At 42.2% G+C, this 144,179-nt stretch overlaps 2 protein-coding genes and 1 pseudogene across 9 annotated transcripts; 1 reads left to right on the forward strand and 2 right to left on the reverse strand.

Moving 5' to 3' along the window:
* Positions 1–16,654: 16,654 nt before the first annotated feature.
* On the reverse strand, positions 16,655–20,491 carry Gp5 (glycoprotein V platelet). The gene is made up of 2 exons (XM_021643887.2): positions 20,257–20,491; positions 16,655–19,545 (listed from the first exon to the last, which is right to left on the reverse strand). The coding sequence occupies exon 2, from the start codon at positions 19,450–19,452 to the stop codon at positions 17,749–17,751; it is 1,704 nt and encodes a 567-aa protein (XP_021499562.1). The 5' UTR covers positions 19,453–19,545; positions 20,257–20,491; the 3' UTR covers positions 16,655–17,748.
* A 2,173-nt stretch (positions 20,492–22,664) lies between these two features.
* Positions 22,665–99,338, reverse strand: Atp13a3 (ATPase 13A3). Of its 8 annotated transcripts, XM_060370178.1 has the most exons (36): positions 99,243–99,267; positions 98,570–98,613; positions 79,215–79,270; positions 74,358–74,456; positions 72,422–72,595; positions 71,635–71,817; positions 71,271–71,341; positions 69,537–69,617; positions 67,500–67,569; positions 66,205–66,339; positions 63,866–63,938; positions 61,302–61,433; positions 60,198–60,377; positions 59,923–60,080; positions 58,944–59,132; positions 57,482–57,543; positions 54,956–55,106; positions 52,399–52,482; positions 52,117–52,233; positions 51,480–51,497; positions 51,233–51,386; positions 51,024–51,144; positions 48,646–48,770; positions 46,470–46,642; positions 46,045–46,167; positions 45,889–45,968; positions 45,571–45,613; positions 45,373–45,482; positions 44,648–44,744; positions 43,942–44,014; positions 41,887–42,055; positions 40,322–40,509; positions 36,940–37,028; positions 32,150–32,230; positions 31,010–31,099; positions 22,665–26,028 (listed from the first exon to the last, which is right to left on the reverse strand). In XM_060370178.1, the coding sequence occupies exons 3-36, from the start codon at positions 79,221–79,223 to the stop codon at positions 25,831–25,833; spliced, it is 3,900 nt and encodes a 1,299-aa protein (XP_060226161.1). In that variant the 5' UTR covers positions 79,224–79,270; positions 98,570–98,613; positions 99,243–99,267; the 3' UTR covers positions 22,665–25,830. The 8 variants fall into 8 exon arrangements, with proteins under 8 accessions (XP_060226161.1, XP_060226162.1, XP_060226164.1 ...); XM_060370179.1 differs by lacking the exon at positions 79,215–79,270 and having other exon boundaries at positions 99,243–99,338; XM_060370181.1 differs by lacking the exon at positions 69,537–69,617.
* On the forward strand, positions 86,556–89,448 carry LOC110552513 (hsp90 co-chaperone Cdc37-like; annotated as a pseudogene).
* Positions 99,339–144,179: the final 44,841 nt, after the last annotated feature.

Genomic DNA, 144,179 nt, shown 5'->3' on the forward strand with positions numbered 1-144,179 from the left:
CCTCGTATAAAGTGTTCTCACAACACATGAGGATTTTTAGGGACAGATAATTCAGCATGCCCACAGATCAAATGCGAGTGTCTGGTGTCTGGTGGTGGGGACAAGAAAAGGATGATGGAGCAAATGCCAACCCAGCACTCAATGGTTCCAGAAGCCTGGAATGGGGGTCCTGATTCTTCTGACGGCTTCAAATCTCAGCACTGCAAAGTACTCACCCTCCCTTTCTGAGCTTTCCTGTCCCAAAGCATGAGGTCACTATCAACCTGCCTCACCTGATTAACTCAGGACTAAAAGAGAAACAACATGTGAGAGCCAGCTCAGCCACTGAATGGGAGTATCTTGAACCTTCTCAGCTTTTCTTTCCTTCTTCTTCTTCTTCTTCTTCTTCTTCTTCCTCCTCCTCCTCCTCCTCCTCCTCCTCCTCCTCCTCCTCCTCCTCCTCTTCTTCTTCTTCTTCTTCTTCTTCTTCTTCTTCATTCTTTGATTTTTCAAGACAAGGTTTCTCTGTGTGATAGTCCTGGCTGTCCTAAATTTGCATTGTAGACCAGGCAGGTCTCAAACTCACAGCAATCAACCTGCCTCTGCCTCCCAAGTGCTGGAATCACCCAGCTACCTTCTCAGTTTTTCACGCCCCTAGGACTGATGCCCTCAGTAACCAAGAACGAAGGTCACCTTTGAGGAAGCGACTTTTTCATCCCTTGCTGTACCAAATGGGCTGAATTTGAACTACATAAAGTTCATCTGCACATCTCTCAATAGCAGGGATGCCTGTGATAAATGCATCGTCAGGGGATTTCATCACGTGTAAACATCAGGGGGTGTTTGCACAACCTGAGAAGCCTAAGTCATGGGAGATACAATCTGAGGGAGCAACCAGCATACACATGATTGATGTAAACACCATATGTGGCATGGACTGTGTCAGGTGCCATGCTCAAGGTGGAAGAATGATACCAGAACTACTGAAAATATATAGAATAATGATAATGGGACAAGAGGCACAGTCACCTTCTTAAAATCCTTAGCGACAACTCCCAGACTCCTCCCCACCCACACCCGGTTATTAGTGCTGCTTCTCCAGAGATGTGCTCTGGGTCCCCAGGATGTGCTCCTCATGATGGTGACTGCAGAGTCATGGGTGTCTGCTTAGAGTGTGGAGACTGGGAGCTGTGGGCAGAAGGGAGAGTGTCTCACAATGAGAACGAAATCCCCAAATGAATAAGCAAAGGGTCTGAACAGACAGCAGGTGGCCAGTGAGCACACAAAACAACGCCCAACACCACTGCCATTACAGAGATGCAGACCAAAGCATAAAGACATCCTGAGACACACACACACACACCACGTGTTATTATGAGGGGAAAAAAAGATCCAGAAAATAAACATGCTGGAACAGATGTGGAGAAGTTGAACTGTTCATTTGATAAAGGCAGGTAAAATGACAGAGCCATCATGGAGAGCAGGATGGCACTTCTAAAAAGTTAAATATAGAAGGACCAAATCATGTAGCCATTCCACCTCTGGCCATATGCCCCAGAGCAGAACTTAGCCACCCATAGTCACAACAGCATTAATCTTAACAGCCAGATATGGGAGCAATCTAAGCCCATCAACTAATGAATTACTGAACAAACCATAGAATGCAGTGCATATGAAAAATGTGTATAGATATGATCTGATTTTAAGAATAAAAGGAATTGTGGAAATTTTGCTAGGTGAAAGAAAGCAGTCTCAAACAAACAAATCCGTATTAGCTAAATTCGCAAAGACAGAGTATAGCAGAGTGAGTGCCATAGAGGGAGGGTGAGGAACAGGGATTGATAATGGGTTGAGTTTCAGTTGGGGAGCTGAAAAATTCCTGGAGATGGGTCATGGTGACAGCTAAACAAAATTATGATGTACTCAATGCCACAAGCTGTCCATTTAGAAATGGTTGGGGCAATCTGGGTGTGGTGATTCACAGCTATAATCCCAGCACTTGGGATGCTGAGGCAGAAGGATTGCTACTTCCAGACTAGGCTAGGCTACGTAATGAGATCTTGCCTCAAACAAAACAAGACAGGGGCTGGCAAGATGGGTCAGCAGGTAAAGGTGCTTGTTATTCAACAAGCCCTTGAGACCTGAACGTGAGTTTGACCTCTCAACCCACGTAAAGATGAAAGGAAAGAAGAAACTCCACAAAACTGTCGTTGGCTGCCAGGCCCACCCCCGGTAAAAAAAAACTAAAGTGAAAATTCAAAACTAATAAAAAATTAACATGGTAAGCTTTCCATAAAAGGAACATTTATTCTCCTGCTTCAGTTTTGTCTGGAAGGCTTACTGCCTCCTCCTGCTAACCTAGGCCTAGCCCTGAAAGCTTCTAGCCTCTGCACAATCCAACCTAGGCCTAGAACATTTTCAGCCTCTGAGATTTACTGCTTAATAAGCTCACCCTTTCTTGCTCTTACTGGTTCAATTCAGCTGTTCCGGCTGAAACTCCTCCCCCAGCTAATTTATTCAATCTGGGTTTCTCTCGGCCTCTGAATAACTCTGCTTGGCCCCGAACAAACTCCAGCGATCCTTTTCAACTTCTTGGCTACTTCTCATTCTCTGGCTCGTTCTGCCTTCACCTGTGTCTGCCTTGTTCTCTCATTCACCCTCTCTTTGTAGAACTCTCCTAGTAAAACTGCCTCCTCCCTCTCTCCCACTCCCTGTTGCTCCCTTAAGTAGCTTCCCTGTTCTTGTGAGAGTTGTGCATATCCTGTTCTGTCAAATCTTTCTGATTCGTCACTTTTTCTGCCATTCAGTTAGACATCACTTTCAACATGAGTGCTTCTTCACTCTACAAACTAACTTTACCGTCACTGTTTGGGATTAAAGGTGTGTGTATACCAGCACGCCAGGTCCTAAGCTTTTTTTTTTTTTTTTTTTTTTTTTTTTTTGCCTGATACTTCCTCTATACCAGGCTGGCCTTGAACTCATATTTGCTTGCTTCTGTCTCCTAGATTAAAGGCATGTTTGTATCCCAGCCAGATCGCACAGACCTGTAAGGTCTTTGGATTTGATCTCTTGGGAGAGCAGCCATGTTTTGAATTAAAATTTCTCTATAGCTCTCTATGTATTTTATCATGATAACATTTGATAAAAATAATAGATTGTGTGTTACATATATTTTAATACACAAAGTAACCCCAGGTAAAGCTATGTTTCATAGAGTTGAGGTCTATCATTGCAATAGTAAGCTGGTTGTCTACAAAATCAAAACTAGTCCTTTCTCAAATTATTAAGCAAAAATCAAGGCCACAGAAAGCCAACCTAAGCATCCTGTCACCTGTCTCTGCAGGGGCACGGTCAACTCTAGAAGCCATCCCTCTGCCCTGCCAGTGCTGGGTTCCCCTCACCCAGCAGGCATGGCCGAAGCCCTTGAGGAAGGCTGGATTGTCTCAAGGTGACAGGAATATGGCTCATATTCCTGACCCTATAATTTTCGTCTGTCATATTTTTTTCACATTTTTCTGATGCCAACTGATGGTTTTTATAGTAAAGAAAACATTCCTAGGATTCTCCATTTTAAAGACTCTGTCCTCCAAGCGTCCCTGCATTGTTTCTCAAGTGGGTCTGGGAGTGACCAGTGAGGCCATCTTCCTGGGATGAGTCATGCTGGCAACCTTACAAGGATGGACTGGACTTATGGTCCAGAACAAAAGGCCCGGCAAATCTCTGCAAGGGGTCCCTGCAGAGACAAGCTGGAATGATCTTCTATCTCTTTAGATGACTAGATCTATCTAGTCTCCCTATCCCAGGAGACTTAAGAGCCTAAGCAAGGAGCACAAGGCACCCCAAACTCAAAACAGTCTTAGTCTCTCATAAGCCAGGCATCTGGCTTCAATGGGGGAGTGAGGGGTGGTCCAGACAGGATGATAAGGCAAGGGAAAAGGGGGGAGCAGGCAGCTAGCTGAAGAGGGCTTAAGGGAAGTTGGGCAGCTGTGGGCTCTGGAGAAAAAGAATGGGATGAGGACACCATAGCCAGGAGCAAAGCTTGATTCAAGGAAGATTGCTGTGGGAGAGGGTGAGTTAGAACAGCTAACAGGTTAGTGAGACCCTTGCACAGGCAAGGTGATGATGGCTATGGTTTCATTTATTTTACCCAGCCCTTCAGGTCATTGCTCTGGAGCAGTGGTTCTCAACCTGTGGGTGGCGACCCATTGTGGCTCTGTATCAAATATCCTGCACATCAGGTCATTACATTAGGATTCATAACTAGCGAAATTACAATTATGAAGTAGCAAGGAAATAATTTTATGGTTGGGGATCACCACAACATGAGGAGCTGTATTACAGAGTTGCAGTGTTAGGAAGGTTGAGCAGCACTGTGGTAGAGGCTGCTTTTCTGACAGGCCGGCCTGAAGAATCACCCAAGCCTGAAGTGGCAAGCTTGTCAGGTGCTTCTGAAACATTCATTTGCAAAGAACCCCGCATTCCATTCCCTGAAAGAGGTTCAGGGAGTCTGAAGGCAGACAGTTAACAAATGGGGGTCAGGAAGGGCTGGGGCAGGTGCAAAGAAAAAGTTCTCCCTGGCCTAAAGCAATTTATTCAAGCTACATTTAATTGTACATTTTAATATGAGACTTACAAATTTTACACCACAATAAAACAGAGCAGCCTTTGAAATGATTAAACTGACAACATCGCAGTCCTTACGGCGAGAGCAGCTTCCAGCGCGTCACCACACCTAATGAAAGGTGAGGGATGGGCTCTGGAAGGGATGTGATGTTTCCCTTAATCTCTGCATGAATTAACAGGTCTGTTCTGGATGCCATACATGGCAGGCTGCAAGAGGGAGTCACATATACTCAGCCTAGGGAGCCACAGTGTCCCAACTACTCTTTTTATTATTAAGTTGTTTTTTTTTTTTTTTTTTTTTAATTTTATGTGCATGGGTATTTTGCCTACATGCATTATCTGTGCATCACGTGTGTACATTGCCCGGAGAGGCTAGAAGAGGGTGTCACATCCCATGGAACTGGAGTTACAGACAGTGGTGAGCCACCGTGTGGCTCCTAGGAATTGGACTCATGTCCCCAGGAAGAACAACCAATGTTCTTAATTCCTGAGCCATCTCCCTCCTGCCCCCCACCCCAGGCCTCCCGACTACTCTTAGTCTAGTGAGTCACTTCCCGCAGTGACTTTCAGGTGTCCCATCCACACAGGGAAGTACTAAGACAACAAGCCATTAGGCTATGGGGCAGGAGGGGGGGTGTATCTTTGTTTTTTAAAACCCCCATCTCATCTGGGAACAAAGGAAGAAAGGGAGGATTAGAGGAGAGGAAAGAAGAAGGGAGAGAAGAAGAGAGGAGAGGAAGAAAGAGGAGAAGGGAGGGGAGGGGAGAAGAGAAGTAGGAAGGGGAGGATAGAAGAAGAGAAAAGGGGAGGAGAGGAGATAGGAGGGGAGGGGAGAGGAAAAGAGAGGAAAGGAGAGAAAGAAGGGAGAAGAAAGGTGAGGAGAGGAGGCAAAGGAGAGGAGAAAAAAAGGAAGGGGAGGGGGAGGGAAGGGAAGAGGAGAGAAAAAAATCTGATCAGGGGTTATGCTTGTATCTACCAATCCTTGCTCCGTAGGTGATCACTCTGTAACTTCATTGAGATAGTCTCTCACTGAGCCTAAAGCTGAGCCAGCAACCAGCAAGTCCCAGTGATCTGATCCTCTTGTCTCTAGCCCCTCCAGTGAGAGGGTTGTGAGGGGCTGTGTACCCACTTCTGGATTTTTAACATGGGTGCTGAGGATCTAAACTTAAATCCTCACGAAGCTTTCGTAACAGGCACCCTTACCTACTAAGCCATCACCCAGAATCCTTTGCACTATTCAGTATATGCATACCGGGACCACACATGGCCTGCCCAGCTTGGATAACTGTTCTGTGTTCTGGCTCTTGTTTGTAGTTTTTGTTTTGATTTCTTTGAGACAGGGTCTCACATTGTCGTTCTGGTGGCATGAAACTCACTGCTCATCTCAGGTTGGCCTCAAATTCGTGCAATCCTATTGCCTCAGCCTTTGCTGTGGGATTATAGGCAAAAGCCAGCAAATAGCCACTTAATAGATGTGAAATGACGGTAGTGGACCTGGGTTCCACGTCGGAGCCACACCTGACTTCTCAGAGCTACAGGCTTGGTAAAGCTGCTTCCTTCCTAAGCCACGAAGGGGATGAAAAGGACTGAGCCTTCTCTCTACAGCAGAGGGCTCTGAAGGCAAGGAAGGCAGACCAGAGGACACAGGACACACCAGAGGACACCGGGACTGAGTGCTTGCAGAATAATGGGTAAAAGACACAGCAGGGGTTAGGCGGGATAAGGATGACTCTCTGCCCTGCTCTGTCCCTGCTCTGTCCCTGCTCTGTCCCTGCTCTATAACAGTTCCTCACACAGAGGACAGAGCTGGGACCCTCAGGCCCAGGCTCTTCATGAGATTTGCCTAAACCAAAGCTAGGAAAACGAAAGGGAAGGACACACAGGGCGCTAGGAAGGAGACCAACATAAACAAAGTCCATCATTTGCTCAGCTGCACGCATAGGTAGGATTCATGTGCTTCTCTGCACACATGTTAAGCAATGAAAAGAAATTTTGCCAAGCCTAGTTGTGCACACTTGTCATCCCAACTACTCAGGAAGCTGAGACAGGAAGTCTAAAAATTCAAGGCCAACCTGGGCAGTTTAATGAGACTCATCTCTTAAATAATAGCCCAGTGAAAAGCCCTCCTAGTTTGTGGTGAGCCCTGTGGTCCCAGCGCCATAAACAACAAAAACAAATACCTGTGCATTTTAAAGGGAGACTTGGCATCCTCTCCCCACATGTGACACAGGCAAGAGGCAGCAGACGCCATAGCCACAGAGACAAACACTGCAGGGCTCGGGCAGAGGCGACAATGACGTGACTGCCTCTGTGCTAGCCAGCCCATGACCTCCATGACAGCCCTCCATGACCTGCCAGATGTCTCCAGTGGATTCAGGACATGCAGCCAACTGCTATTCTCGTGCTGAGGACCCTATGAGCCGGCCTTAGGACAAGAAGAAGTTGAGGGGCGAGGCCGGGGAGGAGCCAGGCTTAGCAGGCTTCAGCATTCAGTGGCAGAGAGAAGGGAGTGATGGAGTGAGGGAAGCCGAGGTAAGATGGCCAGAGAACCAGGAAGAGGAAGGACCCTTGCTGTGGTGGACCACATATTTCCCTAAGCCTCCTAGCAGGCAACCATGGAAAGGAACCAGGTCCACAAATGTGGCCCAAACACAATGATGATGCACCAAAGAGGAATGTAAGTGGCCTAAGTCAAGGGTCAGATGGGACATTTCCCATAGGGTCTTGGCAGGGAACACTAACATGAATGCAATTACAGGCATCCCAACTACAGGGTCCCTGGAGCACCCCACATTCTTCTCTCCACAGAGCTGAGGTACCACCACAGACTAAGAAATGACCCTGCCGAGAGCCGAATTCCTACCCTCTGGTCTTTGGACTTGTCTGAGATGTATCTGAGGCCATCAGGAAGAAGGGATGAGCCATGTTTCTCTTCCCGGTGAATTTCCCTACACATGAATCCTCTTTGTGTGGGCTTTGAAGCATTAGACCTGAGTTTGACGATGTTCTTGCAGCCCGGTGTCAACACGTGGGACCTTTCCTCCCAGAATCAGTCTGTCGAACTGGAATTGACTTCTTTTCCTGAACCAAGTCTCCTAAAACATGAGGGTCCTAAGTACCCTACAAAGAAATCAGTTCATCTTGGTTAATCTGTGCAAAGGCAACCAACACTACAGGAGGAAAGAGAAATGTAGGGATTGCATCCTATCTGGCAGCAGGTGACATCCACAATACAGTCTACACACAAAAGGGCTGTGCTCAATTGAAGAAGACTTGGGCCTGCAGAAAGCTGACATGCTTGGGAGGACCTGTGGCCCACGCCATGACATCGCTGGAGCTCACTTCTCACCGGCATTTCTATCACACAGAACTCAGGAGCAACTGTGGAGAATTGCCCTGCAGACTTTTATGCCTAGTCACTAAGCTGCCCGGATCCCTCTGGTCTCCTCACTGCCTCAGCCTCAGTGACAACCAAGAGCGGGTGTGTTGTGTGGAGGAAGGGAGGGTGGTCTCCAGAGAGGACTTGGTGTCCCCGGTGTCCTGCTGCGGTAGGGAGCTTGCCTGGCTGAGGATCAGAAACACCCTTTTCTACATTTCAGAGTCCAGACAGAAGTCAGTGCTCAGGGTCAGGAGTTATATAGTCACTGTCCCCTGTACTCCCAGGAAGGTCCTAGCCACATCCCTGCCCCCACACATGAACACCTGCCCTGTGCCTCTCCAGATACTACTAGAGAGATGCAGTCCCTGGGGAACCCCAGTGTGTCCCCTGGATGTGTGTGCGGGCCTTCTGAGGGTGCCCATCTTCCAGAGTTCCCGGGTCCCAAAGCTTCTTCTATCTGTGTTGTTACCACATTTGTTCCAAAAACTGCTCCCAGCAGAGGCAACAGCAGGTCCTTGGTAAGCCAGGGAACCTTGTGATGTTGCTGTGTTCTCCTTATGACAGATGCAGGCCAGGCAGCCATCCTGAGAGCCCTCACCTTCACTCACCACCGCCACTCAGTTCTCAGTCAACAGCTAAGCAGCCCTGAGGCCCAGCGATGCCAAGATGAGTGAACTCAGAAGGGCCGCTCAATCAGAAGCCCTAAGAACTGGTGACAGAGGTGCTTCTGCTAGGTATGGCAAGGGCCACCGGGGTTCACATGGATGGGGACTGTCGGGAGGACGTAGGCACTGATTGTCCACCTATTCTGGAAAGAAACACTTCGTACAGCTGCTTGAATGTGAGGGGAGGTGAGTCCCTCCAACCGGGTACAGACTGTGTAGGAAGGGCAGGTGATTAGAGGCAGCTTTGATAGAATCAAGGTAGAGCACAGGGGAAGGAAAGTGAGAAAGGAGAGCTTTTGGATTCAACAGTCAGACCTAGAGCTGAAAAATCCCTCTTGCTACAGACTCCCACTTCACACACATATGGATACCAAAGCACAGAGAGGCAGGCAAGAGAGGCACTCAGTCACACAGGTCAGGCAGACTATTGAAATCTGCCAGGACTTGTATCTTGAAAGGCTTTGGGGGACCTCTCAGTTCCATCATCTGAAGCCTGGAGATGGTCAGTGTGACCTGATGGAGGACCAGGGGACCCATCGACATGATCAAGCTGTCCCCTCTGTGCAGTTATCACACAGAGCTCTCCTGAGGGGCACTCAGCAGGAAAGGGACGTGGCATGGGAAGACTAAGCTGAAGTGAAGGGAGGAAGTGAAGTCCGGAGGCCTAGGATGTCCAGGAGAAGGCATGGGAGGCAGGAAAGGCAGGCCACACCTGTAGTCCTGCCTGTCTGAGTTTTCCTTCGAGGACTCTGTAAAGGAACACCGAGTGTCTTTAAAGATGCTCAGCCTGCCCAGAAGATGACACCCTGAAAACAGCAGCTCAAAAAGCCTGTTATTGGAGCAGCTGGTTTGGCATGCTTGACTGAGGACGTGGACTGACCCCAGGGCATGAAGCACCCAAGCCAGGGCAGCCCATCCAAATTACCCTTAGACTCAAGCAGGTGGCTTGGCAAGGCTGCGGTCAGTGTCTCAGTTGACCAGTGCCGGGGTGGCAGGTTACACCCAGACCCACCCAGTTCAGCTCAGGGTAGGGGTGCTTAATCACAGGCTGAGGTACGGGATCTTAGAGGCCATTTTCCAGTCTCACTCCTGTCTTCATCCGACACTGGGATTCCTTTCTTCCAGCCAGAGGTTGCTTAGCCTGAGGAGGAGGAAGCTCATGGTGGCACACCAGGCCACTAGAACCCTGGACAGTGCTTCAGTTCTTCCTCTGACCCAGCAAAAAATTTACATTGGCCAGGTCTGCCCACTGGACCCCAGGCCTTTGAAATGATATAGAACAAGTCACTGGGATTTGCTTGTGAACGGGTTAAACACTAAATGGATTCGCCCTACCCACCCTGGTTGCAGTTGCCAGCATGCGATAGAATGTTCAAGTTGGGAGCCAGCAATACAAACACCCTTCCTCTGGCGACCTGAGACCCCGTTTCCTTCTAGCCATCTTCCAGTGCCTTGGTCCAAGACAAGAAAGAAACTCTTATCCAAAAAGACAAAGCCATGGACATCTAAGGCTTGAGATATTTAAGTGTGTGTGGTGAAGGCTTCTAAAATAAAGCTTCAGTAAAGAAGAAGAGCTACCTTTTCAGAAGGCCATCGGGTCATAGGCCAACTGGTACCTGCTCCCAAGAGCATGGTGAGTTTACTAAGGATGGTCAGTCCCAGCAGCCAGCTCACACATGCCACATTCATCCATGGAGGATGGGTCCGCTCTGAGTACCCGCTGTTTGTTGAGCCCCATGAGAGGAAAGCTAAACATATGCAGTTTCTTCTCTGGTTAAGGAGACTGATTCACACAGAGCCACAGTAATGGGGATGACACTTGCCAGACAGGAAAACAAGGAAGGTTCCTTTCTTATTGCTGCTGTCCATAGCAATAAGAAATAAATAAACACAACCTGGAAACAAGTCTCACTTGAGATGAGGGTGTCAGGATGGCTGTGTTCTACTGGAGGCTGGGAAGAATCTCATCCACACCTTTCCCGTGTCTAAAGGCTACCACATTCCTTGGCTTCTCTCACCATGTTCAAAGTAGGCATCACACCCTTATCTCGTATCTCTTTCTTTTGCTGGGAGAAAACTCCTGTGGTAAGAAGGGCTCTTTAGATAACCCAAGGGCCTTCCATTGAATCCTTGATCTAATGCTGTCTATGGAATCTCCTTTGCTGTTTAGGATAGCATATCCAAATGGCCTGGGGTTAGGAGGGCACATATCTGGGGCCTTTGATATGCCTCCCGTGGCTGGAGAACTGCAAGTTCTTCCCCGTAGGAATCATTACACTGGGCTTTGCTAGATTTCTATACAGAAACTTTTGGTATGAGTGGGAGGTACAGAAAGAAGTTCACTCTCACACAAAGCCTGAAAGCTTGCTTATTTATTTATTTATTTATTTAGGGTCTGGTAGCCTCAGCCAGGTGTCTCATGGGCAGAGGGTGGAAGCTTTGGTGGTGGGTGTATCTAGATGTAAGAGGGACATGGAAATGCTTGCTCAGAAGACCCTCCAGTCGATGCCAGCCAGGTGGTGGTGGCACACGCCTTTAATGCCAGCACTCAGTAGGCAGAGGCAGGTCGGTCTATGACTTCGAAGCCAGCTTGGTCTAAAGAATGAATTCCAGGACAGTCAGGGCTACACAGAGAAACCTTGTCTCAAAAATCACAAAGGCAAAGAAGAAGAAGGAGAAGAAGGAAAAGGAAAAGAAAAAGGAGAAAGAGAAGGAGGAGGACGACAACATTCCATTCACCTGCTTCCTCAGTGTCATTTACTGGCCCCTGTCTCTAGAATGGAGGAAGTAGAGCAGACACAAGCGTGCTCTCCTGGAGAGTAGTGGTAGGTGTCCTCCTCCCTGCCCAGCAGAACTTCTGTGCACACAACACTTGTATTTGCCTTACCAGCGGAGAAACTGAGTCAGTGGAGAGCTGCAGTCTCTGGCTCCTGCTGAGTAGGGAGCAGCCTGGAGCTGCTGTTGAACAACTTAGAAACCTTCCTTCTCTCTCTCCCTTCTTTCTTCTTTACCTTCTCTCCACCCACTTTTCTCTTTATATTCATATTTTTCTCTTCATTCACACTAAAAGCCAAGGCCTTCACAAATAATATTCAGCTTTCAGGTTGCTCCTTTCAGGCTTGAAGGGCTCTAGTTTGACATGGTTGTGACCATGAGCATGTGAGTCCCCCTGCTCAGAAGACCTGTGTATCAGCTTGTCTGGTCTATGCCAGGGAAAACAGGGCTGGCACTTGGTGGTAGCTGGGAGACTGGAGACCCTTCTCCACCCTGGACCTCATGTTCTTTTCAGCCTTTGGTGGGGGAGGGGGCTGTGGGGTGAGAGGCTCTCTCTGTGTAGTCCTGGCTGTCTTGGAACTTGCTCTGTAGACAAGGCTAGCCTTAAACCCAGAGATCCACCTGCCTCTGCCTTGTGGGGTCAAAAGTGTGCACCACCACCACCCGGCTCTTTTCAGCCTTAAGGTAAATGTTATTAATATCTACCTCCTGGGTGGCTGTAAGAGTTAGGACAACTGAAATCACAGCGAAGGGTGTGCTGAATGTCACTAAATGCACACTGGCTGCACAGCCTCTGAAATACAGAACTCTCCCATGGGCTGGATTTAGAAACAGCAGGGTCAATGCTGACTAATAAAACCCAGGCATCACTGGCAACATGGCCAGGCAGGAATGGGGCTGAGGGCTGGGCGGAGGCTGCTCATTGTTTTCTCCCCTCAGGTGTCAGCCCTCCCGCTCCAGACCAGCAGCAACCAGACTCAATTAATGTTTGTTTCTTTATGATGTTGACGGATCATCCTGTAACATTCCAGGGCTTAATGAGGGGGTGCAAGCTGTTGGGGAGTGAGTCCTGGAATCTCCCTGCCTGCGGCACACCCTGGAAGGAATGGTGACTTTCAAAGGCTGGGAAGCCCAGAGAAACTTCTCTCAGGACACCCTGAGTCCGTTCCAACATCATCAGAGGTTCAGGCCCCTATCTGCCGAGGCTCTAGGAAGGCAGTGGGAGGTTGGGGAGGGGGTGGATGGAGGACAGAGTATAGAAGGGACTCAGGGAAAGGAGGACCTTGTTCTGCCAGAAGACAGAAAAACTTCCAGAGCTAGAAACTTAGAGAAGAGAAATACAGACTTAATAGCTCCGATTGCCTCCCTTTCCAAGGACTGCACCTGGATGGGAGGAATTAAAACAGCATGAGGCTCATGGTCACAGGTGGTGGGGAGGGTCATCAGTGGACTTCCAATTCCAGCAGGTGTATGAAACAGAACAGTTGAGGGAGTGGCAGGTGAGGAGCGAGCCACAGCCAGAGTGGGTGGAGACCGGTCATCTTCCTAACAGAACGTCTTTGAAGGCTGAATGCTGCTGAGGCCAGGTAGGAAGAGCAGGCAGGTGCGAGATGTGGGGATGAAAGGGAGTGATTTGAAAGCTTCTGCTTTCGTCGTAGGAAAAACAAACAAGCTATTTAGGGAGATGACAAAGCCTTGGACAGACAAAACTCTTCCAAAACAAAAAACAAAGTCCAAACTCCTAGCCACACAGGACAGAAGAAGCTGCAAGCATGAACTCTCAACACTATGGGCACCTGAACAAGACCAGTACAATGACGACACCAGTTGACACGCCAACACAGGGGAAATTCCACAAGATCCTGCCCCTACGTAAAAAGCTACGGGTAGTCAGTGCCTAGTGAGATGGTGGGGGTGGGATCCATCTCCTCTAGGTTGTCCAATCAGATGGGAACATGTCCATATGAGCAACACTAAATGGATTCAGTACCTTGTAAAAACACACACACACACACACACACACACACACACACACACACAAAGATGTCATGAGTTTGGGAGGGACTCAAGGAGGCACAGGAGGAGTGATGCGGATGAATGTCTCAAAAAAAAAATTAACAAAACCAGCTTGCTATCCCTAGAAACCTTGCCCTCAGAACTTTTTCATACATGCATAGAGTCAGTTATCTTTCTTGTTCCAGTTTTAAAATGTGGGGTGATAATCAAAGATTTCAGAGAAATAAGAAACACACAACAAAAACACCTCAGAAGGAGCATATAGGTATACCAAGTCATTATACAAAGTAAAAGGACCTTAAAAAAACAAAACAAAACAAAACAAAACAAAAAAAAACCCTCAAAATCCCTAAGCTTTCAGAGCTTAGGAAAACTTCAAAATGCAGGCATAAAAATTTACAAAATCATCTACCATTTCAAAATCCTGAAGGAGAAAAACATACAAGATTCTTAACAGACATGGCAGAAAATCTGCTAAAATTCAACGTCTACTCATGAGTTTTGAAAGTACTCAGCAAACCAGAGCTTGCAGTGATCCATTTATGGAGGAGACAGCCAGGCAGGAGGTTAGGATGGAGTCTGGCTCTGCTCCCTGTCAAGATGATGGGCATGTGTCATCCAATGCAGACAAGGTTTTAAAATGTAAAAATAATTTAAATGTTGGGTATAAGGTTTTAATAGAAAGCAGCAATTGTTGGGGTTATTGCCAGATATATGATAGCCATGTCTAGGGGCTAGGATCATAGGTCAGTGATACAGAGCTTGTGTAGCGTGTTTGAGGCTCTGAGCTCTGACAGCAAATTTGAAGAAAAGGTATGACAACACCAACAACCCCTAGACAAGACAGAAACAATAAAAGCCACAATTAAAAGACAATATTTACAACACATGTATCTTACAGAAGATTAGTGTCCGTATGTGAAAAAAAAAATTCCTGGAAGAAAAAGACAAAATGTACAGTGATCGATGCACATGTGCAGATAGTTTCCAGAAAAAGAAATCTCAGTGTTTAAAAAACAAACAAACAAACAAAAAAACACTTTAAAACAAATGAATTTCACCACTTGTCAGGAAACCAAGATAAAACAACATGAGAAACTATTTTAGGGTCATGGGAATGACTCAGGCATTAAGGGCCTTTCCCAGTGATCCCTAGTACCCACATAAAGGTGGAAGGAGAAAATTGACTCCACAAACTGTTCTCAGACCTCCTCATGCACTGTGACATGTGCATGCACATACACTCACACATACACATATACTAGTGTGCATGCGCGATAAATTGTTTTATATCAAATTCACTAAAATCCAACATTAACATAAGCTGTAGAGTATGATGACCACTAGAAAAAAGAGAGGGAGAGAGGAGAGAAAAGAAGAAAGAGAGAGAGAACAAAGGAACAGGTGAGTTGGTATACATGCCTTTAATCCCCATCCTGGGGAAACAGGTGGACCTCTCAAAGTTCGAGGCTAGCCTGATCTATATAGTGAGTTGCAGGACAGCCAGAACAATGCAGGGAGACCCTGTCTCAAAACAAAAAACAAAGCCAACCAAACCAACAGAAAGTGGTAAATTGTAAAATATTCACTCAATAGAATATTATATAAACATCAGGTGTCTTAGAGCCAAATACCCATACTGGTGAATCTCAATGTATTTTTGTTCAGGAAAAGCTGAGGACTACCGTATTCAGGTGAGCGTTGCTAAGGTAAAAATAGAAAATGTGCTGTAGCTTATACACATATAAGGAGCAAAACACATTTACTGCGCAGTTTTATTGCTTGATAAAGAGGAAAAGGGATAAGGTGTTTCCAATACTATCGGTTGTTTCTGACACTGTTTAAAAATTAAATAGAGCAAAGCATGAACATTTCATGAAGCTGGTGAGGTATCTGAAGTGCCCTCTACACTTTCTAAATGTTTCTGAGTGTCCTGGAGTTTGAGAGCAACATCATGGCTAGTGGGACCCCAGGGTGTAATGCCATAAAGGTGGGCGTTTTTTTTTTTTTCTTTTTTCTTTTTTACTCATGTCGCTGACTCTCTACTTACTAGAGCACTTGGCAATCAATTTGTCTAATGACGAAACCCATGAAGAGACAGTGAGAAGCATCAGAACACAGTGGGTTCCAGAATAGCTGATGAAAACAGCTGCCATTGGGCCACAAAGACCGGCAAGGATTTCCTCATTTGTTCCTTGAAGCTCTGGTAGGGACAACTGTAACTATCATCGTAGGTGAACAAAACAGGCTTTGTGCTAGGAAGCCTGCCTCAGAAAAGAGTTGGTTAGAACTGTGTCTGAATTTCACACACACACACACACACAAAAAAACAAAACAAAACAAAACAAAACAAAACAAAAAACCAACCAAACAAAAACACCTGGATTTTGAGCTACAGGTGACTCCAAATTTTTGAAATAGACAAAACGAAAACTGTCCAAGGAGCGCAAGAGGCTAACTAAACAGATACTCTGAAATCACATCCAGGATCAGACTGAGGGTGGTGTGCAGAGCCTGAGAGTCAGGAAGTGCCCAGTGAGCAACAGGGAAGGCTTCACCGAGCAGCGGATGTTTGAAGCTGGTGTTGAAGAAGTACATGTGTAGATGGATGCCAGGACCCAGCTCTTCCTCCTCATGGCGTGGGAAGGATCCTCGGCTGTGGCCCGAGATCAAGCAGGACCGAGGCCGCCTGGAGACAACTGGGTACAACCTCCAGTTCAAGAAAGCTTGTTCTTTTATACACGTAGGGGGTTGAAATATCTTGAAGTTCTTCTCTAGAAGTCATGATGCCAGCTGAGTGTGGTGACCCAAGCCTATAATCCCAAGAGCCTGGGAGGATAAGACAGGAGAATCTCAAGTTCAAAACCTGCCTGGGCTGCATCCTGAGACAGTGTCTCAAAAAATATGAGGGGTGTGTGTGTGCTGGGGGTGAGGATGTAACCACAGGCTCTTCAGTGATAACTATCATCCGCTGGGCAGTTTCTGTATGTAGGACACTGGGTGAAGTCTGTGTGTGTTTCACTGCCTCGGATTCTCCCAGCAACCCTAGGAGGCAGATACTGTTTTGTCCTCTTTCAAGGATGAGGAAACCGGGCCTTCAGAATGCGTGTGCAGAGTCCTCAGGGGCTAGTTAATGGGGACACCAAGACTGCACCCTCACCTGTCAGCTCCCAGCACATATGTTTAACCACTGCCTCTCACAAGCACAGACAGCCAATTAATGCAACAAGGGTTTAATTGCTTTCAATTGGAAGGATAAATGAGAATGTGAAACAAGCACAGTCCACTGGAATCCAAGCTATCATTACGTTCATGAGCAGCTGTCACATCGTCACAGCTCCATAAATGCTTGTGAAATGAGGTGGCATCTACCTCTAGGAAATAAGAACCAAAATGCCCTATTTTGCCTGTGCAAAGAAGTGGAAACTCCCTGGAGGCCAATGGACACACTGAGCAGCTCCCCACGCGTCCCAGCACGTGGCAATGAGTTTCCGGAACCCCCTCAATCAGCCTCTGGTTCCTGGGGAGTCTCTGTTTCAAAGCAAGCCCCTCTGTGATGAGCTGAGTATAACACATAGGAGCTCCCATACCCGGCTCCTGGGACAACAGCCATCCTAGTCAGGTCAGGAATGGGTGCCGGAAAGGGGCTGTTGTGACTGGGGTGGGGATGGGATCTCCTGTGTGTCCCAGCTCAGCCCATCACAGAGGAGGCTCGCCCTGAAATTCATCTCTGGATCGCACCCTCCCAAAACAGCGGGCAGAACGGACTCAAAAAGAGAACATAAAAGAGCAGGGACACGAAATTGGCCTTTCAAGTAGAAAAGGACAAGAACACTCCAGGTTTCTCCCGGGAAGAGGCATGACCTCTGGGGTCTAGGGTTCGTTTTATGATAGTGTTCCTCCAGCCAATTTACCCAACTCTTGCTGGGTGCAGGAGAAGTCCTGCCCAGCCGGCAGGAGTGTCCTCAAACTCAGACACCGAGAAAGCTCCTCTCTCCACTAGGCACCCAGCACACTGCACGGTGGGAACTGGATGAGCCAAACACAAGCCAAGTGTCCTTCCCTTTCTCCCCAGAAGCTAACCACAGAGGAGGAAACCCACCCACGCAGGCCAGGCTAGCAAGCAGTCGCGATTTATGAAAGGGACTTCTGAGGAGAGAGACGGGACACTGAGAGGATGAACTGGGAGAACAAGGAAGGGGAGAAATGGCGAGGGAAATGGAAGAAGGGAGCCGCATCCTGACTGGATTCTCATTGCGGGAGACCCCCACCCCACACACACACCTTCTGAGTGCTCAAGTCCCATTTTAATTAGTTACACGGTTTTCCCATTGCCTCCATCAACAGCTTCTCTCTGATTAATGTTCGAAACAGCTGGCCGATTTTAATCATGGCATACACGATGATGCCGGCTACGACGGCCTGAGCTACTAAAAGCAGAACGTAAAGACCCCAGTAGAAGCTGTGATCGCGACTTTCACCCCGGGCCACCAGCTGGACCCACGCCTGGGACTGCAAGTTGTCAGGCAGCTGGGAGGGGACCGGGGCATCCAGAGCGTTCTCAGTGGGAGGGTCAAGAGGCAGACCACGAGGGTGCGGGCACCACGGGTCACCCTGCAGCAGCTCCCAGAACGACAGGCCGGCGCGTGGCTCGGGGCCACGGCACTGCGGGGGCTCGTCCGGGCCCAGGAGGTCCTGGTGATGCCGCAACCACTGGAGGAAGGGCCACAGGCCACAGTCGCAGAGCCAGGGGTTGTGGCCCAGCGCGACCAGAGACAGCCGGGGCAGGGCCGCGAACACGTCCCCCGGCAGCGTCTCCAGCTGGTTGTGCTCGAGCCGCACGGTCTCGAGGCTGCTGAGGTTGCGGAAGAGCGCCCGGGGCAGGGCCCGCAGCCGGTTGTGGCGCAGCGACACCTGGCGCAGGCGGCTGAGGTCGCGCAGCGCGTCCTCCGGGAGCTCCGCCAGGGCGTTGGCGTGCAGCGCGAGCGCGCGCAGCTCCGGCAGCCCGCGGAACGCGCCGCGCGGGAGCGCGCCCAGGCGCGGGTTGCCCGTCACCGCCAGCGTCTGCAGGCCGCTCAGGTTGCGGAAGACGGCGGCGGGCAGCGTGCGCAGCTGGGTGCCGTTCAGCCACAGCTCGCGGAGGCCGGCCATCTCCCCGAACAGCACCTCCGGGAGCTCCTCCAGGGGGTTTTCGAACAGGGTCAGCCGGGTCACGCTGCTCGCGTGCAGGAAGAGCGCGGGCGGCAGAGACCCCAGGCGATTTCCCGACAGAGTCAGGGTGCTCAGGTTTCCGAGGCGGTCGAAGGCGCCGGGGGCGATGGAGCGGAGTTGATTCTGCTCCAGCCGCAGCTCGGTCAGGGCGCCGAGGTTGTCCAGCAGCCCCGAATCCACAGAAGCGAGCTGGTTTGAGTAGAGCAGCAGTTTCTCAAGCTTAACTTGCGCCCCCAGCAATCCCTTGGGCAGGTGGGTCAGGTTGTTCCGTGATAAATCCAACACCTTCAGCTTCCCCAGGCTGGAGAAAAGGTTAGCGGGAAGGAAGGAGAGCTGGTTCTGGTTCAGACAGAGCTCCTGCAGGTTAAGCAGTTTCTGAAACAGGTTTTGGTCAAGGTCCCTTAGTGCATTGTGATCCAAGAACAGCTGCTCCAGGAGCACCATCTTATCCAGGACCGCACGTGGAAGATGAGAGATTCTGTTGCGAGTCAGCCTGAGGGTCTTTAGGTTTATCAGGTCATTGAAGGTGCCTGGGTCGATGGCGGAAACGTAGCTGTCTGAGAGCATCAGGCGCTGCAGGACCGTCATGCCACTGAAGCTGTGGTTCCGCAACACGCCCCGGTCCATTCGGAAGAGCAGGATGTGTGTGAGGTTCGTGGGCAGACCCAGTTCGGCGATGTGAGCCACGCTGCCGCCGGAGCACTGCGCGGCATCGCGGACCACACACTTGCAGGTTCTGGGGCAGGGAAAGGGCTGGGCTCGCACGAGTGCAAGCGCGGCGCACAGCAGGGCGCTCCTCAGCATGTCCGAAAGGCACCTGGCTCAGTCAGATCTTGGAGACGGACACCTGCTGCAAGCACTGCTCTTTGCCTAGCACGCTCACTCACTGACAAGGGCCTATTTAAAAAACAAACAAACAAACAAAACCAAATTACTTTTCTGTTCAGTTTATGGGTGCTGGAGAGTCTACATCAGACTTGCTGAGTACACTTTACCCCCCCCCCCCAACCATAGCCCAAGCCCTCAGTTTAGAGCATTGAAATTTGGGCACATTCAAGCTGCCTAAAAACATTTAAAGAACTTGTCACGTTCAGTCATCACAAAGCAGTACCCATGGGACTGGCTGTGCCACTGACTTTAATAACTTAAGCAGTGAGGCTCTACCGCCAACGAGGGAACAGTAAGGGCCGCTTCCCCTCATTTTCTTAGACCCCTACTTTCAAAGTGTCAGCACCTCACAATCACACCCCGCTGAAACGGTTCAGTGGAGCAGGTGATAAGGCTCGTGGTTTTATGTCATGCTTCTTTGCACTTTGCACTGGGACAGTAACTGGAAGGCAATGGGCTGAGCGCTCCACTGCACGTACCGAGCGTGGTCTTTACGGCTCACACATTTAAATAACGAGCTACTGTTTGCTTATAAGCCAAATTGCTTACTAAAACTATTCTTGGCATTATCTGTCAAACATACACACACTACTACTTTACCCAAACAATGTTTCCCAAGTAAAAATTTGTACTGTTTCTTCTAGTACCAAGTCTCTCTTTGCTCCCATGCAGACTGACCCCTCTAATTGCATACACTAATTTAAGTGTATTTGGCCTTACCTGAAGCGGTCCTGAACCCTGGACTGACTGAAAGGCTTTACAGCTCTGCTTGTGATTCGGCACTTCACTGAGGAAGTGGGAGTAGTCCTGCATCCTGAGGATAAGGACCATACCAGGGGAAAAAAAAAATTCAAGGAAAAAAAGACTATCTTAAGAGGGCACATTCTAGGTTTTAATGACAAGAGCTCTCAAACTGTGGTCCAAGCTGGATGGTTGAAGGTCTTCCATAAATGGCATGTTAAGACTCATTGCAGCAGCCACATTTTTTTAGGGGGAAGGGCAAGCTACTTTGCACCAATTCTCATTCCCTTAGGAAAAAAAAATTACTTGGAGTATATGGGCGCACAAGTGCCACAGCCCCACTTGGGGGCCTCAGAAAACAGGCAATCGGTCCTCACTTTCTACCATGTGGATCGCAAGCACTGAACTCATACCATCCGTCTTGGAGGTAAGCGTCTTTACCTGTCCATCCATCCATCTCCTTTTCCCAACATTTTACTTTTAAAGTAAGGCTAGTAAATGCCCCCTGCCCCCATGGTTAGTCTAGCCATTGTCAAGCATGTTCACTAACGGCATTGTTCAAGAGTTCATGTGCAGTTTGCAGCTTAACTTAATGTCAAACTGCCCACCAGTAGTTGTACTGACAGTGCCAACTCGAGAGCTCCTGCACTTCACATCTCTGGCACATGCTTGGCATTCTTCCAATCTTTATCATTCAGGTTATTTCCATGAATGCCCACCCCTAACTGGGCACAGCTTAAGCCCAGTCTGAGGAAGAGAGCAAAAACATAGCAATCCAACCTATTGTCTCAATAGGTTGAGATGTTTTAATTTTGCATTTGTTTAAATGACAAATAGTCTTAGAAGGGCCACCTGTTCTTCAGCTTTTGAGAAACATGGGTTCCTCTTTTAAAATGTCTACTTTTCTCTCCCAAGCTAGCTTCAATTTTATAAGCTTCTGCCTATAAGTGAATTTTGGGAATCACAAAAGAATACACGATGATGCTGTATATATGCAATTATAATGTAGACATTTATAAATTCTATTAACTGTCATGTTGTAGGTGTTATCAAGTAAATTCCTCCAAGGCAGAACACTACCCAATTCCTTTAAATGTTCTAATGCTCTATTCCTTAGCATTCAAATCTCCAGGGGACACACAAATTCCTTTGTATGTACCTACATTAGTGTTTTGTTTTTTGTTTTTTTTTTTAGACAGGATTTCTCTGTGTAGGCTTGGCTGTCCTTTGTAGACCAGGCTGGTCTTGAACTCAGAGATCCACCGCCTACCTCTGCTGGGATCACAGGCGTGTTACTATACCCAGCCGGAGGCAGTTAAACATGCTTAGATCACGAATTTCCATTTCTAATACAAATGTGACATTTGACTCTTCAACCACTGAACAAAACATCCAGAGTTTAAGGAGGTATCTCAGTCAGCAAACGTTTGCCTTGCAAGCCTGAAGACTTTAAAATCCTTAGAACTCACAAGGGAAGCTAGGCATGGCAAACAAAGGCCAGCCATATATTGCAAAGCTCCAGGACACCCAATACACACATCACTCACCTGAGATTACAGAATGGAGTGGTTGCAACCTACTTCTTGAAGGACTACCCCCCTGCCCCCCTTTTGAGACAGGGTCTTCATAAGCCCATTCATTTTGAATGGGCTACCCTCTGCCCTAGCAGCCTGAGTCAATTACAGGTTGCTACCAAGCTTTTTCTTAAGATACTTTTTTCTGAGTCCAGGGCTTTGTAGTTGCTGGGCAAGCCCTCTATTTCTAACTTGAGGCCATCAATTTTTGATACAGCCTGGCAAGTGCTGTATACCATCTACTCAGTTCTGAACCACAGGTCCAAAACAAGGTCTGATAGGCTCTAGCCCTTACCAAGAAGCAACTCTAAAGCCTTAAACTGCCATCCTGTTTGCACGCTGTACCAATCATCCCTTCCTTCAACCAGTCCATCAAACTAAATAGCCAAGCTGTCTTCACTCCACCACCCACCCACCCAGGCAATACAGGCCAACCAACATCTAGTTGCTCCTTTGGAATTTATCTAGTCCTCCCATCCTTGTCTTTCCTCAAGGGATCCTTTGGTACTCATGGTTACCACTACACTGATACTGCCTGTTGACTGATTCTGCAACTAGAGATTATGTCTCTAGCATTTCAGCATTTCCCTCCCATCCCTGATGCCTACCACATGGCTCTACATTACAGAAGAAGCTAGAACTTCTTTCTGTAAGGGAGTTACAGGCCCAATGGTCATACACTGTACTGAAATTCCAAGTCGGAAGGAAGGAAACCAGGAAACTGGAAACACTCTGGCCAGAGAGAGCTGTAGTTACCTAACTAAAAAAATCAAACAAGTGTGTCAAAATCCAGGAAAGATTATAGAAAGATCATTTACTTCATCAAATTTTTTTTTTATTTTGAATAGCTTCAATCAAAAAAGATTATAAGGTTATTTACAATGCTGAATGTACAATTATGAATATCTACCTTTTTGACAACAGGGTACCATTCTTGAGCAGCAATACAATCTTAAAAATATAAAGATGTATCATTTCTGATATATAAAGTTACTTAAAAAATTCACTGCCTTAGGGAATTCACAAATCATAACAAGAAGTAACTTTTATTAATTTCATGTGCACATAATTACCAAATTGTAATACATTAAAAATATGTGTAAATGCCAAGACTGTACAAAAGTTAATACCCTATCTTGTTAAAAGTTCCCAGTAGCCTCCCACCAAAAATACACAAAACCCTTTTCTTCGATACATCAAACTGCATGCATGAGAGAACAGATATTCTCTAAAGTTTGAAGTTGTTCTTCACTGGATATGAGCTTTTGCTGCTTTTGGAACAGATAACACGTGAATGACACATTATTTACCATGCCTTTGAAACCACAGCACTTTCATCAACATGGGAAACAAAATAAATAGTATAAAAATAATAGGTTTGCTTAAATGAAGGTGCAATTTGGGAAGCTTTCGAATTTCAGGCTTATAAAACTTAAAAAAGTACTGGTTTGTTGTTGGTTTCACCACTCTCACCCAAGCACTATTTGCAGCATTGCTTTACAGCAGTTGGTGCTGGAAGATAGAAAACATAGTTACCACTATTTATTTATATTTGAGGGAGGAAAACAAACAACTTGAAACAACCCTGAGGGAGACCCACATTAAAAAAATCTTGTTATTTATTTAAAAAGTTAAAAAGTTACATATCATTATTTAACAATTACTTTCCCGGACATTTCTGTCCTTAAGTATGTGCATAAATAAAATTTAAATCAGCAATATTATCAATCTTAATACATCAAAATAATATATGTACAGATTTTAAAATTTAGGGCTATATATACTCAAATAATTTAATGTAAAATTCAGAACCAAACTTACTATGTAATGACCTACAGAAGACTCAATCTACCTATGGCACTAAGCAGGACCCATGTCTGGATTTACAAACATTCTTCAAACAACATTCTCAACTGGAATTACCTACCCTGTCTATGTTCAAATCTAACTTCCTACAAATGCTTTCTGTCACCTACATAAAACCTTGTTCCTTTGAAAACAGTATGAATAGATGAGATATCCCTTATCAACTATAAATGTCAAAATTATGTGTCAAAAATAGCCTTTACGATCATGCTCTTAAAGATGTTATATAAACTGATACTGGGTTTCTAAGCTGTAGTTTGCAATTAATTATATGCTTCAGTATTTAAACCAAAGAATACGACCTAACAATTCAGAAAATCATTTAAGAATAACATGAGCATTATTTGAAATGAACATGGAAAGTATAAAACAGAGAATAACTATAGAAAATAGTGCTAATTCACAGCTCAAGAGGTCTAAGATGCATAGCTTCATAGAATCATTCATGGGACAATTGTTCTTATTATCTAACATATAGCAATATACATTTTGTTGGAAAAATTCAGTTATGTATTTTATAAGAATCACTAGTGGCAATAGCAGTAACAGTGATCCTGAGAATAATTTACTTTTTCTACAATTATCAAACATCATTCAGGTCTTTGCAACATAAAAAAAAAAAGAGAGAGATAGATAGAGAGAGAGAGAGAGAGAGAGAAATGGGTCTACAAATATGGGTAACATTTGGTAAACTAGTTAAGTATGTACAAGGAAAGTAATGATCAACTAGCAGTGGAAAGCATACACATGTGGTTAGTTAAGAACATAGAATAATGTCACATTGGTTTGCTATTAGGGTCCATCTTAAAGCAATGCCAGTTTCCTAAGCTGGGCACTGCCAAACTGCCAGGTCCTACCTAGGAAGGCTTTGTGAAGGTTCCTTGAGAACTGAACATTAGTCAGATAAAACACAAATGTGAAAAATGCTTTCTACATTTCTTTTGGCTCAATAAATGTATACTCTTTATTTTCTCAAGCTCGCTTGTAACAAAATAGGTATGTGATAACCTCTGGTGCCACCTAATGGCATGAAACAAGCCCTACAAGTTTACATCACTTTGAAAGTCATTCAAATTCATCAATATTCACTATCCTTTTAGCCTCACTAACCAAAGAGCGTTAAGGTCTAACTCAAAACAAAACAAAACCAAAAATAGCACTGTCACACTCATTTAAGTTAAAAAGAGAAATATAATGAAACCATTTAAAATGATAGAAGTCTTCAAAGAAAAATAATAGGTTTGAAGAAATATGAATGAGTTTTATTGCCAAGAAAAATAATCAACCTCAATCTTTCTGCACGCATGTATTCTAAGACAGGGCTTTACCATCTATTCTAGGCTATCCTTAGACTAAGAACAATCCTCCTGTCTCAGCCTCCTCTGGAGGAATATAGGCCTGCACCACCATGCATGGCTCAGAAAAAAAAACCTTTCTAGTTGAAGAATTCTTTGCTTAACTAGACTGCTGACTGCAGACACAGCATGGGATCCCGGGAACGCTATGAAGGACATCAAGACAGCAGTGGAGCACCTTGCTGGCTAGAAAGTGACACCCAGGCAGGCTACACAGAGAATATAAAAGCAGAAATGAAAATTACCTGAGTTGCTCTATTAACAATAATAACAACACACAAACTCACTCCTAACTCCAGATCATAAAAGGAAACTGGTGTATATTTAACAGAATTCTTTGGGAGAAACACTGGATCAAAATAGGCTTTCAACCTATTTTCACTGAAGGCTAATTACAATTAACAACTATATTATTTTAGTGATCACAATTTTAGGGCCTACATGTAAAAGAACTTTTGAATAAGGAAGTTTGTGAAAATTAAATTTAAAGAGGCAAACAAGTGTTAAAAGCTAAAATCTAAAACCCCAAACATAGCCCTCTTATACCCAATATAACGTATATATCATACTTAGGTTACTGCATGAACATATAAGCCAGATTTATAGTTATTAACTAACTGTGAGGCAAATGACATTTACTGTTTTGTTTTTTTAATTGACTATTGTATTATGAGAGGGATATAAACTGAACAGTGCTATTCTGACACCCAGGGTCATACTTCTGAATACTGTCACTAGCACAGCAGAGACAGTCTTGGCTATGCTATGGTGCTGATCTGACATGATCCATTCTCCTTTACTACAGTTTTGGCTTCCGTCGTTGTCTGAGGCTTAGGCGGCCATTCAGGATCAAACAAGAGCTCCTGAGCCAGGTACATGTACTTTGCTTTCGGTGTCTTCTTTCTACAGCTTAGGGCCCAGGACAAGCAGCATTTTCCCCATCGATCCACTGACTCCTAGGAAAGGAAAAACACCGAGTAAGGGCTTGTTGGTTAAAGCATGCATTGTGCACAGAACAATACGAAATAACTTCTGAATATAAAAACTAACTTAAAAAAAAATCCATGCAAAAAGTCAGCTTTCAATTTAGGAACAGATTGTTTTTAAAGAGGATTTTTTCCCCCAGTTCCTTTAGTTTTGTCCACATATCTTATTGTGTAATGATATACTCTTTAAGTAGCTTTCTCAAACAGAAAACACCTACTCTATTATTTTAGTTGGAAATCCTTTTATTCTATCCCAAATTATTTTTATATTGATACCCACCAGTCACTGTTACAAGAAGGTAGTGACAGAGATCACTGTTACTGCTAATATTGCTTTCAAAAAAACAAAGTTAACACTATGAGGTGATCTCACTGTCAGGAACATGAGGTGACAGGACCTCACTGTCACATGAAAAACCACATCTTTGGCCGGACATGGTGGCACATACCCGCACCAGTTTGGGTGCTGTGCTGGTTAGTTTTTTGTCAAGATGATGCAGGTCAGAGTCATATGGGAAGAGGAAACCTCAGCTGAGAAAAATGTCTCCACTGGACTGGCCTGTAGGCAAGTCTGTGGGAGCATTTTCTTAATTAATGATTGATATGGGAAGGACCAGCCCAATGGGGGCGGCACCATACTTGGGAGGCAAGCTGAGTAATCTATGAGGAACAAGGCAGTAAGTAAGCAATGTTCCTCCTTGGCCTCTACTTCAGTTCCTGCCTTGGCTTCCCCCTAATGATAGACTGTAACCTGTGAGCCAAATAAGCCCCCCAGCCAAGTTACTTCTGGCCATAGTCTTTACCACAACAATAAAAAGCCAACTCACACAGTCACACGGTACAACTCTGTTTAAAAACAAAACAAAAACGTAACAGCAAACCATCACTCATATAAAACTGCTTTTATCTTAGTAAGTTTCCCTTAGTACTCCATAATGGGAAGGAAATACACAGAAAATACACAAGCAAGTGCTGGGCTGGAGAGATGGCTCAGTGATTAAGAGCATCCAGTTCTCTTTCAGAAGACCTAGGTTCAGTTCCCAGCACCCACATGGCAGCTCAAAACCATCTGTAACTCTAGTTCCAGGAGATCCAATGCTTTCTTTCTAGCCTCTACAGATTCTGCACATACATGGCGCAGATGTACGCGCAAACAAAATACCAATACACAAAATAAAAATACACTGAAACTGTTGTAATCAATCACGACGTTACTGACGAATATGGCCTTAGATAAATGATCTTTGGAGAATGGGAAGGCAAAGTCTTGGAGAAAAACAAACTCAATAGAAAGTTTCAAGTCAAGTTTGAAATAGATCTAAACAACTATATTTAACCCATGAAACAGCCTATAAATGATTTTGGCTATTGTTTCTCCGAAGTAAAATTTAAATTCCAGATCGTTTTTGCCACTCAACACTGACCCAGCTCACACTAGGCTCTAAACTCAATAGAAGCAATCACACAAAAGGGAAGTACAGCAGAGAGGTAAGTATTCTGATATGGACAAAGTACCTACAAGCCAAAAAAGGCAAATGTGTTATAATTTATATGTTGAATACGATTCTTAACTAGCCAACAGGAGTCAGGCATGTGTAATACCTGTAATCCTACCTCTGGGGTAGCCAAGGCAGGATTTGGGCCAGTTTAAGCTATAAAGTGAAACCTCTGTCTCAACCGATTGATCCATCCATCAGTTAAGGCAAGGAGTACCCAAGGAAAGGACTGACTATAAAGCTCTAAAAACTGTAATTCCTCCGAGAGGCTTCTCTCACATCAACCATGAGTAACTCTGCCCCTTTTCTTCAGTGTGTACATAAAGCATCGAGCTGCATTGCTCCCAAGGATTTTTAAAAGCAAAATTTGTAATCACAGATAAGCTGTATTATATTCTAGGAAAAAATAAAGGATTTGAAGATTATTCATCCAGTAACTTCTATTATATCACATTGAAAGTTTTGAGATGTGCATGATGATGTAATACTGGTACTCGGGAGGCAGAATCAAGATGTTCACAAATTTGAGGCTAGCCTGGTCTACATAGTGAGTTCAAAGTCAGCCAGTGCTACGCAGTGAGGGAAAAAAAACAACCCACAAAGCTAGGAGTGGGTGGGGGTAGGCACAGGAGCTCTGCTCTATCATTCATCCTCTTTAAAAACGAATCCACAAAGTACCCTGCATCAGGATCCAGCAGTCACCACCCCCAGGATCCTCAGGTGACTGACGCAACAGCCAGCCGTCTCCTTTCCAGGGTAGCTGCAGCACGACAGTCATCTGAAGAGATACTACACTGCTGCGTTTACGCCCTCCCTAGAACTTCCATTCTCCAAACCAATCGTGGAAAAGATCATTGTTCCTAAATATGAAAGCTTCATTTATAATAGCACTGCTAAAGCACCACAGAGAAACACACCACACTTGTTTGTACAGATGAGTCCTTTGAGGGGAGAGGTGATGTATAACAGGCAGAAGGCCAAGAGCAATGGGATTTAAGACACACACACATACTACTCCCCACCCCCGTCTCTGTCTCTCTGCTCTAAATTCACTGTTCTATACATGTGGAAACTCAGGCAAGCAATATAATTAAAGCTAATCATGAATGGCATACTAACTGAACAATAGTCTTTTGACATTCTGTGGTGGACCACTGGCTGTGCAGTGCAGAGTAAGGACCGTGGCAGAATCGTAGCATCACGTAGCCTGGAGTCAAGCTCCACTAGCCATCTTTTCTTCCTTCCTGCCTCCAACTAGGGTTCTACTTCAGGATGGGTAATACTTTGGGCTGGAAATTTCTTTTTTGGCAGGGGCTGCTGTCTTTGTACCACAGGACATTTATTTAGCAGCTCCAGCGGCTCTATACATTCTATATGTCAATAACACCCTCTCTCCCTTATTTCTGATATCCAAAATTATCTATAGACACTGCCAGATGAGATGTTCCTTGCTGAGGGAGGAGAGAAGGGAAGCTGGACAGAGTTACCACTGAATGAGATGCAAAACATTAACACACAGAAATATCTATCGCAAGAAGAAAATTTATCTTTATGCACTAAAAGTAAAAGTTAAAAAAAAAAAGCTTTCTTAAAACCACAGAACTAAGGCCAAAATTCTTATCTACACAGTGGTTCCCACAATGGATCAATTTGTGGGACATGCCAAGCCTACGTGCTATGGACTGTCTCATATCATCATTCCCTCCCATAAACATTTTTAGAGATAGAATGTCACGTAAAATAAAAACTTTTAAAAATTAAGAACTGAAATTTTTACCGAAATTAAGAACTGAAATTACATAGAAATTTTTTTTTAGAAAAGAATATACATGTATGTATGCATTTGTGTGTGTGTGTATACTGCCATTTTATTGTGGTTGAAAATTTGGGCTAAGTGCGGTGGCACATGCCTTTAATTCCGGCATTTAGGAGACAAAGGCAGACAGCTCTCGGAGATGGAAGCCAGCCTGGTCTACAGAATGAGTTCCATGACAGCCTGAGCTGTTACTCAGAGAAACCATGTCTCTGGGGGAAGGGGAGGAGGGAAAGAGGGAGGAAAAAGGAGGGAGAGACAGACGGGCATCATGCTAAGAAACTAGAATTGACTTCAAGCTCAAGCTGTCACCGCTTTCTACTGTTATTCCACCATAGAGCACAGAGCACAAAATGGCATTATACATCTTACACAGCAAGCCTGGTCAAGCCTGGATCTCAGCCCTGCTCTATTACCAACACAAAGTTCAGGAGTTACCACCTAGGTAAAACGTGGATGAGATTGAGTTAATGATCTAAGAAGTGCCAGACAATCCTCTTCAACACATCAATAAGGATGGTTGAAAGCCTTGACACACACAAGCAAGGCACATAACCTACTTTATAAAGAACAGTGAGTGGGTAACAAGTTTTGAAACGGAGTAGTTTATGGTAGTACAATCTATCCTCGAACTCTCTATGATTTGGTCCTTCTACCTCCATCTCTCACATGCTGGGATTTTGTGCTACAACTCCTGGCAAGGTGAGATATTAAATGTTAAAATTTTCACAGAGGTCTGATTGACTGACAACAGTTTACAGACTAAGTCTAATCTGCACATTCTACCAAGATATCTACTGTAACATCCTCACACCATGAAACAGATTTACTCATTGGTTTTCCTTTCATTTTGCCAGAAGAACCTTGCTTTGTCTGATAAGCCACAGGCTATTTCACAGCCTTTAAAAGCCCCCACCACTGCTTATGTAGAAATAAACCAATAATTTTCTGAATTATCGGTCAGGGAAAGCCAAAAGCCACTTTAAATTAATGCATAGCAAAAAATAAAAATCAGAAATCTTAAAAATGTCTCTTGATTCTGATCCAAGAAAACTTGATTCAAAACTTGTTTACATAACTAATGTAATGGTTCTAGTGACAATCAAACACATAAAATATAAAGCAGGCAGAAAAGAAAGAATTAACTCTCAGCCAGAAGGTGGTGACACACCCCTTTAATTTTCAAGCACTTGGGAAGCACAGGCAGGTGGATCTCTGTGAGTTCAAGGCCAGCCTGGTCTACAAAGTGACTTTCAGGATAGCCAGAGCTATGCAGAGAAACACTGTCTCAAGAAACCAAAAAACACCCCCCCCCCCACCAAAAAGAACAAAACAAAAAGATAAAAAGAATTAACCCTCCCCTTTGAGGGTAAGACAACCCAATACATGCATGCACAAACACACAAAGTAGGACTGGAGTAGAAAAGACTTATGAAATTCCCAAATGCCTAAAGTGCCTGTATTAAGGGCCTATCATGAGTTTTCTAGGACTTATTTTAAAGGGGGGGGGGGAAGCTGGGGAGGGGGGGTACCAGATACAACAAAGATGGCTAAAGCTGCACACACACAGTAACAGATCTAAGTACATAGGGGAAAAACTGAGATGTACGTGAAGAATTGACAGTAACTGCTCATTTCCAACCTGTGGTGGCTGTGTGGTGGTGAAACGACACTCTCCTTGTTTGTCTCGATTGAACACAACCTTCCAAAGGACCGTGTCAAGGAAGAAGCTCTGAGAGATATTCCAGTGAGTTAAGAGTTAAACAGGTCATTCCTTTTTAACACACGCATCTGATAACATTCACACAATGCTGCATCATTAATAATGTGATTTGCTTTTCAAATGGCAAATCTCAGTAAATAATACGAAAGGATAAAGAAATAGAACTCTTCTAATAAATATAAATCATAAAATTCTTGATTTAAACAAGACTAAGCTTTCTACAAATCAGGTTCTGATCCCCAGTGTTTTCCCTAAATTAACAATGTTGATGATTCATAGCCTTTTTCTTAAGGTTTTTTTTTTTCACTTAATATCTATTAATTCCACATATGTATGTATGCAAACATTTCATCTGCATCCAATACAAATAATATTTCAGATAACAAGAAAATAATTTAAAAAGATGAGCTTGCACTGTTAGGTAAAAGAATGCTTCTGATAAATAGTCTTAGTTGAGCTTTCTTGAATAGAAAATACAGTCTCTGAACAACTTATAACAATCAACTACAAACATCCATGCTCCCATCATATCTCATTTAAAACCCCAGCCACTTTTCCTTTGGGACTGCTGAATTTCCTCATAATTTCTCAATCTAAAATTATCACTGAAATATATTCAAAAGCCTCCACTATAAAAACCTTTGAACATCCTAATTTTATCTGCTTTACCTGTTTCTTACACTGGTATAAAGAGCATCACTGAGAACTTAATATCCCATTAGAGAAACTGGCCTGACGACAATGAAAGGCTACTTTCTTCCTAAGTGGTACACTATCAGGGAACACAGATGGTTCTGTGAACTGCCTGGATACCCACTTCTCTTTTCTATTCACCACTCATTGTTTGCCATCTCACTATCTTCATGAATGCAACTCCATCAAATCTCATGATATAACTACAAAAAGTCAGATTAGGAAGCTAAATGAATCTGTCTAAAAAGAAACAAGAGTTGGGGCTTCTGTATAGTAACAATAATACCTGTTCCTCCTACCACCACCACCACCACCACCACCACCACCACCACCGATCACCCAAGAATCCCAAGGCTGAATGCTTACCTCCACCGTGATAGACACGAAGGCATTGATAACAACAATGATAAGCATATATATTCGCCACTGGTATGGTACACACATAATCTAGAAGACACAAAATTTTAAAGTTGTCATCTTAATTGATATTACAGTATTACCATAGTATCTGAAGCCAGGCACGGTAGCACATGAGTATAATCCCAGTACTAGAAATGCAGATACAGGAAGATCATGAGTTTAGGCTTTCCTCAGCTAGATAGTAGGTTCAAAGCCACACTGGGACACCTGAGATGCTGTCTCAAAAACAATAAAAAAATAAAAAATAAAAATTCTGAGTTTACTAAAATACTATTATGTACCAAGTATCACTTTATCCATTTAACTTTCAATAATGTCACAAACATGCATCTTTTCACACAATAAAACACTAATACTAAAAATGACAACTCAGCATTAAATCTTGAAGACATTCAAAAGTCCATGCTCTAATCTACAGTATTACAAATGTCTAACAAATAAAAATCTATCTTTCAAAAATGAGTCAGAGGCCAGAGAAGTGGCTCAGTGGTTAGGAGCATATGCTTCTCTTCCAGGGGCCTTAAGTTCAGTTCCAACTGGAACTTTGCATCTAAACCTGGCAGCTCACAACCTGTTAGCTGCAGCTCCAGGGGATTCAGTGCCCTTACACGGCCTCTGCAGGCACTGCACTCAGCATGCACATCCCTCTAACATATACATATACAGGAGTGAGCTGGCCTGAGGTATGTCACACTAACACACCACTGTTCCAGTAAGGTTCGCAATGAGGAGTCTGCAGGAGATGGCAGAAAGCCAAACCAGACTGGGCCAATGAACCCAAACACAGAATTCTGAGAATGAGGAAGCTTAACAGCAAAAACAAAGAATCCACAAAACACACAAACTTAGTTCCAGGCCTTAGCTTGGAGTATTAGTGCATGTATGATGCACGTGCGCGCTTACGTGCACACATGGAGGCCAATGGAGATGACACTTTCCTGTTTTATCACTCTCTACTTTATGGCCCTGGCGCTGGGACTAGAAGCACACACACCATATCTAGCTTTTCCATGGGTTCTGAGGATTAGAACTTGGGTCCAAAAAGCATTTTTACCCTCTGAGCTCTTCAGCCCCAAAGTTAAGGTTTTTAAAATGCTCATTTTGGGGAATTTGTCACCATGTACTCAGGTCTATATATCTCAGCAGTTGACAGCTAAACTAGGATACAAATGCAAGAGTCTATCACTTATTCATACCAACTACAGGCAAACCATGACTACAAGAAAGATTATCTGAGAATTGAGGGAGAGGAGAAGCCTGACTAGAAAGGTGAGGAACTAATGCTTAAAGATGGGTGGAAGAGAAAAGAACCACAGTGGAGAATGAGAATCACAAGACGCCAGAAGAGTCCAAAGAAAGCAATCTAACCTGGTCACCACGTTCAGTAAGTCAGAGACCAAAGAAAGGCAAAAGGAAAAACTTCAAAGGCATATGTCCAGTGGATGTTTATTGGTGGTTAATGACCTTGGTCAGGGCAGTTCAGTAGATTAGAAGGGCTAGGCAGCAAGTATACGAAGTGAGAGAAGTAAGTTTTAAAATTAGCTAAATCTTAACTATATCAACAAAATCTATCAATGAAACACACTGCTCTTCAATGATCAATGCATTTTTATGAAAGATTCAAGATAACCTTTTCTATGATTTAGATACGTTTGTCACCCCTACAAACTTACGAGGAAATGTGAAATGTTAAGAGGCAATGGGTATTCATGAGCAATTAGTTCATAGGGCTTTCACCTTCAAGGAAGGATTAATGTACTTTCTGCTAAGGTAGTTTAGTTATACCAAGAGCAGGTTGTTCAAAAGTGAACTGCAGCAGGCACAGTGACATATGCCTTTAATCCTGGGGCAGGGCAGGTGTGAGTTGGAAGCAAGGCTGGTCCTGGAATGTGATGCTGATTGCTCAGGCAGAAAAAAAGACCAACAGAAGACAAATAGGATCTCATGCAACTAAAAAGCTTCTATACAACAACAACTACCCTGTCAATCAAGTGAAGAGGTAGTCTACAGAATGGAAGAAAATCTTTGCTACCTCCAACAGAGGCTTAGCATATAGAATACACAGAAGAACTCAAGAAATGTAAAGAAAGTAGCCAAAAACAAACAAAAGAGGGAACTGAGTAGAGTTCCCTGAGGGTTGGGGAGAGGGTTTTGGAGAGATAGTTCAGTTAAGAGCACTGGCTGATCTTCCAGAGGACCCAGGTTAATTCCCAGCACCAAAATCGCAGCTGACAACTGTCTGTAACTCTAGTTCTAGGTTATCTGACATCCTCACACTAATGTAAATAAAATAATAATAATAAAAAAAAAAAACACAACAAAGTAGGTTAGAGATTGAAGAGATGGCTCAGCAGTTAAGAGCACTGCCTGCTCTTCCAGAGGTTCTGAGTTCAATTCCCAGCAACCACATGGTGGCTCACAACCATCTGTACTGAGATCTGATGCCCTCTTCTGGCATACAGGTGTACACGCAGACAGTATACTTGTACACAAAATAAATAAATCTTAAAAAAAAAATAAAAAGAAATGGCAAATATTAGCCACTCAGAAAACACAAATTGAAACTGCTTTGATGTTCTATCTCGCCTAGACAGAAAGATTACCATCAAGAATGATAAGTGCTGGTGAGGATGTGGGGAAAGAATCACCATTAACCCACTGCTGGACGAAGTGTGTACTGGTGCAGCCCCCACGAAAATCAGTGGTTTCTAAAAAGCTGAAAAATAGAATTCCGTGATCCCAACAATACAATTACTGGAAACTTCCAAGGATTTTATATCATACTACGTGGATATAGATATATATATCCACATTCATAGCTGTTCTAGTTACAACAGCTAGGAAATGAAATCAGGCTAGATGGTCATCAAGTGATGGATGATGAAAATATGCTGCAAACATAAATGAAATTTATTCAGATATAAACAAAAATATTATGTCATCTGCAGAAAGATGGATGAAACTGGAAAATACTAAGTGTAGCAACCCGGGCCCAGAAGACAAATACTAAATGTTCTCTCCCATATGTGGATTCTCACTTCAAATTTTTAGTGGGGTCAGGAAGCTAGAAAGAACATTTAAGAGGAAAAAGGAGGCCTTAAGTGGAATGGAGATAGTGGAACATATGTAATGAGAAAGTAGAGGGAAAGAATATGAGTGGTTTAAGCAGGGGGAGCCATGGGGAGGGAGAGGGAGAGGGAGCAGGGGTGAGATAAGAGAAAAGCCTTATGAAACTATACTCTCTGTAAGATAACTTAAAAAGTATAATCTACTTTTTAAGTGATGTGAGTGATGGCTCAAGTGGTTAGAAAGCACTTGCTGCCCTTGCAGAGGACCCAGCTTCGCTCCCAGCACCCATAGGACAGCTCACAACTGTCTGTAACTCCAGTTCCAGCTGATCTGACTCCTTCTGGTTGCTGTGGGCACTGCATACATGCGGTGCACCTTATACACATGTAGATAAAACACTCACATACAAAATAAAAATAAGTCTCTCTCTATATATAAAATTAAGAAAAAAAATGAGTTTGGATGAAGTACCCCATGCAGGGATAAACAATGCTTCCCCCACAAGACATGAAATACATGAAAATTTCAGTGTCAAGTGTGGGATAGTTCGCTAAAAATTATTGGCCAAGGAAGCCCTACAGTCCCCTCCAACCAACAGACTACTGTCATTGCTCTAGGTTGCCCGCCACAGCTAGCTGGAAAGACTCCACTGGTGAAGACATAACACATTTAATTACAGGACACAGAGAACTCAAGCTGAAACTGATCTGGAAATTCAGCAGTGGGGCTGGCATTCTACTACAGAACCCTGCCAAGCAAAGATGTACGCACTAGTGCACAAGGGTTTTAACCAGCTTTCAGACCTGCTCTACAGCACAGGCCTCACTGCAGACTTGGTCAAGAATGCACGGCCGGGAAGTCACTACGACCACTGTTGTTTTTACTAAACGGATGTGTGCCTTCTCTTCCCATTGGGTAGTGCTGCTCTCAACCTCTGATCAGAAGCTTCTTTTGGCAGTGCAGCAAAGCGTTCAACGCAGAGACTCTGTTTCCTTATGACATGCAATGACCAACTGCCCCAAATTCCTACCTGCATGCATCACCCACCACGACAGAGGATACCTCCTCAAACCACGTACGTAGCAAACAAGTCTTTCCTTTTTAAATGGCTCATTAATTATTATCACAGAATGGACACTGCTCACAGTGTAACTCTAATTCCAAAAGTGCTTTCCCTGGCTCCTGACAAGCCAAACCTAAAATTTTAAAAGAAATAACCCCAACAGACAAAAGATCTTGATGATTCAACAAGAGGCTGAGACAGTCCTGTTCTGAAATATATATTCCTTACAAAGTCATAATAATTTAACAATCTGGTTCTTCCACAGAAAAAGATCAAGAGAACTTAAATATAAGATACACAGTTCCCAACAGGATGAAAGTCACAAACTAAATACTCAGGAACTGCTACATGCAGAGGCACCACTGAAGACAGATGGGAAAGAAGGGTCAATAAACTCATTCTTTTAGAGTATCTTTTGGGGAAGAAGAAACACTGGGGAAAATAAAGTTTAATCTTTCTTCACTACCAAACATCCAAATATCATTTAGCTTTACATTCCACTTACTACTATAATGTAACTATCAATGTTTTACTACTGTTATCATAGTTCATAGCAACATTTGACACAAATAACACAAATAATAAGCAAAGTGCTAAGCCTTACCTCAAGAACCTGGTCAACAGAGGCAACTGGATGCAACATGATGAATAATATGAAAACATACAAAATAATCACAGATATAACGAAAAAATCTGGAAAAGAAAATAAACAAATTAGCCATTTTCTTTAAAATTAAAAGGTGCCAAACACCAAGAAACATACAATTACTTTAAGCATACAATTTGGTTTGGATACCCCTAGTTAAGCTGATGAAATGTTAAGAGCACATTCTGTTATCTCCTACAGAATAAGACATTTTTCACACAACCTACCTGTCTCATTTATCAGCTCTATCTAAAGTCCATTTGCATCAACATTAAATGTCTGTCAGATAATGGTGGCACAAGCTTTAATCCCAGTTCTCCAGATGTGGACAGATCTGAGTTCCAGGCCAGCCAGGAATACACAGTGAGACCCCAATTAAGTGATTCCCTTGCCCCAATTCTACATTTACAAATGGAAATGTAATATTCTATTGCACAAGTACAACTAAAGCAGCACATAGTAGTTACCTGGAAGTTATTCTAGTAGTTTGACAAAAAATGCTGGTTGGAACTACAAAAATAAAAACAGATAAAATGGGGAGAAAAAGAACTATAACAGTCACAAGGAGGTATGATGGTGCAGACCTGGAAAGCAGAGGTAGTAAGACTGAGTTTGAGGTGAGCTTGACCTGCAAGATGAGCTCTATCCCAGTACAAGAATGAATTAGAATGGATGGATGAATGAAGTTTCAATTCAACGAAGACCCAACCTGTATTACTTTTAAAATCTTAACTACATTTAATAATTTTGTTCCTAATATATATTATAATATATAACATATATATTATATAATAACAACATATGTTTAGTTATGTTATATTTACCTAAACACATTTTTCAAGTTGCTGAGCCACCCCCTCCCTCAACAAAGCTAAATCTAGTGAGAAATTATAGTTAAGAATGAAGTGTGTACTTCATTCACGGTACTTGAAATGGAAGCAAAGCCAAACATAACAGTGTGTATATAACCACTAAGTTTAAAAATGTGTAGCTAAACAGATAGTAGATTTTATTTTAGGAGGGAATACCACTCTGGAGAGGATGCCTCCAACATGTAAGACTGATGTTAATAACAGCAACAAACAAAACCTCAAAATAAGTATTACACTGATTAGATCTAGAGAAAAAGTGAATGATCCCAGCAAAGAACTGTTCCAAGAATTCAAATGGCAATGCACATTACTGACAGAAAAACAAAAGGCAAAAACTAGCAGAATGTAAATTGGTTCCTCTATACACTCTGTAAGGACTAGCACAAGCTTATAGAAAATAAAGTAGTTTTATATTTCTGTTTCTGCCATTTTCAACAATAAAATGATTATTCACATCAATTGAAAACTAAATGAGAACATGAATTTGAAGTTTTCTAAATCATGTAAAAGATGTATTTTTAATATAATTAGCTTAAAACTGGGTATGGTGGCACACACCTTTAAACCCAGCTCTGCCAGAAAAACCCTAAACAACAAAACAAAACACAAAGCCTGGGTATGGCTCTATGCGAGAGTACTTGCCTTGAAAGCACCACAGCCTTGAGTTGCCCCCAGAGCGCTCCCTGCTTGAAGCAACTCAAATCTCTCAGTTACTCACTCACTTTGAGTCTCTCACGCACTCAATCTCTTTCTCAGACAAGTATAAATAAGATAAAAGTATATTTTCTTAGACTGCTACAAAGAAAAGCCACTGTCTCTGGACACAGCGCACTGCACCTGCAATCTCAACGCTCAGAACCATTGCACGACTGCAGTTAGACGGCTCAGCAGGAAAAGGCACTCGCTGCACAAGCCTGGTGACCTGAGTCTGACTTTGGCACCAATGTAAAAGGTGGAAGTAGAGAGCAAACTCGCAAACGTTGTCCTCTGTCCTCCACATACAATATTAATTAAAATAAATAAATACATAAATGAACAAGGAAGGGCTGGAAGAATGCTTTACCCAGTAGGCATCACACACAGTGTGGGACCCCTAGTGCTACATAAGCTGTGTGTGGTAGCAAGCACCTGCAATCTTAGCACTCAAGAGGTGGAGGCAGGAGGATCAGAAGCTGAGGATAACCTCACCAAGAAAGGAGTCAAGAAAAGGAAGGAAGGAGGGTAGGAAAGAGAAGGAAGAAAGGAAGGAAAGGATAGAGAAAAAGAGCTGAGGATATAGTTCAATGGAACAGTACCTACCTAGCTTGTGGTAGAAGTCCCTAGGTTTAAGCTCTAATACAGCCTCCCCTCCCTCAGCAAAATGGTTCACCTTTTATATGATAACTTTTGTTACAAAGTTCTGTTATAAGTACCACAGCATGGTAAGTTATTAGTACAGTTAGAACTATCAGTTCCAAAAGGGAAAAATATATATATATCAGTAAAAACAAATTTCAGTGTTACCTGTTCAAACATAGATGAGGTCAAACAGGGATAGGCAAGTGGAAATGTTCTTCAAATCCAAAATGAGAATGAGGCTCTAATGGTTATTACCTCTATGATGTCCAAAATCTAGACCTGGCATTTTAACTAAACAATGACATCTTTTCACAGCTACAACACACAAATACTTGCCATTTGCTGCATATTACTTCAAAAGACACATCAACTAATGTTTTCGATTTTAAAGTTATTATTACTGTGTGAACTGGCATACATGCCAGGACACACATGCAGAGTCAGAGACGAGTCTCTTTTTGTACTTTTTCGTGGGTTCTAAGGACTGAACTCAAGTCAAGCTTTTCTGGCAGGACAAGTGTCTGTCCTGCCACACCATCTCACTGGTCCTATTTTCAATTTTTAAAAGCTAGCAACTTGCATGTATAACCAAGTTTTGTTCATGAAGTCTAATTTTTTACATTTATGTTCACCTATAGACAGACACAAAACTCTGTGCTGTTAGTCACTTCTGTGATAGGGAGCAAAAGTGATTAAAGCTTAGGAATTACAGAGCCACTGATCTTGACAACAGTATGAGTAGAGAAAAGGGCAGCTGGTACTATGTAGAATACCCAAAAGAAAAGCTCATCAACTGTCTCCACAGGAGCGTCCTACAGGTTCCTGCCTTCAATTTTAAGTCTCTGTACTCACTCAAAGAAGAAAAGGGCCCTAAATAACAGGATATGAAAACCAGAGTTGTTGCTGTAATTTTTAAACTTTGAGTAGGCTGTTCACGAAATGAAAACAAGACCGTAAACATTCAAAGCACTTAAAAAAGTATCTAACTATGCAAGGTTTACTAGTTAAAATTTTGAGCCAGGATCTGGCTATGCAGCTAAGTAGGATCACTGGTATGTTGCCAAGTCCAGCTTTCTTCTTGACAATCTTGTCAGGAAAGACGAAGGTGGAAATCATGATGTCATACTTACAATTCTTGTAGCAAGGCTGCCTGAATGGTTTTCCTTTTGAAAAGGCAACTGCCACTGTGAGGTACTGAAAACTGGAGATAAAAAACACTGTGGTATTTTCATAATTTTGTATTTTACATGTATCGAGTTCAGTTCCATTGTATAAGTGTGATGAGTTCCAACACGCACTTCTTGTTGTATTACAAACACTGGAATACACAAAAATCCCATTAAGAACACAGCAGCATCTTCCCAAGGGGCCAATGTTATTTTAGATGCCTTAAATCACTATAAAGATGAAACAGCAGCAACACACAGGGCAGGGAGAAGGCTTTTCTTTCCTTTTTAGGTATATATTACAATCAGTTAAAATTATAATCTATTATTTTTTTAATTTTGGAATTTTAGCACAGTGAATGTAAACAGGACACAGTCTTTAGAGCTACTCCATGATAACTGGGGATAAGTGTCTTATTCAATAAATTAGACTCCACCTCTTCATCTAGGGTCCACACTTCTCTGTAGTTATACTGTAGGGGCTAAGTATATGATGACATGTGCTAATGTCTGGCCAAGCATTGGCACCAAGATAACCTTCAGGGTTTTCTAGTTATGGCTTGCCCTCATTTCTAAGTGAGCAATATTATTGGGTATACATAATTATTAATGTTTTTGCAGCAAAAACAGCTAAATGTTGAACCTCTATAAATGATGTTTGGAAAGATTCAAGACAGCTTTGTCCATTCCTTTTCATGGGCAATGCTTATATTCACTTAAGAAAACATAATATTTTTTATTTTTCTAAAATTTTAATGATATTCTCAATCAAGCAAATTAAAATATTCACAACTGAAGAGTTGACAAAATTATTCACATCATAGTTTATGAAAAATAGAGCCTTTCAGAATTTTAAAATATTTAAAAATAAATATTTAAAAATAAATACTGGATAAATAAATAAATACAGGAAGCACAACACTATGCCTCACTGAGACTGATGCCAATTTTTCTAATTTTACAGATAAACAAGTCTCAGAAGCAAATTCCTCAAGTGACTCTAAGTCCTATTTAGGTGATGAGTTGCACTTTGTCTTGACATTTTCTGCTATGGCCTTAGTATGGTCCCCTCTAAAGTTTATGCTCAAATTTAAACCGCATTGAGATACTAAAAGCAGAGACTGGATGAGAACTTTAAGGAGTGATTAGAGTTCTATTCCATGAGTCAATTAATTCATTCATGCAATTAATGGATGAATGGGGGCATATCAGAATAGGTCAGATATAAAACCTAGTTTAAATAAGTCTCTCACTGTGTTGTGTCTGGTACTGCCTTAGAAACACCACCATCAAAAAAGACAGCATATTTAGTTTCTCAACTACAAGGCAAGGTAACTAACTCCCTTTTCTTTACAGCTTGGCTAGCGTTCTGATGAACAGAAAACTAAGATACTCTCTCCTAAAGACAGAAGTTAGCATGAGAAAAAGACAAAATTATTTAGGTGTTTAAAGCAAACTGCATGCAGGTTCTATACACATTTCAAGGCTCATCTTCTTATAGTCATCTTACAATGGATTGACCAACTCACTCTGAATATGGATCACACACTTTATACTGCTTGACCCAGAAAAAACCCAGCGACTGAAATCCAACGCAGATGATAATCTGAGACAAGACGGAGAAGAGGAGCGCCCCAGATATAAGGCCGGAAGGTGGTCTCTGTGCCACAAGCTCTTTCCAGGCAGGATTTAAACTCACTATATTTGAAAGGAAAGGACAAAAAAGTTTAGTCTAAATTCCTCCACTAAGAAAGACATAATGAAATACACTTGGAAATAAGACTATTAAAATTCTGGTTTTATCTAGTAAGTATTTAATAAGAAAAGTTTCTAAACATGCAAGCCAGATGTCATTCATATTTAAATAATCTGTAAAAGTAAACATAATCTATAAAAGTAAAAATAATCTATAAAAGTTTTGCCAGAATGTGCTGGCACACACCTTTAATCCTAGTGATTGGGAGGCAGAGGCAGGGAGATCTCTGAATTCAATGCTAGCTTGGTCTACAGAATAAGTTCCACAACAGCCATGACTATACAGAGAAACCTTGTCTCAACAACCTCCCCCCAGATAAATAAAAAAATGAATAAATAAATGAATAAACCAACAAACAAATAAATAGTGTTGGCATTTTGATAAGGATTGTGTTGCATCTGGGTATATATTCTTGGGCACATAACCCAAAAGATACTCCATCCTACCAAAAGGACATTTTCTCAACTATGTTCACTGCAGTTTTATTCACAATAGCCAGAAACTGGAAACTGAACCTCAACTGAAGAATGAACAAAGAAAATGTGGTAATTTACAAAATGGAGTATTAATGGTTAAAAAAAAAAATGGCATCATGAAATTTGCAGGCAAGTGGATGAAACCAGGAAAAAAAAAAGTCACCCTGAGTGAGGTAGCATAGACCCAGAAAGAATGTGGTATGTACATTATTCATTTTTAAGTAGATATTAACTGTTAAGTAAATAATAATCAAGCTCAACACTGATTGCATAGCTGCAGACTGGAGAATCTAGAGACCTAGGGTAAAACTAAACATGACTGGTCTTAAAAAAAAAAAAAAAAAAAAATCGGTGAAATGAATCCTAATGATATCCTACTAAACTCATAGATTGGTGGCTTGGCCAGTCATTATCAGGGAGGCTTCCTCAAGCAGTAGATGGGAGTTAGTGCAGACAAAGTCTAAACTGGAGGTCTCCATTGGGTCCCTCCCCTCAGAGATAGGGAAACCCAGAGGATGGGGGATGGATGACTCAAGGATGGATGGATGGCCTACCGAATCAACTAAACCGGGGTCCCAGACACTAAAACAGCAAGCACCAGGTCTGCACCAGGTCCTCTGCATATTTATTTTGGCTGTTAACCTGGTGTTTTTGTGGGACCCCTAACTGGAGGAGCATAACTCTTCTGACTGCTCTCAGGACTCTATTCTTCCTCTTAGACTGCCTTGGCCAGCATCTATGAAGGCTCCTGCCTTGTCATATTGCACCTTGTTTTGTCCTGTCTGGCTGTTACCTTTTGGAGGTCTGTTCTTTTCTGAAAAGAAAACAAAGGGGGAGTATGTCTGGGGAAGAGTTAGGAATGGAGGAAGGGGACACTGTGGTTGGGATGTACTGTATGAGAGAAAAACCTATTTTCAAAAAAGAAAAGAAAAGAACAAAAAAGATTAGAAAAAAGAAAAGAAAAAGCCTGCTAGTTAAGGGTAAGATAATGCAGCAAGGATCAAATCCATTACTGCTCATATCGGGTCCTCACCTGATATACTAACTGAGCAAGAAGGGTAAGGTGTGCAGTTAGGGCTTTATGGCCCTTAAGGTGTAAATAAATTAATTCCAAAAGCTGAGAAAAAAGAGAGAACAAAACAAAAACAAGATAAAATTTATGAGACAGGATTACACTCCACTTCCAATATAGAAAACACTGGGGCAAAATAGAAACAAGCAGTAAAAAACATATACAGGAAAATTGGAGAGGTATAAGCTACTTATAATGGTTGATGTAAATTTACAAAATTTAATACATAATTTCAAATTTTCGTATGTTTTAAAATCAAGAAAATAAGCAAAATACTCACTTGTAAATACTACTACCAAAATGATTGCCAGATCAATGAAGAGAAACTGGAAGTCTCCCAGGTTACTCAGGATCTACAAAAGCAATTGTGAAAGCTGAAGACTGTTCCACAGCACTGCTGCCGGCCTACAATCCCCACGAGTAACACCGTCAAAATGACACTTAAACATCTGCTTTTGAAACTAATCAATAACTTATTTGCATAACTTTGAGTGAATGTTAATATAAAAGGTGTGAATTTAAAATATATTTGACAATTTTTTTTTTTTAAATCTTGGAAACAATTCTTTTTCTCAAAATATTCAACATTCTAATACTCTATTCTCAAGGGTCAGTGTCTTTAATTTCTTCATATTTAATTCTACCCTTCTGGTATTTTTATAAATAGTAATAAAGGAGTCTTCATAAAGACATCTTTAGAAAGTTAGTGTCAATTAGTAGAAAGTCTACAGTAAGATCATGTCAGCCATAATCTAAGAGAGTAGGGCTGAAATGTCTTTTTCTGTAAATGTGCAGCAATGTGACCACAACTATGACTATAACACAGATGGCCTACACCTCTATCGCTAGCATGACATCACTAGAGGATTACAACTTCAAGGACGCCTTCAAAAACGTACTGAATTTGAGGCTAGCCTACGAACTTGAAATCCTATCCAAAACAAGCAAAGACACTGTACTATAGACTATGTGGTGGTGGTACTCACAGAATACAGGAGAGTAACACTGAAGTACTGTATGATGCTATATAATGCCATAAATTTAAACACACAGAAGGATGTCATTAAAGCAGCACGGCCTTCCCTGTGAACAGAAATGCTGGATGTCAGCACCTTAGCTTGTCCTTCAGAATACAATTCCATCTTGATAGAGGAACATCAACATTCACAGCTGTAACAAAGTTCTTCGCTGACTACCAAAAATATATATGCTAGAAGGGCACCAATCTGTTACCACTGATTCATAGGTCAAATGTGCTGCAGAACATTAGAACAGGTTTCCACTGCTTTTTATGATAATTCACCCTACTATATTTTAAGTGCATTATAGAACAAAATAATAAAACTCAAGCCACACAAGTTCACAAGTTCAAGGCTAAACAGGCTACACAGTGAAATTCTGACCAGCCTGTGGTACAAAGTGAACCCTGTTTCAAAATACAGACGCACTAAGGGGGCGTTGGGAAGTGGGCTAGGGGGTGGGAGTGGTGTTTTCTTCTGGGGCTGGAGAGCTGGCTCAGCAGTTAGAAGCATTGGCTACTTTTCCAGAAGATCTGGGATTTGATTCAGAGCACCTACATGGCAGCTGAAAAACTGTCCTTAAATGCTAGTTCTAGGGGTTCAGATGTTTTATTCTGGTCTCCTTGGGTACCAGGCAAGAAAATGGTCTCTCCAAAAAAAACACAAACAAGAAAAATTCTGATTTTTATTACCTGATGAGGTTTGGCACACAGGAGATACTAGGTGTCTTAGAAGTAAAGGGAGATGCCACAGAAGCTTCAAGCTCAGATAAGGAAATGCCTCCATGTGCTCTCTTCAAAGCCTAACAGTTTAAAGAAAACTCAATCAATTTTGCGAATGACTCGGGCTAAAGAACAAATTACAAAATAAATCACAAAAAGTGTACTTACACCACAATCATTTGCACCATCACCGCACATCCCAACAAAGTAACTAAAAAAAAAAAAAAGGAGTTTAAGATTTTTTAATTTCTTACAGTTCACATATAAAGTAGTCAATGAAGTGTTTCAGATTTTTGCAATTCTTCTTATTTTGGAATATTTGCTTCAAATTCTATTGTGACTCTCAGAAAGCCTCAGCTTTTAAAGCATTTCATATTTCTGATACTTGGATTAAGGATGCTCAACTTACACATAAGAAATAAATTACTGTTCAGAATTTAAAAATGAAACTATAGAATTCCTAAGGAAAAGGCTGTCAGTACTTACTCTACATTCTGCAATGCTTCCACCAACTGTGTCTTCTGATCTGGTGCCATTCGAGCAAACACGGTGCCATGCAACATCAACTAGAAAATACATTATCTTTTTTAAAATGCTGTTTAAAGTAAGCCATGAACCCATTCATAAATCCAAAGTACTAACCTTAGGAACAAGATCTTGAAAATGTTCCAGTATCACTGAAAATGACTTTCCATTCATCGCAAAATGGTAGCGAGTTAACTGAAGATCCTCTAAGCTATCGTGGGCAAGTTTAATTGGAATAACCTGTGCAGAAGATATTCAGAACAGTATTCAAGTAGCTATACCAAGAAATACAGTTCCATGTTTAACATGTTTATGCCAAAATTGAGTGATTTTACATTATAGAAGTCATTAAAAAGTAAAATCAGTATCAAAATTTAAACATTCAGATTCTTATGAAAATGAATCAACCTCTGGAGTGATAGCCCTGGCTTTTATTTTCATTTAATTTTTGTTACTATTGGCTTTTCATGTATATCTTCTATATTTTTGTTTTTGAGACTAGATTCAAATAAGCAAACCTAGAAAGACAATGTAAACATTACCTCTGAGTCAATTGCTGATTCAGTACACTGTGTCCGGGAGTCTGTATAATGCCAATTGATCTTGGCAACTTTTCCATCCTTTGGAGGTAATGCTTCAGCAATAATAACTTTATCCTGAGGTAGAATCATCCCACAGTCTCTGGCCACAGAGACGGCCGTCAACATGTTATCACCTAATTTTCCAAAATATTTTAGACACATTAAAGCTGAAGGGAACAGGGATGTACAGAACAAGTACTGGCCTCTGTACGGCTGGTCAGAACAGAATGGTAAGAAGGGCCAACCAGAAGGCTCAGCAGGAAAAGGCGCCCTGCTACCGGCCTGAATGAGTCCCAGCATTCGCACGGAAGGAGGAGCTGCCTCCTGCAGGGTATTTTCTGTCTTACACATAGTACAGAAATGAAAAACATCTCATCTAATTCTAAAACACCTGGTAATAATTTTCTATGTTTATGCCAATACAAAAACTTGTTAACAACCCCCAAAAAGAAAAAGACGCACTCATTCCTTAGGAATTTTATATTAGTGCCAAGAATCATTTATAGATAATTCACATAAGTCAAGGTATAACACATGGTTCAGGAAGTAGAACAAAAAGGTACAGAATAGGTACCTTTAGTACCTATTTCTATTAACAGATTTTGTTAGAAATGAGAGAGAGCAAGGGTTGTAGTTTGGGAAAATATTTATAGTTGAAATAGGACAACAAATGGTAAAGTCACTAAATAATGTGCTTTCTGTCAAAGACCGTGCAGAAGGAACAGCAAAATAGCTTTAAAAAGGCATGGAATGTGGCCCATTGGTTAACACAATGAGTGTGCCTTGGAGAAAAAGCCCTGAGGACTAAGTGTCCTGAGAAGTTCATGCTGTTGCGGAGCATCACAGTCCTTGTTGCCTTACAGGTACCACATCCTTCAAGGGGCCTTCTGGCCACTCAATGGGCGGTATCATTGGCACTTACAATAATAGGGCTTGGAAAAAAACAAACAAAAAATAATAGTGTTTGTCTTTTTCAGGCATTGCTGCTAGAGTAGATTAATAATTCAACACCAGGCTGGAGAGATGGCTCAATGGTTAAGAGCACTGTCTGATCTTCCAAAGGTCCTGAGTTCAATTCCCTACAAACACATGGTAGCTAATAACCATTTATAATGAGATCTGGTGCCCTCTTCTGGTGAGTAGGCATACATGCAGGCAGAATACTGTATAATTAATAAATCTTTAAAAAAATAATTCAACACTATGCTTGGAAAGAACTTAGAGATGAAGACTGCAGATGCAGATTGTTAGTAAAGTTAGGTTAAGATGTTTTTGTTAATGGCTTTAATGTAGGAAATCTTGGGAATAATCTGAAGTTCAGAAGGGCACCCTCTTAATAGCTGAGCTGTGGACTTTCTGAGGTCAGGGAACAAGAACAATGGCAGCCCAACTGGTACTAGCTGACATGTTTCTTTCTTGCTAAAGCTAGGCTGGGGATCGATGTGATGATTAATTTCTTATACCCATTTTTCTCTTAGCTTCCTGATATGATTTAATAAAAAATTGTTAATGAATAGATGTGCATCTTGAGGATTTGAAGTAGATCCGACTGACTGTTTTTATATAAAAGGTTAGATCTAGATCTATGGTTCTTTTAAATTCTTTGTAACCGAAAATTGCCGTTTGCCAGTAAGAGAGGCTGGCTGAGAAAATTACTTTGCTTCCATTTTACACTTTGTTAATCTATAACAACTTGTTTAGCTACAAATGTATGCAGGTTCTTGGGAATAATTTGTTTTTCACCGATATTATGTAAAATACTTGCTCGTGTGAGGGTATTGGGGAACATGTTCTTCTATGTATACACATTGTAATCGTTCACTTAAAAAACAGAATAAAACCATATTATGATTTTTGTCCTGCTTCAAAGATTTTGCTGGGATGAATAAAAATGTAGAGCTTTGCTCCATCCACCCAACAGTGAACGTCTATGCATATACGTAAAGCTTTGTTCTATCCATCAAATGTGTGTATGTACATGTGAAAGTTGTTGGATCTTGTGTGCGTGTGTGCTTGCTTTACATCTGTCCTGACCCCACATGCCCTCCTTGGATCACTGACACAGTGTCCAAGTGTCTTCAACAGCTTTTGTAACTCCCTCAGTACCATACAACTTGAGCTCTAGAGTCATACTCACCTGTTACCATGACAGTACGAATGTTGGCTTTATGCAAATCTTCAAGTACTGCAGGGGTTTCCTCCTTTAACTTGTTCTGCATTATAATCAATCCCATAAAATCCATGTTGTTTTCAATGGCATCTCTAAAAAAATGTTAACACAAAATGGTTTAGCTCAGACAAAAGATTGACAGAGAAATCTAAACTATCTAAATCTAAAACACCTTTAAGTTATAAAGTAAAACATTCACCTACTGAATGAACCATATGTACACTGACCAGTTCACTATCTCCAAAAACTAAAATCTCAAAAAATAATTTCCAAGCAATGTTTTGATATATTGAAATAAAAATTAACCTGACATAAAATACAAAGATAATCTGGAAATGTTTACCTTTGTAAACATTCGTCAGTTCTGGAACTAAGGCAGACTCTTTCTGTTTCCCTCATGAAATATAGCCTAATTTAAATGTTAGGGGCGAGGTACACTACATAAAATTCATTAAGACTTAATTCTACAGAATGTCTATAAAATACAATTCTTTATCTTAGCAACTTGATAAAAATAACCATTAGATTACTCAGTACATGGCATCTTTTAAAATACTGACTAATGCCAAATGTCATGGACATCTTGTACTCTAATGAATTGTACAATTCTAAAAAGTAAAGGTTTAAATAAGAGAAAACATAAAAATCTGTCCCTACTGGGCAAAAACACAGACAGGATATTGTTTGAAGGAAAAGGAGGAAAACAGACACAGTTAAACAAGGAGGGCTAGAGTAATCTGGTTAGTCTATTCAAGAGCATGAAGAGCTCTCCGAATATGACAGACTCAAGGTAACAATTAGTCTTTAAGGCTGCCAATGACAAAAAGTGACATTATAAAGCAAGAAAAAAACTAATGTGTCCTGCGTGGGAATTAGGACATATCTGTAGCTTTCATTGTTATATGTGTATCAGTTCACTAGCTTTTTTTTTTTTTTTTTAATATTTATTTATTTATTTATTGTGTACATAGCGTTCTGCCTGCATGCCAGAAGAGGGTACCAGATCTCATTATAAATGGCTGTGAGCCACCATGTGGTTGCTGGGAATTGAACTCAGGACCTTTAGGAAGAACAGCCAAAAAAAAAAAAAAAAAAAAAAAAAAAAAAAGAAAAAAGAAGAAAAGAGCCAGTGTTCTTAACCTCTGAGCCATCTCTCCAGCCCCTAGATTTCTTTCATTCTTTCTTTCCTTCCTTCCTTTTTCTTTTTTATGTTTGTGCTTTACCTACATGTATGACTGTGGTGTGTCTAGTGCCCACAGAAGTTCAGACAAAAATGTTGGATCCTATAGTACTGTATATGGGTGCTAGGAACCAAACCTAAGCCTCTTACCCTCTGAGCCACATATTCAAAAATATGTTCATGTTCAGATCACCTTTCCACAAAGGCAGAACGAGGTCAAAGAATATTCTTATCTACTTACAACATACTAAGCACAGCACGCAGTAATAACAAAGAGAAGTTCATTATCAGGTAGAGCAATAGGAATCAGTAGGGTGTGGTGATTGAAGAACTCTGAGCATGCCCATGGGGATTATGTTACAGTGGGAAGACCCACCCATTATAGGTGGCACCATTCTCTGGCTGGGAGAACTCAAAGAGTTTTTCCAAGGCAAAGAAACTAAGTCAAATATAAAACCATATTTACATAGAAAAAGAAAAGATAGTAATGTCATTTGACAAAGGATAGAGAAAAACTGGAGAGAAAGAATAGCATGTATTATGATGCAAGATACTCATTGGCCAAATTTGAATTTGGTTCCCATTAGGAAAACAATTTTCCCCATTAGGGAAAATAAACAGAACCGCTGACTAGTCCTAGAACATGCATGGCATGCAGTATGGCTCTATGGTGAAGGGCACACAGCTCCACTGTTGAAAATACAGCCAAATTCAATTCCTGGAACCTACATCAGGCATCTTACAACCACCTATAACTCTAGCTCAAGGGGATCACTCACTCACTTCTGGCATCCATGGGTACTGCATTCACATGTGCAAGTCCACACACAGACATGTACATAATTTAAAAACTAGAAAAGTAACATAACAAAGGCAAAATAAAATCAACACAGAGTAAGGCACGATAGCACAGGATTTAATCCCATCTACACAGTGAATTCCAGAATAGCCAGGAATACACAGAAAAACTGTCTTGAAAAACAAACAAAAAAGGCAATATAGAAGGGAAAAAAAAAATCAGTTTTACCTCAAACACCTAAAACAAAGCTACAATATACATGCCTCATTCATTCAACCTTTAAAAATATACAACCACATGCCACTGCTCCACATGACTTATAGTGATGCATTATTGGGAAACTGTAGGTATGCCACTCAGCCTTACCTATTAATATGCTGTACTTTATGCCATGTCAGTTTTGACTCCAATTTCCTGTGTGCAAGAGCAATTACACGAAAGCCTTGTTTGGTATAATCTTCTAAAACTTTTTCAAATTCAACTGGAACTTTTAAAAACAAAATTTACTTTTAGAATTGCCACTGTAAGTTCATATAAACATCAGAATTTTACCCAGAGCCTATCTATTTTCTTACCTGTTTCAGGTTTACAAAGACTGGCAACGACCTCAGGGGCTCCTTTCATGTAGGCATCCATTTTCTTATCACCTAGTACCCTTGCAACCACACTCATCCGTTGTAAAGCAGAAGAAAATGGGAACTGGCGAACAATTCCTATCTCATAAATAGCCTATTTAATTTCAAAAATGCACACAAAAGATTTATTATTCTTTAAGAATAAAAGCAAATGTACTTATCTAAAAAGAAAGCTTTCTTCACTTACTGGAAGTTCAAACAGCTCCTAAAGACAAGAGAATAAAGAACAGGTTAATATACACCAGCTAGAAAAACTTAAACATTTACAAAGTATCAAACAACTTTGAGTAATTTAAGTTAGAACCTGAGAGCCCCTCTATAGAACCTCCCAAGAAAAAGGTGTGCTGCCACAGTGAGGCTCCATAGTGTGACCACCAGGCCAGAATGCATAAGCCCAGGGTTCAATTCCTTCCTAGCAGAGGTGGCTGGGGAAAAGGAGGTGCAAAATGGTGTTCAACATTTTCAAGTATTATTAAGTCATAAAAATACTGGCACATTAAATGGTAAAATTAATGATGAAAACCAGTAAGAGTGCCTTTTAATAATAGATTCTTTGTATACAATTCTAGGAATACAGATGCATACTAAAAAGATCATCACTTGTATAAATGGCGAAGGAACAGAAGGGAACTGAGAATTAAATCTCAACACTTTACAGGGAAGGCCTTAGCACATAAGGAGTAACCTTTCTGATAAACTCAGTTAAAATACCTGTATCTGCATGAACATAAAATGAAACACCTGACTGTCTCGTCTAGAGATAATTCCACACTAGCATTAAAGTGAGCAGCCACTGTGTTTGCCAGCACTGGGTGACATCATACCATTTCTTGGTTTCCTGCAGTTGTAGACTCGGGAAGCAGCTGTTTGGAAGGACGAACCACAGTGGGCATAATTCGGTTGTGAAGGGCTGTTTCTTCTTCAGTTGCTTCTTCCAAAATCTAAAAGGAAAATACTCAACACATCACGAACTTCTATACTCATTCACTTTTAAGCCTACCTACCATTAAAAAACCTACCGAAGGACATGTGAACACTAAGTTATTAACATAAATAAAATAAATTTATTTTACTAATATAAATAAATATAAAAAAGCTACTCCTACCTGGCAACCTTTGAGTGAGGAGAGAAAGAACTTGGAAGTAGAATAAAAGAGTAGATATGAGCAGCCTGTTGTCTTCAGAAGGAGCTGGAGACACAATGTTACTTTTTAAGTATTTTTAGCCTATAATAGAGGGATTTCTTGTCTGCCAACAAATGATACACGTTTGTATGTGTTCACAGGTGTATTCAAAGATACATAAGCAAAAGAATTGTAAGTTTAATACCAGCTTAAATAGACAGTGAGCTTGAGGGCAAGCTGGACTTCATGAGAGCTTTTCAGAGGCCATAAACAGAGTTCAGATATAGCTAATAGAACCACTACAGAGAAAATAAGCTGTACCAGTAGTAGAGCCATTCTATGAAAGCATAAATACTTTTAGTTAAGCTATTATAGTCATGAGCTCTTGATTTTCACTTAAAAATCATTTTATGTGTATAGATATTTTACCTGTACAGATCATCTGTGCACCGGGTGTGTACCTGGTGCCAACAGAAGCCAGGAGAGGTCATGGAATCCCCTGGGACTGAAGTTCCAGATGCTTCTAAGCTGCCACATGGTGCTGGGAATTGAACATGAGTCCTCTGCATGGGCAGCCAGTGTTCTTAAGCACTGAACCATCTCTCCAGCTAGCAATTTAAGGATTTTTTTTTTTCTTTCTGAGTAAGATGACTCAAGGATTGAAAATACTTGCTGTGTAAACCTGATTATTTGATCTTGAGATTTCCATAGTGGAAGAGAACCAACTCCCAAAAGCTGTCCACTGTCCTACATATGAGGTCCATGGCAAGAGTATGATCTCTCTCTCTCTCTCTCTCTCTCTCTCTCTCTCTCTCTCTCTCACACACACACACACACACACACTCACACACCCCACTACCACTACCACCACCACCACCACCACCAATAATAATAATGAAGAAGGGGAAGAATGAAAGACTCCAAACAGGTTAGGGAAGTGGCAGAACATGTGCCTGTCATAAGCGCGCCACCAAAACCAGAAACAAGCTCAAGCAAAAGCCTCTATTAAATACACATGCATTTACTCTAATTAAGTTAACCTAATTCAGTAACTGGAGCAATCAATCAATGAAAAACCTCTGAAAAAATTAAATTTATACAATTCCACAGCACACTTTTCTACATCTGACCATCTCAGAAACTGGGATGTATCTTAACCATCCTATGATTAGTTTTAAGTCAGGTTTAAGAGGGAATCTCAACCAAGAAAATGCTCTCCCATTAGATTAGCATGTGAAGCATTTTCTTGTTAATGTGGTAGGGCCCAGATCTACACAAGTTGCAAACCCTGGGCAGGTAAAGAAAGCTGGCTGAAGCCAGGCATAGTTGCAAATGCCTTTAATCCCAGAGTTCAGAAAGCAGAGTAAGGTGGAGCTCTGTGAGTTCAAGGTTAGCAGGATCTACATAATGAATTCTATGTAGGGACTATGTAGACAGACTCTGCCTGTATCAAAGGCAGGTGGGGAGGTTTGGGTAGCACTCTTCCACGGCCCCTGCTTTATCTCACAGCTTCCAGGAAGTTTTGGCTTTTAGTTCCTACACCAGCCTCTTTAAATGATGGGCGTCACATGGAACTGCGAGTTGAAATAAACCTTTTTCTCTTTAAGCTGTCTTTCGTCATGGTGTTTTACTACAGCCATAGAAACCCTAACAGAAATTAGTACCGGGATGTGGGATACTGCTGTGGCAGACCTGATTATGTATTTTAAAATTAAGAATCTGAGGTTCTGGTCAGCTGGAGCCGAAGAATTAGCTGCGATGAACAAAAAACAAACAAACAACAACAAAAAATTAGGTAGGGCATGGTGGTACGCATCTGTAGTCCCAGCACTCTGGGAGGCACTCTGGGAGGCGGAGGCAAGAGGATCTTTGTGAGTTGGAGGCCAGCATGTTCAACAGAGTGGGATCCAGGTCAGCCAGGGTTACAAAGAGAAACCCTGTCTTGAGACCAGAATCGCTAAGGTGAAATCTTCTGGGAATGTCTCCTCAGGATCAACTCACCCTGTAGTCCAGGGTAGACAGGCTGCATCTCATGTTTACACCCAGAATTGGCAATGTGTCTGAGTCATGTAAGTGGTACTTATTCTGAAGCCATGAATGGGGTCAGAGAGAGCAGCTGAGGTTCAGCACTGTGTCAGAGCTGGCGTCTTGTGAAGAGAAACTGGGAGAGGCTACTGCTGAAGATACAGCCTAGCACAAGGGCTCAGGCCAGTACTCAGGAGGTAAAGGAAGCATATCCTAGTTATGCAGCTGTTTAGGTAGGCCTAAGCTACACAAAACCTTGTCATCAAAAACAAAACAAAAAATTAAAAGGTTGAACTTGGGGGCTGTAGAGATGACTCAGCAGTTAAGAGCACTAACTGCTCTTCCAGAGGACCTGGGTTCAATTCCCAGCACCCACATGGCAGCTCACAACTGTCTGTAACTCCAGTTCCAGGGGATCTGATACCCTCAAAGACATACATGCAGGCAAAACACCAATGCATATAAAATTTTTTTAAAAGTAAAATTAAAGTTCAAAAAAGAAAAATGAACTTACCCATCCAATGGCTTCAAACATTTTCAAATCAAGTGGGTCACCAGAAAGAACTCCTTCAATTTTTGTAAGAGAATGACAAGTAGCCATGCAAGCAACAAACTGAGATTTTACCAACATCTCACTGCAAACATTGTCTTCTGGTAAAAGAAACCTAAATAGAGAATACACACTGAATTAGGTCCAAAAAGTTCTAGAATCAAGCCAACATTCTATCATACCCTTAAAGGTTTGTAATTTAAAACAAACAAATCAAGCTAGGCTTGGTGGTGACTACTTGTAATCCCAGCACATGGGAGGTAAAGACAGGAGTTCAAGGTCAGACTTGAACTTGAAAAAACAAGAAACCCTGTCTGTAAGTAAATATTTAAACTAGGTGCAGAGGTAGGAATAGAAGAGGTAGAGGCAAAAAGATGAGGAAGTCAGTCAGCCTGATCCATGCAGTGAATTCAAACAAGAGTAGGACGATAAGAGACAGCTGTTGCCTAGGGTGCAGCTCAGTAGTAAAGAGTTTAGCTAGCTACAAGCCTAAGGCCTGAACCTGCTCCTCAGCAACACCATTAACACACATCCTTGCCACGAAACAACTAACTAAATAAAAACAATCCACTTGGTGAGCTGCATAGTTTTTATCACGAACCAGGCACTATCTAAGAACACTTACTGATTCATCTCACTTGCTTTGTTTACCCCAGAGTCTAAGTACTGACATCACTTGCAACACACAGAATCTTGAGGCGGATGATCTAACCCTGAGCTGTATCTCCAGTCCAGGAAGGTTATTATCCCCACTCTGAATAAGGCAACTGAAGTACAGTAGCCAAGTAGTTTTCTGTAAGCTATATAGCCCATCATTGTTAACAGAGCAAGGAGTAAGGACAGAAATAAGAGAATTAGCTTTCTCTGCAAAATATCTGAATTGCTGTACTATACAGAATAAATTTTGGATGTGAATATCTGCTACTGCCTAGTCCAAAATCCCCAAATTATAAGACATTAGTAAAGCTAACATGAATACCACCTGTGCAACCTCTACAGGACGGCATTCATAAACTCAGGCACAAGAGTATAACACAAACATCCAACCAACAATGACACACTAGGAAAAACACTAGGAAACAATACATCAGGAGAATCAGCAGACATCAATAAAGACCAAATTCTATAAATCTGAAATAATAAAATGACAACTGAAAAAAATGTTCAAAGGGGGATTTTAAAATTAGAATAGGAAGGGATGGAAAGATGTCTCAGCCACTAAGACAGAGTGCAGATGGGGAGAGACAAGCAGATTCCGAGAGGGGTGACAAGTCAACGTGTCCAAACAGTGATCTTCTGGTACAGGGAGAGATCCTATCTCAAGACAGTAAGGTAGGAAGCAATAGAGGAAGACCCCCTAAGTTCTGTCTGTGCACATGCACAGCTAGGGTCACACACTTGCACACTCCACACACAAAATTATTACTCGTCTCGGAAGACAGAAAACAAACGAACATTCACTAAGCATTCCCAGATGGAGGGAAAACAAAGCATTTAAAAAAAAAGAAAAGAAAAGAAATAACAAAAAAGAATGAGGCTGAAATGTACCACAAGTTGCAAAACTATGAATTCCTGGAATCAGGAAGCAAATGAATATAAAAAATGTAGGTCAGTAGAAGGCCTTGTGCATGCTAGTCAAGCACACTCTATTACTGACCAATGTTCCTGAAAATATAAAAAGAATTATGTGAAACCAGATAAGGATAAACATTTATGAAAAAAATACTTCAAAGGAACAAGAGAAAAAGAGTGCTAGAGATGAGTGAAGCTTCTCAGCAGCAGACAAAATGTGTCGGGAGAAATGGAGTCCTCAGCCTAGAAATCTTGCAGTTACATAATACTTAGGATTGTGAGTGTAGCAGCTAGACGTGGCACCTGGGAGATGGAGGCAGAAGAATGAGGAGTTCAGGGCTAGTCTCAGCTACATAATGAGTTAGAGGCCAGCTTAGGTGACATGATATTTGTCTCACCAACAACAAAATTCCCACACATTAAATCATGTGCATGACACCAAGCTGATTTCATTTCAGGCATAACACAAGGCTGATTTGACAGTAAGGGTAATACAGCAAATAAATACACATTAGAATAAAAATCACCTGACAATATCAATCTTTATATAAACGGCTCTTTACAAAGTTCAATAGCCCTTCAAGACAAAAGCTACAAAGAAACTGGAAATGCCTCAACACAACATACTTAAAAAGAAAAAGGACATTTCCTCTAAAATCTGGAATAAAACATGCTGGGGGAAAGAAAGCCACTCGCTCTGAGTACAGGCATGCTCTGGAATGCTTGTACCTCCATCCCCACTTATTAACACATGTATACACATATACACACATACAAAAACATTTAAAAAGACATCTGAAACTTATACAACTATTTACACTTGGTGGTGGGAACCCAATGGCCTATTATGTTTGAATGTTGAATATGCTAAAATGTTAAAAATAAACTGTACTAATAATCTATAAAGCTAATATTTACCGGGCATTTTCCACTCGCTGAATCCCCCACAGATCCAAACCATCTTCGGTAAGAGTTCCAGTCTAAAATAAAAAATTATACATGCACAAAGTAAAGGCAATACCTTATAAAGATAAAATGAAATAACATGCCAGAGCCTCGGGGAAGCCTGAAAGAGGGGACAGACTGCCAGGGAATAACCTCCAGGACATGTCTACAGTGAGAAATCGCACAACAGTACTTGCACTACGAAGGCGCCTACCTGTATTGACCCTATTCACTTATGAGCTGAAACTATTCGCAAACATGTACCGGTCAACCTACCTACATACCTACCACCCAACAAGCAGTGGACGTGCTGGTGGGAGGGGTGACGGTAGGACAGACTAGGGGACATGGAGCCAAGAAGAGAATTTAAACACCACAAGAAGCTACCAGTCAAATCCAGGAAGGAAAATGACTGATTTTCTTCAAAAAATAAAATAATAAAATAAAAATGGTTGGGGGAATTCAATAAAAATCACAGAGCATTAAATACACATACTTATGAGTGATGAACCACAGTAAATACATATCCCTACAAATTGTATTAAATTAGAATTACCTAAAAACATAAAAGACTATATAATTTAACTTATTACTACTATAAAGTTTTAAAATTTTTAATGAATTAATTTATTTTTGTGTGTGGGTGTTTTGTCTGTGTATCTATCTGTCATTCTGTGTGTGTCACAGGTTGTACGATGTCATATGTGTGCTCTGAATCAAACCTAGGCCCTCTGCAAGAGCAGTAAATGCTCTTTAACAGCTGAGCCGTTGCTCCAGCACCGTATCTTTGAGGTAGTTCACCTAGTCCATAGGGCCTAGCACTTGTAGGCGGGCTCAGCCTACCATCTTGCCTCCCTTTATGTTATTACCATAAGACATAACTCGGCATATCAACACTAATTTGTAGATCTGAGCAAGCAAGCAAAACTAAAATGATTGCTAACTGAGAAAACACCAGGGGAAGGAAGCTCTGCCATAGGACCTGGGTTCAATTCAACGGTGGCTCACAACCCTCTGTAACTCCAGTTCCAAAGATCTGGTGCCGCCTTCTAGACTGAGGGCACAGCACACACATGTTAAATAGACAAAGATGGAGGGAAAAACACCCGCAGAGAGTAAACAAAGAAGTAAAAGCTGAGAAAGGGGCCAGACATGGTGGTACAATGCCTGTAATCCCAGCACTCTGGAGGGCAGATTTCCCTGAGTTTGAGGCCAGCCTAGTCTATACAAATGAATTGTAAGCCAGCCAGGGCTATATAGTAAAAACTTGTTTCAAAGGGGAGAGGAAGAGTAAGAAAAATGTTTCAAAACATGCATATGTAAGTAACTGGGAAAGGGGAAACTCCAGAAATAATAGAAATAAGGGTAAATTAATTCATAAATGAAATATAAACAAATACTTAAAACACAGTAATGATTATGAAACCAAACCAACCTTGTCAAAGCAAACAAGATTCAGCTGTCCACAGATATTTATCCTCTGGGGACTAATACAGAAAATTCCAACTTTTTTCAGTCTTCTCTGAGCATATACAATCCCAGCAGTCATTGCAGCAGGAAGTGCAGGTGGTACAGTAATTGTAATGATATCAAGAGACTTAATAATTATTTCCTGAATTTCTTTCTACAATTAACATAAAAATGTCAAACAAACAACATTTAATAAACACTTTTTGTATTTATGTAAGTATATACATTAATCTATTTACTGATAAAATTTTTTCTTTAGAGATTTTATAAAAGGCATAAAAATGCTTGCCTAATATGTTTGAGGCCCTAGGTTTAAACCCCAGTGTTGGAGGAGGGTGTAGAAATGATTAAGAAAAAGAAGCTTCAATGAGCTATCCAATGGACCATCAGAATACCAGCTAAAGGAGACTTCTACAGCTAAATACTTGTCTCACTTTTAACAGCTTCTGTTCTTCACATGACTGCCTTCAAATCAAGTTGAAGAAGCCTTATCTGATACTATCTCATCCTACAAGCACCTGGGCAAGTCTTCACAGACGCTGGAAGAAATAATTAGAAATGGTCTCTTACATGAACCTTCCATTAAGTGGCTAAACATGATTTTAGTAATTTCAGCACCCAAGAGGCAAAGCTAGGAGCCTGACAACATGGCTGAATAACCAAACAAGTTATATATAATTAATTTATATAATTTCAGTTTATCGCACAAATAAAAAGTTTTGATTCATGCTTTGTATCACATTCTGAAGAATTAAATGCTACGATATAAATGTTTTATGCTTGCTACATATCCCAAGCTGGCCTAGAACTTCCAATTTCCCTGCCTAGATCACCCAAAATATTTTTGCTTTCTAATATAATAAATACTAGTGTCATAGTTTTCTTTAGAATTAACTTTAGCCACGTGAAATAATTAAGGACCAAACTTATCAAAAGTTACGTACCTTATTTAAAATGCTATTGATGATTGTGTAGATAAAACCAATGCCAGCCACTACCACAAGACATAGTAGAAACAAGTAGGCATCTCTATAGAGTTTAAAATCAGTTGGCTTGGGATACAGTATAGAACGAACAAGCTGTCCTTTGGAAGTACTAAATCCTTTCAAAAAAAATTAAAGAGAAAATTTATTCATCTTTTTATAAGAATTTACCTCCCCAACCAGAATCCCTTTATAAACATTCAGTTGGTTTCAAATTCAAAAGTGACTTTACCTACCTGTCCTAACTACTATGGCTTTCACAAGTTCTCCGGTGTAGAAACGGGTCTGAATAACAGTCGTCCCACAAAACAAAGTGTGGCGCTTATGTGTCTCTGGGCTGTATAACTCCTCCCCCAGTCCTTTGACATCCACGGAAGGATTTGGCAAATTAGTCTTTGTCACTGGAACACTTTCTCCTATTAAGAAAATCAAATTTTAAAGAACACCTTAGAAATCAATGTCAAATAAATGGTGAATATTTTAACTACTACAAGTAGTTAATAATTGCTCTTATATGGACAAGAAAGTATAATCATTTACCTTTTTGTCCATCAATGGGTTCACTGAGAAATAGCAAGCTGTTTCCAGCAGTAATTCTAGACAGTGAATGATTTCATAAATCAGAAATGTCTGCTACTACTAGAAAATTGCTTTTATTGACCTTCAAATGATTTTAAAGATCAAAGAACAGATTCAGTGGTGCCATATCTTTAACCACTACTACAAAGATACAGACACCTATCACAGTAACAAAAAATTTGGGAAAGGGAGAGTGAGTAGTACGAGGTTCTTTTAATGTTCTATAGCATTCATACTTCTTCAAGAGTATAGAAAATATGTATGTGACAATGTGTCCTTTAAGCCTCAAAATATAGTACGTAGAAAATAATTTCTAGTCAGACTATGATAATATTAAAAAAGAAAAATCAACACAAGAGGTAGAAAGATCCACTTCTAGACTGTGAATTTCTGGCAGAGTTACCATGAAGTCTATGTCTTCCCAATTACAATATAAGAAACTCTTGATTTAGTCCCATTCTTCACATAATTTATATAGAAGCAAATCCACTATAATCTGTAGGCAAAGGACTTCTTTCCCTCTCCCTTTCTATAAACCATTTCCCATGTCTAAGAAGTGGCAAGAAGCAGGTCCAAGAAGAGTCAGTACTAGAAGTAGTTTAGGACTAGTTTTTAGCTCAGAATGTACTCTACTCACACACAAAATCACTATGCATCACTTTCATGAGGAAATGAGAAATGAAATGTTTCTGAAAAAGTTTAAATTAATTCATAATAACACCAGAATAAACAAGAAGCATGATAAAGCTGATTTCATGTACCTGTTAACATGCTTTCGTTTACAATGCAAGTACCATTAATAAGTACTGCATCACAAGGCATGACTGTCCCATTTAATGGAATGATCATGACATCTCCTGGCACAAGGTCCGTAGAAAAGATCTCTTCTATTTCTGAATTGAAAAAAAAAAAAAAAGAAGTTAGAAGAAATTGTTCTTTAACTTGGAATAAAAACAACAAATAAACAAATGACCTATGTAAAACTCTCTTGCTCTCAGTAAGAAACTGATACAGTGGGGTTAATATTAAAATTGAATCACAGAAAGTCTCCAGAAACAGAACTATACATTAACAAAGCATCAAGGCTAGAGAGATGGCTCAGCATTTAAGAGCACTGGCTGTTTTTCCAGGAATCCTGGGTTCAATTCCCAGGAACCACATGGAAGTAACACAACTATCTGTAACTCCAGTTCCAGGGAATCTGACCCTCTCTTCTGGCCTACACAGGTACCAGGCATTGAGATATAGCAGCTAGCTGGTCTCCTGACAATATGCTGATCAAGCACAGAGGGTAGCAAGTCCTTATCACACCCCCATAATCCTGTCAATCATGAATTTTTACTATCAACCACCTTTAAATACACTCATGAGTCCACAGGAAATTCTGCTGAAATTGGCAAAATAAATTCAGATTTCTCCAATTCTACAGAAACTAAAGAAATCATGAAATATTTACCAGATTTTTCTTTTCAAAAGTATTCTTTTTTTTCACTGCAACTATTTATCACAACCCTTCTTATATGTTTTAGTCTTCAAATTATTAAAAAACAGCAAGCTGAATGCTTAATTAATTATTTCCTTGAAAATTTAAATCAGGAATTAAAATCCCAGCATTTAAAAAGCTGAAAAGCAAGATCATGAATTTGAGGCCAGCCTGGCAAGGCCCTTCTCAGGTCTTAGCGCATACAGGTGCCCCTTGCCTGATAAAAAACACCAAAAACTACTGGGCTCTGGTAATACCAGCGCTTGTGGCAGCAAGATTAGAGATTCACTCTCAGCTATATAACAAGGCCTAGGCCAGCCTGTACACACGTATACACACACACTTCAAAAATGAAGCAAACAACAAATAACCCTACCAAAAATAAGTAAGATGGCACCAAGTGTGAGAGATTCCAGTGAAAGAAAATGGCTGGGAAGGAAGCAATCACTTGGGTACAGCAACAAAAAACAAAAAACAAACAAACAAAAAAGAGTCTGGGAGGACTGGGAGGATATCTATATATTTTTTATGTGTGTTGGTGATTTGACTGGAAGAGCAGTAGCAGTCAGTGCTCTTAACCACTGAGCTATCTCTCCAGCCCCTTGTTCATACTTATAATCCCAGCAACTTAGGAGGCCACAGTAGGCAACTTATCAAGCCTATCTCAAAAGTAGGGGGGACGGGGAGAGGAAGGGAGGGATGTGGGCTGTTGGTTGGTGTAGGACTGAGGTAAAAGGAAAGGAATATGGAAAATAAATAAAAATGCAGACTGATTTTGTATTCTGGAGAGTGGCTACAGCCTCCAAAGACCAGATACTATGCTGTCTGTCCTTCATTTCAACATCTCAGATAGTCTGTATGTTCTAAGCATTCTCCTTCTACAATCATTGTTTCCCTTTTATCATGTGCCATTTAACAACACCAACATCCACCTACCCAGCTGCATAGACTTCTTGATTCTTCACTTTCAATTCTCACCAAATCTTGTCCAACGACCACATTTTGCTATCTCTACAACCCTGTTCTTGATCCAGGTCATGCCTTCAGAAGCCAGAATTACTGTGGTTTTGTTTGTTTGTTTTGTTTTGTTTTGTTTTATTTGCGAACAACAAACAGGAGAGTCTGCTGGGAGCTCTTTGGTGGCTCTCCATTGATTTGTGTCTCATCTACTTGCTGCACATGCCTTGCTGAATTCCAGCTTTCATGAAAAGCAGTCTCTAATTTCTGTCCTCTGGGTACTTAATAGCCTCTCCTCTTCATCATTATCTTAAAACTTTTCACCTTTCCCTTAATTTGACTAAGTGAAAAAATGGCTGCTTAGACTTCAAAAAAAAGACTCGCGTACTGGTAAGTATTCCAGACAAAGTAAGTGCACACCTTGCTCTCAGAGCACTCCCCACACTCTGCTTTTACCAGGTTTTCCTAGAGCTTAGCAGAGTGCCTCTACACTGTACAAATGATAAAATGTTATATAAAACAATGAACTGGCCACAAATTGAGGATCTAGATGTATATTTCTAAATCTGAAGAAGAAGGGAGGAGGAGAAAGAAGAAGAAATACTGATGACAGGGCTGGTGAGGTGGCACAGAGTAAAGGTGGTCGCCACCAAGCCTAATGACAATGACCTTAGCTCAATGCCAGGAACCATGTGGCAGAAAGACAAGTAATTCCTGTGGGCTGTCTTCTGATCTCCATATATACGCTTTATGCATTCACACGATTAAATAAATAAATCCAATTAAAAAATTAAGATGCATATATACACATAATGATCTTACTTTACACATGAGCTTTTAATTGGCCATTTTGTGTTCATTTACTTTTTTGACTGAAGAACTTACCTTGATTTACTCTACAAACTGAAACTCTCACAGTACTATGAGTTGCCACCATGTCATGTAACATAACATATTGCTGAAAGAAAACAAGAAATCAAAAATAAATACAAATCTGTACCTCAATATATTTAAAAAACTCAATTACTGTGGTAATTGTTAACTGTTCTGCATGTATAAAAGGTGGAAAGTCAAGGGTTGGGATAAAAACAGCCCCATAGGAGAAGAGGGAGTGGCACTATTAGAAGGTCTAGCCTTGCTGGAAGAAGTGTATCACTGGGGGTGGGCTTTGAGGTTTTAGAAGCTCAAGCCAGGCCCACTGTCACTCTCTTCCTGCTGCCTACTGATCCAGGCGTAGAACTCCCAGCTACCCCTCTAGTACCATGTCTGCCTGCATGTCACCATGTTTCCACCCATGACAATGGACTAAACCTCTGAACTGTAAGCCAGCCCTAATTAAATGTTTCTCTTTATAAGAATTGCTGTAGTTGTGCTGTCTCTTGACAGCAATAGAAGCCCTAACAAAGATACTACTCAAGTTCAGATCTGAGCACCCTTGTGAACACCAAACAGACACCACCGTTTGCCTGTAACTACAGAACAAAAGAGGCAAAGACAGGAGATTTCTAAAGCAATTTGCCTAGCTGAATTAGTTCAGTAAGTGAGTACTAGGTTCAGCTGAGACCCTGCCCTGAATAAGGCACCCAGTATCAAACTGAGGCCTCCAGGCACAAATGGACTCATTCACATGTAAACACATCCATGCACACTCCCAAAAGGCAGAGATTCAAGAATTAGTTTTAATTCAAAACAAAGACGCACTTTAAAGAGACAGCCTTGCCTTGAGAATGACGAAACCATCCTTTTAGTGTTTCAGTCTTTTTTTAAGATTTATTTATTTATTATATATACAGTGTTCTGTCTGCAGGGCAAAAGAGGACAACAAATTTCATTATAGATGGTTGTGATCCACCATGTGGTTGCTGCATGTATCTGTGTGAGGGTGACAGATCTTGAAGTTACAGACAGTTGTGAGCTGCCATGTGGGTGCTGGGAATTGAACTCAGGACCTCTGGAAGAGGAACAAGTTCTCTTAACTGCTGAGCCATCTCTCCAGCCCCAGCACTTCAGTCTTTAATAAGCAAATGCAGATGCCTATACCTTTGGAATATTCATGTGGCAATTTGACTCTAAAAATAACTGTTTCAGAGCACAGCTCAGTGAGCATATGTAAAGTCTTAGGTTCAAATTCCAGTACCTCAAAAAAAAAAATTGATTCCCTTTAAAAAAGAAAAGGGGGGAGGAAGGGAGAGGCAGGAGAGATGGTTCAGAGGTTAGGAACACTGGCTACTCTTCCAGAGATCTCTGGTTCAATTCCCAGCACCGACATGGCAGCTCGCAACTGTCTATAATTCCAATTCCAAATGAACTGGTATCTTCACAGACATACATACATACATCAATGTACATAAAAATAATATTTAAAAAAAAATGCCAGGGCTGAAGATAGCTCAGTGGTTAAGAAAGCTGTCTACTCTTTCAGAAGACCCTGATTTGATTCACAATGGCTCACAACAACAGTGGCTTTATTCCAAGGGTGTTGTGGAAGTTTTGGTTTATGATATGTAAACATGTTTTTGTTTTGTGGGATATGGGACTGATTCAGGTTGTCTACAGCAGCAAACTATTTGCTGCATTCAGGCTCTAAGAGGGGCACTTTTGCCAGCTGCAGAGTTTAATTCTGAGGACTCTGACAGGGACTAAAGGCCAGAGAGCAGAAAGGGGCCTCTGGGAAAGATGATTCCTATTCCCCTTGCTATTCCTGGTTGCTGTTGATGCAGCATGACACCCTGAAACAAGGATTGGACTTGCCCTGAGGAACCCAACGACCCTAACCAGCAGTAAATAGCTAAGGAAAATTATACCCTTTCTCTCCTACCTGGTGTTGGGTGTTAGAAGGGTTTGGGATGGAAAAGGGAGAAGGAGCTATAAAAAAACACAATAAAACTGATTTTAAAAAAGTATGACAACACCAGGGAATCCTAATCTCTTCTGCCCTTTGCAGGAACGAGGCCTACATGTGGTGCACTTGACATAAATGCAGGCAAAACACCAGTACACATTTAAAAAACTACAACAACAAAAAATGTCAAAATGCCAGGCAGAAGCAGGAGGACTGGTTACTTAAAGCTAACCCACAGCGTTGTCTCAACAAATAAACAAAAGGAAAGTTTGTATGTGTACTTATAAACATTACGTGTGCTTTAAACAAAGTACTGTTCATTCTATAAACCTTGCATTAAAAAAAAAAGGCAAATGTATTTCTGAAATAAATTCTGACTTACCTTTCTAATGGAATATAATGAACTTATAATAGATACTATGGACATAATCACAATGGCTAGAGCATAGTAATAGTATTCATCAATGCTCCACAGGATAACACTGAACAGTTGGAAAATGTAAAATGGGTTGAGAACCTAAAAAAAAAAAGAAAAAGCTACATCAACAGTTAAGAATGAAGTGAGGGGTGTAAACACATGGATTTCCCACCACTTGACACTCTCAACAACCAGGTTCTTAAAAGGATAAGCTCTGTATTCTTGCTTCCTATTGAATCTAAAACTTGAGCCAACAAGCTTAAATTATTTCACATTCATTTAGATTCATACTAAACCCAAATACAGATTCAACTAGAAAAAGCTAATCTGTATGAATGCATTGCACTTTGTTAACGTACATTTACTTGCAATAAATTCTGTGTTCTGGGCTAAGATGTAAAACTTTTAAACAGAACAAATGTTTGCTTTCAATGAACTCAAAAGAAAATTTTACTTACATTTCAAGAGTTCAATGACATATAATGAAAGGATAAATATGTGATAATGGGGATCTTTCTTAATTACCTACCAATGTCTTTTGACTGCTGATTTTGTGCTTTTCAAAGCACTTTCATGTATACAGTACCATTTTTCTTCAAACACACAAGGAATATTTTAGAAATTATTCCAACTTTATCCATAATAGGAGTACCAGGTAAAAATGTTTAAAAAAATAAAAGATGACTACTTAACAGATACTATCAAAGTATGGGACTTTCTAAATTTCTTAATCATACACTATGTTTGCAGGCAGATCAAATAGCTACATTAAGAAAGTGGTGGAAACAATCATGTTTCTAATAAAGTATACACCCAATACAACTTTTTATCTACAGCCAAAAACCTCAACAAAGACTGGCAAGCCTTTTTTCTACGCAGTCACTCACCAACTTCCTCTACATTTTCATAATACTTTGTTCACACTGCTAAGGCAATTAGAAATGAATCCTTACTGCAAGAACTAACATGCTTCCTTTCAGACCATGCTACAAGTCAAATTTACAGTACTATATACACCATGTGAAGTGAAAAAAGGAGCAAAAAGTTACAGATACTTGTATGGCAGGAGATTTAGATGTGAGACACACAAAAATAGAAATTAATATTTTGAAAAAAGTTTCATACTCATACCTTTTCTAACACACAAGAATTTTACTTTCCAAGTAAAATATAAAACAAAGGAAAAAAGCAAGAATATCTTCTTAAACACGACTCTTTCCAAATGGATGAATCTAATGATTTACACACAACAGTCTTACCTCTTTAATTAGAAGCTTAAAAACAGAAGGCACTTTCACAGCAATTTCATTTACTCCATAAAGCAACTTTCTATGACAGAAAAATACAGTAACTGTATTAATAGTATGATCTGGGAAAAGAACTGTTAAATATGGTTAAAGCCAATTATTCTTAGATTCATGTTTTTTAAATCTCATGTTTCATGACTAAAACACTCTACTTAAATAAAGTTGCTGGGTCATAGAGGTGTAAGCCTTTAATCTCAGCATTCAGGAAGGAGAGGCAGTTCAAGACCAGCCTGACATACATAGTGAGTTCCAGGACAGCCAGGAAAGGATACACAGGGAAATCCTGTCTCATAAGTAAGTAAAATAAAATATGCTATTTAATCAAAGAAATAAATAATGATAACCAAACTTTGAGCAGTTTACTTCATTTTGACTACTAATTTTTATGTGACTATCTTTCTTACTAGTCAATAATAACTATGTAAGCAAAAGGCTCTGTTTTGTTATGTCTATAGGCCGTTCTGAAACTCAGGCTACCTTCAAACTCATGGAAATCCTCCTGTCTCAACTTCCCAAGTGCTGGAACAACCAGTGTAAGCCACCACAACTAACTAAGAAATTTTTTTTCATATGAATGAGTGCTTGTATCACATGCATGCACAGCCTAACAAGGCCAGGACAGCATTTGGTGCTCCTGGAATCAAAGTTACAGACAGTTGTGAAATGCCATGTAGGTGCTGGGAACCAAATTCAGGTCCTCTAGAAGAACACCCAGTGCTCTTAACCACTGAGACATCTTCAGCCCCGAGAGCAACTGTTATTAAAATTTAAATTAAAACTTACTTTTGTAAGAAATTAAATACATTTGAGAAATCTTACCCTACATTTATTTTTTTTCTAGCAAAAATACTAAGAAAGTTCATTTCAAAAAATTACACATCTTTTAGAAACTTTCATAAAGGTGCTTAGAGGCTGGAGGCAGTATCCCACTGTCAGAGTGGCTGCCAATTACGCAAGGCTTCAATTAATTCCAAACAACTGCATAAACCAAGCACGGTGTAGCGCTTTCCTGGAAGCCCAGCACCTGGGAAGCAAATGCAAGACCAGGAGTTCAAAGACATCCATACTTGGCTACACAGTGAGTGAGTTCAGGTTCAGCTACCTGAGGCCTAGGGTGGGAGTTGTAATGAGGCCTGGGGATATACAGAGCTCAACGTAGAGTGTTTGCCTGCCCTAAGTAAGGCCCTGAATTCCACCCTAGCTCTGCTCCCTCTAAAACCCATAGGTTCTTCATTTCAATAGTACACTTTGTATGCTGTTCCAATTATAGCCTTTTATAAGGTATTAAGACTGAATTTTCTTGTTCAAACATTGAAAACATGTTAAAACAGTACAAAAAAAATCCAATTCAATCAAAGAAACTACATTTATCTTTAAAATATGCAATATACTGCCATTTGTTTTTGGTGACAGGGTTTCTTTGTGCAGTCTTGGCTGTCTTAGAACTCACTTTGTAGACCAGGCTGGTCTCAAACTCAAAGAAATCCACCTGCCTCTGCCTCCTGAGTTCTGGGATTAAAGGCGTGCACCACCACACCTGGTGACAATAGCATATTTTCATACTTTAACAAATAACATGAAACGTGTGGCTCCCACTTTATTGTTTTATGTGGGATGTCCCAGCTCATGCTTTAAATTCCCATTGCAGGAAATCTAAGGTGCTACTAGTTTACAGCACACACCATCATCTTATGTTTGACTGAGAATGACACCCCACCCACTAAACAAAACATCCCAACTTCAGAGACAGAAAAATGTGGAAAATCTTAGAATTAATTAAATTAATTTAAAATTAAAATTTAAGGGATATATATTAGCTTTTAACATTTTCTGTATTTCTTAAACTGCGGGAGTTCTGCTCAAAAATCAGTAAGGTTGTAACTAATAGTATGTAGTGTTTTAACTACCTATGTTATATGCTGGAGAATTGTCTATATACTTCTGAATTTAGAGTTTGAGAACAGATCTACTTTAGTTGGATAAAGTTACCTGTAGGCATGCATCCCCTTTGTCAGTCCTGCACTATGCTTTTCATAAATTGATGTACAAGAAACACCTTCATCCAGTCCCCTAAATAAATCCAAAGTTTTTACTTTAAACAAAGTTTAAAATATCCAAATTAATTAATGCCTCATTTTGCTATATGCTTTACTTTAAAACTGTAACTTCCTTACAAATTCTTAACAAGAAAGTCATGAGAATTTTAAACGCTCAAGTTCTTAATATAAAACAATGAATAGCTTAAGTCTCAAAACACAACTAAGTTATCCACTGTTATGGCTCTAACTAAAACTATATAAATAACATACACAGTACCATTATCTTTTCAGTTTCCAAAACTTATGACTCAACAATCAACTAATAAAACTTAAGATAAAGTGTAACTAATGTGAATTCCAAACTAAAGATTTAGGGTTTTTTTTAATCATCTTTTTAGCTTTAAATTAAGACATTCTATCCATTTTCTTTCACAATGCACCAATATAAGTCCTTTCCCAAACAACAACATAGCTAGTTTCAAAGTACAGAATTTACAATTAAAAATGTCTGCGAGTTAAAACAATCCTAACTAGGATCCAACTAACATATCTGTTGTCTCCAAAAAAAAAGGTCATAATTATGCTTGTAATAACTGATACCAGTCAAACAACTCTAAAGCAAAGTGAATTAAACTCTACTTATTCCCTACATTACATATAGGAAAGCTAAACTCAACAACTTGTTGATATCGTTAAGGTAAGCTTAAATTCTGTAAGTCTCAATGGCTGACAGAGACTAGGCAACAAGTATATTGAACATTCTCCCCACCAGAGCTCCTGACTTCTCTGGAATGCAGTACAAAGAGGGACTAGCAACAAAGTATTTAACAAGACACTGGAACTTTTTTCTTAAAGCAATAATTCTTCCGCTTTAGAAGAAGACAGGAGAAAATCAGCAGGCCCATTCCAGAACATCCTCAGTATTCCAAGTAAGCATTCCATGTTATTAACTTAAATATTTTTTATTTTTGTTTCTACTGTTAAAACTTAGAACATTCTCTACCATTCTAATGCAATGGTATTTAATTTGTGTTTGAAATAGTGAACAAGAGCACAACACAGAATCCTTAGGAGGCTAAAACAGGAAACTGGACACAAATGAAACAAAAAAGCAGCAAGACCTCATCTTAAATAGTCTAAACTATAGTATTTATACAGTGTTGATTTCTACATACACAAAACAAGTAACGGATTACTCCAATTAGTCCTATCCAAAAATAATATATTTGCCAGTGTCATTTCTCATCAAAATATTAAAATTTTCTAAATACAGTGTACAAGTGAATGGGACTACCAACACAGAAAGAAATATTAGACACTTTAGAGAAAAGCATGGGGGATAGGGAGTGGGCCCAGTAGCAGAATCACTGCTTACGGCCATCACCCAGTGCATACCGAAAACAAAGTAAAGCAAAACAACTTAAAAAGCTAAGCTCTAAGATATACTCAAACTCATGCACATCAGACTCCTGGCTACTGGGATCACAGGCATGAACCACTGTATTTAGTTTTCTCCTACATTTTATGTAAAATTTTCCAAGGAACAAGTTGCAGGTGAGACTTACTTTAAAATGGTTAATAAAACTTCAAATAAAACTAGAGCGTATAAAGTTGCTTTGATTTTGTTAACATGAGAATATAGCCTCTTTTATTAAAGCATTTACAAGAAAAGAAAGAAACTTACTTTAAGAAATCAAAATTGTGAATGGCATCATTCCAGAAATATCTTATGCTATGGTGGGTAAAATAACGCATCTGTAGAACACACATAATATTACATCAAAAGGCTTATCGTTACCTCTTAGAACATGTCAAAACAATCAACTTTCCATTAAGCCTAAAATTTTGGGAGGAGATGAGGGAGGGGAAACTGGTCAGGATGTAATATGTAAGAGAAAAAACAAAACAAAACAAAACAAAACAAAAAAATCCTAAAGTTTGTTTAGTGACAGATATTTTACAAAGCGTGTAATTTTATGTCAGCAGTAACTGCAAATGTAAAATTATAATGTATCTTTCATAATGTAGAATGGTAATAATTACAGTACCTGTTGTGACTGAGTCTGTGAGAATTTGTTCATCTCGCATCTATTTTCTTCAGTCAGACTCTCAGTTAAGTGAACAGCATGGCCATTAGAAATCTTATTAACTAAAGATTTTGCATTCAAATTTGGTTGAGTTTCCAGAGGAAGAAAGTGAATTTTTGCACAAAACCACATTCTAAATTCATCCTTAGAAGAAAGGGAGAAAGGTCAAGTTATTTAGACATATTAAAGGACTGTCTGTATTTTTCTGTAAACCCCATTATTTACAAATTTGGTTATCTCTTGCTGAAAGAGTATTTCCTACTTTTTAGCATGAAAATTTTTTCATCAACTTTGACACGTTACCAATACTACAACTATCAATAGATTCCATAAGTTCACAACTCCTTAATTTACTCACATATACACTCAACATTAAATATTACAGCCTCTTAAATGCTTCCAATTAAGGTTTTAAACAAACTGCTTAAGATGTAATTTCACAGTCAATGGATGGCCTAGGCAATGAGGTATCTGGGCCATATGGGCCATAGTCCTAAATGGCCAGGACCTTAATATCTAACAACCTGGGGCATGAAGAGCTATTAAGAGGATAACCTCAGCAGCTTTCAGATTCCTTCTCTTTTATCCTAATCACTGGAACAGTATTCACATCAAAGCTATACTGAAAAAACATTCCTCACTAGGTCCTAGGAATAAAGTCACAGTCACTTACTCTGGACAGTTTGCACAAAGCCACTATTTTACTCTTTGAATAATCAGCTACTAGTAAATAGATACACAGACTTACAGTGGTCCTGAGTAGCACCACTTCACAGTCTTTAACTGCAGCTCTAATACACGTGGCTTTCACTCGCCACTCAGGCATCCAGTAGAGGAGGAGGAGGAGAAAACCACCAGTACAAATCACTCCCACAAAAACAATGGCGAGCTTCCAGTGGCATAAGTTATAGCCATGAATCTCCTGCACAGAAATGGCAATCGCACGATTAATGAGCAAATAATAAGGCAGATAAACTAAAACTTGTTTCTAAGATACATACTATTTTCTCAACTGATAATTTACCTAAGTTATTTTCAGTAAGTTCATTGTACAAATTTTAGTTTAATAGTAAAATTTGATGTTTTGTATTTATATCTGATAAATTTGCTACTAACACAGATTGCATATATACATATATATTTAAGATTAATGAGCAAATAAGGCAGATACACTAAAACTTGTTTCTAAAACACAATAGTCAATCAAATAAAATCAAATAGTCAATCACTCAATAGTCAATCACACAATAGTCAATCAAATAAAATCTGTGTGTACCATGTGTATACAGTGCCCTAAGACCAGAAAGAGGCACTGAATGGACCCTGGAAATGGAGTTACAAAGGGTTGTAAGCCTCCATGCGGATGCTAAGAATCAAATCTGGGTCCTCTAGAAGAGCAGCCAGTGGTTTTAACCACTCAAACCAACTCGCCAGTCCCTTTCCTTATAATTTTTATCATTTCATTGTTAAAAGCTTAAGTCTTAGCTGAGCCAGGTGTGGTAGCACATACTTTTAATCCCAATGCTCAGGAGATAGATGTCTGTCTGAGTTCGGGGCCAGCCTATTCCAGGAGTACAGGACAGCCAAGGATACACAGAAAACAACAACAACAAAAAAAGGTTTGAAACTGTCAAAAAAAAAAAAAAAAAAAAAAGACAGACAGACAGACTTTTGGAATCAAGTGGACTTTCCTCAAATTCTGTCGTATATTTTTTAAATGTTCTACTTGAGTACTCCGTTAAGTCACATGGCTATGAAATACATCTAGAATTACTTGTTTTCAGGATATGGACTGTCCACTCCAGGGTGAAACTGTTCATGCTGCGGCAGAGGCCTGCTTCTCATGGAGAGATAAACTGGCCATTCACACTACAAGAGAAACTAAAGCCTTCAACAGTTAAAACAAAACAAAAGCCAATCAAGAAAAAATGGGGAAAGGCTATATACTGAAATCCAACCAATACAGGCTTGCTCTTCTAGAGGAACCTGCTTCAATTCCCAGCACCCACATGGCAGCTCACAACTGTCTGTAACTCCAGTTCCAGGGCTTCTAATACCTCAGACAAACACACAGACAAAATACAAGTGAACAAAAAATAGAAATAAATTATTTTAAAAATGCAACCAACATAGTTGTTATATAACCCAAATTCAAATAACCAAGTTAACCAGTTAGAATTCCAGAAGGTGGTAGTGCACACCTTTAATCTCCCAGCACTCGGGAGGCAGAGGCAGGGGAATCTCTGAATTCAAGGCCAGCCTGGTCTATAGAGTGACTTCCAGGACAGCCAGGGCCACACAGAGAGACCCTGCCTGGAAAAACAAAATAATAACAACAACCACCTCAAGTCAGGCCGGGTGTAATGGAATGTGCCTTTGATCCTAGGACTTGGAAAGCACAAGCAGGTAGAACTCGAGACTGAAGTCAGCCTAGCCTACCTAACAAGTTCCAGGCCAACCATGGCTTCATAGTTAGACTTTGTGGCCTAAAACAAGGAACACACACACACACACACACACAGCCTTAGTCAGGGTACAAAAATTGAGATTTATAGTGTAGTGGGGTTCCACTGGGGATCAAACGTAGATCCTCAGTATATTAGCTGGACAAACACTCCACCACTGGGCTATGCTGGGTTTTTTTAATCTTTTTTATTCCCTAGAAACTTATAAAAGCTAGTTACCATTTCATCTTCTTGACCCTTGTTGATAGTCTTTTTTTCTTCTTTGTCCATTTCTACAGTGGCTTGAAAGATGCTGTGCTTCACAACTGGTGAAGATAACTGCAGGAAAAGAAACAATTGTTGGCTTTCTTTAACAACAGATCTTGGCTGTCCACCAGAACTAGGTGGTAAAACCCCACTGCTGATGACACCACACACTGAGAAATCAAGTTGGAACTGAGCTAGAAACTGTCCCATATGGATAGCTTTCCTAGTGCCAAAAGGTGCTGTGCAAGCTGCTGCTGGAGAAGTCGCTGGTCTTAACCAGGTATAGACTCTGTACTACAATAATAGCCTGTCAGGCAAAACATCCTCATGGGTACAACAGGGTCATGACTGTTATATACATAACCTTCTGATTGGATTTGGGGCCCGTTTCACAGGAAGGAAATCATGCTTTGACCTATAAACTTGAACTATAGCCCGTGGCTGGGCAAGTCTCAGGTCCTGGTGTGAACAAACCTATTATTCTTGTTTTGTCCAAACTTCAAATGTTTAGTAGATTATCACTGCTCCCAATCTTGGACAGAGAAACATCTTTCTGCAGTTAATGAAGCAATTCATAACTGGTAAAGTAGCTGTTGAAAGCTCAGCCCTAAACAGGACATCTATTTCATCCTCTCCAAGGCTCAAGGAACACCATGGAATTACGGGGGGGAGGAAGGCAGAAAAAAAAAAGAAAAGAACCAAAAGATGGAGAGAAATGTTGTGAAATATTGCCCTCGACACGACAGCTGCACTCACAACCTCACAACAACAAATATGGCCCAGCAACATTCCACAGTGGGCAGAGAAGGGGCTCAATGGGACCCTACACACCCGAGGAGGGATTGGTTGCTGGGGGAGGAGAGCAAATTTTTTCAGTGGAATACCCACTAGTGAGTTACCCAATCAACCCTAATTAAGTTCAATGGGTAATACCAAAACAAAAAAAGAACATGAAAGTAGGAAAGCTTGTTGAGAAAAACAAAGAATTCTGTGGAAGTGGGAGACAAGACGACAATGGGGGTGGAGGGATGGGTTTGCAAAAATATATTTTATGTGTATGAAACTGTCAAACAATGATTAATCATAAAAAAACAAAAACAAACAGAACACTTTAATATACCACGATGGTAGCTCACAACTTTAATCTCAACCCAACACTTGGAAGAGTAAGCAAATCTGTGAGTTCAAGGCCAGCCTGGTTTACATAGTGAACTCTAGGCCAGGCAAAGTTACAGTTACATAGACCCTATCTCAACAACCGCCTTTAATTTTTTTTTGTTTGTTTTTTGTAGTTTTGGTGTTTCCAGACAGGGTTCCTCTGTGTGGCCCTGGCTGTCCTGGAACTCTGTAGACCAGGCTGGCCTCAAACTCAGAGACCCGCCTGCCTCTGCCGCTCTACCCCTGCCTCCCGAGTGCTGGGATTGTGCACTACCATCACCTAGCCAAACTTAATTTTTTTTTAACGAACTTTAATTTCTATTACCTTGGCAAGAAAAATGGCACTGTTTTACATTTTATAAATTTCTTTAGTAATCTCTTTTAGTCATAAAAATAATCTTCCCTTTTTAGTAATCTCATTGGCTGGGTGTCAGCGGACTCAGTGACAAGCTTCATAAAGAGTAGGAACAATCAGGACTGTTCAGCCAGTGTACCTGGAATGGCTAGTTGAATGTTATCCTAATAAAAAAAATGGCTAGGATTTACTAATATGCATGTAACACATTCAGTATTTGTTAAGCACAACAGTCTCTAAGATCCAAACGTGGTGGTACACACCTATAATTAATTCCAGCATTCAGGAGGCAGAGCCAGGGTAATCAGAGTTTGAGGAGTCTGAGCTACTTAAGCTTAGGGAGACTCCTCTCCCACCTCATACACACTCCCCACTGAGCTTAGTTTTCTGGCTGTTGCCTGCTACTTTACTCTAAAGCATTTTAGCTCAAGGTAGATGAGTAAGACTCTCCTAAAACTGATGGATTAAAAAAGATTATTTCTCTCATAAGTTAAATTGTTACAAACCAAAGCTGCAGCAGGTATGGGTTTTACCTTCATGAATAGTGGAGGGCCAAGAACTGGAGTGTCATTGTTTCTGAGGTGCTGAGGAAGCCTGCCTAGGACACTGTGTATTACAGCTGAGTATTCTCCCACTGGGCTGTATCTGCAGCCCCCAGAAGACTTCCAGTGAGTGCAACCAACCAGCAATCAAAAATATTTAAGAGAAAGTACCTCTACATGTGCATTTTTTTTTATCATGAATAGCAAAGGAATAAACATGGGTTAAATGAAAACATTCCACCACCTTATGTAAGTCGTTAAGCATCTCAGACTTTAGCACCTGGCAGTCCTAGCATTAGCTGTCCATAATACAAATGGCCAGTTAGATTTAAGTCATCGGTTTTAACCTCTTCTTCCCTCACTGGCCTAGAGCTCACTATGTAGACCAGCTAGGCCTTGAATTCATAGATCTACCTGAGTGCTGAACTAAAGGCATCTGTCACCACACTCAGAAAGCTCTAACTTGTAATACAGTATCAACACACACACCCAGCATAAACAAAACTCTTTTTAACAACATCTACAGTAACTATAAAAGTTTACAGGCTAAAACTGAAAAGTCTGAGTCACTGCATTAAAACAAGGATAGAAGAGCTGGTGAGATGGCCTTGCCACAAAAGGCTAATGACCTGAATTTGACACTCTGAATCCACAGTGGAAGAGAATGGCCCCCTGAAAGCTATCCTGACACCCAACATGAGCTTCAAAGGGAGTGTGCGCATGCACGCCACACACTAAAAATAAGCACATAAAACAGGGCTTGTCTCTGCAGAATACAGTGGAACACTATCACCTCCCTCAATTTAGACTGCATGCTGCCTCTGTCTCCCAGGCTAAAGGCATGTACCACCTCACCCAGCTTGGGGCTAATTTTTGATAACAAATTTTGGTCATTTCACCTCACCACCATCTTTACATAGAGAGAAACTACTTCCAGTCTTTAAACTTAAATTTTTATTTTATTACTGTTTGTGTGTGTGAGTGTAGATGGGCATTCCACAAAGTGTGTGGTGATCAAGGCAACTAAGTCAGTTCTCACCTTCTACCATGAGTGACAGATACTGAATTCATGTCATTAGGTTTGTGAGACAAGCACTTTTACCCACTGAACCATCTCACTAGCCCCGCTTCCAGTTTTTATAATCCTCAGTTCCAAATAGTGATCAGATTTTTCCACATGTCTAACACAACAATAGACAAGAATGAAAACGATTTACTGAAGTAAACATGAGGCAATGAAAGAAACTTGTAATAAACACTGTGAAGCTAAAACAACATGCTCTACACTTGTTCCGGTTTACTGAAGACAGACAGATCAGCAAACTCAACAGGGCCCAGCAGTCTCTAAGCTGCTAAGGCTGCGAGTCAAAGGAGACACAAATTATGCCACAAACAAAAAGATCTGTTAGAAATAAAGAGCAATGTGGGCATGGTGGCCCACCTATAAACCTAGAAGCTAAAAAGTGGAGGCAGAAGGATCAAAGCTCAGGGTCAGCCTCAGCTACAGGCCAGCTTGGACTACACGAGATCCTGCCTCAAAATAAAACAAAAACAAAAACCCCAAACAACAAGAACAAAACACACAAACAAACAAGGGAGGAAAGAGAAAGGAAAAGGTCCCCTAACTTTCTCCCCCCCCCCCTTTTTTTTTGATAAGGTTTCACTATGTAGCACCAGCTGGCCTCAAACTTACTTGTACACCATGCTGGCTTCAGAGATGCCCTGCCTCTCTACTGGATTAAAGGTTAAAGGTATTTGCCACTACAACTAGCTCCAAGCCTTCAACTAAATACTTACTGAGATATACTTACTAAATACTTGCCAAGATACTGTCAGTGCCAAACCCCCACGCCCCAAGACAGTGACAAAAATACACACACATTCATTGCACCCTTTTTCCATAGGTCTTGCTATATACAGATGCCTGGCCGTATACTTACTATGTATGTAGTCCAGACTAGACCAAACTCATGGCAACCCTTTTTAGCTCAGCCTCCAGAGTGCTGGGATTATAGAAAGGAACAAGTATGACTAGCTGGAATTGCCATTAAAAGTCAATGTTTTCATTGGGCCCATTTACTATTTACAATTTTCTCTAAATTTCATTAAGTTGACCTTTATTTAGGATTAAGTATACTCACAAGATCTTGAACAGTTAAAAAATATATATATATAGAAAGAACTACTGCAATTATTTTTGAGTTATCATATGGTAATTGGGTAGGACAACCTATACTTAAATTTTCCTAAATAATCACTGACCATATTACATTGAAGCTCTTTATACAAGAATTACTTCTCTGCAAGTCAACTGCTTTAAGACAAAAGTAACGCCTTACAAATTTTACCAAAGTTATCAAATGATAAAATTAATTTAAAGATAAAATTGTTCTAAAAATCATCCATTATCACTAACTTTACATATAATCATACACCTCAGAAGAAACCCTTCAAATACACTTGGAAAACTAATAATTCCAACTGTGTTTATATTTAAAACATGCCTACTATAAATGTATAATTAAATGTAAATGTTTACATAAATAAATCTGTAATATTTCAATGACTCCATAAAGATAAAAATATCTTAAAATACAATGTATATTATGCATTTAATATGCAGGATGCATATTAAATACTTTTCTGTCATATAGCCAGTTAAGACATTTGAATCATTAACAGCAACTTTCAAAAACACACTGAACAAAGCACACTTTTAGTGACATTTTTCCCAATCAATTTCCACATCACAAAAGATAAAGAAAATTTTCTTACCAATAGCATTACACCATTGTTCCTCTGATGCTGATACTTCAGCTTTCAAAAGCTGGCTGTTTGTATAAAATTAAACCATAAAAATCCATACAAACATTAGAATTTTATGCCAAAATATTGATTGCTTTTAAAATAATTAAGATACTGAAATTTAGGACTTTTTAATTCAGCAAATTTCCATGAGTTTTAGAAGATAGACACTTCTGTTTTTTGTCACTGGTAGAACTACTATTTGAATAAACCCTACTCTGCTAGCACACACAGCACTAGTCACAATGCAGGCCTGAATCTTGATGCTATCTGGGCAGCAAAGGGCTAGGCTATTGTCCTTAGCCAAACCCTTCCTTGAATTTATAATGAAATGGATTTGCTTCATGGGGAGGGGAAAAAAATGCAGTGGAGGACAAAGTGAAACTATCAGAAATAAAAGTCACCAAGTTTAATATAATGCTTACTCCCTAATGCGCACATTCCATAATTATTAAGAACCACTGAAATTAGTCTTTAGTGTGTTCTACAAGTTGCCAGACTTTATTTCTTCAAACAAGACAAACTGGCATCAATAGGGAAAGAACTCCAAAAATGTCTTAGATGTCTTGTTTTCCACAAGCATAATCTGTTCATTTGAGCCAAATGTGGTGTATATAGCTGTAATCCAGCATTCAGGAGACTGACGCAGAATAATGAATTCAAGGTCAGTCTGAGGCCCTGTCTCAAAACAGAATTCCCAAAAGTTTCTTTTCACAAGGTACTTTACAGAATGACCAGTAACTTAATTAAAACTTTAAGCACAGCAATTTTAAGTATTAAATTTTGTTTTTCTTTTGGAAGAAGGACTCCCATGTAGCCCAGGCTGGTCCTGCACTCACTCTGTAATTGTTTCTGACCTCCACATGAGTGCTGTGGCATGCAAATGCCTGCATCCCAACATGATATATATACACAAATGAAACTTTATAAACAAACATTTAACCCCCCTTTTTTTTTCGGGAGATAAGGTCCTGATTATAAACACAGCAACTGACGTTCTCAATATTATTTAAATTTATAGCACCCATACAAACCCACAATTCAAAATTTCTATTTTATGCAACTAAAATAAAATGTGTCCTGGAACACTTAAGTTCTAACTGTCTCTATAAATCCCTATGTAAAAAGAGTAACAAAATCTGTGACAACTCTGAGGACAGAACTGAACTTCAAATCAGCTCCTAACAATAAAAATGACATAATATAGCTTAATGAATACATGGAAATTTTATAGATACCAGCTAAATTTTAACAAAGGTTTTAGCAATGACCACTTTATCACTTCCCATCTCAGACTTTCTCTTATAATACATGCTTTTGTTTCTGTGTTTAGGCTTAAGGAAGACTATTGTGTCCAATATACACCAAACCAAAACTGTATTTACATTTTTCAAGTAAACTTTTTGTATAATGTTTTTTCTATATTATACTGCAATGTGATAGGTATAACAAGGTAAGTTATAATTAGGCCACAACAATATAATTACCTATATTGGGAATAATATGAAGCATGAGTTCAGCCCACACTATTTTAAAATCACTTATTATATGTATTATTTTTAAAATGAGCATTTTTATTTACAGGTATCCCATATGGTTAACACCGTCCTCATGAGACAAAATAGTTTATATAAAAGTTTGGTTGGTTGGTTGGTTGGTTGGTTGGCTGATGTTTTAAAGACAGAGTCTCAGGTAACTCAGGCTGCCCTCCAACTTCCTATGCAACTAAGGCTGACCTGGAGCCTCTACCTCCAGAGTGTTGGGATTATAAGCATATGCCATACCAGTTTGCATTTTTAAGATGTCTATTTAAGGAGGAAAGGGGAAAGGCAGTGGAGAAGTAATGGGGTGAGACAATGACATATACATAAAAGCACCATATTAAAAACTATTTTGTATGCAAACCTAAAATTTAATTTAAAAAATAATGGTGCGTGCTGTAATGCTAGCATTGGGAGAGTGGTAGGAAGATCAAGAATTCAAGGTCTCATGAAACCCCTGCTCAGATGTAGCCCACAGATTCAGTCTCCACATGGGATCCCTAGTAAGGGGAGTGGGGACTGTCTCTGTCTTTAACTCAGTGGCTGGTCCTCTGATCACATCCCCCTGGTGGAGGAAGAGGAGGTAGCCTTGCCAGGCCACAGAGGAAGACAATGCAGACAGGCCTAATGAGATCTGATAGGCTAGGGTCAGACAGAATGGAAGGAGGCCCTCCCCTATCAGTGAGCTAGGGGAAGGGCATAGAGGGAAAAGAGGGAGGGAGGGTGGTATTAGGAGAAGAGGAGGGAGAGGGGCCACAGCTGGGATACAAAGTGAATAAATTATAATAAATAATAATTAATTTATTAAAATTTAAAAAAACAAATTCAAGGTCTCTTTAGCTACATGGAAATTTGAGCTCAGCTTCAACTTCATATGATCTGGAAAAATTCAAGTCTGCTTATGTGATTCAAACATACTTTCAATTATTCAAGTCAGTATTTCTTTCTCATACATGTGACACTTCCAAACTCCATGCTCAAGGTTAAGAGTTAGCAAAGTGTTATAATGACTAGATCAATTTCAAAGTCTTATCCATCCATTATGAAAAAAAAAAAATGCTACAGCAAGCAGGACTTTGAAAACAAATATTCTGAAGACAGAATAGTTAAAACTGGCTGGACAAAAAAAAATAAAAATAAAAAAAAATAAAAAAAAAAAAACCAGCCTAGAAAGAAAACTGTCTCTGCCACCCAAGACAAAAGTCAATGTATTAACCAACTGGTAAACCATCCTCTGGGCTGGAGTGAAAAGACTGAATAATGTATATATAAACTTCTGTTTCTAGAATGCATGGCTCAACCCTAAACTCTGCAAACACTCTCTTTGGCTGAATCTCAAGTCACTTTATTTTTTGGCATTTCCAAAGCTACTTTACAAGCACACTTCACAACCCAGGGCCAAACAGAAACTTACCAAATGCTCTCCCACTAAGCTACAGTTAGTTCAATTCCTTTCTTTTCTACATCTTGGTTCAGCTCAGTAAAAATATTAACAACCCACAATACAGATATAGTGATAAATAGCAGCCAATTCTTTATTTTGTTTTTTGTTTTTCAAGATAAGGTTTCCCTGTATAGCTCTGGCTGTTCTGGAACACACTCTATATAGACCAGGCTGTCCTCTAATTCAGAGGTCCACCTACCTCTGATTAAAGGCCACCACTGCCTGGCTACAAATTCTTATTTTATTGAACTCATCTATAGAATTAAGTAAGCAAGTATACCATCATATTAAGAACAGAAGAAACTGGATGTGATGGTGCACACTTTTAATCCCAGCACTCAGGAGGCAAAGGCTGTGAGTTCCATGTCTGTCTGTTCTACATAGTGAATTCTAAGCCAACCAAGCTATAGAGAGACCTTGTACCCACCCCACCACCCAAAAAAAACAAAACAAAAAAAAAAAGCCAGAATGGTGGTGCATATCTTTAGTCCCAGCACTGAGAGCTTTAGAGGCAGGTGGATCTCTGAGTTCAAGCCAACCAGTCTACAGACCTGTTCCAGGACAGCCAACCACACAAAGAAACCTTGTCTCAAGAAACCAAAAAGACAAAAAGCAGACTATCCTACCTTCCAAAACAAAGATCACAGAGTAGGAGCATTAGCTTTCACTTGTCCACAGACAAACCAGTAAGAACTATTTATGCACATCCTTAAATTTATCTTGGTCTCAATTTCTCCACCAATACAAGGCCGATGAAATAACACCTAAGGTGGATTCAATCACAAAAAAAGTTTTGCCTTACAAGAGCAAAGGCACTAAATGGAGTGATGCATGTCTTAATCCCAGCACTCAGAAGGCAGAGGCAGGTGGATTTCTCTAAGTTCAAGGCCAACCTGGTGTCTATATTGAGCTTCGGGACAGCCAGAGCTATGTACACAGATCCTGGCAGAGAGAGAGAGAAAAACCAACCAAAGCATAGGCACTATATACACCTGCTCTTTCATTCTTTCAACTGTAGGTGGCAACCTAATATTGCTAAGAAAAAAATAGATGGCTGAAATTAACTAAAATGTTCAGGTTAAGATGAAGTATTATACATCAATTTGTCTAGTAAGCCTGAAGAAAGGGGGTTATTTCCTGAAGCACTATGTTCACGTATCTCAGCAAAAAATGAAATGCACAACAAAAAACATAATGTTGGCTGGGCATGATTGACACAGGCCTTTAAAATCCCAGCATAGATAGACAGACAGACAGATAGGCAGACAGACAAACAAAAGTATATGGTAAAACAATTAGCCATTAAACTGGTAGAGAAAAAAAACAAACAAGAAAGGGGCAAGGTGTACCCTTAATACTGATACCAAGATTGAATTCTGAGGTTAGTCTGGGAGAGCACTAATTAAAAAAAAGTATAATGACGTGTGTGTGTATGTGTGTGTGTAAGTCATAATAAAATTCACTACTTTATAGATCAACTTAGAATTAATCATTAGTAACCAGGTGCAATAGAACACGCCTATAATCCCTGTGAGCTCAAAGCCATCCTGGTCTACAAAGGAGTCCAAGACAGGTTACAAAGAGAAACCCTGACCCCCCCCAAAAAAAAATATCGATACATAGACAGATAACAAAAAATAAAAATAAATTTAACAAAAAGAGAAAAAAAAAAAAAGAGAGAGAAGCCTAGCATAGTGGTGGCAACACTTATAATCTCAGCACTCTGAAAATGGAAACAGAGGATCTGGTATTCAGGGCCATTCTGAGCTATACTGTGACTTCTGAGACTGACCTGGTGGACTACATAAAAATAAAAAGTGACCTGGACATGGTGGCACAGGGCTTTAATCCCAGAACTGGGGAGTTCGAGGCAGGCAGTTCTCTGGCCAGCCGGGTCTACAGAGTGAGTTCCAGGATAGCCAAAGCCACACAGAGAAACTCTATACTGAAAAACCAAAAATTTGAGTCAGAAGTGCTGGTGTATACTTATAATGCTTGGGAGGCTAAGACAGGAAAAACATGAGTTTAAGCCAATCTAGGCTACATAAGATCTAAGCTATGTAAGAGTATATAGCTTTAGTGTATACACAAGACCTTGGGTTTGATCCTCAATAAAAGGGGAAAGGGAGCGGGGGAAAAAATCTATACTATCTTTTAAAAAACTGACTGATGGCATCTTTAAATTTAAAATGTATATATAGCTAAATCGAACAATTCTAAAATTCAGGGCATGTGTTATCTATACTAGAAATGTATGCATAAAATATATCCAAACATTTTGTTTGGAACAAAACCTAAGCCCCTTAGAATCTATCTTAATGTCGGAAAACAGAATGATGGACTGCTTATGAAATTAAAGCAAGACCAGGGAGGGAGTGTGGGGCTGGGGAGGGAATGAGGGAGCGGGATACAGCTGGGACACAGAGTTAGCAAAATGTAACTAAAAAGAAAAATAAAATTAAAAAAAATACAAACACTGAATAAGTATTGTAGAGGTCACCAGTATCATAGACATCAAGTTCCTCTGCATAACTGAGTAAATTTTTTGTTTTCCCCTCACCTTTGAAGGTGATAATGAAACTTGCAATGTAAAAACTCACTGGAACAAATAAAAGGTTATTTTAAAACAAGCAAAATAGTATAACAGAGACTGACAATACAATAAAGATTAAGAAAACAGGAATTTCAGTAAGTCTATCTATGTAAACAAGGCAAACTGCCAAATGAGTCTAATTACTCCAACCTAAAATCTGTAATTCAGATTTAAAGTTAAGGGTTTCTTTGAATAGTAAATAAATGGAAGGTTCTCTCATTTAATGCAAATTAGTGTCAGCTTAAAACTATACTATTAACTGAAATCACTAATAACTTGGTTGACATTTAAATTGATGACTGAAATCTAAATTCATTAATTCTCAGACTGCTATTTTCCAGAGCTAAAACTGGAGTGCTTTTAAAATAAATGTTATTGCTGCTGACAGCGGGTGGCTGGTGATACATGGGTCACCGCACAGAGTGCTCAGTTAGTATATTGTTCTTATTTCTCAAAATTAATTGGTGCATGTACACTGTTAGTAGTGAGTACACGTTCTACTATCACTAATGTATTTAAAATGACTACACTACAGCTGACTGTCAAACAGGTAATAGCATGCGCACAACTACAGCAGCAGAGTGGACAGGAAGAGCCGGGATCAAAGAGGAACAGAGAATAATGACAAAGAAGAAAACAATAAGAAGAAAAATGTCCAGAGAATGTATTATATTCCTAAATCCTCAGTATGTTTGGGAGGTAGAAAGCCCAGAAATCTGTTTTATAACAAGGTCTTATATAGAACAGGCTGGCCTACAACTTGTTGGGTATGACCTGGAATTCATGATACTCCGATCCTCCTGACTCCACTTCCTGAGTTCTGGGCTTACAGGCCTGAGCCACAATGCCTGGTGAATTATGTGGTGAATGTGGGGAAGGGAGGTTTAAAATCCTAGGCTTCCTATGTGTTAGGTAAGCACTGGACCAACCTAAGCTACACTTCCAACACCTTGGTTTTATATTATGTATACACACATACATACACATATTAACAGAAAGCCTAATGCTTACTTTCATTAACTCAGCATGATTTGCTTCAGGATTACTGCACTGCTTTCAAAAAAATCTGTTTCATTAGAAAATTCATTACATGTATTACATGTTTCATTAGAAAATTCAACACATGTATCTATTACATGTATTCTTTTTTTTTTTTCTAAGACAATTTCTCTATACAGCCTTGGCTGTCCTGGACTCTTTTGTAGACCAGGCTGGCCTCAAACTCAGAAATCCGCCTGCCTAGCCTCCCTGAGTGCTGGGATTATTTATAGGTGTGTGCCATCACGACAGGCTCTAATTAGTACCTTTTTTAAAAAAAAAAAATTAAATTATTTTTTTAATTAGTTACATTTTTAAATTATTTTTTTAATTAGTTAAATTTATTAACTTTGTATCCCAGCTGTATCCCACCCTCCTTCCCTCATCTTCTCCCTACCCTTTTCAAAGTCCATGGCTAGGTGAGGACCTCCTCCCCTTTCATCTGACCCTAGCTTATCAGGTATCTTCAGGCCTGGCTGCAAAGTCCTCCTCTGTGGCCTTAGCAGGGCTGTTCCTCCATGGAGGGGGGGGGGGGTGTCAAAGAGCCAGCCATTGAGTTCATGTCAGAAATATTCCCTGTTCCCCTTACTAGGGTACCCATTTGGTTTTAAAGCAAAGAAAAAATTGTTTTCTAGAAAGGCAACCATGGGATAAAACTACAATAAAAAGCCTTGACAACAAGTTAAAGAATGACAATGGCCGTACTTTTTCACATTACTTTCCAAAAATCCATTAAACCAATTGTTGCTACAAACAAAGCTGATCCATTTACTCCTGAAAAAAGAAAAAAAAAAAAAAAAACAGTAACCAGGCTTCCAAGATGGCCCACAAATGCCTTTTCTACTTCTCACAATTCTGCTTAACTACACTTTCCATTTTCCTAGCCTAACTAGAAAGGAAAGCAGCCAAGTACCAAGCTACTATTTCCTATGCCCCTGTATGTTTTTTAACAATGTCACTGGGGACAAAGTATAGCACTACTGGAACATCTATGATGGCAACAACCACTCATCAGTTTTCCACACTGATCTCTCATTTTCAGACCCACAGATTCAACCTTTCCATGCTTGTTTAGAGACAGCTAAAACTCAACCTTTCTTCAAAACATCCTGCCCTTCAAACTTTGTAATTTGTCTAAAACAACAAATTTAGAAATCCAGACTCCACTACTTAACACCTTCTACATTCAAATGGGCACCATTTCTACCCTTTCCACTCAACCTCACAAACCCTATCTCTACTAACACTGCATGATTCAGGTCCTTTTCCTAGCCTCCCTCATTCACATCTATGTATGTGAACCAACTATGACCTCTACGCTCCCTGTGTGAAGTCTCAGGAGCCTGCCACTGTCTGCAATAGCATTTACCAAAGTAGTAACAGTGTCTCCAAAGCATTTCAAAAGATTCTCTGCTCATAGAAATTGAATAAATGGTAGTTTAACCAAAGTTAAAAACACTGCTCTCTAGCTACCATCTGAAAGCCTCACAATGCATGTATTTCTTTCTCTACCACCGTGGAAGTGAAGTCCAAAATAAAAACTACAAGACTTTTAGAGCCTTTAGAATCTGGCATTTATCAACTGCTATCATTCACACAAACTTTACATCCCTTTCACACAGAGCACAATTTGCAGCTTTTCATATTGCCCTACCACTTCCTGACTCCGTTCTTCTGTATACAATACTCCTTCTGCCAAGAATGCCTTCCCAAACCTAGTCTGGCTGAGGAGCTGCTATGAATCCTTCAAGCCAACTCAAGCCGCTAAGATTTCTTTGACTGTTCTTTCTATCTCCTGATAGAGGACTCCTACCACTTTCCCCCACTACTCCTGTCAGAGCGGTTACTAAAGACATCAAACTTAGCCTTAAAAGCTGAAGGCTGAGACTCAAGCTAGTACCCAGTAATGTATATCAAATCAATGTAATGAGGTAAAACCAGAGGTGGACTTTTTCTTCTTTTTCTGGGCAAAATCTTACAATAAATTTTGGGTGTGGGCATGCTCCCACATTTCAACCCTATAGCCCCTTTCCAACTAACTTAGCCAGATTCCTTCCTGACCTGTAACCCTCCCTATACAAACTCATCACAATGTTATTTATGTCCCTCAAATTAATTCCTCTTTGATGTGGTGCCCCTAATGGTGTGTGTGGTGACCCCAAACATATTATTTCATTGCTACTTCATAACTGTAATTTTGCTACTGTTATGAATCATAATGTAAATATCTGGTATGAGGATTATCTGGTATGTGACCCCAAAGGGGCTATGACCCACAGGTTGAGAACCACTGCTCAAGCATTATTCTGCATATTAGAAGTGACAGCTGGGGACTGGGGAAGAGGGTTTAGCAGGTAAAGTAGCTTGCAAAGACTTGTGTTAAGAGGGCCAGAACCAATGCAAAATAACCAGTTTGGGCTCAGCCTGGAGGCAGGCAGATACCTAAGGATCACTGACCAGCTAGTCTCAGAATAGCAAGAGAAATGGTCTTTAAAAAAAGATAGAGGGGGCCTCTGAGGCAAACATGGGATCACATTGAGGTGTCGGACGATGAGGAAGAGCCGCACCCCAACATCAACACGGCCAGCCTCTTCCGCTGGCGGCACCAAGCCGGGGTGGAACGCATGGAGCAATTTCAGGAGAAAGAGGAATGGACCAGGGCTGCCGTGGGCAGCAAGCTGAAGGAGCTGGAAGTAGCTGAAGGAACTGGAAGTGGCTGAAGGCAGTGGCCAGGTGGAGCTTGAGCGGCTTCAAGCTCAGGCACAGCAGCTGCGCACAGAGAAGCGAAGCTGGGAGCAGAGGCTGGAGGACATGGGCAAGAAGAACATGCCCTGAAATGTGGACACGCTCAGCAAAGATGGTTTCAGCAAGCCTGAGAAGGCAGAGGGAGACTCGGAGACAAGGGAGCAGAAACACAAGACCTTTGTTGAAAAGTACGAGAAACAGATCAAACATTTCGGCATGCTCCACCACTGGGATGAGAGCCAGAAATACCTATCAGACAATGTCCACCTGGAGACAGCCAGCTACCTGGTTATCTGGTGCACTGACCTGGAAGTGGAAGAGAAATGTGCACTGATGGAGCAGGTGACACACCAGACCATGGCGATGCAGTTATCCTAGAGCTGGCCAAGAGTCTGAAGGTCGACCCCTGGGCCTTCACGAGATCAAGACTGCTGACCAGCAGTACATGGAGGGCTTCAAGTATGAACTGGAGGCCTTTAATAAGCATTTTCCAAGCTATGACTAGAGAAGGCCATGAAGGAGTATGAAGAGGAGGAGCACAAGAAGAGGCTGGGCCCTGGTGGCCTGGACCCTGTGGAGGTCTACCAGTCCCTGCCTGAGGAGCTGCAGAAGTGCTTTGATGCGAAGGATGTGCAGATGCTGCAAGATGCCATCAGCAAGATGGATTCCACCGATGCCAAGTATCACATGCAGCAATGTATCAATTCTGGCCTCCAAGTCTGGTGAGACCAAGTCTGGGTCCCCCAAGTCTAGTGAGGCCAAGGAGGGGGATGAGGCAGGCCCCGGGGACTTATTGCTAGAAGCTGTCCCCAAAGTGGCAACGAGAAAGATGTCAGTGCATGACCTGCCCTAGCCACTGCCACCGGCCTACAGGCTTCTGCGGGTCCTTCTCCAGAAAAGGAAACCTAGCCACCATGCTCCTAGCTCCCGACTTCCTTCACTCCTGCTGCCCCTCACATCCTGGCCCATGGCCTGACCCACATCCCCTGTCTCTGGCCTGTCACCAGCACTCGTCCGACCCTCTGCTTCCGGTTGAGGGGCTCTGCTGCCTGCGGCCTCCCCACCCCATTAGCATTGTGCCAAAGTCCTGGGGGTCTGGGGAGGAGCAGCAGTTGCCAGGTTGGTCCACCGGGTAGGGGATACACATGTCCCCAGCTGGTCAGGGTCTGTCCCTATGGGTCTGTTGTCATTGTTTTTCTTTTGTCTAGCTTTCTGTCCTGCAGCTGGCAACAATGCCCAATAAACAGTTCCAGGTGTATGTGAGGTGGAGAGATAGAGGGGCTGGAGATATGGTTCAGTGGTTAAGAGCACTGGCTGAAAAAGGGGCAGTGGTGGTGGCTTATATCTTTAATCCCAGCATTTGGGAGGCAGAGATATGCTCAAGGCCAACCTGGTCTATAGAGTGAGTTAGTTCCAGGACAGCCAGGACTACACAAGAAAAAAAAAAAAAAAAAAAAAAAAAAAAAAAAAAAAAAAAACAAAAGAAACACAAAAAAAAAAAAAAAAAAAAAACAAAAGAAAGCATCATCTGCTCTTCGAGAGGGTACATGTTCAATTCCCAGCACCCACATGGTTGTTCACAAGAAACTCTAAACTTCAGTTCTAGAGAGTCCAACACTCTCTTCTGGCTTCCACGGGTACTAGGAACGTGTGCACGTGGTACACAGAGACATACATAAAGACAAGACACACAAGATGCAATATAAAACATTTAAAAAAACAAAACAAAACAAAACAAAAAACCTATTAAGGTAGAACAGGAGCTTGAGAGATGGCTTAGAAGAGCACTTCATGTTCCTCTAGAAGACCCAGGTTTGGTTTCCAGCACCCATTATTATCAGGTAGCTCACAATCTCCTCCAGGAATCAGGAACCTGAGAAAAAAAACACACACATACACAAGGTCGAAGGCTGCAGACAGCTCAGAGAGAAGTCTTGGTGCACAAGCATTAAGAGTTAAGTTCTGTTCACTAGGCCCCATTCAAAAGCTAGACATGGCAGGCCATCTGTAACCCTAGGGCTTGCAAGGAAGACAGATAAGAGCCAAGAGCTTACTTCCAGACATTCTAGCCAATCTGCGAGCTCCAGGTTTGGTGAGAAAGACCTTGTCTCAAAAAACTAAAGTGGAGAAGCCACAAAAAAGAAACCCAATGTCAACCTCTGACCAACAACATACCCACATACAAATATGAAGGCAAATGGCCACTGAGAAATACTTGAGGTTGTCTCTCCACACAAGTATGCTCATATGTGCATACAATAGCTGCATACATGTGCACCTATATGAACACACACATATGGCAAGTACACTCACACACTACACAGTATCAACAGTCTCCTAATAGTATCAACTTTTAGTTAACCTTTTCATTATGTTTCATCCTTTGGTATAATCCCAGGAAAACTTCACATTTTCATGGCTACCTAGAAAGGCATTAAGTTCTAAAAGCTGACAAACCTAAAATTAATTTCTACGTAAGAAAATGAAGAAGGAAATTTAATTTAAAAAAAATAATAATAAGGGCTGGAGTGATGGCTCGGAGGTTAAGAACACTCACTGCTCTTCCAAAGGTCCTGAGTTCAATTCCCAGCAACCACATGGTGGCTTATAACCATCTATAGTAAGATCTGGTGTGCAGGCAGAATGTTGTATAAATAATAAATAAATCTTTAAAAAAAAATAAAAAAAAGAAAAAGAAAAAAGCATGTCCATCTCATTAATAGGAAAATCATGCTTATCAATTCAAATATGTCCTACAGTAAATTTATGATTTATTATCAATAAGTGTAATACTTGTATATCTTTATTTTATATTACTGTGTACCTTACGTCACATAAAACAGAGAGAGATGCCAGGCAGCACAAAGAGACAGATAAATCACACAAGGGTCGGGGGCAGTGGCATGCCTGAAATCCCAGCACTCTGGGAGACAGGGGCAGTCGGCTCTACGGATCTATGTGACTTCAAGGCCAACCTACCTTAACACTGGCTACTCTTGCAGAAGAGCTGGGTTCAATTCCCAGAACCATCTGTTACTCTAATACCAGAGGTTCTCATGCCCATTTCTGGCCTCAAGAGCGCCAGGCATGCACAAGGTGTACAAACTTACATGGAACCAAAACACCCATGCACAGAAAATTTTTAAAGGGAAAAAATGATTAAGAAAAAAGTTTAAAACTTTGACAAGCAATCAAAGACAACTCTTAAAGGTTGATTCTCCAAGAGCCATTAATTCCAGCACTCCAGAGGCAGAAGCAGGCAGACCTTTTGAGTTTGGGGCTACACAGTGAAACCTTGTCTTGAAAAAAACAAACAAAGAGCTGATTCTCCAAAGAGTAGAGTGGGTCTCAACCTCCCATTGTGGTGACCCCCAACCATAAAGTTTTTTATTGCCATTTGATAACTGGGATTTTTCTGCTATTATGATCATAATGTAAATATCTGGCATGCAAGATATCTGATATGTGGCCCCTAAGGGGTCATAGAGGATCAGCACACTGAATTCTTAGATGTGCCGCTATGGCCTTAGGATCACAGCCTGTGCCTCAGCCATCCATATGTATGCAGTAAGCCAACTGAAACAGTCAAATAGTACGAGAAGGGATAAAGCGATCCCCAGCCAAGCCCATCTTTTGGGTCTTAACATGAGGTTAAAGTTTAAGAAAGGGCTAGAGTTTTGTATTCCTACTAACCAGTCTGGGTCAAGATGTAGTTCTGCCCTTTCTCTCCTCTAAGGGAGAGAAGCTGTAAATTTCTTTGCAGGAGTGTTTTGTCTGTCCCCCTATCCTCCATCTCCTCGCCAAGGGGCTTAGGCTTTAGGCTTTCCCTTCTCCTAGCATGAGATTCGTGAGGGAGCTCCAATTTTGGTGCAGCCACTGTTTCAATAGCCCAACATACACAAGTGTCTCTTCATTCAGAGTCTCTTCACCTCTGCCAGGCTGGTTACAGTGCCACTACTAGAGCACAGAATAATGACCCTGAAGAAAAGAATACCTACCTGACCAAGAAGGACAGGAATTCAACCCAAAACATTTACTAACATGCTGCTGCTTATCTCCCCAGACACCAGCTTCTTCTGTAAGAGCGAGCCAGTCTAAATAGTCTGTTACCTTTCAGCACTGTTATTTCCTACGCTTGGACCTTCACTTTAAGGCCCAATGCTTATGTGGAAAAAAAAAAAAAAACAACCCACAAAACACTAAATAAGAGTAAATCTACCTTATTTAAAAAAAATACTTGCAAACCAAATCCAAGAACACATAAAAAATATTATCTGCCATAAAAATAGTTTTCATTTAAAAAAAAAAAAAAAAGGGTAAATCTACCCTAACATTAAGGCACAATTCGGTCTAAGTTTCTTTCCTAACATTCTGTGTCACATGATTGTTCGTTCCAAAGAGAAGGTTGTAACTAACAGATTAATTTCCTACCCTAAGATCTATTTATTTCAAGCTGTTTTACCACTTCAGATTCTACCAAAGCACCCAATATGACCTTTGGGTCTAAGATGTAACCAATTTGGTGTTAGAACTGTTCTGTGGAACTGTAAAAATTTCTCTCCAAAAATTTCCATCCTCATATAGCTTTTGTTTCATATCTGCATTTTTGAATAGATCTCTTCTTCACTCCCATTTTTCTATACTGAGAAGTAGTAATTATCATAAAAATAAATATTAAACTGTGTTAGTCATAATCATGCCTTTATCAATTACTAGCCATGATACTTTATGCTTTCTGTTATTTTGTTACTATTAATCAGGGTCTTGCTGGGTATAGCCTAGGCTGGCCTTGAATCTTCAGTGAGCCTTGTGTCAGCCTCTCTTGGGATTACCAGCACTACCATACCCAAACTGTTTTGACTTTGGAGTCAAAGTCTCAGTAAGCTTCCCAGGCTGGTTCTGAACTACTAGCAATAATCATCCTCATGCCTTCACCCGCTCCCCCGTCATGAACTACAGGCTCACAGCACTGTGCCCAGCCATACATGCTAGAAAAAAAGAAAAGAGAAAATGTTAATATCAGTAATGCCAATGTTCTAAAGGCCTTAATGGTTATCAGATTATCATTAACTTCAGGACATTTCTTTTTTTTTTAATGTGTGTATGTATGTACACATGTGTGCAGGCGCCCATGGAGGTCAGAGGAAGGCATCGGATCCCCTGGAACTGGAGCCCCATGTGAGTGCTGAGAAGTGAACCTCCACAGGAGCAGTTAGTGCTTTTAAGGCTGAGCCACCTCTCTTGCCCACTTCTATCTTTTAAATATCTACTTTATTCAAGATTAATCTGGGGCTGGGAGAAGGCTTGGTGTTAAGAGCACACACTGCTCTTCCAGAGTCCTAAAGTTTGATTTCAAACACCCACATCAGGCAGCTCACAACAGCCTACAACTCCAACTCCCAGGGGAGCTAACACCTCTGGCCTCTGCAGGCACCTGGACTCCTATGCACAAACAGGAATAGACAGACACATGCCAATAACTAAAAACATAAATAAAAATAAAAACAGAGCTGGAGAGATAGCTCAGCAGTCAAAAGCACTTGTAGCAGCTAAGCATGGTGGCACATCCTTTAATCCCAGCACTTAAGAGGCAGAGGCAGGAGGATATCTGTAAATATAAGGCGATACTGCTCTACATTTTGAGCTCCAGGAAGACACAGAGACCCTGTTTCAGAAACACCCTGCCAAAAACAAATAAATGAACAAACAAAAGAACACATGTTGCTCTTGCAATTGCTAGCAAGCACAAGGTAGTTCATAACCATTCATAATCCCAGTCCCAGGGATCAGATGCTCCCTTATGGCCTCCTTAGGCATTAGGCACATGTATTATACAGACATACATGCAGGCAAAACACTCATAAAATAAATCAAGGTTTTTTAAAAAAAACGATTATAAGCCCAGAATGCTTGGGTTTCTTTTTTTTTTTAACCTTTAACCTAAAGTTTTAACCTAAAACTTAACTAGAAATTAAACATGTACCTGAATTCTGAACTTCTCTCTCAAAGTTTGAGAATTGATTGAAAAATCCAACAACATGGCCACTCTCTGTATAGAAAGGCCAGTTAACTTCAAATAACGCAAAGTAAAATAATAATAATAGACAAAATTAACAACAACAAAAAAACAAAGGCTAAATCCTGTAGCCGACCTCTTAGATCAAGATTTAACCAGACCAGATATGGCATACAGTAGTCCCCTAAAGCAGCTAGACAGTGCACACATAAAATATTGTTTTCTTCCATACAGACATGAAGCTTAATTTATAAATTACGCACAGTAAGACTATCAACAATAACGAAGCAAGTTAACACTATATTATACTGGAAACTATGTGAATGTGATTTTTCCATTTATTTTCCTTTTAAAATATCTTACCTTTAACTTAAGTGAAGCAATTTCTAGTTCCTTTGGATAATATGAATTACTAGCTACATAAATAAGCGGGATGCTTACAATGGCTAATAAGCAATAACCAGGCACAGACAGTGAGTCTACTGGATCAACAGGTGACTCACAGCTAGGCCAGAACAATAGGCAGTGCAAAATTTCATCACTACTCAAAATAACACAAAACTCAAGTGCCTAACGCTGTGATCCTCATGGTATGATGACCCCCAATCATAAAATTATTTTTGTTGTTACTTCATAGGGTTAATTTTGCTACTGATGAATTATAATATAAATATTTTTGGAGATAGATGTTTGCCAAAGGAGTTGAAACCCACAGGTTGAGGACCACTGATCTAGATTATTTCTGGAATTTTCCATTTAATATTTTCAAAACACAGCTGAATGATGGTTAAATGAAACTACAGAAGGTTAAACTATGGATGGGGGCTGTACAGAAGAGATACTATTGTATTCAGAATACATTTCATCACTAGACTTCTAGGGTACATACACCGAGTTTATCAATTTAACAGATGTTAAACACTAGATTAACCACTTTTAGCATACCTCTGAACCATTTTTAAGAGTGTTCTTGTCAATGATGAGCTCCTAACTCTACTCATCACATACAAGGTCTCACATTTAGTACTTATAGTTAGTGTAGGCCACCAAGTATACTACCAAAGAAAGGTTTTACAGGCCTGGAGTGACAGGTTTATAATCTGAATAGGAGAATTTTAAGCTAAGGCCAGCCAACCTGCTCAAGAGCATTGAGACCGTATGCCAAAAAAGTTTATTAAAAAAAACACAAAAGGGGCTGGGGATGTAGCTCTGAATAATGTCTGCCTATCATCTGTGAGGCCCTAAATTCAAATTCAAATACCACAAAACAGAATTCATTTTACATTAAGACCATGTTATTAAGATAACTCTGAAATTCTATTTTCTGTCTTCCAAGACTTCAGCTGTCCTTCAGATTTTTATTTGACCATCACCCAACACTAAGAAAAAAATACAGAAGACCAAATTCCAGTTTGCTCTCCTGTCACTGCTTGTTCTCAGCCTGACCACTGACTAGGTTCCATGAGTGCAGGAATGCGATTCCAGCATATTGCTAAGCTTACTGTTTATTTCAGGAATGAAGCATGCTCTTCAGTGGTTACAAAGCTACCATGCATGATATAGAAGCACAATGCACAGAACGGGAAGAAAGAACTCTAAGTGCCAGGGAAGAGTGAGCTGAGTGTTCCTTTCTTTACATAGGCTCGTTTACCCTTAAGCCTCTTTGAAATATTCTTTGTAAATCAAAATGAAACAAGAAGAGGGAGAAAAAAAAAAAGCAGCTAAGCAACTATAGTTTAAGAACTCTGAAGACAACCACAATCTAAGTTTAATTTTACTGTCTACACCATGGAGTTCTTATTTCTAGGTTTGTGAAAGTATGACTAGGAACCTATTGCAAAACCTCCGTTTCCTCATCTAGAAAATAAAGTTCAGCAATTATATATTTGCTTTAGAGCATAGCACACAATAATCTCAATAACTATAGGCATTGACAAAGTCAAGAAAATCAGTGGTCAGTCAGGTTTGATTCCCAAATCCCATGAAGAAATTTTTCTATTATAATTTTCTCTAGTGTGAACACACATTCCTTTTTCATCTTTTTTTTGAAACAGAGTTTCATTTAGGCCAGGCTAGCCCTAAATTAAGTCTGTGGCTGAGGAGGCCTTGAAATTCTGATGCCTCCTGCACAAATTGCAAGAATCTGACACCACACCAAGGGCCTCACACATAATAGCATGCACTTTACTGAGCTATACCCCTAACCCCAAACACTTATTCAGAGAAGAATCAATATTTGAAAAAAAAAAAAAAATTGGGGGGCTGGAGAGATGATTCAACAGTTAAGAGGACCTAGGTTGAATTACCAGCACCCTCATGACAGCTCACAACTGTCTATAACTCCAGTTCCGGGGAATCCACAGCCTCACACACAGACATAAACATAGACAAAACCAATGCACATAACATAAAAATAATTTTTTAAAAACAATAAAACATTTGGGAAGCTGACATTCCACAGTTATTAAGGGCAAACTAAACCAGCTAAACTTTGTTAGTGATAATAACTGATAACAGAACCCAAGCGACTCTTAAGGGACAAGTTTCACTTTATCTGTGGTTTTACAGGCCTGGAGTGACAGGTTTATAATGCCAGCTACCTAGGAATTCTGAATAGAAGAATTTTAAGCTAAGGCTTAAAATATAGAAATTTATATTATTTCAAACTAGTTCTAAATTAAAACGTAAATTTTCAAGACAGGGTTTCTCTATGTTGCCTTGGCTGTCCTGGACTTGACAAGGCTGGCCTCGAACTCTCAGAGATCCTCTCCTCCCGAGAACTGCCCAGCTAAAAACACAAATGAAACTTCAATATCTGTCACTGATTGGCCTGGGCAAAGAAATCAATCATCCTACAACATAGCATGCCAACAACATGAAGCTTTTCAACTTTGTTTTAAAAAAATACACTGCTACTTAATATTTTCATCTAATTATAACTGCACTACTTAAATGAAACATATAAAAATATCACTTTTCCTGCCCAATACCACAAGCCAAAACAGGTATTGCTGTTCTAACAATGTATAAAAATCTCAACCTCTTCACCTTCACCCTCAGCCTAATCTAATGATGAAAATTTAGATTGGGGGCAGGGGAGCAGACACTATATCAGGAAAGCAAAAATTATCCTCTAGACTAGACATAGTGGTGCTGCATGTGATGCCACTGTTCAGGAGGCCAAGGCAAGATCATGAACTAGCGGCCAACCTAGACTGCACAGAGCCAAACCTTGTTTTCATTCTTTCCCTCTTCTACAACAATCATTAATAGGTTTACTATTTCAGAAAACTTCCAGAAACTGATGAACTAAGTTGCTGTTAAACCAGAATGGGATATCTACTTTGGCAACTATAGCCTATTCAGTAAAGCAGCAATCCTCAAGGAAAAAAAAAAAAAAAAAAATGTAAAACAAAATTATTGTGTTTTAACAAAAAGGCTTGGTTCTAATCAAAGGTGGAGCACCTTTAATGAGGTACTGGCCCTTCCAAAATAAAATCACACTGGAACCAGGGAGATGGCTCAGCAGTAAAAAAGGTGTTTACAGAGGACCTGAGTTCGACTCCCAGCACCCAAAGCAGGTAGCTCACAACCATCTGTTTAATTCCAGTTCCAAAGGCATGGCCTCCACACGTGACACACATTCTCAGACATAAATAAAAATAAATACTTAAAAGTACTAACAAGCTCTCATGTTAGCCACAAACCCTCTACAAGGGCTTTCATCACCAATGTCCCCAATTTCCTTCGATTTAAACAAATCCTAAGGTCCTGCTTCATATATCAAAAAAATCACCCTTAACATACTCAAGTATGTTCCATTCAGTTTAGAATCATGTCAGTTTCTAGGTTTATGAGTCCATACCCATTCATTTTGCACTAATATAACCGCTAAACATAGCTCTAAAACATTAATGATTAGTAGTTAATTATATAAGTGATTCATACCTCTTATGTCCAGACACCAAGATCTTAGGATGCTTCTGTCAGACCTAAGGGAAAAGTAAACAATGAACACCTGTCACAAAAGCTTTCCAAATTGGGAAGCCCCAAAGAGTTACTGTCAATCTCCAAAGCAATTCCTCCCCGCCCCAACTCCACACCCCAGCAAAAAAGATATCATCCAGCCAACGGTCTGACTGTGCCTTTCTCTTTACTATCTGGAGTTCGCTGACACCTCATCAAGCCCGAAGTCACTTTCCTTTCTGGGCCTCGGTTATCGGTGTAAGTGTGCTGATAGCCAGGGTAATACACTACCTAGGGCCGAACTAGGACTCAGCCTGTCAACACCTGCACGAACCCATCTGGGATGGGACCCTTTCCACACTCTTCCTCGAGGGGCACATCACCTTCTGGACTTTCTGAGCGGCTGGCTTGCCCACCGGGCCGGCCCGCACGGACCGGGTGCACTCCAGGCCTCCACACCCACACGTGGTCCCAGACAGTGTCCGGTCTCCGTGCCCTCTCCCCATCACCCACACCTTTCCATAGAGGTGATGTCCAATTCGGGCCATGGAAGCAGCTGGTACCCGCCACCGGGGCGACACCGTCAGCCTCCTCCAGCCTCCCTATTCACCTTCGCCGCCCGCCCCACAGCCCGCTCGCTCGCCCAGCCACTCACCAGCAGCGCGGCCGTGCCGACTCCTCGGCGGCCTCCCGGCCCGGGCAGCCAAAAGGCCGCAGGGGGCCGGGGTGGGGGCGCTTTCGCCACCGCCGCCCCCTCTCCTCAGCCCAGCCCCATCGCCCTCGGCCGGCGCCGGCGGTCGCGGGTCGCTCGGGCTCCAGGTGCCGCAGCCGCCGCGCGTCGCCGCTCGGGCTTTGCGGCCAGAGACGCCGCAACGGGGCCCGGGCCGCACCGGGCGCAGGGGCGTCCGCGCTCCGCTGTCGGCGCCTGCGGCGGCGGCGTGCTGCCGGGCCGGGCGAGAACAAGGGAGCGCGGCGCGGAAGACCGGCAGGGGAGGGGGGGCGGTCTGCGCTGCGAAGCGGCCTCCCGCCGTCGGCGGCGACGAAGCGGACCCCCTCCCCGCGGCCACGGCGCCCGATCACACTGCGGGGAGGGCCGGTGGGCACACGGGGAGCGCCCCGCGAGCTCAGGACTCCCGCGCCGGATGTGAGGTCACGTGATTGCCTCATCCCAGCGCCCGGCGTGGAGGGGCCGTCAGGGGGCGGGGCGACCTTCTGGTCCCGCCCACCACCTCTCGTGGGGCCCCCAGCCCGCCTAAGCAAGAACCGCTAGCGGGATGCTGCTCAGGCAGGACTCGTGTGGCAGGAGGCGACGGACTGTGTGCTGCTTGTCGTGAAGAGAGATTATAGTCCAAATCCCCATTTTTTAAGAGCACAGGAACTGAGGACCAGTGGTAAATGCAGATTTGCCTAGGGTGGCAGTCCAGAGGACGCCTGTGCTAGCAAGATGACAGCGAAGTCCTAGCTCCCGGTGCAGATTCTTTCCCTCTTTTATCCCCACCTACACCAAAAAAAACAAACAAATAAACAAAAACCACTTTAATCCCAATGCAACTCCTGAGCCAACCCGCGTGCGTGGGACAGAGTACAGTCAGGTAAGGCTTAAAAGCTTCCACACCCGAGACCTCCCCGGCCTCAGGGAGGAGTTTCTTTCGACAGCGCTGGATGCAAATTAAATAACTTCCCTCCACAGAAGAGTTATCTCGGGGCACTGCCCCGCCCGGATATCCAAATCGCGGGTTTGGTTTTCACTGCCTTCCGCTTTGCTTTGAGCGCGGGAAGCAGAGCCTGCCACCTGCTGCCTCAAGCTCCGCCATCTTTCTGCCCTGAGTCTACCTCACCTGCAGCCCAGACGCCTAGCCAGGGCTTGTTATTGTTCGCCCGCCTTCTGCAAACGTAACTCCTCGCTGCTCGACTGTCCTAGAGTAGATAACAGCATGTGCTCAGCTCCTGATCCCCACTCTTGGGCACAGTCCACCAAGGACAAGGAGCATCCAGCCTGGACACCTCTCTGGACACACCGTCTTGGTCTACAGCACATAATGGCACCTCACTTGGGTCAGTACTGTGTCCCAGATCCATGGCCCTAATGTGCCTCATTGGAAGGCACCTGCTCTCCACCAATGGTGATCTGAGTCCGGGATGGCAGTCCTAGGGGTTTCTCTTTGCCAGGTGGTGTGGACATCATAGTAAATGAAGATGAACCACAGCTGTGTATGGCCAGCTCCTGCTCACCATTGCATTTCAAACCTCTGTGTGTGTTTCCTACCTCGCTCGTACTGAGGTAAATAGGATAAGGATTGAGGAAGCCTGGGTGTGGCTGAACAAACCTTAGACATACTCCTTTGGCTCCTGGTCCTTCACCTCTCAAATTTTAAGCAAGCTCGAGCCTCTCCAGGCCCTATAAATAAAACTGTCAAGCCAACCATCCACTTAGAGTGCCCTCTTCAGTTAGCTGCCAAATGTTTCTGGCCCTCTCATCCACACCTCTTAAACAGTGGGCTCCTCCTCCTGGCTACCTCTACTTCCTCATTCCTCGACTTTGGCAAACTGACCACATACACACACACACACACAGAAAGAGGCCCTTTTCACCCTGCTCAAGTGAGAGTAACTCATGACCCTCATGTCACCCACCATTGGGGCAGAACTACCTTCTTCCTCAAGCGTGGCTACCTCTCTGCTACATTGATACTGTTGGTGTTCTCACCTTCTGGAATCACTCTGCTGCCTCAGTCTGAGGAATTTGCTCTCCCACTTGTCAAGCCTCAGTCATTAAGACCTCTGCCTTCTTCAGCGGCATCCTTAAGTGCCACTGATTGTGAAGAAGCACCTGAAATGCTGGGCGGCACTGGAAGCCCACAGCTGTATCCACTCTCCTTCACTCACTCTTGGAGGATCATCTCCACCCTTGCTTTACAGGCCCAAATCCAGCAGATGTCTCATACAAAACAGAGAATCAAATAAATAGCCAACTGCCTATCATGCATCTCTACCTAGAGCTCACAGAGAAACACCAATGCTGGGTCCAAAACTAAAACTTGTCCTCTGCCATTGTAGCTGCCCCTCCCAAAGCTATTAGCACCACCATCACACAGCCATCTGAATTAGGAAGTTAGGAATGAATGAGTCACTGTGAATGATGAATCACTAAGCCCTATCCATTTCACCTCAAATTCCTACCACCATTCCACTGGCACCCCATCCTTTCTGAGCTATGCTGCTTTGGCAGCCTCCAACAGCCTTCTTCAGGTCAACTCATCCTCCATCCTGCCCCCAAAGACCAGCCTAAAGTGCGTACAAACTTAAAACCCTAAGGTCAATGCACTCAGGCTTTTATATTTTATTTATTACATGTATTTGATGGGAGTGAGGGCGCATCATGGCACAAGTGTGGGTGTCAGAGGAGAAAGTTTTGGAGTTGGTTCTCTGGTTCCACCCTGTGGATCCTAGGCATGGAAATCACGGGTTTGGTTTTCACTGCCTTCCGCTTTGCTTTGAACACAGTACCAATACCTGCCATCCCACAGGCCAGAATTCAGGCTTTTAAAAGAGGCTAAGAGCCCATGCTTGGTGATCCATGCCTGTAAAATCAGAGAATCAATACTTGGGAGGTGGAGGCACAGTGAGTTTGAGGGCAGCTTGGACTATGAGACCCTGTCTCAAAACAACAAACCAGACAGACAAACTTGAAAAGCCCAGACTTCAAGATGCAGCTAAATTTCTCAAGCTAGGGCATAAAGCTATGAAACTCCATGAAGAAACACAGCAGTTAAATGTTTCAAAAAGTTGCTTGCTACATAAGCTTTGAGTATGGAGGGAAGAGAATCCTGACACTGACCTGGGAGGGCATGTTGAGTCAGGCTTGGCCATGTTTAAAGGCTGTGGGAAGACACAGAGAAGAGAGTCCCCAAAACAGGACCAGTTTTGAAATTTATGAAAGCTTGAATGATACTCAACCTATCAACCTATCGCATTTCTGGGCCCCAGACTTCTGTAATGTTAGATCCAGGGTTTCCGTTTTCTGATCACCATTTAAGGCCCAACCCAAGTTAAGTATGTTGGTCCACACCTAAAATTGAAGCTTCTGGGGAATGAGTCAGGCGGATCAAATGAGTACTGGAGTTCAAGGCCAGCAAGAGCAATATATGTACATTGGGCCTGAAAAATAAATAAAGAAGAAGAAAAAGAAAACAGCCAAAACAGCAACAAGCACTCAACCCATGAACATAAACTCAAGATAACAGACCTACAGTCAGATTTGACTATTCTTGCCATGAAAAGTAGTTTTCCACAACAGTCTTCACTTTCTCTACCCCCTAACCCTTCCATCACTTTACCTCCTCTGTCACCAAGAAAACTGCAGAGCATCTACAGAGGCAACCCTCATCTTTCCTCCCCTGGATTTACACATCACCCCCATACATCTACTTTTTTTCTCATTCTAAAGACACAAAGGCCCTCCCAGCAAACCTATTGCTCAGTAGTTCTCAGACTTCCTAACTCACAGTTCCTCATGGTGTGGTGACCCCCAACCATAAAATTATTTTTGTTGCTACTTCATAACTGCAATTTTGCTACTGTTATGAATCATAATGTAAATATTTTTACAGACAGAAGTTTGCCAAAGGGTCCAGGATGAGGCCCCTATGAGGTCATCAATGTTCTCAATGCTAGCTGTATTTCTAGCTCTTGAGTCCCCTGACAGAATCTGTCACCTCATCTTACATCTTATTTATTTATTTATTTGTTTGTTTGTTTATATTACATGTATGAGTGTTTTGCCTGCATGTATGTCTGTGTACCATGTGCCTGACTGATGCCTCTGGAGGCCAGAGAGGATGTCATCTCCTGAAACAGACTTGAGTTGCTATGTAAATGATGAGACTTGAACCCAGATCCTCTGGAAGACAACCAGTTCTCTCCAGTGTGTTATCTAACTTTGAGATGTGGTCTCTCTATATCACCCTACCTGGTCTAGAACCCCCTATGTAGATCAGCATGGCTTACAAATGTGTGGCAATCCTCCAGTGAGTCCTGAGCCTGCAGTCATGCCCCTCCTCACCCACCTATCTCTTCCCCTTTGAAATACCTTTTCTATCAATTATGTTGTCTTGTAATTCTTCCTCTTTGTTACTCCTTTCTCTCTCTCTCTCTCTCTCTCTCTCTCTCTCTCTCTCTCTCTCTCACACACACACACACACACACACACAATCTGAGAGCCAAAAACAATACCTTTAATGTACACCATAACATATTCTTCCCAGGTCACCTTGTCTGTAGTTATCATCTGCAAGTGCATTAGGAACTCTCAATTGCACCCCTAAAGCCCATTCCTCTCTTCAGAGTGTCAGGACCATGCATCCCTCCCGTGCGGCACCCAATATGGGTGCTGAGAAATGAACTTGGGTCCTTGGGAAGAGCAGTTGGTGCTTTCAATCACAATGTTACCTCTCCAGCCATATTGTTTTCTTCTTTTGTGGTTGGTATTGGTTGGTTGGTTGGTTGGTTGGTTGGTTGGTTGGTTGGTTGGTTTTGTCTTTTTGTTTTTTGAGACAGGGTCTCTCTACAAAGCCCTGTCTGTCCTAGAACTCACTATGTAGACCAGTCTAGCCTAGAATTCAGAGATCAGCCCGTTTTTACCTCTTCCTCTGGAGTGCTTAGTGTGTGTACCACCACATATGACATGTCTCTTAAATATATCCTTTTTTTCTCCAAAGAGGGTGTCTCCTGTTTCCCAGGCTAGTGTTGAATCGGATATGTAAACAAAGATGACTTTCAACTCCAGGTCTTTCTGCCTCCACTCCCTTGAGGAAGGTGTGGGTTTACTATATCTGGTTTATGTGATGCTAGAGACAAAACCCAGGGCTTCATGAATGCCAGACATAGTTTACCAACCGAGCTGCGTCCCGAGGCCAGTATCTCTTGTTTTGAGGTAGGGTTGCATGTATCCCAAATCTTCCTTAAACTTGCTATGCAGGTAAATGACCTTGACTTCCTTCTTCTACCTCCCAAGTGCTGGAAATACAAGTATGTGCAATTGGGATAGCTAATGGACAGCACTTTCCTTATCCACCTCTGTCAGAGGACACAGTTCATTCTATACATTGGCTGTTGTGAATCTCATTACCATGAGCATGAGTGCAGGCATCCCAGTCATGGAATGATCTCATTTCCTTTTGAATGCTATTCTTTGTATCTCCTACTCTTTTTGTTACACACTGCCAATCTAATATCATGTCTATTACAAATCTGTCCACATCTCTCCATGTCTGTCACCACTGGAACAATCCCAGTCACCGCCATCTCGTTACAGCTGCCACCAACCGATTTCTGCGATGTCACCCTTGCCACTTCCAATCATTCTCACATCCTGACCAAAGTGTCACTGAGCATGCATTTGGAGCATAGCTACTGATGACAATTCTCAACAGCTGCCCACTTCACTGAGAATAAAATGTAATCTTTGTTGGCCTACTTGATCCCATCCTTTCCCCTTTCACTGGCACTTGGCCACCTTCACCTCATTCCCTATCCACCTTCCTCATCCCTTCCATATGGCCCTCTCTCAGTTCCTCATATACACCAAGCTCCTTCCTGCTTTGGTGTCTTTGCACAACCTCCTCTCCCTTCCCTTTTCTCCTCTTGAACATTAACTCAGCTCTGGCCTAAACACTCACACATCAGATCTTGAGATGGTGCCAGCATTTGCTTCTCTCCCTTTCTTTTCTTATCATCTCTTTGTCCCCTTTGTCACCATTGTCACAGTCTTACTTGCCAATATATGTCTATTTAAATTTGTCCTTCCTGTTAAACTATAACCTCTGGGAAGACTGGAACTATAGATTGGGTGTATAGCTCAGTGGCAAGGCTGAGCACCCACAAGGCCCTGAGTTCAATCCCCAGCACTAGTGGGAGGGAGGTGGGCAGGAAGCTAAGACCATTTGTAATTCCATTTGCTGTTCCAGCATCTTTCTAGAAGAAGCATTAAAAGTGAAGGTGAGGGGCTGCTGCACTGGCTCAGCAGACCAAGGCACTTGATGCACAACCTGGCAATGCAAATTCAATCCTAGGAACTCACATTAAAGGTGGAAGGAGAGGAACAACTCCTTAAACCAGTCCTCTGGCCTCCACGGTGTGCCCCTCCCTGGTCTCACATAAATAACTACATTAATAATTTTTTTTAAATGACAGCTAGGTGTCCTGCACACTCCTATAACCCCAGCATGAGAATGAGGGGTTCAAGGCCAGCCTTGGCTATATAGTGAATTTGAGGCCAAGGCCAGACTCAGCTACCCTATACTCTGCATTAAAAACAAGCAAACAAAAACAAATTGGCAATGGAAGGCAGGTATAGCTGAGTACGGTGGCACACCTTTAATCCCAGCACTGGGCTTGTAGAATCTGAAAGACATGTAGTTCAAGGCCAGTCTTGCTTGCTTGGAAAGGAAGGAGTGGGGGGAGAACACACTTGTAGTCCTAGTACCCGGGAAATGCAGGCAGGAAGGTCAAAAGTGCCAGACCATCCTGGGGACATGTATTGAGAACTTGTCTCAAAAACAAACAAACAAAGAGGCATAGTGAGATAGTTCAGGAGTAAAGATGTTTGCTGCCAAGCCTGATGACCTGAACTTGATCCCTGGGACCCACATGAAGAGATTGCAGACCTTTGACACCCACATGTGAAGGATGACACGCACACACCCACACACTCACTCTTGGGAGCACAATCTCTAAACCCAGAACCTTAAACCTGTTTAGTGTTTGGATCTTCCATTCCTCCTCATTTACTCATGAATTTTCTGTGTTTCTCTTTACTTTTTACTCATGCTTGGGTTTGGATTTTGTTTTTGTTTGTATGGAGATAAAATCCTCCATCTCACCAGATAGCTCAGGCTGTCCTTGGACTCCTGGTCCTCCTGCCTCTATGTTCCAAGGATGTAGAATGCAGGCATGTGTGTCACCTACTTGACTTTAATGTATTGTTTCACCCAGTATTTACAATAGCCTTAGGAATTACAAACTTTTATTACGTCTGTTTACAGCTAACACTGAAGAAATCTCATTTTATAGAACAGGAATATATAAAAATAACTCACCGGAGGTCACAGGGTCAGTAAGCATAACAGGCAGCATTCAGACCCAAACAGCTTGGCTCCAGAGCCAAACTCCAAGACCAAACAACCAAGACCAAGTGAAGCCATGATGACCATCCTCTGGCATCCAGAGTGCCTGCTCAAGCACTCAGACTCCAGCTGCCTCAGGAGCAAGACCTCCTTGTCCACTGCTAGACCCTTACCTCCTTCAGAGCCTGGGGGCAGAATGCTGCTGGGTGAGTCTACAGAGCAATGAATAAAAGAAGGCTGCTGATTTTCAGACTTGCTATGACCTGCTAGCAATGGGATGTTTCCTGTTTTATTATTGATTTGTTTGTTTGGTTTTTGATACAAAGTCCCTTATAGCCCAGGCTGGCTTCGAACTGTGATCCTCTTGCCTCTCCCTACAAGTACCGAGATCACAGGCATGGAACACCATGCTAGACTCAGACACTTTTATAGAGGAGAAAATTGAGGCTCACAGAAGCAGATAGTCTGTGTGAGTCCTTCTGACTAAGTCCAGCCCTCTTCTGTACTCCCTCTGCTACCTCCACAAAAGAAATCGTTAAGAAAATTTAAGCATACAAGTCTCATACTTGTAATTCTAACATTCAAGAGGCTGAGATAGGAGCATCCAACACAGATTTGAGGCCAGTCTGGGCTACATAGTGAGCTCCAGGCTAGCATGGGCTATAGGGTCAACCGTGTCTCAAAATAACAAGTACAAAGGAAGAATAAGAAAAGAAGGAGAAAACTAAGCTGAATGTGGTGGAGCATCCTGTAATCTCATCACTCATGAGGCTGGGACAAGAGGATTGCCATGAGTTCAAAGTCAGCTATAAAAAGTTTCCAGGTCGACCTGGGCTGGCTCTAGAGTGAGACTATCTCAAAAGAATGAACTACCTAGGCATGGTTGTGTACACCTTTAATTCCAGACCAGCCTCATCTACACGGAGAGATCAGCCAAGACTACATACTGAGACTGTTTTAAACAACAGTCAACAACGACAAAAAAAAAATAATAACAACCCACAATATCCAAGATGAAAACATAAGGTTAGTAAGATGGTTCAAAGCCTAAAGATCAAGGTTTCATCCCTAGGACCTGCATGGTAGAAGAAAAAAAAAAAACTCTTAAAATTTGTCCTCTGATTTCCACACATACAGACATACAGTCTAGTATGTGCACATTCATACACACATACACACACACACACACTAAATGAATGTATGACAATAATATATGCAATAAGATAAAAATTCAAAACTGAGCAAACAAACTACTCGAGCACTTGGCTAGCTAGCGTACATGAGGCCCTCGTTCATCCTCTGCATGGCAAGACTACAATAACATACTTTAATATGCTTCCAGCCCACAATACGTCCAGAGAGATGGTGAATCTTAGGCAAGTTGTTTGCAAACTTGTTTTCTGGTAAGGACCTCCCCTCTGGCCTCCCATAGATTAAAAAAGCCAGGGTTGGTTATATGTTCCAGTTCTGAGATATTAATAGTCCCACCACTCTCAGTTCCAACTTACTATGGGCTTAACAAGTAGGTCACAGAATTACTGAGAATTCTGTAGCAGTCAGCCTGAGTACAGCCCTGGAAACCTGCTCTAACGCTATGCTCACAGTAGTCCCCACATGAACCTGGAGAGAATACCAACAGCCCTTCAAGTGAGGGGCTAAAGGGCCTCACCTGGCTTAACCATTCCAGAGAATGTCCTTGTATTTAGACGAGGTAACAGAGCAGTTGTTTTAAGATATAGGCTTCAAGTCTTAACCTTCTCCTTGTAAGCCAGACATTTCTTCATTTAAGTCCAAATTATTGTATTACAGTTATTGTCAGTGGTAGTATTGTAAGTTACGCAAGCATTAGACCTCTAACTCCACCCCTAGTCCTTTTGGTGCTTTTCATTTTGAGACTATCTTTACTTAATTGCCCAGCTTGGCCTCGAACTCACAATCTCCCTACCTCAGCCTCCAAATAGCTAGGCTTCCGGTAGGCCTGTGCCGACAGGACACACCAACCTCAGTTCTAAATGCAACCAGTGTTGCCCGCTTCGCAGGATATCTCATCATCTAACGACCATGCTTAGCATTTAGCATCTGTGAGGCATCAAGTACTTCACCAGTCATATTACTGAATAAAAAAAGAAACGAAAAGGAAAGCAACATGCCTAGTCCCGGATTTCAGAACCATATGGATGAAAAAGAAAAGAGAAAGGAAAGGAAGAGGAAACATGACTGCCTCTAAGTATGGAGGAGGAGAAGTTTTATTATATATAAAAGGAGGAGCATAGTCAGGAACAGGGACATCTGGGAGTGTACAGGACCCTGAACAGGTCCAGAGTGAACAGGACCCTGAACTGTGTCATGTGGGAAGAGGAAGAAGGGAAGAGAGAAGGGAGAGAGAAGAACCAAGGTCAGCAGCCAGAAGGCTTAAAGGTACAAGGAGGTCAGGGAACCAAAATCATTGGATTATATAGGAAGGACACCCGAGAACCCTGGGCTGGAAAATTCAGGGTAGAGGGCAGGGTCTGCCAGCCAGGAGAGCCCTGTAACAAGCAGGGAATGAGGGATTCTGGGAGAACATGGTGGCCAGATCCACTCAGCTGTCTGTCTGTCCCAGGTTTGAAACATCTACTAGTATAGAGGTGAAGAGATAAACAAAGAGACCACAATTCATTTTTTTTCTTCAAGACAGGGTTTCTCTGTGTAGCCCTGGCTGTCCTGGACTCCCTTTGTAGACCAGGTTGGCCTTGATCTCACAGAGATCCACCTGCCTCTGCCCCAGAGTGCTAGGGTTAAAGGAGTTCAGCAAGACCATAATTCTAAGGTCACAGAGCTAGCAAGTAAGACACAAGATCTGAACTTAGCTCCAGACCTTTTGTCTTTATCCTAGAGGTTCTCAACCTATGAGGCGCCTTTCACAGGGGTCATATATCAAATATGCTGCATGTCAGGTATTTACATGACACATCAGAACAGTGCCAAATTACAGTTATGAAGCAGCAACAAAAGTAATTTTGTGGCTGGAGTCACCACAAGAGGAGGAACTGTATTAGGAAGGCTACTGCTAGGAGGCAACCTTGGGCTTTGTGCCTGCACTCACGATTTCACTGACCCAATGTACTAGTCTTCTAGAGTTTACTGGGACACAGCCACACTCAATCACTGTTGCATTGTCCGTAGCTGTTTTTATCCTATAAGGAGAGAAGTGAAGAATTGTGATAAGGGCCAAAACACTTACTATCTAGCTCTTTACAGGGAAAGCTTGAGGACTTCTGCTCTGTGGTATCCAGCCCATGCATATGGGGTGAGATATTGGTTACTAGTTGTGGGTGAAACTGGTTTAAAAATTACCTTTGCTGACCAATAAGATGAGTGAACATGTCGATCCAGTAACTATGCCAGCATTTGTCCTCTATTAGGGTCAGTGAAATGGCATTCTTAATAGCATACGGTGTGGCTTTTTTTTTTTTTTTTGAGACAGGGTTTCTGTGCTCAGGGTTCTCTGAGTCCTGTCAGCTCTAGACTCACTTGGTAGACCAGGATGGTCACTCACAGAAATCTACCTGCCTAGGCCTCCCAAGTGCTAGGATCAGAAGCATGCACCACCACGCCCAGCTAGGGTGTGACTTTTGATGACAAGTAATCCATAAAAATATGTGTTTTAAAGCCTTGAGCAGGTGTTCTTTCTCAGCTTCTCAGGTGTAAGGCGTATCTTTCTCATTCTTAATAAAGAAAGAGACAGAGAGGAAGGGAGAGAGGCAGAGAGAAGGGGGGGAGAGAGGAGGAGGGAAAGACAGAGACAAACAGAGACAAAGAGAGAACACTTAAGTTTCCAACTTCTTGAGATCCCAATCTTGGGGTTGAAATACACTCAGCCAGGCCTGCTAATACACTCCTGTAATTCCAGTCCCTTGGGAGAATGAAGCAGGAGAGTATAAATTCAAGGCATGCCTGCAAAGGAAGCTCAAGGTAAAAAATGGGCAACTTAGCAAGACCCTGAGTGTCAGACACATCTGTTATCCCAGCCATTAGGAGGTACAGGTAGGAGGGTCTCAGGTAGGCGTGACTCAGTGGTAGGGACTCTGCTTATCTTGGGTGAGATTCTAGGTTCAACCTTGAAGCAGGAGGGAATGGAAGGGAGAAATTCAAAGGCTTTCTTCCGTGGAATTCCGCAGTGGCTTTCTAAAACCAATGCAGCACATTTCTTGTGTGATCATCTGCAGTCCTGCTGAGTGACCTCCCTGCCTACAGAGGGGCTATTTGCACAGCAGGGCAAACCCAGCTCTACCACAGGGCTGAGACATGAGGCTGGCATCTCAACACCTGTCTTTCAGTACCCACGGCTGCTTCTCCAAGTGCCTGTTTCACATTCCAAATAAAGGAGCTCCTCAGAGCCTGCTATTCACTGGCCTCCTGTATAGTCAGTCATTGAAAACTTCCCCTGACCTTTGTAGCTACTTCCTATGAGGCTCTGAGGGACTGCCAGTCACCCGTGGCCTATTTTCAAAGCTGGCAGCTCTGGCTTCTAGAGCAAACTTGGGACAAGCCCAGCCTCCAGGAAGAGTGGTCTTCTGAGTTATCTACTTCTAAAGAAAAAAGGATTGCTGAAGGGTCTGAGGGGTAGATGCGAGTCCCCAAAAGAACACCACATTCAGGTCATAGATTCTTACTGCTGTAACAAGTCAATATCTCAAGATCTAGAGAGCCCGGGGCAGCTATCATCTGTTTGCTTAAGGCAGCTGCTTCCTCGTCGGTTAGGGGAGGGAGGGAGGTAGTTGCTCTCATTTACTTTTTTTTTTTTTTTCCTCAAAGCAAAGACGCCTCCACAGAGCCGGTAAGTTAAGGCAGTGCTGATTGCCAGCTGTGGTGTGGGAGTTCCACCGCCAAAGAATTTCTTTCATACACGTTTCAAAAGTGAGCCCGTCCAAAACACGCCTCCAGCTGGGCTTTACCTGTAATCTAATCCAGTGGAAGAAGCAGAATCCAAATAGCTCCAGGTTCTGCAAACACTACAGCAGCTGCTGCCACCAAAAGAAAGTAAGCCAGGCTCTAGGTCAGAGAACTTAAGCACTGTGCTAGCTCCATGCCACATGGTCTTCGCCACTGTCCTTAGATTGACTTAAATAGTTCATATTTGCAGCCAAGAAGACTGAAGTGAAACCTCAACTACAAGTTCATTTTTCACACTTGATCTTGGTCAAACAGTCAAGAAGACCAGAAGGTGCCTGGAAAGAAAGAAAAGGAAGGAAGGAAAGAAGGAAAGAAAGAAAGAAAGGAAGGAAGGAAGGAAGGAAGGAAGGAAGGAAGGAAGGAAGGAAGGAAGGAAGGAAGGAAAGAAAAAAGAAAACATAAACAAAAAACATGATCACTGCTGGGCATGGTGGCACATGGATCTCAGATGGATCTCTCTCTGAGTTCAAGGACAGCATGGTTTATGTAGTGAGTTCCAGGACAGCCAGGGGTATGTAGAAAGACCCTGTCTTAAAATTAAGATTTTTTTTTAAAGGTCACACTATATAGCCCGCGCTAGGCTGCAACTTGAGGGTCTCCTTTCTCAGCCTCCCCAGTGATGAGGAGGACATCATGCTTTAAAAGTTCCATTTATCTATCTATCCTTTCATTTAGAGGCAGGGTCTCCTATAGCTCAGTCTGACCATGTAGCTGAGGCTGGCACTGAACTCCTGATCCTGTCTCTACCTTCCAGGGACTGGGATCAGTCTCCTCCTCCTTCATCTTCTTCTTCTTCTTCTTCTTCTTCTTCTTCTTCTTCTTCTTCTTCTTCTTCTTCTTCTTTTGAGACAGGGTTTCTTTGTGTATCCCTGGCTGTCCTGGAGTTCTGTAGACTAGGCTGGCCTAGAACTCAGAGATCCACCTGACTCTGCCTCCCAAGTGCTGGGATTAAAGGCGCGCTTCACTGCCATCGGGCTTTCAGGATGTTCTTCCTGCCTTAGCCTCCTGAGTGCTGGGGGAATAGGTATATGCCATCATGCTCAGGAAATGTATGGGCAATTTTATTTTCAAGTGCTATGGGTTGAATGTAGAGCATTCCAGACCAGTATTCTACCCACTGAAGTAGAGCCCAAGCCCTCAACTTATTTAAAGGTAAATTTAAATACATGACCTTAGTTTGTTTTTTATTAAGCTTTATTTTATATGTATGTGTAGGCCTGAGTTTATACAAGGTGCAAGACATGCATGCAGGCATCCATACAGACCAGAAGGTGTCAGATCCCCTGGAACTGGTGTTACAGACATTTGTGAGCTGCCATGTGGAACTGAACCCAGGTCCTGTGCAAGAACAGCAAGTGCTCTGAACCTCTGAGTCATCTCTCCAGCCCCCTCAGCTTGTTTTTAAATACAGAAGCTGCTCAGTTTATGATCCAGTTTATAGTGATAAATCTGTTGTAAACTTGAAATACCTTATGCTGGAAACGCTTTAATGTGCCAGGTGCAACTAACTGAATATCATAGCTTAGCTGTATAGTAGATTGTTTCCATTGGCCCCTATACAAATCTCTTGTGTGCACACACAATAATGATAAAAGAAAAAATGTAAGGAAGAAAATCAGAAAAGGTCAGAAAACATGACTCTGGAAACCTCGATGGAGCTCTGAACTTTATCCATTCAGTCCTTTACCCCGGCAGCCAGAACAATAAACAGTAGGGAGTAGCCACTGGAGATGGCAAAGGAACCGGAGAGACAGACAGCCTAGCAGGTAAGAGCACTTATTGTTCTATCAGAGTTCCATCCTCACACTCCATCAGGTGGCTCACAAGGATCCAACTTCCACTTCTGGACAGTAATAGCCCAACTGAGAGAGCAAGCAAAAGTAACAATATTGAACCAAGGGCTTGCACTATCTAGTGGAAGTAGTTGGGGAATCTCAATTGAAACTGTCATGCTGAGGTTCCCAACTTAGATTTCCAGGCAGAGAGTTTTCCCCCTATGAATGAACTCCCAGCTTCTACTTCCTGATGCAGGCATTTTTATGGCACCGTAATCTCCTGACCTTTATCAAAAGCTTGTTTATGTTAAACTCTTTCCTCAGTTTATCTGTAGAACCTATCTTTATGGAAGATGTCACTTGCGCTTCACAGGGGTTTAGATGTAGTCATGTGTTAAGTTTTGTTGTGCATACAGGATTGAGTTAATTATCACCAGGGAACTTTTTAAGTTTGTGCTGTGCTTAAATATTCCTAAAAGAAACTACTGAGGATCAGACTCAACGTTTGAACCAACACCTGTTGAGCCTCCCTATCTCTAGTGTGACATTCTACTGGCCTTGGTGATCACCCCAATCTCCAAGCCACATACTTCCACATACTCCAGACCCTCCATATACTCCCAGTATGTAGGTTAGTTCACTTCATGTGTGCCCAATGCCTATGAAGGACAAAAGAGAGTTCAGGATGGAGTTACATGTGGGTACTGGGAATGAAAGCTGCATCTTCTGCAGGAACAAATGGTCTTCTACCTCTCCAGTGCCAGCGATTTTTACTCTTAAGCTCATTGGGAACTCTAGAGGTCAATGTGTCATAAAATCCATTCAAGTTCGTGAACAGCAGCAAAGTACATACAGTGCCCAGCTAGCCTAAACCAAACACAGCTTCAGTCACTAGCACCACATAAAAGACTGGTACACACACATAATCCCAGCATTTAGGAGGTAGTCAGGAGGGTCAGAAATTCAAGGTCATCCTTGACTGCATGTGGGGTTCAGGGAATGAAAGAGACAGAACTAATATGTGTGTTGGTTACACTGGCCATTGAACTTCTCTGAATGCTTGAAGCATTTTTATTATAGAAGATATAGAGGAAGAGCTGGGATTATAACCCAGTGTTCTGAAACACCCTAGCTTTGCTCCCTAGCGACAGATACACACACACACACACACACACACACACACACACACACACACGGGGGAGTGAGAAATTAATAAGCCCTATCAATGTAGAGATTCTGATCTTTGGTTTGTTTGTTGTAATTGAAACCAGGCTGGCCATGAACAAAAGATATATGCCTGCCTCTGCCTCCTGAGTGCTAGGACTAAAGGCGTGTATCACCATCACCAGCCCAGCTTGTCTTAGCCCATGCTAGCTTCAAATTCCCAACCAGCCAGTACAGATTCTGAAGTGTAAGCCTGTGAGTCACTTGAGCAGAGGGAGCTGAAGGTCTTGAGTTAGGATACTGTGACGTATAAGGTACTATATATTCTATGTGTTAAAACAGCTCTACAGCCATCTGGGGAGTTACTTTGCAGATAATTCCCCACCATCACCATGGGTCTCACTGTCCTGCCCTGGTCTTCAACTCTTGGGCTTAAGCAGTCATCCTGCCTCAGCTTCCCAAGAAACCAAGGACTATAGGTTCATACCACTGCACTAGCTCAGACTTATTACAAAGAGGTCCCCTGACTTCAGAAAAGCTAAGGGCTTGGGCCTTTATTTACCTGTTGTTCAAATCACATGTTGCTGATAGCTGCTTAAAGGCCTAGGGCCTTCAATCTGAAAGCAGCCTGAGGAATGATCTAGGTCAGAAAGGTCCAGAAATAAGCCTTGTCCAAGATTAGTAGCATGTGTGGAATGAGGGAGCCCTGGGTTCAATCTCCAGTGCTACATAGACTGGGTATTATTTTATAGCTCTAACGCCCAGAGGTAGAGGCAGAAAGATGGAAAGTCAAGGTCAGCCTCTCCAGTGTTTCTATGAGGCTATCATAGGACTCGTGAAACCCTGTTGGTTTGAGGAATATACGAATGAACATAGAACCAAAAGCCCAGCCCTGCTGTGCAGGATGTCAGCTTCTCAGTACCCAATAGAGATTGGCAGCCTCTCAACCCATCTGAGGGCTTAGATGTTGCAATTTTCCTGTAATAAATTCCTAGATATTAAATACTTGAATAACTTCCTAATAGGGTGTTGATTTACTACATGAGACATAATTAAGAGGCATCAAGTTCGGTCTGCTGGGATTAAGTTTAAAGCCTGACAGCTAAACCTTCAGAGACAAGCAAATCAGAAAACAGCCAGAGTATGATATAGAATGCCTACAGGCACGCTAAAACTTGCAACTGTGTTTTGCCAAGATCTCCATCTTCGCCTCAGGTGCAGTGGTTTTCCTTGGATGGAACCGTGCTGGGGCTAGTGCTGGGGCTAGTGCTGAGCCTGCTGTGGTCTTCAAACACACACTCTGAGGCTCTGGCTGATCTAGAAGTATAGCCCAGGCTAGGGGCGGGAATCATAGAGATCTGCCTGCCCTTACCCCCACCCCACCCCCATGCCCAGGGGCTGGGACTTGTGCAGATACCTGCACGGCCATGTATGCTGCAGCATGCAAAAGCTCAGGAAGGAGCCTGCGAGCTGGCATCCATGAAGGTGATCTGTTCTCATCCACAAGCATGGCTACTGGTAGCCACTACTCAGTTTCACTGGGAGTCTAAACTACTCTTCAGAGAGAAAAACACGTTCTCTGACAGGTACTGTGTTTTTGGCAGTGCTCTTCCTTTGGAAATGGGTTTCGCATTGTCTCCCCTTGGCCTGGAGTTGCCCATTAACAGGTAGACGGACTGGCCAGGGGTTCTGAAAGCTCTGAGGAAATGTGCGTTTCCATCCACATGGCTCACAGCTGGCCTTGGAAAGTTTCCCTAGTCACAAAATGCCTCTTCTCCCCATGCCTTTTGTTGGTGTAGGTTTACTTGAGTTATTATTGATGGTCATTCATAGTGACAAACCGGTGCCCCTGCTCACACTGGATTGTCACCGACACGAGGAAGAGAAGTTTGGGGAGACTATTTTTCCTTCCCTCCCTCTGGCATCCCTCTCTTAGGCAAGGGAAGTCAGGGCTTCCCACAAAGTAGGTAGGCAAGTATCCTACCACTGAGCTAAATTCTAAGCAAGAATACACCATATGAATACCAAGTGCCAAGTTCAAGAGTTTCTTTAAAAAAAAAAAAAAATCCTTTCTAACAAGGCCAGGCAGCACATACTTGCAATCTTAGGAGCATTTGGGAGGTAGAACCTTGAAGGTAAGGAGTTCGGGGACAGCATTAGCTATACATGGAGTTAGCCTGGATTACATAAAATGGATCACATAAAATGGATTACATAAAATGGATTTTAATTCAGAACATGGCTGTTCTGGCAAGAATTCACACCCAAAGACCTTCTAGGTCTGTGTGATCTGGCTGGAATTCAGACACACCCTTAATCCCAGGAGACAGAAACAAGCAGATCTCTGAGTTCAAAGCCAGCTCTGTTGTATGAAGCAAGTTTCAGGTAAACAAAAGTTTAAGTCCAGGTGTGGTGGTACATGCCTTTAATCCTAACACTCAGGAGACAGAAGCATGCAGATCTCTGAGTTCTAGTCAGTTCTGCTCAGGAAGTTCAGTTGAGTCAGGGAGTTGAGAGACAGTGCATTGGAGTTGAGTTCCTGACAGTTTTTAATAAGAGAATTTTACCGAGAGAGGTTGAAGAGGGAACAGGCTAGACACAGGTGAAGGCAGAATGAGTCAGAAGATTAGAACAGATTGCTAGAGTGAGTTTAAGGCCAAGCAAATCCATTCAGTCAGAGGCCAAGAGAGAAGCCAGATTGAATGAGTCAGCTTGGAGAAAAGTTTGAGCCAGAACAGCTAAGTTGAACCAGCTGGCCAGAGTTCAGAAAGAACTAGAAAGGGTGATCATATTCAGCAGTAAATCTCAGAGGATGAAAATATCCTAGGCCTAGATTAGATTGAACAGAGGTTAAAAACTTCTAGGACTAGGCCTAGGTTAGCAGACAGAGGCAGTAAGCTTCCAAGGAAACAAGTAAATCAGGTGAACAAAAGTTTACTTTAACACTCACAACTATTTTGTAACTCCAGTTCCAGAGGGCCTTAGCCCCTCATGCAGTCTCTGCAGGGACTAGGTATGCATGTGGTACACAGATAGACATGCAGGCAAAACACTTACACATAAATAATTTAAAAGTTCATTAAGTCCAGGATGGTGGTACACACATAGTATTTGGGAGGCTGAGGTCAGCAGATGGTCATGAGTTTGAAGCCAGCCTGGGCTACAAAGTGAGACTGTAGTAGTCAGCATTCTCTAGAGTAACAGAACCTATAGAATCTACATAGAGAGAGGAAAGGAGAATTATTAGAATGACTTACAGGCTGTGTGGTCCAGTTAATTCACAATGGTTGCCTATGAAAGGATAGGTGATAGTTGTTCAGTCCATGAGGCTGAATGTCTCAGACGCTCTTCAGTAGACACTGGAATCCCCAAGAAGGAGGCTCTAATGGCAGTGAAGGGATGGACTTGCTAGCAAGACAGGAACAAGGAGGCAAAGAGCGAAAGCTTCCTTCTTCCATGTCCTTAAAAACAGAAAATAGCCAGGTGTGGCTGAGTTCACACCTTTATTAAAGGTGGTGCACACCTTTAATCACAGCACTCAGGGAGGCAAAGGCAGCCAGATTGTTGTGAGTTCAAGGCCAGCCTGGTCTACAAAGGAAGTTTAGGACAGCCAAGGCCACACAGAGAAACCCTGTGGGGGTTGGGGGAGAGAACCCTAAAAGCAGATGGTATGGGCCAGGTTAAAGGTGGTTTTCCCCACCTTAATAGATCTGGGTTAAGATGAGTTCATGCCCAGAAGACAGCAGTTCATCTCACTCCTCCCTAATCCCCTGGCTCTTAAGTTCTTTTCTCTCCCTGACCCTAGGAGGAGGAGGAGCAGTGACATACATGGCCCGCTTACGACTGGGCCCTCAATAGTGACTTATTCTCAGCACTTTGGCTAGTTATGAGTCTCTGCATTTACTGCTGCCCACGAAAAAGAGAAGTTTCTCTGGCTGAGATGGGAGGTAGCACTAAACTGTGAGTGTAAACAGATATTTAGAAGGCAGTTTGACACATCCAGTTAGCAAGACAACAGGAGTAGTTTCCCTCCTAGGGTCTGTAACCTCCCAAACCACAGGCTTTTGACTGGGTTCACAATACAAGGCATGAATTCCCTATTGTGGAGCAGGCCTCAAATCCAAGCCAAAAACAGTTGTTTACCCTCACAACCTGAGTCACTATTGCCCCAGTGGGTACGTCTTGCCTGGCAGGTTGGTGCTGCAGGAAGCAAGCTTCACCACCAGCTGATACCATTAATGGCTTTTCTTTCCCAGCATCCTGCATGGCACCTTCCTGGCAGTTCAAAACCAGCCAGGAAAAGAGAACATTTCCAGGTCAGTTCTACTTTGATGTCTCTTCAGAAGTCGGATCCTACCCGTCAGCTCCGATGGGCAACCAAGAGCAATAACAATTGCCTAAGTCATCTGGGGGAACCATGGGGTCTTCACCAACAGTTCATAAGGGTGTCTTAGTTACTGTTCTGTTGCTATGAAGACACCATGGGGGAAAATGGCAACTTATAAAATGAAGCGTTTAATTGGGGCCTGCTTACAGTTTCAGAGGATGACTCCATGACCATTGCAGCAGGGAGCAAAGCAGCTGGTAGGCAGGCATAGCACCGGAGCCCCTTTGTTCTTTTCAAATCTTCCCTCTTTTAAGTGTTTATTTTATTTGGGCTGTAGAGATGGCTCAGTGGGTTAGGAGCACTTTTTGTTTTTGCAGGGGATCACAGTGTGGTGTCCAACACCCACGTGAAGGCTCACAACTGTCTGTAACTCCAGTCCCAGGTGTAGCTGATGTCCTTCTCTGCAGACTCTGCACACATGGTGTGCAGACATTCACGCAGCCAAAACACCCATACACTTAAAAAAATAAAGAAAAATATGTATTTTATGTGTATGAGTGTTTGCTTGCATGTATGTTTACAAACCTCATCTTTACAGTGTCTGAAGAGTCCAGAAGAGGGTATTGCATCACCTGGAACTGGAGTTACTGATGGTTATGGGCTGTCAAGTGGGTGCTAGGAACCAAACTGAGGTCCCTTGCAAGAGCAGCAAGTGCTCTCGATCACTGAGCCATCTCTCTCGCCCCTTTCAGATTTTCCTTAAACGTTGCCTGTGCGATGAGCTCTTGCTAACATACAGAGTTGCAGCCTTTTCTCTGGCCACACCCCAGCCCAGTGTCAAAATTTACTCCTCTCCGTATCCTTAACTCACATCTTCTTTCTACGGTAGCTTGCTTATTGTCATCTTCTCTCCTTTGCCAGAACATAATGCTGTTAAGGATATTTTTGTGCTCTGTTTCTCACACCTAAACTATATATAGGTGTTTGAGTGAATGGTTCCACTTTCACTCAGAATGTACCTCCTAATTCAGCCCTTTCCCCCCAGTACTTCTTTGTTGCTGTGGCAAAATACTTGACAAATACAAAGGAGGAAAGAGTTCTTACAGCTCATAGTTTCAAAGGAGTCAGTTCGTGGTCATTTGGTCCACTGTGGGGGCCTGGGAAGAGGCACAGCAGCTCACTTTGTGGCAGCCAGCATCAGGGAGAAGGGTCAGGGAGGAGATCTATCCTTCAAAGCACACGCCGGGAGCCTATGTCCTCCAACCAGGCTCTGTCTTTAGTTTCCATCACCTGCCAATAGTGCCATCAGATCCGTCAGTGGTGTAATCCCTCGCTTAGATTGGAGCCTTTGTGATCTCATCACGTCTACAAGTCCCATCTTTTTGTACATTATACGAAACCAAGCATTTAACGCAGGAGCCTTCTGGCTCCCATCCAAACCACACAAGAGCTCACATGGGCACAGCTGATCCTGGTTGTGCCCGGAACTAACTAGTGGTCTCCGTCCCATGTACTCTGTGCCAAGGCTCTGTGGCACGAAGCAGAGCAGGTACCTGTCAGTATAAATTGGTGAATGTGAGAGAGTAAGAGTAGGCTCTGGGTCTGGAGAAGTGGTTTAGCAGTCAAGAGGACCTGGGTTCAATTCCCAGAACCCACATGGCAACTCACAACTGTTTGTAACTCCAGTTCCAGGCGATCTGATGCCCTCACACAGACTGCATGCATGCAGGCAAACATCATTGCACATAAAATAAATAAATCATTAGAAAAAAAGAGTTTGATCTTCCCCAGTCCCTTTGTGCCTCATGTTCTTATGAAGCAGAAGGGTGGGCTGGAGAGACGGCTCAGTGGTTGAGAGCACTGTATTCCAGAGGACCCAGATTCAATTCTTAGTACCCACATGACAGCTCACAACCGTCTGTAACTCCAGTTCCAAGGGGCTCCAACATCCTCACACAAGCACACATGCAGTCAAAACACCAACGTACAGACAATTAAAAATAAATGGAGAAGAAAGAAAGGAAGAAGGTGGAGAGAGGAAAGGGGTAGTGAGACGGGGGAAGGAGAAGAAGGAGGGGGAAAAGAAGAGGAAAGAAAGAAAGAAAGAAAGAAAGAAAGAAAGAAAGAAAGAAAGAAAGAAAGAAAGAAAGAAAGAAAGCGCAGACACATCTGCTGCTCTGCTGTCACCCTTCCCTGGAGGCCATACCTTGCTCCAGGTTCCTGTCTCCAGCGTCTCCAATGTCCCCACCAGCCATCTGCAAGCCTGGGACATGGCTTATTATAACTGCTTGCAGAGAAACCAGGACACGCTCTGCAAATGAAACACGGGCAGGAACTGGGCATGGTGGACAGTCTTGTAATCACAACAGAGCCTCCCACCCCCAAATCACATTAAATAAAACATTTTAAAGAAAATAAGATGGGGTTTACTTATTGTTTATCGGTGTATTTTTTTAAATACTACTATTATGTGTGTAGGTAGATATCCAAGTGTCTTGGTGTGCATGCAGAGGACAGAGGACAACTTTGTGGTGTCAGTTTTATCTTTTCTGCCTCTGTGTGGGTTCCAGGGATCAAATGCTTGTCACCAGGCTCATTCAGCCAGGACTTAACCAGCAGATCTATCTTGGAAGCCTTCTGTTTATGTTGTGTGGGTAAAGCCTCTGTGGTGGCTATTCTTGGTTGCCAACATGCTACCAAGGTTCTGGTTTCACTGTCACTCCATCTCTGGCCAGCATTGAGGGCAGTGAACTTTGAAACAACCTTCCCTTTCTTCCAGAAGGTGGTGGGAAAACAAAGCCTGGGCAGGAACCAGTCAAGCGGAAGGAGGCAGAAGGCAGCCAGGCTAAGTCAAACGGCACTTCACATGGTGTTCCAAGGTTCCAGTTCCAAGAGCTTCTTGAGAAGGGGTGGGTCCATGAGAGAGGCTCCTGGGAGCACCTTGCAGAAGGAGCTACTCCAGAGTATGAGGTGCCAGCTGGAAGGGAACACGAAGAAGAAGAAGAAGAAGAAGAAGAGGAAAAAAATCTCTTCTATAAAGCTGCCTCTGTCCATTGTCCATTTCAAATAGAATCCTCAAGAGGCCGGTAATCCCTGTACTTGTTAGGCTGCAGGAGGAGGATTATTACTTGAGCCCAGAAATTTAAGGCCAATCTGAGAATTATAGCAAGGTTTGCCCTCTTCTCACTCAAAGAAAGAAAAGAGGGAATTCTAAGAGCCAGACCTCAGCATAGTGTGTGTGTGTGTGTGTGTGTGTGAAATCTAAGGTACCTCATGTGAAGCTGAGGACACTTGCTTTGGAGAGAACGCCAAATGTAAAAAGCTTCTTTGGACTTGTGGGGAAACTGAGGCCCAAGGAAGGGAGGAAGCTTCAGCCAAGACAACCTGAGAAGCTGGTGACAGAACTCGGGGTCCCCAAAGAAGCAAAGAGAGTTCAGAGTCATCTTTTTTTGTCTAGTCACACTTTCTTAAAGTGCAAAGGTTTTCTATCATTGTTGGGTTTTTGGTTGGTTGGTTGCTTGGTTGGGGTTTTGTTTTGTTTTATTCTGAGACAGAGTTTCTCTGTTTAACCCTGGCTGTCTTGTACTCTTGTAGACCAGGCTGGCCTCAAACTCAAAGATCCATCTGCCTCTGCCTCAGGAGTGCTCAGATTAAAGGCATGTGCCACCACACCCTGCTGTTTATTGTCGTCACTATGTAGCAGAGGATATCCTTGAATTCCTGAACCTCCTGCCCGGACCTCCTGAGTGCTGGGACGATTATGTATTTGACACCATGCCCCACCCAAAGTGGTTTTGACCTCCCCAAAGGAGGTATCTCCCCTCTCCTAGATTTCATGTTTCCATCAAAAGCATTTTTTAGTTAGTGAGACTGGGAATATAAGAGTCATGGTAAATTATTTGTGGTGTGTGTATGATCACATGAGCCAAGCATCTGCCCTTTGCCTTGGCCATGCTGATTTGGTCCCTGCCTTCTGCTGGCCTCTCTGACTCTGTCCTCTGGGCAGTCTGGCAGATGGCTGACACATTGGTCATAGCAGCAGATGTCACATCACTAATGTGGCCATCACAAGTTAAGTGTTAGGCCAGGCAGTGGTGGCACACATCTTTAATTCCAGCACTTGGGAGGCAGAGGCAGAGTTCCAGAGACTGAAGGCAGGGGTGCCAAGCTTATGTGGAAAGTGCCTTTATCCACTGACCCATCTCTCCAGTTCAGAATCAGGAGTCTTAAAATGTCAGGTATGAGGTCACTTAAAGAAAAGACAGACAAGGAAACGAACCACTTATCAATTCTGGGAAGAGCCGAGGAGGGCGTATCTCCAGCGAGCTCAGCTTCGGCTTACAGCCTGCCCTAGTTATAGGGCAGGAGGAGGGAATGGGGAAAGAGAATGAAAACTTTCCTTCCTTGGCCTAGGTTGACCTTTGCAGGGTTAATAAGGGACTTTTGAGTTAGGAATGTCAGTCAGGTGATTACTAAACATCTCTGGTGGCTGGCCATTCCTGGGCTGACAGGGTAGGGAGAAAAAAAAAATCTAGAGAAACGAATTTTGGAAACCAAATTACGTTCAGGGAATCAGCACTATTAAACCAACACAGAGTCCCTGTATAAAATGGCTTGGGCCTGGCTAACACCAAGCACCCCAGTCAAGTTAATGGCCAACTGCCTGACTATTTTCCCACAAAGCTTGCCTTTGAAGCACCCCACCACTATGTCCTCTGTGCTGCTGGTTAGAGTTCAGATTCCTAGTTTGGCAGGAAGGACTGAATGCCTTGGCTCTTCCTACCCTGAAGGTAAATTAATTAACCTGAGGTGTCTCAGTTTCCTCATCTATTAATCAAGAATGACAGTTAAAACTGAGGCCACGCCAGGCGCGGTGGCATGCACCTGTGATCCCAGCACTCAGGGAGGCAGAGGATCTCTGTGAATTTGAGGCCAGCCTGGTCTATGAAGGGAACCCAGGACAGCCAAGGCTACAGAGAGAAATCTGTCTCGAAAAACAAACAAAATCAAAACCAAAAAACTGTAGCCACTTTCGTGGGAGTGAGGAAGAATGAGAAGATAAAACTAAGTTACCCAAGAAAAGGTCTTGGCTCAGGTCTCAGAGGAAGGTGGCAGCAGATCCCTATAAGCTGTGACTTAATTACTTTTGGACAGTGCTCTCCACAGCTTTCTTTAGGTCTCCTTTAACCAGGATGTTGCCGAAGATAAACAGTACTCATTGCCGGACCGGAGGCTGATACCACCTTTTCTTTCCCGAATGCCAACCTCTCCATTTGCCTCCCCCTCCCCACTCTCCAAAAGTCCTTCTTCAGTGCTTGTCCCCCCACAAACTCTGGGGACACTTACTTCTACCACACTCATCTCTAAACACATGTGTGTAATCATCTTGGGTTTTTTTTGTTTTGTTTTGTTTTGCTCTGGCTTTTTGAGAAAGGAGTAACTAACTACTGTGCAGTTCAGCCTGGGCTAGAACTGCCTGGCAGGCTTCCTGCACCTGCCTGCCAAGTGCTGGGTTTATAGGCATGTGCCACCACACCTGGATGTTTGATCATTTGTTAAATATTTATCAAGTGCCTTCTCTCATAACAATAACTGTGTTTGACCTTGCTCTTTACAAAGGGCGTCATGATGCCACTGTCCGGGGAGGGGCTTCCATGTAGTGCTATTCTAGTCCTGCTAGTTGTTGAGCATCAATACCGGACTCTGCGGGGCACATAGGATAAAGCAGACAGGACCCCTGACTTCAGGATGCACATAACGTCATGGGCAAAGCAAGACCTCTCTCCACTTGGTTACAACCCGAAGCAGGCAGAGTGCAAGAGGCAACAGAGATGGTGCTCTTGGTTCAGGCCACAGGCATTATGGGCAGCAAACAGGCCACCTTTGCTACAGACTCGAAGATGCCTATTCTGCTGAGCAGGCTCTCCAGCATCCCCCACAGCATCCGAAACAGCCCAGTGCCACGCTAAGCGGGGACGGTTACCTTTCCAGGAAAGGTGTCCCCTCTGTCCTGGGATGTCTCCTCCAATTGTAGGGCTGCAGGCCACAAGCACTGTCACCTAGAATAAAACCCAATGGTAATAAAGCTCTGCATTTGTCCCCATTCAACTGTAACTTATCACATGACACCGTCTTGCAATCCGCAAGAGACGGTGAGTCCCACGTGCCTGTATACTCAAGGTTGGACAGACTGCTCCTCTCCATAGGAGAGGTTCTCTACTGCAGGCGGCATGCGAAGAAAAGTCCCCATCCATGTTGGTGCCTCTTACAGAGGCTGAGGCCAACATTCCTTGGCTTTTTGCTCCTGAGCCCTTCATCCTACAGTCAGGGATGTATATCATTACATAACAGAATGTAAGTTTTTTTTGGGGGGAAATGGATGTGATACTATAGAACAATGTATCTATATCTCCTTGGCTACATAAGGAGTTCAAAGCCAGGCTAGGCTACATGAGCCTCTGTCTCATACATACATAATATGTCTCATATATATTATATATGAATATGTATAAATATATATGAATATGTTATACATATTTTTGAACCTTTTGTTGTTTGTTTGTTTGTTTGTTTTTTCAAGACAGGGTTTCTCTGTGTAGCCTTGGCTGTCCTGGATTTGCTTTGTAGAGGAGGCTGGCCTTGAACTCATAGAGAGATCCACCTGCCTCTGCCTCCCAGAGTACTGGGATTATAGGCGTGTACCACCATGCCCAGCTAATCTTGAATTTATCTTCTTTCCACTGAGATTATAGGTAAACACCACCATATCTCATTTAGGTGGTGCTGGGAGCCAAACCCAGGGCTTCTGGCATGTTATATAAGTACTCCATCATGTATCCTACAACCCCGGCACAATATTTAGCAACTTTAGATAGACCTTTTGACTCCCAGATTTCACTATGAAAGACAAAGCTAAACACTTTCAGTGCCTAAAATTATTCTGTAATAAATTCTGCCTGTTTTCTATTCTCTGTCTCTTTCACACACATATAACTGCTAGCTTAGAGAAAATAGCAATCCAAATGCTAGTTTACAGGAAACAAGTTGATGACTCCATCAGATGCAACCACCAAAGTCAGGAACATGAGAAACTCCATGAAATGAACAACTCAGTTTCTTCAACAAATAAATCACAGGGAGAAAGGTCCTCTCAGCAAAAGTGACCGACTCCTTCTCTTGAGATCTCTGTGAATAAAGTGATGACATGACTGCTACAGAATAATCCAGGGATTGACAGAAGGGGCTGGGTGGTGCTGGTGCACACCTTTCATCCTAGCATTCTGGAGGCAGAAGCAGGCAGCTCTCTGAATTCAAGGCCGGCCTAGTCTGCAAAGCTAGTTCTAGGACAGCCAGAGATATATAGAGAAACTCAGTCCCCCAAACACAAAACAACAACAGCAAAAAAGCAAAAATAAAAACAACCAAACCAAACAACAACAACAAAAGATTGACACGAGCACTTATTTTACTTTGTAAAGTGTTTGATTCTACAATCAAAATGAGACCCAGTTAAGGTCCTTACGAAAACATTAGCAGTGAGTTGTTTGTTGTTGTTTGTTGGGACAGGGTCTCACTATGCAGCACTGGCTACCCCGGAACTCTCTATTATAGATCAGGTTGCCCTTGAACTCACAGAGCTCTGCCGGCTTCTGCTGGGAGTAAAGGCACACACCACTGACGCCCCCTCTGGCCCAAGTTACTATTAAAGCTGGGTGCACGTGTTCCCTTTCTTCCTGCTATGAGAAGATGCCTGACAAAAACGTTTTAAGAAAGGACGGATTTATTTGGCTGAGTGTACAGTCCATCACAGCAGGGACAGCTCAGCAGCAGGAGCCTGGGGCGGCTGTCAAACTGAATCTGCAGTCAAGAAACAGAGGTAGATGAGTGCTGGCGCTCGGCTCACTTTCCACGTTGTGTGTCTGTGTGTGCGCATGTTTATGTAGCTGTGTGCACTTGCTCATATGTGTGGGGGCCAGAGGTTGAGGGCAGATGTGTCTTCCTTTATCGCCTTATACTTCATTCTTTGGGACAAAACAAAGTCCCTGGCTGGACCTGGAACTGTATTCCTTCAGCCAGAGTAGTTGGCCAATGAGCTTCAAGATAACTTGTCTCCACCCACACAGTTCTGGGATTACAAACAATACTGTACCCACCTTTGGGGTGACAGGGAGCCAAACTCAGGTCTTCATGTTTTCCCAGCTGGCATTTTTACAGACTGAGCTGTTCTGTAAAACAGTGGGGTGTTCAACAGAGAAGACTGTTGAACATGAGTTTAAGCCAATGGAAAGATACAAAGGGAAAGAAAGATCTTTGGCTACAAAGTGAGATCTTGTTTCAGAAAATGGGGGAGGGGGAAGCAGAAACAAAAGAACAACAAAGAAAGTGAAAGAACTGACAAGAAAATAAAGAATGATGTAATAGACTAGCTAGACAGTAACAAAGCAAGTGGTTTTTCCTAAGGCAGCATCCTGGGTCATTGTCTCTGGGGTGCAACATGACCCAGGCTCTTTCTTCCACAACCACCCTTCCAATCCTTAGGGGTTGCTTCCGACTGAGAGGATGACATTCCCTCTGGTGTAGGTGTTGCTGGGTCTGACTGAGGATGAATAGCAGCAAGGGATGAACACACCTTGTTGGGTTCTGGGATAGGTTTTCAAGAAGTTTAACCTTTAATCTTTCTTCCATCTATTTACTGAACAAGTTTGAAATTTCTGCTATGGGTGTGTGGGTTTGTTCTTTTTCTTTTTTTTAGCATATGTGGTGGTCTGATAAGAATGACCCCCATAGACTCCTGTGTTTGAATGCTTGGCCACAGGAAGTGGCACAATTTGGAGGTGTGGCCTTGTTGGAGGAAGTGTGTCACTGTGGGGGTGGGGCTTTGAGGTCTCCTACACTCAAGCTATGTCCAGTGTGGCACAGTCTCCTTATGCTGCCTGTGGATCAAGATGTAGGACTCTCAGCTCTTCCAGCACCGTGTCTGCCTGCATGCTGCCATGCTTCCCGCCATGATGATAATGGACTGAACCTCTGAAACTGTAAGCCAGCTCCAATTAAATGTTCTTCGTTGTAAGAGTTGCCATGGAAATGGTGTCTCTTCACAGCAATGGAACCTTGACTAAGACAGGATACTATATAAAATCACGAGACATTCAAAACCACCCAAAACACCAAAAGCATGTAGAACGGAAAGAAAAGGTAATGGCCTGCACTCTCCCCAGCTCTGGCTGTCTGAATATACATGGGTTCTGATCCTGAAGCTGTTTTCTCAGCTTGTTGGTAATAATATTCACCACCACTTGCTCTGGTCAGGGTTAGAGATAACAGTTGGGCAAGGCTTGGCAGAGTTCCGGGCACATAGTGACCATTTCTGTTTATCCCTGAAGAGGGGTGGTGTACACACTTTAGCCTTTCTTGGGAACAGCTGGCACAGAGCCTAGGCAATAAGACAGCTGAAGGCGAGTAGGGGGCCTGGAATTCTCTATTCCTGTGTCAACAGGAATAAAAAGCTTCTCACCTGCCCCCCTCCCTTCCACCCTGTTTTTTTTTTATTTCTTTATTTACTTATTACTATTTAACAGAAGCTCCTGCCCAGCCTGTAATTCACTCTCTAGATGAGGCTAACCTTGAACCCATAGAGATCCCCTGACCTCTGTCTTCGGAGCGCTGAGATTAAAGGCTTGCACCACCATATCCAGCCCAGGCTGTTGTTTCAATCTTCTCATTTTGTACCATTCAAATATCCATACAAAGCCGGGCGTGGGGGCCCGGGCCTTCATTCCCAGCACCAGAGGCCAGCCTGATCTACAGAGTGAGTTCTCAGATAGCCAGAACCACACAAAGAAAGAAACCCTATGGTGGGTAGGTGGGTTGGTGGGGTGACACATGCCCCGGTGAACAGTGAGATGGCTGTGCAGGTAGACGAGCTCAGTCTATGACCCAAGTTTGATGCCCAGAACGAATGTGGTAGAGGCAGAGAACTGACGCCTGCAAGTTGTTCTTTAATTTTCACCTGGGCTGTGGCATGCGCACCTGAGTGTGTGACACAGAAGTGTGATCCTCAGGACCCACGTGGGAAAAGGAGAGGACCCACTCCTGAAGGGTGCCCTCTGACCTCTGACACCCATGACTATGGGGCACGCCTTTAATCCCAGCACTCAGGAGGCAGAGGCAGGCAGATCTGAGTTAGAGGCCCACGTGGTCTTCAAGAGTTAGCCAGAGCTACACAGAGAAACCCTGTCTCAAAAAACCAAAAACTAACCAAACAAAAAGCACAGGTGGTAGTTATTATTATTAGCTAATAAGGGTAATAAAATGTCCCTTTACCAAAACTGAGAGAGCCAAAGAACAAAAACTGCCTTTTCAAATAGTTTCAACGTTTTTACATTAGACACAATACAATATGCTTCTTGGTTGATTGACTGACTCATTCTTTCATATTAAAATATTATTACATTTTTATTTGTTTATCTTGTGTGTGCATGTAGAAATGGAGGTCAGAGGAGGACTGGTTGGTTCTCTCCATTCCCTATTGGGGTGCCTGGGATCAAAGTCAGATCATCAGGCTTGCAGCAGGCACATTTTTCTGCTCAACCTACCAAGTGAACCATCTCTCTGACCCCTGTTTTTCGGTTTTGAGATAGTCTCAAAAAGCCTAGGTTGGCCCTAACTTTACTAGATAGCTAAGGATGCCCTTAAGCTCTTCATCCTCCTGCCCCCACCTCTCAAATGCTGGAATTACACCAGTCATTGATTGTATTTATTCAACGTATGTAAAAGATCCTCCTGGTCACCACAGTGGGCATTAAGATAAGTGAGTTTATGTCATGGTAAAAAAGTCACTTTTTTTAGGGGGTGGAGTTTTGAGACAGGGTTTCTCTGTGTGGCCCTGACTGTCCTGGAAGACCAGGCTGGCCTTGAATGCAGAAATCCATCTGCATCTGCCTCTACCTCCTGAGTGTTGGGATCATAGGTGTCCACCACTGCCTCTGCCACCACCAATACCCAGCAAAAGTCACTTTCTTACACATTAGCTTAAACACTGCAGCTTTGTTCAGTCCTTTCAAGCAAGAGCTAATTGCCTCTGTTGTTTTCCAGTCTTGCTTCTCTTTCATTCCAGATTAACCAACCTTCAGACAAATAATCTTAATCACTGGTTCCATGTTGAGAAAAGGAAAAGGATTCATTATTCACAGAGCAGAGAAACTGACTCTAACCTGACACATAGGCCCTATTGTGATTTGACTGAAAATGTCTCCTCCAAGCCCGGATATCTGAACACTGAATCTCCCAGTTGCTGACACTGTTGGAGGAGTTTTACCAGGTGTGGCCTTGCTGGAGGAAGTCCGACACTGTGCTTGGTGTTTGGGCTCTACATGCAGTTTGTTCTCTTTGTTTGGAGGATGCGAGCTCTCAGCTCCTTGCCTCTGCCATCTGCCTGCCTGCTGCAATGCCTTCCCAAGATAATGGACCCTTATCTTCCTGGAACCTTAAGCTAAAATAAACTCCTTATATAAGGTGCTTAGGCCACAGTATCTCAATTGCAGCAACAGGAAAAGTAACTAATCGAGGCCCCTGTACACTTGGACTTTGTACACCTCCCATGATCTAAATTTAGCCCCTAAGACACACATGTTGAAATTTTAATTCTCATAGCCACACTGTTGGGAGGAAGGGCTTAATGGAAGGTGTTTAGGTTATGAGAACTCTGCCCTCATGAGTGGAGTAATGACGGGTTGTTGGAGGGCTATATTCATTGTGTCGTTTCCTGTTGCTGTGACACAAATCTCTCACATAAGCAACTTAAGGAAGGAAGGGCTTATTCAGCTCAGTCTGAGGTTGCAGTCTGTCGAGGCTTGGAAAGCACAGGCTACTGGCTGCGTGGCATCACCGACGAGCAGAGAGGGATAGACACTGCTGCTCACACCCCCCTTCCTTCCGCTCCAGGACCCTGGTCCATAGGGTGCTGTCTCCAGCATTTAACTCCTGTTTCCCCCATCTGAATCCCTCTGACTGTATCCCTCACAGCACTCCCAGGTTTGTCTCCATGGCACTGCTAAATCCTGCCAATTTGACAAGGTTGATCGCCTGGGTGGATTTGCTCTGTTCTGCCTTTCGCCTTCAAGGTGTGATGTCCTCCCTTGCCCTTTTACCTCCTACTACGTGAGGTCGCAGCAACGGGGAGACATTTTGTGACCAGAAACCAAACTTGCCAGCACATTGCTTTTAGACTTCCTGCCTCCAGAATTTCAAAAACTAAGATTTTGTAGTGTCTTAGCACATTTTGTGCTACTATTAACAGAATGTCTGGGGTTGGATTGTTGCTCTGTGTGTGTGTGTGTGTGTCTGTGTGTGTCTGTGTGTGTCTGTGTGTGTCTGTGTGTGTGTGTTTTGCTGGGGGTCCTACCTAGGACCTTGTGCATCCTAGATAAACTCTTCCTCTGAGCTATACACCCTGCTCATTGTCTTGTCATTGATTATGTAATTACCATGACCTTTGAACTTCTTGGTGTGACTGACAGGCCCTACAAATTTGGCCTCTACCATGCTCTTTGTCTTCATTTTTCTTTTCCCCTTTACGTTTACTACCTAATCATGCCCAGTATCAGCTTAGAATGTAAACAACCCAGCCACAGCATCTCAGACTGATTCCCTTTCCTGGACCCCCATCTCTCCTCTCAGTCTGGTTAAGTTATTATTATTATTAGTAGTAGTAGTAGTAGTAGTTTCTTTTTTTTTATTTTTTTTTTGAGAGAGAGAGTGTGTGTTTTTATATGTATAGTCCTGGATGTCCTGGAACTTGCTTTGTAGACCAGGCTGGCCTCGAACTCACAGAGATCTGCCTGCCTCTACTTCCCAAATGCTGGGATTAAAGGCTTCAGCCACCATACCCTACTATTCTGATTAAGTTTTTTATTTTTATTTCTTTATTTTTTGTTTTGGTATGAAAGATATTTATTTTGGGGAAAGGGAAGCAGGAGAGAGTTAGGGCCTGAGTGAGCCATGAGGGCAGAGACAGAGAGAGACAAAAGGACAGAGATGGGGGAGGGGTGCCCTGACAGAGAGAGACTGAAGCTGATAGACAGAGAGAAAAAGAGAGGAGAGCAAGAGAGGGGGGGAGGTAAGAGGTCTGGTTAAACCTTAATCTTTAGATTTTAAGCTAAATATTACTTCTTGATGAGGAGTCTTCCCCTTGACCTCATTAGAAACCTTTAGTAATGTTTGGTCCAGCAAATAGTGAGTGTGTGTGTGTGTGTGTGTGTGTGTGTGTGTGTGTGTGTGGTGTATCCCTACTGTGTGGCAGGCAGACATAAGAAACACACATATCCACCCATTTGTGGGCTCTTTCTAGTTTCTTTCCCTGTCTTCTAGTTGCCTCTGACCCTCCCTCCTCCCTATTTTACTTTGCTTTTACACGCCTCCTGCCCCTGTGCACACCTTTCATTCTACCAGAAATTCCATCTCTTTAATGCCCTTTCTCCACCTAGTTAACTCTGACTGATCCATCAGTACCCACCAAGGCATCTATCCAATGAGAAGAATGGTAACATCTTCTCCCTTGGAGGGCTGCTGTCAGGATAACACGCTACAATATCTTCCTGGCACATATGCATGCTTAATAGTTTATTTTTATTATCAGTATCAATACCGTCTCATCATAAACATCTAATACACACACACATACACACACACACACACACACACACACACACACACACACACGGTATACTAGCCTGGTGTTCTACCCACTGAGACACAGTCCACACATATAAGGATATTTTCAATTTCATTAATTCATTAATTAATGTTTGTTTTTTGAGATAGGGTTTCTCTGCGAAGCCCTGGCTGTCCTGGAACTCATTCCTATCGACTAGGCTGGTCTTGAACCTGGAGATGCCTGCCTCTGCCTCCTGAGTGCTAGGATTAAAGGTGTTTGAAACCATTACTGGCTTCAGTTCCTTTTTTAAAAAATGCTACGTATGGTATTGTTTTGCATGTTTTTCTTTCACTGTCCTTTGAGCTCCTTGTTGACTGAATGATCATCAAATAACTAGGTCATTTCAACAACCAGTGTTTAGAGCTACAGAAACTACAGAGCGCTGTGAAAGGAAAACATTAACTGGATGAAAAGGCTTAACGGACAAGAACAAGTAAATAAGCCCACGGGGAACACTGAGGACCAACCGCAGGCCTCATCGCCGTGGGACGTAAAGTTGACACAACCTAATTTTGTGGGGCAATTTGATGCTTTACTTTAAGTGCCACCTACCGAAATCTAGTCAATAAACACCCCAATATACAAAGACACACGAAGACACTGAGCACTGAAATGTTAGTGTTGTATTGCTTTTCTTTTGTTTTTGTTTTGGACGGGGACTGGTCTGAAACTTTTGATGTTGTTGTGTGTTTGTTTTCTGAGACAGAGTTTCGCTGTGTAGCCTTGGCTGTCCTGAAACTCTCTCTGTAGACCAGGCTGGCCTTGAACTCATGGAGATTGGATTAAAGGTGTGTGCCACCATGACCGGCCTTGGTTTGAAACTCTTAATCCTCCCGCCTCAGCTTTCTGAGTGTTGAGATTATAGGTGAGTGCCATCACACCTGGATCCTAAAAGGCCAGGCTTAAAAATAAAAAATAAAAAATAAAAAAGGCCTAACTGTTCACCAGAAGAGAATTCCTGAGAAGCTGGAATCTGTGGCGTGTCCATGTAATGAAGCACAGGGTAAGTAGTGAAAAGGGGGTAGAGCTGCATATTCTGAAGCCAAAAGTTCAGAATATATCGTCAGGTAAAAAGGCAAGTTGCAAAATAGCCCATACATATTAGGTCCATTTCTTGGTCAATTCAATGAGGTAAAAAATTAAGATTAATAAGACCCATGGCTCACTGGGTGTGGTGCAGGCCTGTGGTCCTAGCACCTGGTAAGCTGAGGTAGAAGGATCAGGGGTTCAAGGCCAGCTTGGGCTAGTGTGAGATCATGTCTAAGGCACAAAACAATTCCACCATCACAGGCCTCCCTTGTGTTGTTAGTTTCTTTTCCCCTCCCCAGCCCCTTGGCGGCACTAACATACTTATTTCTATAATTTTGCCATTTCAAGAATATTCTGTAGGGCTGAGAATGTAGCTCAGTTGCCTGGGTGCTTGTCTAGCACACACAAAGCTCAGAGTTCGATTCCCTGGCATCTTATAAGATGATCCAGCACTTGGGAGATGGAGGCAGGAGGACCAGAAGCTCAGGTCACTATCAGCTACATTTGAAGGCCACCTATACAAGAGACCCATCTTGAAACAGAGAGAAAATGCTCAAAATATATTATTTGCTTGCATAAAAATAGCCTTATGCAACACTATCTAATACATTTTTTTTTAGAGTGAATGTTATATAAAGGAAACCATGAAGCAGGCAATTAAAAAACTGCTTTTGCCTAAAATGGTTGACTCTCCATCTGATCTTATGTGATGTTTATTTTGCCATCTTGAATGTACTAAGAAACACCTACAGCATTAATGAAGCAAATCTTTGGGTGTGTCCTTGAGGGTTTTTCCAGAGAGGATTAATTGAGAGAGAAAAGACATTGAGAATGTGTGTAGTGCCAGCGCAGGAGTTGTGGTCTTAGACAGACTGAAGGACAGAAAAAAGGAGATATTTGAATGTGGTGTCATGCACCCATGATCCAGGTCCTTGGAAGGTGGTGGCAGGAGAATCAGAGGCCTTCAAGGCCAGCTGAAGTTATGCAGTGAATTTGAAATCATCCAGGGGTATGAAAGACCCTATCTCAAAAAAGGGGTGGAGGGGACAGTGTTTGAGAAGATGGCTCAGTGGGTAAGGACCTTAGCACCTGCCCTGCAAGCATAAGCACCTGGCTTTCAATCTCCAGCATCCATGAGAAAAGCTGAGCATGATTTCTAGCCCTAATGCCTAGTGTGTGTTGTATTCTCTGTCTGGCAGGAGCCTGGGATGGTCCTCAGGATGAGAACGTCTTCGGCCTTATCATCTGCCCCACCCCCACCCCTATTTGTTCCCCCCACTGCCCACCCCCACCTCTCTAGATCAAAGGTCCTGGATCTCAGGAGCTTTAGGGTGAGGGCCATGAATTCAGCTGGGGTGTGGAAAACTCCGTGAGTTTTCCACGGAGTGTTACAGTCAGCTCTTTTTCACTAGTGGCAGTGGAAACTCGGGCATTCCAAAGTCCATGGCAATACCAAAGTTTTACAGCTCTTGGTTAAGCTGCTGTCCTAAGTATGGCAGAGGCCCAAAACCAGCCAGAGGGCGGGTCCGAAGCCTATATGGTCAGTCAAGCCCTGGGCAGTCCAGAAGCTCTCAAAGGCCTGGGTGGGCGGCTGCCTGATTGGCAGGCAAGTTCAGGTGTCCAGCAGTGATTCTCCAGAGAGGAGGACACCCCCCTCTTCTAGAATAAATGATGAGTCTCAGGCAGCAATGGTGGAAAGCTGATGGTATCCTGTAGCATGCACTCAGCCCACACATTGATTTGAAATAGGGGATTTATAAACCTTGGGCAGTGGGAAGGGGGAAAGTATTTGATCTGCCGGGGTCAGGGATGCCAGAGATGCTGGATTTACATATAGTGGTACAGTGCCTTACTTTACACGAAGTAGCAGAGTCCTATCACAAGAAGGAGAATACAGAACTTAATTATCCTATGGGTAGAGGAATCTCCAAGTGCAATGGAAGGTCATTACTGAAAACTAAGATCTCATTAGTGATCCCTAGTGGAGCATTTCTAGGAATTCCCAGAAGCTTGCTGGACCAGTATTCTTATCATGAAAGGATCGGGCCTGTAATCTCCACAGAGGGCTATGTGACCCTCCTTACAAGATCTGGGACCTGGGGCTACCCAGATCAGTTGGAGAGAGAACTCCACTAAGAAAAGGGAATCCACCATCTTAGCCTGAGCTCGAGGCTATCCAGAAATACCAGACTGCAACCTTAAAAGCAGGGTTACACACACACACACTCATTATCATCACCATCATCTCCGTTTCTTGACTGCAGATGTAATGTCACTGCCACCTCATGCTCCTGTCTCCTGAACCATGAGCCAAAATAAACCTTTTCTCCTCTAAATTGCTTCTTGTCTAGCATTTGGCCACAGCAATGAGAACATCTCCTAAAGCTAACTAAAACTAGAGTCAAAGCCTGACATCTCTGCCTCCACTGCTTTTACAATATTTATTTTTTATTTCATTTGTATGGGTGTTTTGCCGGCGTGTATGTCTGTGTACCAGGTGCATGCCTTGTGCCTGCAGAGGGCAGAGAGGGCATCAGAGTCCCTGGAAATGGATATACTGCCAGTTAGGAGCTGTCATGTGGGTAATGCAAATGAAACCTGGGTCTGCTGAAAGAGCAGCCAGTGTTCTTAACCAGTGTGCCATCTCTTCAGCCTAAAACAGGACTTCCTTTGGAGCACTAGCTCCCGAATAATGACACAGAGACTTATAGTTATTATTAGCTTAGTCACTATAACTGGGTAGATTCTCGGCTATTCTAACTTGACAATAGCCAGTTGCTTCTCTTCAGTAGCTTAGTTCTGGCACCTGTTTCTTCCTTCATGTTTGGCTTGTGCTGATACCTTCCCAGAGTCCTTATCTCTGCTGGAAGTCCTGCCTATCTCTTCTGCCTTTGCTATTGGCTGTTTGGCTCTTTATTAAACCAATCAGAAGGTCAGAGGAGTGTATGTTTACAAAATATTGAGGCAGGTGGATCTCTGTGAGTTCAAGAACAGCCTGCTCTACAAAGTGAGTCCAGGACTAACAAGGCTACACAGAGAAGCCCTATTTCAAAAAAAAAAAAACAAAAACAACAATAACAACAACAAAAAAAAAAACAATAACAAAGTCGGGTCTGTACTCAGTTTTTTTGCTGGTATAGAAATATACCAGCCAGTCATGGTGTTTTGGAGCCAGTCATGGTGGTGCATGCCTGTGATCCCAGCACTCTGGGAGTCAGAGACGTGGATCTCTGAGTTTGAGGCCAGCCTGGTCTACAAAGTGAGTCCAGGATAGCCAAGGCTACACAGAGAGACCCTGTCTCAAAACACCAAAAAGGAAAAAAAAAAAAAAAGCATACAAAGACAACCCTTTACACAGTGCACAAAAAGATCACCCCAACACCAGTTCTGCCTCCATTTTTTTTTTAATCTATCTTTTGGAATTTTTGTTGTACAGTGCTATGCACTGAACATCACAGCCATCATCTTCATCACTACAGCCATGACTTCTTGCAAAAAGCCCTCAAGATCCAGCCTGTTACCTGCTGGCATTCCCTTATAGAAGAAGGCCATGAGTAGGACTATCAGATGCTCATCTGAGACCCCAGCAACTTCCTTCTGTAGCTCCCAGACAGCTGTGTGCAACTCTGCCCAGCTGCATGATCTTATAAAGTGCTAGAGTATTAGAGGATGGAAGGAGAGGACTTCACTGATGCTGGTGAGGACTTCATCTGTGCTGCTGTGGTGGGGAGGACTTAATTTATGCAGCTATGGGAGAGGATTTAATCTATGTAGCTATGAGGAAAGACTACCTCTGTACAGTGATGCGGGGAGAATATATGCCTTGGGGAGGACATGATATGTGCTGTGATGTTGAGGAGGGCTTCGTTTGTGCTGCCTTGAGGAGGACTTCCTCTGTGCTCCTGCAGGGAGAGGACTCTATCTGTGCTGCAATGACTATATCTGTCTAGTTATGGGGGAGGATTCCACCCATGCGATGGAGAGGACTTTTGGCCACTATGGAGGAGGAGGACCTCATCTATGCAGCGATGAGGAAGTTGTCATCCATACTGTGGTGAGACTTGGTGATGCAGCTGCTTTAGGGAGTTATTCAGGTTCCTGTAAGTTACCCCTCACTCATGTTCAGTAATTAAGCTTATTAGACTTAAGAGCTAATAGCTCTAATAACCCAATATCTCCCCAGGCTAGTCTTTGGGAGACTTGCGCTTAGATCTGTCTTTAGAGCCCTTAGACATTTGTCTCAAGCTCTCTAGGGAAAGCGTTTCCCCTACAGGCATCTTAATGTCAGCCTTAGCAATGTCATACTCTAGACCCTCAAAAAACACCTGAAGATCTCCAGTCTTTCTCTCAACCTACAGTCATCCTAGATTCCAGGAACAATGGGTCTGATCAATAACATCTTTTTGATGAACCAGTTATGGTGACAAATATCTGTTTTCTCAGAACTTGGGCAGCTGGCAAATATCTGTTTTCTCAGAACTTGGGTGGCTGAGCCAGGATGATTACTGCAGACTCAAGGTCAGCTTGGGCTACACAGTGAACTGAAGGTCGTTCGGCCTGGGTTATGTGGGGAGTGGGTGCACTCCTATATGAATTAGCATTGTTGACCTAAACACAGCATATCAATGATGACAATGCCACAGACTCATGGGAATGGCATGATCTTCCCCTGATTGGGTAACAATGTTGGCCAACAGTTGATCTTCAGCCCAAAACAGCATGTGCAAAAAGTACCAACCACAGCTTTCTCATCCCTGATGACTGCCTCGTCACCACACCCCCAGCCTGCTCCCCTACAGAACTCCCCTACCAAGATTAGCTAGACCACTTTCTCTTTCATACTATATATAATAAATGTGCGGAGTCTCTGAGCTGCTAGTACATCTCCATCCAAGCACAAAGCCACGCCAGCCCAGCTTTACTCCTGTCTGTCTTTCTTAATCTCTCAGTCCAGTTTCTCAGATCCAGCCATACACGCCTAGGAAGAACTACATAACAAGACCCTGCTTTAAAACTCTGTAAAACAAAACAAAACCATGATAAGAAACCAAACTGTTCCCCAAGCAGTGGGTAGCTTAAGATGGACCTAATCACTGATGAGGGTGATTGTCTAAGATGATGATGCTGTACTCTGAAGTAGGAATAATCTTATTGGAGCCAGATTGTTCCTCAAGAAAGGCAGAGATAACAGTGTCCAACACCCCTGGCAGAACCAGAACAGAAACAATGATCAAACCAGACCACACTTTCACCAAAACCCTCTTGCCCCTATCCCAATCCTTTCTTATCCCCTTTCTAGGCTTTTTGTTTTGTTTTGTTTTTCCAGAAAGTTTTTTTTTTTTTCCTGTGTAGCTTTGGCTGTCCTGGACTCCCTTTATGGATCAGGCTGGCCTCAAACTCACGCCTGCCTCTGTCTCCCCGAGTGCTGGGATTAAAGGTGTGCACTACCTCACCCAGCCCCCATCTAGTCTTAAAGCTTATGTCAGTTCACCGCACACAGATTTGAGGTGAATTTTCTCCATATTTTACAGTGTGGCCACATTAATTGAATCTCTTTTCAAGATTTATGCTCTGATTAGCATATTGGGGTATGGGACCAAGTCTCATGACCACACTCTGCCTCGAGTTTACAGACACATTAGTGTCTTTCCACAGTGTTGCAATGTTTTAGCTAACCACAAACCCACAGGCTACATCCATGCTCTGGCTATATGGAACAAATTATCTTGATTTCCCTTGGCAGTTCATATTTATCTTTTTTTGTTTGGTTTTTGTTTTTGTTTTTGTTTTTCAAGACAGGGTTTCTTTGTGTAGCTGTGTGTTGGAGGATAGTTTTGTGTACTTATACTCAAACATTGATTTCTGTGCCCAGAAATTGGTTGCAGTCAGGATGTGAAATCATCATTATTTTTGAAGAATCTTCCGTCTCAATGTTGTGTAAAAATTGGTCTCCGTTATCTCTCATTGATTGGTAAAAAGCTGAACAGCCAATAGCTAGACAGGAGAGGAGAGTTGAGGTGGGCTTCCAATCCCAATGTGGAGGTCCCAAGTGGAACAGAGAGAGGAGAAGGTGGAGAAGGTCACTGGGCCTGAGGAGGTAGCCAAGAGGACAAAGATGGAGCAGGAGTGGCCAGGGGGAGACTAGATGGCAGGTAACAGGGTACATGGCTGGGAAATGGTCTAAACCCAAGCAGAGGGGTTAGAATAGATGACTGTCTGCCCAGCTATAGTGCTTTAAAGCTTATTAACAAATGTAATAGGTCTCCATGTCATTATTTGGGAGCTAGAATGTATGTAGAAAATAATCCCTACACTATTTTTTACAGCTTTGGCTGTCCTGGAACTCACTCTGTAGACCAGGCTGGCCTCCAACTCATAGAGATCCACCTGCCTATGCTTCTAGAGTGCTGGAATAAAGGGTGTATACCATCACCACAAAAATATATTTATCTTGATTACCAGTATTAACTCTCATCATTACACCTAACACAAAGATACATGTTATTGAATATCAGGGAGCCAACGCTGCCAATATCACTGCCGGTGCTAAGATAACAACAAACCTAGTCTGTTACACAGCTACTTCAAGGCAAAGGTCTAAGGTTGAATTGGGAAATAGGCTACTGTCTGACCAATGGCAATTAGAGTAGTCCACAGCAAAGCAGGTATGTCCTGCTGAGCTGAAGCATTGAGAGTTCATTGCCTGTTGGTGCAGTAACAAAGGCACTGTGTGGCTGAATGAATGTGGCTGGTGGCAGCCCCAAGCCGGCTTGTGGTGCATAGGCACACATGCAGGTAAAAACACTCCCGAAGATGCCAGAGGAGGGCGTTGGATCTCTCTGGAAGTGGTCACAGAGGGTTGTGAGCTGCCGTGTGGGTTCTTGCAAAAGCAGCAAGTGCTCTTAACCACTGAGCCATCTCTGCAGCCCCTCATTTTTATTATTTTTGAAGCATGACCTTACTATGTAGCCCTGGCTGACCAGGAACTCAGTATGTAGACCAGGGTGTCCTTGAACACCTAATATCTGCTTGCCTCTTTCTCCCAAGTGCTAGAATTACAGGCATGCTCCAGAGCCTCATTTGGAAGGACTTGCCTTTTATATGATCTTTCGAGGGGGTTTTGTTTTGCCATTGGTCTAGTATGTTTAATAAGTTCAGTGGGGTGTTTCTGATCTACTTCAATAAATTTCTAAGTGATAACTTCTTATTTATGAGTGCGCTATGACCAGTCTATGGTTTGTGGTCTGTCATGTGGTTCATGACAGACATGTAGTAGTTATTTACTAGACAGCAGAATGCGGAATCATTTCTGCCTCAGCAATTGCTCTGTTGTAAAGCAAACTGCTGCATTGCCAAATGGAATCATCCCTGTTGAGGCACAATTTCCCAACCACCGTTTTTATACAAAATAGATACCATATAACTCAAACCCCACATCAGCCCTCGTCTGTTGGGACTACAACAAAATTTGGTAACAGTCATTTGCTATGTGACTTGGGGCAGTTAGCTTTACCACTTAGCACAATTCCAAGAAAATGTATCATATTACTGCATATATCAATAATTAGTTGCTCTACTTCCTTCCTGTATAAACGAAGGACCTGTCTGCTCCAAGGTATGGTTGAGGGGAAGGGGTTTTTTTTTGTTTTATTTATTCATTTATTTATTTATTTTTGGTTGGTTGGTTGGTTGGCTGGTTTTTGTGGTTGTTGATTGATTTTTTTTTTTTTTTTTTTTTTTTTTGGCTTTTAAGACAGGGTTTTGCTGTATATCCCTGGCTGTCCTGTGAAATACCCAGATCGTGAGTCCCCAAAAGACCAACAGGCTTTGAATCCGATGTAAAACACACGAGGGTCCTTTATTACAAACTCGAGCTGGGTGGCTGCCCTTACAAGAACAAAAAGGCAAGCGACCCCCAACTCTGGGGGGAACAGGGTTTTTAAGGGGTCAAAGCGCAAGCAGGGAAGTGTAGGTCTTGGCATTACAGGATTGGGTGAAAGGGTCTCTAGGGGAGCTGACCTTTAAAATGATTGGTTTGCTTCTAGGAGCCAAAACTGCAAACGGTTAGGTCTGGCTACCTGGGGGACACCTGGCCACCCCCTCGTACGTGCAGGTTAGGCTATAGCAAGGGGGAGGGGGAATTAACACATTCCATGGGCTTTCCTAGGGCCTACGTGACCCTAGTCACACTCTAATGTTAATCTGGGTAGGGGGCTGCTGCTGGACCTCTGCTCTGAAAGGACTGTGATTTCACCCCAGTCGCAGGAATTAACTCTAAGTTTTAGAACCTTTCACCTGGAACTCACTTTGTAGGCCAGGCTGGCCTGGAACTCAGATATCAACCTGCCTCTGCCTCCAGGATACTGGAATTAAAGATGTGCAACCCCACTGCCTGTGCAAGAGGAAAATTTTTATCGTAGACTTAAGTATGGCCAGAGGGATCTGGAAGAATCCAGAGCAGGGAGAGAAACTGGTAGACTGAAAGTGGCCAGCTGACTGAACCAGGCCATGAGAGGAAGGGGGAGGGGAGCAAGAGAGGAAGACCAGGAGTGTGAGCAGAGGAAACCAAGAAAGTGACACAAACAAACCAAAAACCAAAACAAACAGAAAGAAAGAGAGAGCATAGTGAAAATACCAGGGTTCTAAGGGAATGGGGGGCGGGAGATAAGAGGGAGGGGGATGGGAGATGCTCATGAACTGGAGAAGTTTGGGGTTGAGGGGGGCGGTAAGAAGATCTGAGAAGAGCCACAGGAACTTGTTGCACCAACATGCACTTTGGGAAGCTAACAGGCCCCACAGGTAGCCATTCTTTTGGCCTTGACACTTCCGTTCTCTCTCTTTCTTTCTCTCACTACGGAGCCCAAAATAACCTTAAACTCTGTCTTCCTGCCTCAGTCTGCTAAGTGTTGAGATTAGATGCATATACAACCACATAAACACTATATCTTTTTTAAAACTACATGATTTCTTTCTTTGTTTGTTTGTTTGCTTGTTTGTTGACAGACTCTCTCCAAGTAGTCCTGGCTATCCTGGAACTCACTGTGTAGACCGGACTGGCATCAAACTCAGAGATCTTCCTGTCTAAACTTCTAGAGTGCTGGGATTAGAAGCATGAGCTACCACACCCAAGTTGTTTTTTGTTTTTTTTTTTTTTTAGTTTATTTTTATTTCTTTTGTTAGTATTATTTATTTTGTTATTATTATTTTGGCACTACATCTTGCGATGTAACTCTGGATGGCCTAGAACACACTATGTAGAGCAGACTGGTCTAAAACTCTTCACAGAGATTTTGCCTACTTCTGTAAAAAAAAGCAAATGATAAAATAAAATAAAATAAAATAAAAATAAAATGATAAAATAAAAATGTGCATCGAACTTATTACTTTTCATGATTTTTATGGTAGCCTGTTTATTATTTTAACTTTAACCAATGCAAGACCATGAGCTGAGAGCTTGTTACTGGAATCAAATATCTTAGCTATCTGAAGCTCCAAAACACCAAAATTTGAAAGATCTAGATTTGGCAGTCCAAGTCTGTAATTCTAGCACTGGAGTAGTAGAGGCAGAGAGATGTATTTAAGGTGGAGTCTCTGCTACACAATGGGATCTGGTTTCAAGAAACAAAACAAACTCACAGAGATCCGCCTGCCTCTCCCACCCGTACTAGGATTACAGGCGTGAGCCATCAAGCCTGTCCTGTCCCTGCTTTTATTATTATCTCAGTGTCTCTGTACAATTCTTGTTTCAGGATATGAGAACCTGCAATCATTTTAAATGCAACCCAAACATTTCCCAATGTCATTAGGGCAGAAAGGCCTGGAGGGTGAAGGACCCATTTCTAAGGTGCCGTTACTGCAGGGTGAGGTATATTCCTTTAAATGAGTACAGTTTCCGACAGCCCTCCTGTGAAAGAATGTCACGCTCTCCTGGAATGGTCTCCTGTCTAGAAGGACCAGTGTCAGAGTCACAAGGAGCAATCCTCGTGAGGAACCCCCCCTGGAAAATGTGGGGGGTTCCTGAACCACCCTCAGACTGGATACTCTGTTGGAATGACTCACAGAGCTTAGTGAAAGGCTGTTTACTACTGTAGTTTAATTATAGCAAAGGATTTGGTGAGAACCACAGAGAAGAAGACACAGAGCGAATTCTGCCAGTGTGACAGTGTGCCAGGGAGCCTAAACAATTATGCTTTGTACAAGAAACCTCATGACGAGGGTGAGGACAGCCTGAGGCCCTGGAGGCACAAGTGTCCGAGGAGGAGCCATCCTCCAGGGAAAGGTCACCTCACCATTCTGATGATGGACTACAGAGCTCAATCTATGCAGGACATCCTTCCTGGCTTTTGTGTGTTCTTTTCTGGAAAATGAGAGGCTTCCCAAGCAGTGGTGGTGCAGGCCTTTAATACCAGCACTCGGGAGGCAGAGGCAGGAGGATCTCTCAGTTTGAGGCCAGCCTGGTCAACAGAGTGAGTCCAGGACAGCCAGAGCCACACAGAGAAACCTTATGTCAAAAAAAAAAAAAAAA

Source organism: Meriones unguiculatus, chromosome 17 (assembly GCF_030254825.1).
Source record: "Meriones unguiculatus strain TT.TT164.6M chromosome 17, Bangor_MerUng_6.1, whole genome shotgun sequence".
Classification (NCBI taxonomy): domain Eukaryota; kingdom Metazoa; phylum Chordata; class Mammalia; order Rodentia; family Muridae; genus Meriones; species Meriones unguiculatus.

Bases quoted from the DNA above. Each gene is read 5' to 3' on its own strand.
- Gp5 (XM_021643887.2), bottom strand. From the start codon at position 19,452: ATGCTGAGGAGCGCCCTGCTGTGCGCCGCGCTTGCACTCGTGCGAGCC.
- Atp13a3 (XM_060370178.1), bottom strand. The intron at 66,340-67,499 runs GTAAGACTGTTG...TTTTTTTTTTAG, and splicing joins TTAAGCTTCTAATTAAAGAG to GTTCTCAACCCATTTTACAT. The intron at 52,483-54,955 runs GTAAGTTCATTT...TTGTGTCTCCAG, and splicing joins TGTTTGAAGCCATTGGATGG to CTCCTTCTGAAGACAACAGG.